Here is a 123,719-nt window from a genome sequence, read left to right on the forward strand (position 1 = left end):
TCAAGTTGTTTAGCCAGTAGCATAAGGTCGATTATGTATTAGTGTTAGCGAAGTGCTCAATGAAGGGGATTCACAAGTCATTGTTACAGAACCTTTCTAGGAGGGTGCTCAATAACCTGGTATATCGGCACCCTTTTCCTGATTCCTGAATACCTTTGGTCTAACCATATTCTGTTGCGGAGCACCCTGTATTACTGGAGTCTCAAACAGGCATGGACTATATGAACGCGTGGTTTCGAAAACACGCCACGCAGAATCCGCAGCTGTGACATATTTTACATAAATCGAAGGTAGAGATGGGAAGAAAGGAGGGGATCACTGCTGTGAACTGCATGGGGACATTACGCGGAATCGGCAGCTAAGAGTGACAATGTGTACCGGACTGGGATTCGAACATGGGATCTCCTGCTTACTGGGCACGTGCGTCAACCCCTGCGCCGTCAAGGACACAGCGTTATCGCTACTGCTTGGACTATCTCGGGACGCCTCACAGGCGATCCATCATCCCATCGAGCGCCACCTATCGGCATTCCCCGCTATTTCCTCCAATTTGTCTTCTCCGAGATTCCCTCACGACGTCCGACGTATTTCTGCAGCCACACTGAAGAAAGTGGATCCATTGCCGAGCTAGGAGTATCAATTATGTGAATGCATACATATACTTTGTGCACCTAGCTGAGCAATGGATCCTCCTGGTATGCGAATCTGCCTATTATCTGCCGAATAAGTGGGAGATCCCAGGTTCGAATCCCGGACCGGTACACGTACCCAAAAAACCAGACACTACTCATACAAATAACTGACACGCCTATCTGGGCAATGGATCCACCTTCTTCAGCGTGGATGCAGAAATACGTCCAACCTTGGGTGGGAATTTCAGAGTAGCAAACTGGGAGGAAATGGAAGGGGACTGTGGATCGGTGGCGCTTGATGGGGATTCGGATCTGCCGTAAGTCCGCAGTGTAGCGATAGTTCTGTGTTCCGGATGGCGCAGTGGTTAACGCACCTGCCCAGTAAGCAGGAGATGCCAGGTTCGAATCCCAGTTTCATTATTCGCCACTGGCTCTGCATACAATCCCCTCGCTTTCCTTCTTTCTTCCCATCCCCACCTCCAATTTACTTACTTAGACCAGCTACATGCCTCTCATCAAAGTACTGGGGATTTCCTGTTTGGCATAGGCCCAAAAGTAGTACAGTACCCTAATACTTTCAACACAGTGTACCAACTGCTCAGCAGAACCTTGTACACGATAACAGCGCCGATACGCCAATTCATTGAGCATCCTGCTAGAAAGGCGCCGTAATAGGGCCTGTGAAACACATTCACAGAATCCATTTCATCAAGTACTTTGTTAATAATGACACACAGTCAACTTTGTGCTAAGAAGTAAACAATTTGATAAACTAAATAATTTTCCAACTGCAAGGCTCCTGACTGCTCCAGTATGTGAACTAATAACCACAGAACATCAATAATCATCTGGTAGGCGTCTATTGACAAGTTTTCAATCTGCTGGACTGTAGGCCATGACAAATTTGATAGCTTAAAGAAAAACTTCCACCATCCCCCCTGAATGGATTATACGGGAAGTGAACCCCTCTCTGATTGCAAATTACCCTTCCGCTTGAGGACTGTAGGTTGGAGCTGCTACTGAATCATCCTTTCCCATAATGGATCCATATGGGAGACCTACTTCAGAACATTATAAACCTCACCTAGATTATCGATTGCCTACATGTGATAACTGAGACATGTTCAGTTGCAGTAGTCGGTCTTAGACTGCACAATGGATCAGTAACGGCCACAATCTATTCATTCCTCATTTCCTTCACCAACCATTGCAGCATTTAAGAACAGTCGATGGTCCAATGCACCATAACCGCTGTGGTTCAAATCAGTCAGGTTAGCTTCTAGTGGCATCTCATGTATAGCAATGTCGTACTGTAGTTGCCACTGAGTGAGGTGAGAACTCCCTAGTACATCTCATCGATCGAGAACTGCTTCTGTTACACTGTATGAAAAAAGGAAAACTAAAATGTGGCCTTTCTTATTCTGAAACAAAGTCAGAACGACATCGCTATGCAAAAAAACACTTTCACACCATGGAAATGGTGTAATATTCCTTTAAGGAAGGTAATAAATTTATTAACCATGGTAGGCTGAGCTAGACTTGTGGAGTAGGAAAGATGCTGGGATTATTTAACAAGTGATTATCTTATGTTAAATATTTATTGCATATTACGCAACAGGGTTTAGAATACCGTTTCACACATCCTGAGAAACTCCTGCAAACGGTAATCAGTAGAAACTTTATCAACCTTTTACATTTCGTTTTTTAAATAAAAAATTCTAAAATTTCACCTTCACAGAAAATTAAACTGATCGAAGTCTAAATTCTATGCAATTCTTGAAATTTCCTTATAAACTTTCAGAAGATAAATGCCATAGTTCAGTCATATAAAAATGTCTTCCAAACGCCAGCTCTCTAAATGATTCAAAGTTGAATGTCAGTGCAACACGCCCTGGCAGGCCCTGCTTTAACACACGAAAGCCTACTTAGATTTTTGTTCAACACAATCGCCAACTGCCACAACCCTACATGACCACAGCCTCCACATACTATCAACTCAATAGGATTTTTGTTCAACACAATCGCCAACTGCCACAACGTTACATGACCACGGCCTCCACATACTATCAACTCAATAGGAATCAACTTATTCCCAAATCACACAACAAATTCTACTGTTAATGAACAAGATGAAGGATCTGCGAGTCAAGTAATTAGCATTTAAGGTCCCATTAACCATAAAATAGTTTAATACATACAATTTTACTGTGATCATAATTCCGGCAACACAAACTTTTAATATCAGAACAATTCTGGATTTGAGTAATCTTCATTTGACCACATCTTAGCACAACAACGTACAATCTGCCAATGACTGTAGGTCCTACCACACAACTGTCAGAAAATCTACTTCATACCACTTGACTTCACAAGTCCTCGTCCAGTTATAACCATCAATGGAGGCCTTATATTCATAAGGAAAACACAGTTTCATCTTCGTACACTTCCTTAACTGACGTGAGTATGAGTTTTAGATTAAGCCCTACAAAACACAGAGCCAACATAATTTGTAAAATTATCGAATATAAAATATCACTGACATAAGGGTAGCAGTGACTAACAGTTTTATATTTGCCGACTAAGCTCATTACTTCAGACCTAAACACCAATTCAATAAACCTTCACCGTGTCCACCAAATTTACGGCTTGTTTCAAAGCTTCCAGCGAAATAACAGTTGGTATCCTGTCCAAGGGACAGCAACAACTCCTCACCCCCCCCATCCCCCCACCTCAAGGTGCTACACCCAATGGCAATAAGTCAGCTTACTTCTCAAAGCAAAACGTCACAGTGCCTTACTGCCTTCTTGAGGGATCCGGAATCAATTGCTTTCAAACGGCCAGCGAAGCTCATGCTCCGCTTTAAGCCGCATACAACCTCTCTCTCTTTCTTTACAACGAAAAACCAGTAAAAAGTCGCTAATTTTCGTTTTTTATGCACTCGTTGACTAGTTTTGGTGCGAGACCCATTTTCAGATCGTCGTAACACAGTAAAAAATGACGTTTCCGAAGGTATGATATCCATGTCAAAAATGTGCAACCAACTGTTATAGCTTTCTCTATCTCTGTCTCTGTCTCTCTCTCTCTGCAGTCGCTGGAACATTTCCCTCAACTCGTTCTCCGTCATTTAGCCTGCTGTCACACACACACAGCCATCTGACCATAGTCCACCGAAGCTTACTTCTTTCAGTCCACATTCCGTGCTCATGGTCCCTTTCTTCCACTTGACACGTTGAGAGTCTCCACTCTGGCGAGGATCGCCACAGAACTAACCTGCCATTCACCGATCAACGATCGTCTTGTCCCAATGGCCATATTGATACGAACCACACAACTGATGAAAAGGAAGGAAGAAACATGTAATTAATTCAATGGTCCTTGTCCTACTTCCTATTATGGCCCACGTTGAATTGGTTCTACCTTCCATACCAGTCTATAGCACATTTCTTTACGCCGAGTGGCAACAATCTTTGGTAGGGAATGCAGTAATACATTGAACTATGGACACCAAAAGGTGTGGAATCAGTCGGGAGAGATATTTATCCAAGCATCCTCCAATTGCGAAACGATACTGGAAAGCACGCACGTTATTGAAGTAAATCTTTGTAATACACACTAAAAATGTAGCATATGCATACAATGGACGGAGAGAGAACGTTAAAATATTGATAGTTGTCTGTCGGACAGTAAGCGCTTTGGCAGCGGGTGTATGAAGAGACATGTAACTCTTGCTGTTGCTGCTCTGTGTCTATATAGACCGCCACCTGTCGGCATTAATGTTGTTCTTCATTTTGAGTCTCTGCTATCAGGCCTGGTCGGGTATGTACGTGGCATTAACAGCGACAGATGTCGAGTGATCACTGTAAAGGACACGCAGAGCACACGTATGCGAAAGAGACAGCATTATCAGCACCTGACGGAGATTGAAATATGCCTCATTTCGTGTGTCCAGTTGGCTGTATCATGTTGTGTTTAGGTTTGTAGGGCATTCGGATGTGACAGTGGGCCGATGTTGGACTGTATTGGAATACCAAGCGGGCATGCTCGTCAAGTTTCGTATTGACCACATCTGACGATCTAAATGGAGGATCACCATATTGTTCACCGAGTATATCGTAACCAGTTTATATGTTCTCATGATATCCGAGAACGAGTTATTGATTTCCTGCATATTCTGTTGTGTTGTCTCCTAACACTGAACAGACACTAGCAGCAGTAAAACTAGGAAATTACCGTACTTTGCGTAGGCTGTCGTCAATACCTCAATACAAACTGTTTTGTTTGGGGTGATTCATAATGGGGAGCATGGACTACTTATGAATGACGTCGGATTGTGGTCAGCTTTAACTTCCCTCCCCCTCTGAAATCTGGAGTTAAATTATTGTGACTGAATAATATATAGTTATTTGAATGGAAACTTTTGAGTGTGAGAAGTCGCTTCCTCAAAATTTTTACAATATTATCGCCCCTCTTCCAGGTACAAAATCAATTACTCCACCTCAAATAACATCTCTGTGGCTCTGCAGAATTCCGGCGATTGTCGACTCTGAAAATTCTTAAAATAATCAGAGGCACAATCGTATGCTCTGTGTAGGCCGTCTTGGGTCCTATGACGTACTCACTCTGCAGCATAGGAATCAGCGTCCAAGTTGTGAATCAATTTCGATAAAGTACAGAACATATTCTAATAAACAGAGCATAAACGACCGTAGTGCCGGCTCTATTGATTTCCAAGGATACAAAGTCCCGTACAAGCTATGGCACACGAAATGATGTTTCGAGCTACAAACAAGACAGAAGTTAAAATAAACAAGGAATTGAACGTACCTTTTCCATTTATGAAATAATGATTTTCCATAAACGATTTTCCTATTTACATTCTTGTACACATCATCCTCATATATAAGATCCACTTAGTTCATCAACTTACATTCGGTATTCAAGAAGACGGCTTACAACAATGCCACAAATTACAGTTCTTCTGCGATCCTACTGTCCACAATTCTAAGTCAGAAGTAGTCAGTCCATTGGACACAGAATGTTTCACGTTGTATCCACAGAATTTCTGTATCACGAGTAAGTTCCGCACTGTCGCCTGATAAACAAAGTAAGAGCCTACGGAATATCAGACCAGCTGTGTGGTTGGATTGAAGAGTTTTTAGCAAACAGAACACAGCATGTTGTTATCAATGGAGAGACGTCTACAGACGTTAACGTAACCTCTGGCGTGCCACAGGGGAGTGTTATGGGACCATTGCTTTTCACAATATATATAAATGACGTAGTAGATAGTGTCGGAAGTTCCATGCGGCTTTTCGCGGATGATGCTGTAGTATACAGAGAAGCTGCAGCATTAGAAAATTGTAGCGAAATGCAGGAAGATGTGCAGCGGATAGGCACTTGGTGCAGGGAGTGGCAACTGTCCCTTAACATAGACAAATGCAATGTATTGCGAATACATAGAAAGAAGGATCCTTTATTGTATGATTATATGATAGCGGAACAAACACTGGTAGCAGTTACTTCTGTAAAATATCTGGGTGCATGCGTGCGGAACGATTTGAAGTGGAATGATCATATAAAACTAATTGTTGGTAAGGCGGGTACCAGGTTGAGATTCATTGGGAGAGTCCTCAGAAAATGTAGTCCATCAACAAAGGAGGTGGCTTACAAAACACTCGTTCGACCTATACTTGAGTATTGCTCATCAGTGTGGGATCCGTACCAGATCGGGCTGACGGAGGAGATAAAGAAGATCCAAAGAAGAGCGGCACGTTTCGTCACAGGGTTATTTGGTAACCGTGATAGCGTTACGGAGATGCTTAATAAACTCAAGTGGCAGACTCTGCAAGAGAGGTGCTCTGCATTGCGGTGTAGCTTGCTCGCCAGGTTTCGAGAGGGTGCGTTTGTGGATGAGGTATCGAATATATTGCTTCCCCCTACTTATACCTCCCGAGGAGATCACGAATGTAAAATTAGAGAGATTAGAGCGCGCACGGAGGCTTTCAGACAGTCGTTCTTCCCGCGAACCATACGCGACTGGAACAGGAAAGGGAGTTAATGACAGTGGCACGTAAAGTGCCCTCCGCCAGACACCGTTGGGTGGCTTGCGGAGTATAAATGTAGATGTAGATGTAAGAGATAATTTGTCTCTCGCAGTCGTAAATATTCATTTATTCATATAATTTGCTTTCTCGGTTGCTCTATGACTTTTCTCATGCGACGGCTTTCTTGATACGACAATGCTCTCCTACACACGGCTCTTATAAATGTGCCTCTAAGACCTGCCAACGTGATGTTGAAGTACTTCCGTGGTCAACATCACCTTCAAGTCAGCTCCCAGTAAAATAGTAATGGGAACTGTACTTATGTCACCACTATCGCAGTGCCACTGCCCATAATAGCAATGACCAGTTACGGCAGCTCCCCGTCACATTTGGCTCAGAAGACGATACACTGTCTTTAGGTCACACATCTCATCCATTAAGTGCTTCCAATCAGGCCAGAGGAAGTGCAATGTTGTACTGATAAGTTGGACTACATTACCTAGTTCTTTGTAAATTAAACTGGACTTTATAATCGCTCCAATAACATCACATCTCTCTCAACACATTAGCTTTCACTACGTTTCTCCCCCCCCCCTCCCCCTCCACCTTCCCGATTGCTTCTTTTTGAAAACAGTATTATGCATTAATAATATTTTGTTGGTGTAGAATTAACTCTATGAACGTTTTAAATTGATGGACCATCTGCAGAAATTTAGCTGTCAGTTTCAGAGTTCGTAACAAGTTGTAGATGGCGGTATTTAACGTTGACTGGAAAAAAAAGTATCTGCTCCACGTCCACCTAATATACTAGCGGACCTTAAACACAATAATTTAAACAACCTAATAGCGTGAGCAGTCACACAAGGGACACCATAATCACTGCATCTGACATGTAATGTGGAGTAAAAATTTCTCATTAAGGTATGCTAGCGACTTATATTTTGTTGTAGGTGGGCAATGCTCTTTGTGGTGAAAGGGCAAGCCTCAGTCAGGAGTCCATCGCAAGATCTAAAGGACTGGAGAGTGAGGCCAGATGGCGTGCACCTTGTAGAGCATATTTTGATGAACCTGTGATATGGGACTTATCAAATGCTCACACAAATGTCACTTTTAGTTTATTGTGTATTATGAACTGTAAAAATGAATTGTTACTGCGATTTATCATCAATTTATTTTCTACAAGCAAAGCACTAATGTCTTGAATTGCACTATTTGATATGCTACGTATGTTACACTCAGCATTCTACATTATTAAGCTAGTGTCATCAGCTAACAGAAGTATTTGAAAGACAGCTGCCATTTTAGAGGGTACACCATATATAGAGAGTGGTTGTCCCAGCACTGACCCTTGAGATACCCACTAGCCAGAGTAATCCGTAGTCCGTTTTATTTTAACATTCATTTCTGATGTCTGTTCACATTATTTACTAATTTTCTGTACTCCCTAGTAATAAATCAAAAAGAAAATATGTTATTCTTGACAATGGAAAATAAAGCGTATGAATCATTATTAATTACATATTTCACTGTAAGAAAACAATGTGTGATAAAAGCGTTAGAATGAGCCGCATGCTACTAATCTTCATTCTTGAAATTCCGCAGAATGGCGACGAAAGAGTAAGACACGTTAAGGACCTGTAACAGAAATTATTAGTATGACTTTACGTTTCCGAAATGCTGATTACCTCAATGATTCAGGAAATCCTACCCTATTCAGCATGCTTGTAACATATCTTTAATTTTATCATAAGTTAAATTTTTTATGAGCAACATCTTTTCGGTCAGCGATGTAATGATTCATTAATATTACCAGCTGAAAAATAATAATACTGCCATTCAAAATTAAGCGGATATTATTGTCCAATATATGTGGTTAAACAAAATATTATTAAACAATGTAAAGTAAAACTTATTCCAAGATATTCGTATTAACATATTTTTAATGTAACGATGCGTAGCCATAAACATTACTATGAGTAGTCGGAAAGATTTAGCGAAATAGGTGTTAGATCGTTTTACTCTATACTGCTCTGCTAAGTTTTCCAGAGCAGATGTTAAAAATACTTACATACTAGCTACATCGCTCTAGTTAGTGAGCTTTAATATCATCACAGAATCCTCGCATGCAACAGTTGTTGAAATTTCGTAAGTAAACCTCGTAATTTAAATACGTATGCTTTTTCAACCGTTCACCCACTATTCTGTCGATTAATAGTGTTGTGTAATTTCGTGCACAAACATAAGCACTCTTTGACAATATGACAGACAAGCTTTTGGTTCAGTCTCGTATTCCAGATTCTTGTTTTGTTGTCAAGAAACCAAAATATGCTCACAAATAAATGAAATCCATCTGTTCTAAGGAACCTGTTTACACACTGTTATTTCGATGCGTAATTTTCTGGTGAGTCACTAAGAGTGTGCGTGTAGGTATATTTCAACTCTTTACTGACACAGTGAAGTCACTACTGCATCGTTAGGAATATGCACATATCATACAACACAGTTGTGTCTTAACAGAAAATTACGCACTGAAAATGCGAACAGTGTATAAATGGGCTATTTAAAAGTAGAGAAGTAAATCTGTGGGCAAACTTCGGTTTTGGAAATTTGTAGTAAGGTCTTATGGGACCAAGCTTCTGAAGTCGTCGGTCCCTAAGCTACCTATCCCGCGCGGCACAAACTTGGCTTTTTTCACTAGATTGAGAGAATCTTTCATACGTGTTTGAAGCATCAGTGAAACTAAAGGTCGTATGCCTAATTCTCAAAGATTATTCACATGTACCTAATTAATCTCATGTTGGACGAAAGTGGAAATGGGATATACATGAAAGCTTGGTAAAAATAAATGGATATTTAAGTCGTGAAATATACTGATTTAATAGTTTTGGTGCCTAAGTTTTATGGAAGGTTCAAGAATAACAGACATCTCTCATAGTGGCAAACGTCTTTCCCAGTGTTGTGCCACTGCTTCTGTCACTTAGTGGTCAAAGACCTGTGAAAGGGTGGACAGAAAATTGTCTTCCCTAGGCTGGCGCAAGACGCCTTTGAAAAACATAGGTGGAAGTCAACAGGCATGCCTTCACATGACGACGAAAGGGGGACTGATGAATAGTTGGACTGCGGTACCTCTAATACTGCCCGTTCAGGCATACAGTATCTCATCACCTGCTGTCAGCTACGAGAGGCACTTCATACCCATCGACGATCTAAAATGGGTCATCTAGTAGCTTCTACTACGCTCCCGTTTCCATAGCTGATGAAATACTAGCTGCGCCTCGATCTGGTGACGGCGGAAGACGGAATGGTGCCTTCCTGCAGGGAGACGATCTGCATTGTGCCCATCTATAGGTCCATGGTTTAGGCCTGAGTCTGCCTAGTTGCCAAGCTGCTGCGCGGCCATGCTCTGTTACCGCGGGCTTACCCAGCAGATCGTTGTCCCTGTCACCTACGCTCTGGTCCTATCTATACGTGCTTAAGTACTTTCCGCTCTGAGTCGCGTCGCTGGACAATGTGACTTCTGTGGTGTCTGTCGTAGCGACGTTCGGCCTGGCTGGGGAGCCGGAGCGGCGCCACGCCGGCAGTCTGTTGACCACTGTAGAAGTCGTCGCTGCTGCCGTACTCTCAAGATGGCGACACTGTGCGCTGGCTGTTACTTGAATCCGCGTGCTTAGCCGAGCGTCGTTATCAGACCGAAACCGGCCAGCGCCTTGGGGGCTCTGATCCCCCGCCTGGCCGCCCTATGACTGATGTGCTGTCCCCACTGTGATAGATGTAGCCTATCGAAAGGAACGAAGGAGACGTTTTATTAGCGGATAATGGTTCAACCTACCGATAGCTACGGGTACACACCTTCCCTAGATTGTCGCACAGATGACAAAACGGTAGATATCGAAATAGACGTTAGAGCGATGCAGAAACAACTAAAATCGCTCAAAAGAGAAAAGGCCGCTCGACTTGATGGGATACCTGTTAGATTTTACACAGAGTATGCGAAGGAACTTGCCCTCCTTCTTGCAGCGGTGTACCGTAGGTCTCTAGAAGAGCGTAGCGTTCCAAAGGATTGGAAAAGGGCACAGGTCATCCCCGTTCTCAAGAAGGGACGTCGAACAGACGTGCAGAACTATAGACCTATATCTCTAACGTCGATCAGATGTAGAATTTTGGAACACGTATTATGTTAGAGTATAATGACTTTTCTGGAGACCAGAAATCTACTCTGTAGGAATCAGCACAGGTTTCGAAAAAGACTATCGTGTGAAACCCAGCTCGCGCTATTCGTCCACGAGACTCAGAGGTCCATAGACACGGGTTCCCAGGTAGATGCCGTGTTTCTTGACTTCCGCAAGGCGTTCGATACAGTTCCCCACAGTCGTTTAATGAACAAAGTAAGAGCATATGGACTATCCGACCAATTGTGTGAATGGAGTGAAGAGTTCCTAGATAACAGAATGCAGCATGTCATTCTCAATGGAGAGAAGTCTTCCGAAGTAACAGCGATTTCAGGTGTGCCGCAGGGGAGTGTCGTAGGACCGTTGATATTCACAATACACATAAATGACCTTGTGGATGACATCAGAAGTTCACTGAGGCTTTTTGCGGATGATGCTGTGGTATATCGAGAGGTTGTAACAATGGAAAATTGTACTGAAATGTCGGAGGATCTGCAGCGAATTGACGCATGGTGCAAGGAATGGCAATTGAATTTCAATGTAGACAAGTGTAATGTGCTGCAAATACATAGAAAGAAAGATCCCTTATCATTTAGCTACAATATAGCAGATCAGCAAATTGAAGCAGTTAATTCCATAAATTATCTGGGAGTACGTATTAGGAGTGATTTAAAATGGAATGATCATATAAAGTTGATCGTCGGTAAAGCAGATGCCAGATTGAGATACATTGGAAGAATCCTAAGGAAATTCAATCCGAAAACAAAGGAAGTAGCTTACAGTACGCTTGTTCGTCCACTGCCTGAATACTGCTCAGCAGTGAGAATACGTACCAGATGGGGTTGATAGAAGAGGTAGAGAAGATCCAACGGAGAGCAGCGCGCTTCGTTACAGGATCATTTAGTAATCGCGAAAGCGTTACGGAGATGATAAACTCCAGTGGAAAACTGTGCAGGAGAGACGCTCAGTAGCTCGGTACGGGCTTTTGTTGAAGTTTCGACAAAATACCTTCACCGAGGAATCAAGCAGTATATTGCTCCCTCCTACGTATATCTCGCGAAGAGACCATGAGGATAAAATCAGAGAGATTAGAGCCCACACACAGGCATACCGACAATCCTTCTTTCCACGAACAATACAAGACTGGAATAGAACGGAGAACCGACAGAGGTACTCAAGGTACCCTCGCCACGCACCGTCAGGTGGCTTTCGGAGTATGGATGTAGATGTAGATATAGATGTACCGTAAGTTTCCAGGATATCAGAAGCGTACCCAGTATGTGAGCCATGCGAGTAGAGGTGTAACTGAGTTTGTTTACGCGGTAGATGGGAAAAGTGTGAGATATCACGATAAGTGACTTCGGGTCCGCTTGAAACTTGTTGATACATTACGTGTTCCGGTTTCCGTCAAATTCATACCGAACTCGTATTTCTGTTTAACGGGACAGGCTGCGAGTTCAGTGTACAATTTTTTTTTCTGGGGGAGATTGGAGGGAGCTGCTGCCCTTCAATGCCCCCAGATGGCTACGTCCTGAAGACCATGTCGCAAGATGCGAGCATTCGTGTTAACCATGAAACACAGAGTGCTATGCAGGTGCAAGGATATCACTGATAAGGTTCACCTTTGACATTGCTATCCTTAGTGACAAAGAAGAAGAATTTCACGATTTGTTAAATGAAATGAACAGTCTAATCAGTACAGAATATGAATTGAGAGTAAAGCGAAGAAAGACGAAAGTTATGAGAAGTAGCCGAAACGAGAACAAAGAGAAACTTAACATCAGGACTGATGGTCACGAACTAGGTGAAGTTAAGGAATTCTACCAAGAAAATAACTGAGGCAGATGTTTAACGCTTCCGAAATTCGTAATCTTTGCGACATAATTGGAAACAGACATTAGTCGTAGTTTTTCAACTCGAATGTGCGATCAAACCTGTGGCCTTTAGAAGGAAAAACTGTGTTGATTTAGTTAACGCACCGAAATCGTGAATAAGGGTTGCTGGAAAGGGATTCGATCCTTGGTGTCCTGTAATAAAATCAAATGATTTGAGAATCTAAAAAGGTGGCAAAATTTGGGGATCAGATGGTTTTTCTACTCTGTGCGTTGAGCTTACAGAGCCTTTTAGAAGGGATTTCGCGTCCGTGAGAAGGCGAACAGTATTTCGTGAAAGGAAGTAAATGATGCTTGTAAGCTTACAGGTCCGAGAACAACAATCGAAACATGTAGCAGAATCATAAAGAACAAGGCCTCTCTACTACTAGCGCTTCTCTCCAGGATCGAAGAGATTTGCTGCCCGTGATCTTGCCGTGGAAGAAATAAATCGTTTTTAAATGTCTTATATTGTTGTTTGTTAGGTCATTTCAAGAAGCTGCTTCTCTGCCTGACTTCTTTTAGAATTTTTCAGTTTAATGAAACTATAACCACACCGTTTGTAGAGTGCTGCAATAAATAGCGCATCTCTATAAATTTAGATAATAAGAAGTTAATGCCTATAACAAAATGAAATAAACCGAAAATATCCGATTTTTAGATTAATGTTGAATATATTGAGGACATCACATAGTGTACGTATGTAAGGGTATTACCACTAAGAGGCCATTTGAAACTAGACTGTCACGTAGCATCAGTTTTTTGGTTGCGTGGTTACAAACCCATTCTCAATTAATAGTATGTAAAATAATGTACAAAAATTGACTTTCAGCATATTGAAGGAAATTTTGGTAAATTAATTTATAACGGCGCTACAATGCTATTAATTTGTGTAAAACACAATAGAACATTTGTGCCCTCAAAGCATAAAATGTAGTTCACGTTACTAACAGCTACATAATCTGCTAAGAAATGGCTACAGTTCGTTATGGGGATAAAACAGGTTTCTTTTTCGAGACGGCAGTCAAACTGTCAAGAAGAACTAATGATTATAACCCATATAGTCTAAGTAAAGTACATAAATGCATAGGATACTGTATACAAAACTGTATTGCGACCAGTTCTCTAATATTATGTCATTCCTTGGAGTCCTAGCCAAACACTCATGGCGGAGGAGTACGAACGAATATAGAGGCGCACAACTAGTATCGTAGCAGTTGGGTGTAGCCCATCCGAAAGTGTGACAGAGATGCTTGGGGTAAACACAGTTCTCGGTGAATCCTGTTGGGAAAATTTAGAGTTCCTGTATTCGATGACTTAATTCGAAGGAGATTGGGCGACCATCACGCTGCCGCCATCTTATATCATACAAAGGAATTGTGAGAATGAGATAAGGGAGAATAGGACAGCGGCACGCAGACACTCAATTCCCTTTCCTCAGTACACCATCCAGCACTGCACACAGTGATTTAGCACAGTATGTATTGTTACAGCATTGACGCGCATATTAGTGGCCCACTGAGAGACTTTAAAATATTAGTTCTCAAACAGTGTTAAGTTTTCCTGTTATTGGTAACACGGATACCAGCTGTTTGATCTAATTTGGAATGCAAGAAATGGTGATGTCGCCGGGCCCAATACGTCCCCCAACCTCTCTCGTTTCTCTTCTACCTATCTACCCACGTAGTATTAAACTGAGGCACCCAATCAGAACGTAGCTTTGAAAATACGCAAGTTTCTGACACTAAGTTGACGAATTGAATAGGCGTCAAAGTCAAAAATATTCGCGTAAAATAGTATCAAATTCTATGATATTGACTTCCGAATTGGAATCACATGAACACTAACACACACACACACACACACACACACACACACACACACACAAACACATACACCCACAGACACATCTATGTTGGCGCTATACTACTAACATTAGCCTATCGACAAGTCTCAACTTGATGACTAACTGCTCTTAATTGTTGTTTCAACTCGCTTAATCAATATCATGATTCGTCTTACTAGTGTTATTGCTTGTGCAGCGATGCTCATTCCAGTAGCCAGATATGTTGAATACAGTATAAGATCCGGTAACTGACAGACAACACACATACGTATTGCCGCTTCTGGAGACAGAGTATTATGTACAATCCAGTAGCTGACTCCTGCTATTTGATTTGATGCTTACAATTGTATTTCTGATAGCATATTTGTGTGGAACTCTAAATTATTACAGCCTAGTTTGCTTAACATATTATTTTGCTTCAGGTTTCCAACTATAATTTCACACAAAAAAAATGAATAAAATTCTCAAGTTTGGGGAAAATCAAATGCTTCAGGCTTTCATGGCTGTAAACAAATTGGATGCCTATAGTAAGTGCTGGTGAACTGTACAAAGTTATCAGATCAGTTCATATCTAAAAAAAGGGGAAAATGTCCACTTCAGATTGAGCGCTTCTGCATAGTGGGTGAAGAACGTGAATCTCGATTATTTAAGCAGATCTTGGAGAGTTAAGAGAATGGATTTGCTACTCATAGAAGTTATTTAACAGAAGACGTTGACAAACTAGTTGCTGATCTGAAAATGTATGCACCAGCCAAACGTGGAGAAAATGGGAAGAAGTGTATAGGATTACTTTTGCAATGAGATCCAGACATTACAAGAAAAATTCCAGATACAACCACTACATCAAGATGCAGATATACTGAAGGAAGTCTAAGCAAGTAGCATGTATTACACGTAGTGACAGAGAGGACTAACGACAATAAGAAAATGCAGAGCAAGATAAAGAAGACAATGTATTTGTGAAGGCAGAAGAGGGTGATATAGGAGGAAGAGAAGAAGAAGAGAATGATTGCGTTGAGGCACATGATGACGATGATGATGATGTTGATTATCATGATAATTATGATTATGAAGAAGAAGATAATTGTCATGATTGAAACGCGCTCTCCAACGAATTTCTAGAAGATTATATGCACTGGAATAATCTAAATGAGTTGATAGACTGTGTAGATTCCTTGCTAGCTTCAAAAACAGTAAGCAATAATTCTCATGATGATGAAAATGTAACTATTGAAGAGGAACTTCATAAGGCATCGCTTATTGCCGGAAGTTTATAATGGCTGCTGAAAATAAAGATGGTATTTTGCATATTAGAACGTTATGTCTTACTTAGAGTAATGGCGTACTTCGATTAATAATGATCTACTTACTCCACAGAGCTGGATCTTTGTTAAGTTGCCAACTGAACCAAGACTGAGTAAGACGAGAATACTGGGGGCGAAACATATTTCAGGAACTCCACTTTCGCCAAGGTTTTTATTATTTGAAATATCAACAAAAAGCATTTGCTAACTATAGGCTTTCTAATCATATTGCTAGGCCAAATACGTTCCAAGCGAGGAAATAAGTTTGGATGAATGGTGAGCTAGCTGGAACTACTATTTATGAATGTAAGACGTCAATGCATAATGTTGAACAGTCTCATGAAGAAGTTGACTTTCAGGTGTAAGTTAGATCACCAGTAGTCTTTGTTACTTTTGCCACCATTTTTGTGTATTTCGCTGAATTTATTGTGTACTGTGAAGGTCAAATAATTCTCGTCGACTAATATATTTCAGCAATGCAATGAGTGAGTTGTGTGTAATTCAATAAGTGATACGGAAAATTAGATGTTAAAACATGATTTGAGGGTGCATTGTATCTGCATAGTGTGATAGAAACTGTGGATACTAAACCTGTGGCCCTTGGCTTAAACAGTATATTTTTGTGTAGCTGACGTATTTTTGCAGAAATATTTTAGTTGGAAACAACATTGTAATATTCCACAAGCATCATATGTCGCTATGGTTGTGAAAACTAATTAATCCGAGGAAGTGTTTTGGTTTACACCGGACTTCGAAGAATGATCATTTGCAAGGGCTGCAATCTCTTGGTGATAACATTTAACAAGACCTTAACGCAAAAGTTGATTTTATTTTGCTTTTTTAAGTGTTGTGGAATAGTATTTAAGTAAAAGTCATCACTGACAACTACATATTTACAGTTAATTAATTACATTTCATAAGTGCATGTTGGTTTTTAACCATTCATAGAGTATGTTTTATACTCTTCCTCAAATTCGATAGAACTTGTACTGGAAGATACTGTTGTCATTACAATGTTTGACTAACCCTGAAAGTGAGTAACCGTGAGAGGCACCCCCATGCATTCCTCACACAGTGGCATCAAGCAGTCGGGCCTGCAAGATGAGTGGTCTGCCAAGCAAGTGGATTTAGTCTTATTTCTCGAGTAACATCAATGACTCATTATGAGCTTTAGTACCCACAATTAAGCTACCAATTATTCTCCTATTTGCATATTACGCAACAGAAACGGATAACGCACATCTGACTAATGGTAATTTACACAACTCTGATTGTTCACTACGCTCTGGCAATACCACATTTTCTTTATTACCCAACGGCTTTGATCAACACGTGGCCATCGCACTGAATATGAATGACGCACACATTATAAATTCTGGTTATCATGACTACACACTATTCCAATAACAAGGTCACCAGGCTTTTTCTTTTCGCTATCTTTTTTATTCCGATAAATTCTATTATGATTCAAAGATATACTAAACACACCATTACATTTTATACAACAATCACACATGAGAAACTCCGCCCAGTGGGCGTGGCTTTACATTGGTGATTCTCTATCTTATTTTCTCGTAATTGTCTAACGCTACAGTGCAGTTTCTGGATAGGATGGTGGATCTTTTGCTATATCTCACACCCACACCCACACCCGACTCTCACACCCATCATCACGACAATTTACTCCAGACCGAGCGGTACGAAAAGGAACATACATAACCCACTGCCTCCGAACCTATTTTTCTACTCTCCCATGCAAACCACACATACTTAAATTACATGAAATACATCACACTGCCAACATAGAACACATCACATCACAAAGAATAGTCACAACGTTAGAATCACTTTACTTTCAGCTTTCCCACTTCAATAAGTATTCATCCCAGTTTCACACGACTCTGTCCCACTTTGTAGCTTTTCTTTCCTACTACGAACTCTGGAGGATATGTGCACGTCTTCCTGTGCAATGCTAGCCAAGTGGCGTTGCTGGATAGACGGCTGACTCACCTTGCTTCTCTCTCAGAGTATTAGAGTTTGAATCTAGCGTCACACGGAAACATAACACGCAAAGTAATATTAAGATCATATTCGTCACACACGCGATTCCGCAACTGATACCTTGGATGAGTACTTCTCTTTATCCTTTGTCTCAAACACAGATTGAGACTCACACAGTACTCACCGCGTGGAAGTGCTCGTCTCTAATTTCAAGTCCTGCACATGCAGTTTCTTAAATATTTCCCACTTATTATACATACGCGATTAATTGAGCTTAACTTTAGCACTAGGAAGTATTTCAACTTAGTACTAGCACTCGCAAGTATTTCAACTTATTGCTATGGGTGGTTTCATTGTGACCATTGATCTCTTCCGAAGATTACTACGATCCCCTTAATATTACCTGACTGTCATTTAATTTCCCCCCCCCCCCAAATGTTCCAGAAATAAAGAAATAGTTATTCCTAACCACTCTTAAGTATTTCACAGGCATACCATTCTCTTCACTCTGTTGTCTTTATGAAGCACACCTAAGACAGGTCTTACCAACACAAGATCCAGCGGCAGAGTGCTGAAATGTGGCCGTTGTTCAGGTCATCTCGCACCTCCGCCGAGGTGGGGGAGCACCATGCTACTGTATTGGTCAGCCACATTTCAGGCGCTCAAAGCTCAGGTAAATTTCATCTCTTTGGTTCCACCAAAGGTGACCAAAGGACCGTCTCAAAGATGATCATATATTGCACGTTCATTATCTGCGGTTAGCAGACGACCATACATTCATTCATTTCACAGAACTCACCAAACTGGATGTAGGAATTTATTTTGTGGGAGTGCACAAGTGATCAATTAAATAAATAAAAATTGTCCTTCTTTCCGGCTTCTGTGTATTAAGTGAAATTGAGTTATTATTACAAAAAAAATGTTGTTCTGACAAGAATAACGAAGAATGTTGTACCTATTTTCAATATCTGGCGGTACTGTACCCTTTCCACTGAAAGCATAGAATCCTCGTTTCGTACCCATACGAACGTGTATTACTGTTATCCTGGAATGTTCGGCATTACCAGTGGAAAATGGCAAACTTTTTGTATTACAAATAACATTTCATATCCTGTCATCAAATTGCAGTTATATTTGGCTGATTTTGAAAGCATATGATTGCTTGTTTCTTACATATACGACCGTGTATTACTGCTATTCATATTCTATTCCATCGAAGTGTGAGTTAGTTTCCATTATATGGCAGTCGACAAGATGCAGTAAACACCCTAGTATGAGAGCATTATATTGATTAGCTGGCTTTGATATAGATTGTAGAGACGAGAGATTGACATGTGAATAACTTTCTTTACTCTTGTAAAAGTTGTCGACAAGTGCAGATTAGGCTGTATGCTAGATCAGCAGTAGCACATACGTCTGTTTCGCAATACGGCAGCAAGCCGAGAGTCAAATTAATAGGGTGTCACTCAGACAAGACTTGTCGAAAGAAGCAAAATGCTAAGACAGCGAGTTCAGACTTGTGAATGCCTACCTGACGGCCTTGTGACACTTGACAAATATTATGGAAAGGTTTACATGTGGAAAATAATTAATTTAAGGCTTCGCAGCACCTTACGCCCTCTATGGTACAGAAATAAATTGTTTATGCATGCAAGCTCTGCGTAATTTTTAGATGAATACTTTTGGATATGGCACAAGACTTCAGAGCATTTCAGTACTTTTGAATATGCTGTGAAATACTTAATATACTCACATAAAAGTTTAAAACATGGACAGCCACACCATTTAAAATCCTGATAAAATGTATTTGAATAAAACTGCAAACAGCTGTTACTTGATGAAACTTCCTGGCAGATGAAAACTGTGTGCGGGACCTTTGCCTTTCGTGGGCAAGTGCTCTACCGACTGAGCTACCCAACCACGACTCACGTCCCGTCCTCACAGCTTTAATTCCGCCAGTACCTCGCCTCCTACTTGATGATCTATTCACCGACCGGTTTAGCTGCGTTAAAGTACTATCTTCATGAGAGTTTCAATGTCAAGTAGATTAGTACACAGAGACACCCCTAACATTCGTCGTCTCAGAATGCAACCCCAAGAAGAGTGCAAGTAGTCAACAAAAACTAATCAGCAGAGCATTGTGCCGAATAGTGCTGGGGATCTGCATGATTACTTTGCAATTTACATTTAAGTGCCTGGCACAGGGATGGGGAACAAAACAACCTTCTGTTTACTGAAGATGATTCTTCACCACAGTGAAATCAGTCCTGCAAGTAAATACTCAATTGACGGGTATTTGCGCCTTGACTCAAGTTCAGTTTATCTCTTTGAACACAAAAATGGCTCTGAGCACTATGGGACTCAACTGCTGTGGTCATCAGTCCCCTAGAACTTAGAACTACTTAAACCTAACTAACCTAAGGACATCACACACATCCATGCCCGAGGCAGGATTCGAACCTGCAACCGTAGCAGTCGCACGGTTCCGGACTGCGCGCCTAGAACCACGAGACCACCGCGGCCGGCTCTCTTTGAACACGGCAAGTTACACTCTATACGTATTGTTTTGGATAAATTATCTTGGAGATGACACGAAAACGAAAAACCATTAAGATACTTTTGTGTGCCCTTCAAAGTACTTTGAAATACTCCTAAGTACAATTTTTACATAACTGTTTGTAAAAATATTTTGTGTTTGTGTGTGTGTATGTGTGTGTGTGTGTAGGCGTTGTGGGTGCATTTTAGACGTAAATATCTTTGAACACGGCGCTATTTTGTGACTGTTCAACTGAATGGTACGTAAATAACGCAGTACTCAGAGTTTTGTTCCTCAACCTTGCACAATTCCACAGCTATATTCTAACTGGATGCGTTTTTAAACTAGATTGTGAAGGGAGGGGTTGGAACAAGTTGAGGAGAGGAGAAGAGGTGTAGGTGAGGGCGTGGGTATTGCGACTCCACCTTTCTTTGCATTCCATAGTGTAGCAAGCGGTTGATTTTAACGCTAGTGTTATTGTATGTATTTTACAAAAATATTTAGAGTACCTCCAAAACAACTGCTATAATCTCATAGTTTGTGGTGTGGCATTCAGTGGTATCTATTAATTACTTTTTGTTTGTGAAGAAAGAAATAAGTTATAGTTTGAAATCCGCCAAATATCATGTGATCTGACGCTGATTAGGATATGGACGTTCAGAAATGTGAACGAATGGTTATTGTTTGTATGAATTCTCTCGGGCGCATTCTGTACAATGCTGTGGCTACTGCACTTTGCTAGAAGGGAGAATTGCAAGACTTTGTTGGAGCCATACAGCTGATTCGTGCCACCTCGTAGTGAGACTGTGGAATTATGGTCCACCGAATATGCAAAAAATTTATAAACTCACCGCGACAAAAGACTCCCTGGAGAGGGGGAAGAACCCACCAGCGGTGATGCACAAAGGTTTCTGTGCACGTTGCATGAGCAGCACGAGCGACCGTTTGATAGACACGGGACTATCCTGCAGTGACGTCGCTGCGTCGTAGGCCGCTAGAGCCACGTTCTCGCTCTGAAAAAACCATCCGAACCCTCAGAATTGTCTTTCTGCCTAAGGATAACGATTTCATTCAAAACAGTTTCACACATGAGAATATAAACGACAGTGTTATCTGAAGAAACTATGTGGTAGTAAGTTTAATGTGTCCATCTATATACAAAAGGACTAGAAAATATGAAACGATCTGCTTCATATTGTCAGAATCACTTTTGTAAATACAATTTCGAAGAAAAGTTAAAACATCTGGGAAGACGACATCGACTGTAATGCGAATCCGGCACATGGCACCTAGAGGATAGTAGATGTACTGATAACGGTTTCATCGTCGTCCGCCAACAGATAGCTTAGCGGCATATCTATCAGAGCGCCATCTGCGTGTAGCTTTTAATAGGGAATGCTCTGTGGCAGAAGGCTCAGTGCGATGCAAACGTGTGAAGCAAGCAGGCGACCATGCCACAGAGATGCATTCGTGCTTCCCACAGCTAAGTTGCGAGTTTGAAAGGGGTGAAATTATTGCTTTCGGAGCGGTGACATGGTCCTTCCGGAGAAATGCCACACACGTCACGTGAACTTTGTCACATCCATAGGCGAGGTTCTGGACGTCCAGGCACCACTAGCGCCCACCAGGATCGTCGTATTGTAAGGGCAGCAGCGGCTGATCGTACAGAAATCACAGCCAAGGTATGAAGACTCGTGAGCCCAGACATGTCAACACGAACTTATGCGAACTAGTTATCAGCAGTGGTACTACGGGCACGTACATTTCTAGCCCATTTTCCACTCACACCACAGCATCGACATTAACGAATAAACTGATGCTGTTAGAGACTTCCTTGGAAAATGGAATGGAGCGCCTTGGGCGTTTGCGCATACGAGTAGTCCTGGTCAGCGCTGTCTCGTAGAGCGTATTCGTGCAAGCTATCTCGTTCACCTTGGTGTTTCTGGAGGGGACATTAACCAGCCTTCGGTGTTTGCAGGATTCTGAAATTCAAAGTGATCTGCAATACACACTGCAATTTCCCTAGGCAGCACAATCTCCGGACTAGTGTCCTGCCGAGCACATATGGACGAGACGTGACTCGTGCGTCTCATCAACCAACTCTTACCGAACTACGTGAAGAGATCAAGCGGGAATGACAGTATTCGCCATCTGTACGATCGACTGGATACCAGAATCAGTGCCTGCATTGACACCTCTGGAGCCTACACAACAAACAAATATGGATGTTTCAGCATGAGTGGATAACAGGTCCCTCAGAACGTTATTGATCCGTAAAATTAATCATTTCATGTACTCCATATGCACTGTTCGAACAATAATTCTTAATTGAACTAGACACTTCTAAAAGGATATACTAACTGCTGCCCAGCAGTGTATAACATTTCACAAACCGCTATACTCAGTAGTATAAGGGTACTGCTCATAGTCACACGACTGAGTCATCTATCCATGGATACATTGGAAACAATTCTCTACAAGTTATGCCTCTCAGGCTTGTTGGTCTAATGGGCTATGTCTCCAGTCCCATTTGAGGCATGGATTTTGCGAGATCTCTTTTCAGTCCGCACTATTGCTACCAAAAGAAATATTCACTCTCATTTGACATGTAATGCCTTGATTCATCTAGAGTTTTTTGCTATATTAAGGCTTGGACTGCATCTTTGTGTGTATCTCAGGCTTGTATCGTTCAGCTTAGTCGCCTGAATATGTGTCAACGCATCAATCGACTAATCTGGAAATGCAGAGAAGAGATGGTGGCAGTCTGACATCTTAATTATGCACTGAGGTATGTTCAAATATCCAAGCAGTTGAACTGTAGCATTTGAACTTCATAAACTACGGCTCTGAAGTTCAGCTACGTTACAAAACTGCAAGGTGCCAAGGAAGAAGCAACAACAAAAATGTAGACACCGCAATGAAATAATTTGCATATTCGTTGAGTGGCATATTTTGACAAAGAAATACAATATTAATTCATGTGGTCAAAAGTTATTCACTGAATTATTCATAGTAATTAAAAGTGTATGTGCATTAGGTACACCTAAATTTTGTATGCATACCACATCATTAAAGCATTTCCATTAGTGACAATAACAATAACGATCAATTGCTAACTGAAGTAAAATTTATGTTAGTTATTATTACTTGCATGTAAATAAATAGTAAATTTCACAAATGCATCTCCTGAAAGGAAATATTATTTTCACTATCCAATATTAAACTCAACTTAGATTACACAAAGAGTAAACATAATAGTTGAAGATATTATTCATATGTAGCCAGTGAAAACACCGTTTTGACAGTTAATACCTTATTGCCTTATGTGCAAGAAAAATACATTGTATTTTAATAGATCTTTCCAAACAATTCACTGTTGTGCTCTGCACTGTCTACGAATCTATGTACACACTAAAAAGCGTACTTCAGTCAATGCTCACTTACGTAACGTAGTGGCGTTATTGGATTTGACAGACTAAAGCTTATTAATAGCTAATAACAATATCTTGAGCAATGTTGCATGAAAGCCAGATAGATCATGCTGAACCTTCTACTAGAGGGGTTTATGATCAATCTCTCTGTTCACTCCTATCATGCTTTAATATAGCCACTAGACACGAAATTTTTATGGGCTGCTAATAATGATTAGAATACTGAATAAATATAGGAAGAATTGACTGAAATGAACTTTATAGAGGAAAGGAATGATAGATCTGATGCTGCTTGCTACCGTTTCATTTCCTGTGCCAGCCTCTTCATCTGAGAGTAACACTTTGAACCTACTTCGTCAGTTATCTGCTGGATCTGTTCTTATGTGTGTTTCCTTTCACAGTTTTTACTCTCTACAGCTGCCTCTAAGTTTGTCGAAGTTATTCTGCGTTGTCTTAACAGAATTATATCCTACTATCCTGCCCCTTCTCCTTGTTAGTGTTTTCCACATATTCGTTTGCCCACAGATTCTCCGGATTACCTCCTCATTCCTCAGCTTGTCAGTCTACGTAATTTTGAAGATTTTTCTGTAGAAGCACATCTCACAAGCTTCGATTTTCTTCTTTTCCGGTTTTTCCACAGGTCATCTTCACTACCATACGATGCTACCATACGATGCTGTGCTACAAACGACAGTCCCAGATATTTCTTCCTCACGTTACGGCCTATGTTTCATAGTAGTAACTTCTCTTGGCCAGATATGCCCTTTTTGTCAGTGCTTGTCTGTTTTTTACGTCCTCCTTGCTCTATATGTCATAGCTTATTTTGCTGCCTACTTAGGAGAATTTCTTAACTTCAGGTAATTCGTGATCACCAAACCTGAGGTTAAGCTTCTCGCTGTTCTCATTTCTGCTACTTCTCATTTCTTTCGTTTTTCTTCGATTTACTCTCAGTCCATATTCCGTACTCATTAGAGTGTTGATTTCATTCAGCAGCTCCTGCGATTCTCCTTCACATTCACTGAGCATGCAAATATCATCAGTGATCCCATATCTTGTCACCTTGAATTTTAATTCCATTCTTGAACCTTCAATTTATTTGCGTCACTGCTTCTCGGATGTCTTTGTAGGTGCGAAAGACTACATCTTCGTCGTACACACTCATTATACAGAGCACTTAGTTCTATGTCTGCGATCCTTATTGTTCCCTCTTGACTCTTGTACATATTGTTTATTGCCCATATGTTCACTTCAAATCCTACTTAACACAGAATTTCAAACACGTTGCGCCATTTGACACTGTTGTACCCGTTTTCCAGGTCGTGAAAATTTGTGAACGATGCCGAATTATCCGATAATTCTTCCTCCCCACACCCATAGGGGCTTTTCAATATACTATTTGCTCCTATCTTCTCTCTCCTTTGCGTTCAGCAGTGGAAATTTCAAAGGATTCTTAATTTTACCACCCTTATTTTTAATTCCACCGAAGGTTATTTTGACTTTCATGTTTTCTGAGTCAGTCCTTTCGACAAATTTCTTTTTTTTTTTTCATGAGATTTGTCATACAGTCGTTTCGCCATAGCTTTCCAGCAATGTTTTTATTTCATTCCTAAGTGACTTATATGTCTGTATTCCGGCCTTTCCCTGAGCATTTTGTACTTCCGTCTTTCATCGATCAACTGAAGTATTTCTTCTGTTACCCATGGTTTCTTCGCTGTTACCTTCTTTGTATTTATGTTCGTCTTTCCAACTTCTGTGTTCGCCCTTTTTCGATTTGTCCATTACTCTTCAACTGAACTGCCTACCGAGCTATTCGTTATCGTAGTACTTATAACCTTAGAAGTTCCCGCGTTCCTCTTCATATCTTAGTACTGTATCCCAGCTCTCTAAGCACCAATTTTTCTTGACTAATCTCATGAACTTCAACGTACTCTTCATCGCTGCTGTATTGTGATCTCAGTCTATATCTGTTTCTTGATACGCCTTACAATCCAGTACCTGATTTCGATATCTCTGACTGACTATGATGTTATCTGACTGAAATCTTCCTGTATCCTTAGGTCTTTTCCAAGCATACGACCGCCTCTTGTGATTCTTAACAGAGTAATCGGTATTCCTAGCTGAAATTTACAGCGGACTCAGCTAGTCTTTCTTCTCTCTCATCCGTACTACCAAGTCCTTATTCTCTCGTAACTATTTCTTCGGCTTTCCTCCACCTACAACCGCATTCCCGGCGCCTATGACTGATAGATCTTCATCTCTGTTTGTACTGAATATCCCATTCAGTGTCCTCATACACTTTCTCTATGTTGCAATGTTGGCATGTATACTTGAACTGTTGTTATCCGTGTTGGTTTATTGTCGATTCTGATATGCATAACCCTATCACTGCACTGTGCACAGATACTCACTCTCTGACCCACCTTCCAATTCATAACTAATCCTACTTCTGTTATACCGTTTTCTGCTTCTGCTGACATTGCCCTATACGAATCTGACAAGAAATCCTTCTCTTCTCGCCTTTTCACTTCACTGGCCCGCGCTATGAGTGAGTCTTAGTATTTCCCTTTTCATATTTTCTAGTGTCTCTCCTAACATTTCCCTTTCCAGATTTTCTAGCGTCTCCTCCACCCTCAAACTTCTAACATTCCCCGTCCAACAACACTGTCCTCTCGAACGGGGACTAGTCTGGGCCATGGGTGCGATGTCAGCCAACAATATAGCAAATATGAACAAAATACATATAGTTTGTTACATATTGGGAAAAGTATTCATAAGAAATAAAGCCCGACTATGAAACTGTGTGCACTAATGATACAAATGACACATGCAACAACACAATGTTTACGGTGAATATGATCTACGAAACTAACTGACTTGAGTCTATTGGATGAATATCACATTAACTAGTAAATCATGTGATTTCAATTTCTTCAGACATTGTCTTATGGCCTCATTAGTTACACACAAAATAATACTGATTAAAAAAAAGGTCTCTGCTATTTCTTGATGTTAGAAGGATCAATATGATTATTTTTGCATACTTTTCCGATGTGACCGTAACAAAGTGATTTACATTTGTTATAACCCAATTTCAGGTTTCATTACAGACTATGGTCGGATATCTGAAGTTAATTTCTCTGAAACAAGTTTATATTTGTGAAAACCAATACAGCTCTCCTACTACAAGTCCAACAGCTCGATAAAATTATAATTAGTGCAGTTTCATGCACCCCATGGTGTGTATGTCACTATGAACGGAAATGTGCTACGAAACAGTGATACATGATGAATGAAGTCGGTGCGCTTTCATATTTTTAAAAGCAACTCACTTCAGTAATGAGCTCATCTCCAAACCAGCAGTAAATGAAGAGTTCCGCAAGGATGGTGAACAAGTGAGTACCAAACTTCCCAATTTGTTGCAGACCATCAGCACTCTGTTTTTAATTATAAGAAAATTAAAGAATGCATTACATAAAAGAGACATTTAATCAGTTAGCACTGCAGTACATAAGTACAACAGTGAGCAGCGTCTGTAGACAAGATTGAAACTTCTCATCAGTTTTACATTTCGTATTATTAAATTTGCCTCTCTGACAGATCTAACAAGTGTCCATCATGAAAACATGTCTAAAATTATTTTAAACCGACTATGCTAACTGAAAGCACTCTGTAAGTAACATTGCAGTACAGGAAAGTTACATTAAAGTAATAGTAACAAAGAGAATGATGAAATAAATGATAATATCTACAACAATGGCTAACCGAAAATATCGAATATTACAGTTCTCTATAAACACAGCTTTAAAATTATGTAACATTAAAAGGAACTGGTAACACTGATAACAGAAGTATAATAAATATTAGCAAAATACGACACAGAGCTCCATGGCAAACCGGAAGAGAAGAGTAAAAAAAAACCTAAAATTCAGCATGTTAAGTAAAATTAGGGTGACGATGCGAGCCGGCCGAAGTGGCCGTGCGGTTAAAGGCGCTGCAGTCTGGAACCGCAAGACCGCTACGGTCGCGGGTTCGAATCCTGCCTCAGGCATGGATGTTTGTGATGTCCTTAGGTTAGTTAGGTTTAACTAGTTCTAAGTTCTAGGGGACTAATGACCTCAGCAGTTGAGTCCCATAATGCTCAGAGCTATATTTGACGATGCGACAAAAAAAGATTGTACTGGATATACAAATGGGAATTGGGAGTGAATGATGAGAAAGAGATGAGGAGGTGCTGCAAAGGACGAACAATACTTAATTTATTGAAAGGGTGGCAAAGTGTAGCTAGAAATGGTTTTATTTTGTACAGGACCACATTGTCAATTTGTATCACATAAAAATTACTGAATAACCTGTTTCAAGTGCAAGTGAGATTGAGGTGTCTATTTCTCTTCATGTAACATAGGTACTATTTATACAGTATTATTGACCTCTTCTACACTTCATATGTTGCTCAGTAACGCAGTTGAAGTGTCAGTATGCTCTGTGGAACAGTTCTAGTTGTATGGCATTTCCAAGCAACCAGTAGAAAAATCAAGGCTAGACCAGAAAAATGAATTACAGTAATGTTTCCAAATCAGTAGAAACATCAATGATACTTCACAAGGCCTATACCTTCATTTTCAAGTTTTTCACTGACCACTCAACAGAAACCATTTTCAAGTTTAGAGCATAATGTGCCAGCTCAGGTAAGAAGAGAAAGTGTGAAGAGGACCAAGGCCTTTTTCCAGGGTAGTTGGCATGGAAGGTTAATGCCAAGACTGTTCTACTAATATTTGAAAGGTGTTATCAGATAACTACATGTTTCAAGTTATGTGATTAGCTCAGAGAGGTCATTGGTGATTTAGGCATTTTTGGGAAAGATCTCGGTAAGGGTCACACGTTCGTAAAAACATTAAAGTGTTCAAGCACATGTTTGGACCAGGAACTCAATTACAGAACTTAAAAAGACATGACGCACATCACAGAGTGTGCTACATGTGACGTTCGTGTCACTCTTTGAGTAACATATTTAGTCTTGGTATAATTGTTGATCAGAACATATTATTGCATAAATTTTAGCGTTTTTCAAGATAATAAGTAGTTAAACATCGGTGTGGATGTTGCTTTATTCCTTATTTGGTTGCAGGTTATACAACATGGTTTGCACTTAAATGGTTCTGGTAAGAGACTTCTTGAACGACTAATAACCCGAAATATCCAAGATCACTAAAGCAGATTATATGAAAACAACAGCACTCATACTCTGCCCATTGGAGCTAACCACTGAATTCATCTACGTCAATGTAATGATGGTTTCAAAATACACTCCTTAACTCCTTTCTCCTCACTATGACCACTTAGTCAACCCTCTCACGCTAACCCCTCACAATTTCTTCTTCGCCAACCACCCGCCATTCTTCTGACTCTCTCCATTCCATCTCCCCTGTCTGTGTGTACCCAGCTGTTTTATTTCTACAGTTTAGGAGCACAGTTACTGGTCTGTTGTAAACAGGTAGGAGCTGCATGCCCTAAATTTATTACTTATTTAAACATTACACTGAAGAAGACAGAAGCATGAGTGCTGGAACAGGCATGTCTAAATGTAGTGTCCAACTGTCACATGACTTTCAAGTGATAATACATAGTCCTCTATTAACATCACTTCACTGACAGAGCTGTATTTCACCTGAAATGTTTTTTGACCACATAATTCTTACAGTTCCTTTAAGTAAGTCATTCTTTAAGCTGTTGTGTTATCCTTTGGGATTTAAGGCACCGGTTTTTCTGTGTAAATAAGAACAAGGATCCAGGATAATAAAATGATTTCCTTAGACATTATTCATTTCAAAAATGATGCTGAAGGTGCTTTATGCACAGCATGTATTAGAATGTAATCACGCAATACAATTACAAACATTGTGGAAAGACACAGCTTTCCAGTTTGCGTTAGCAAACACATTCTCTGGAAACATATAGATCTCTCTGTTAACCACATGTGGACTGAGATATGTCTAAAACCTAATCTCGTATTGTTGACACCACCAGCAGGGATAAAAATGCAGTGAGCGAGTGAGTGAGTGTGTGTGTGTGTGTGTGTGTGTGTGTGTGTGTGTGTATTAAATAACAATATACACTGTTGTGCAGAACTGAAGAACAAAAGTAAATATTGGATGATGTGTCACTGCCAAATTACATATCTTAGTGAAACTTACAAAACCGTGGTACTACTCAATTCTTTAGAAAATAAAAAATTTCAATCCTGCCACAGTTATTTAAAGGAAATAGGAAGCCTGGGATCACTAGTGATGGACAGGCTTGTGATTGTTTTACAATTTTAATTTGACCTAAAACTGACTTTATTATAAACTTCAGTTCGGACATTTGCCCACTTACTGATGCAATATACAAATCTTCACTTTCATTGAATTACACAAACACGAACAAGAATCATATTTTATGTCCGTAACGCAAAATCATAGATAGTAGGCACGGTGAAATAATCAGCCATATACAATCGTTCTTGTTTAAACATATCTCAAAAGACTAGTAACACTATATACTTCCAACCCAAAGGTACACAGCCACCTAACACAACACATTCATTAAAAAACAACGATCATAAAGATTAATAAAATTTAACTGCCCACATAAAAGTCCACAGTGAAACATGCTTATACTAAAAATACAAAGTGTGCAAACCAAGGTCACAAAACAGGCTCACAAGAAAAGTAACAAGTTGCACATTCATTAAATATACACACATAATTAACGTAAGTGTTAAATATGAATGGCTAGTAATAACTGAACCAGTAAAATGACTTACAGAAACGCTAATATTAACAAAGCGGCCTCACTTAAGTAACGGACGTGATGACTCAGAATGATTCCCAAATTGCACTTAACTTCAGAGAACAGCGTTAAGGCCCACGGCATTTTTTGGGACCAACAACGCTACGGCCGGCAGGGAATACGAGTGTTCAATCCCCACGACTTGTGCACAGGCTTACTGGCAGGCGGTATACAGGGTGTTCCATTGATCGCGACCAGGCCAAATATTTCACGAAATAAGCGTCAAACGAAAAAACTGCAAAGAAAGAAACTCGTCTATCTTGAAGGGGGAAACCAGATGGCACTATGGTTAGCCCGTTATATGGTGCTGCCATACGTCAAACGGATATCAACTGCGTTTCTTTAAAATAGGAACCCCAATTTTTATTACATATTCGTGTAGTACGTAAAGAAATATGAATGTTTTAGTTGCACCACTTTTTTCGCTTCGTGATAGATGGCGCTGTAATAGTTACAAACGTATAAGTACGTGGTATCACGTAACATTCCGCCAGTGCGGACTGTATTTGCTTCCTAATACATTACCCGTGTTAAAATGGACCGTTTAGGAATTGCGGAAAAGGTCGATATCGTGTTGATGTATGGCTATTGTGACCAAAATGCCCAACGGGCGTATGCTATGTAAGAGTTCTTGTTTTAGACTGATTAAAATACGTTTTCAAGTTTCTGAACAACCAAAAATAAGTTTTATTGTTACACATTCACTAATGAATGTATGTTAGGCGTTTAATATTGGATCTTCTTTTCGGTGATGCAATGAGCGTTTCATAAGTCGTTCAGGTCCCCCATTTTTATTACATATTCGTGTAGTACGTAAAGAAATATGAATGTTTTGGTTGGACCACTTTTTTCCCTTTGTGATAGATACCTCCGTAATAGTCACAAACATATGGCTCACAATCTTAAACCAACGGTTGGTAACAGGTCTATTTTTTAAATTAAAATACAGAACGTAGGTACGTTTGAACATTTTATTCCGGTTCTTCCAATGTGATACATGTACCTTTGTGAACTTATCATTTCTGAGAACGCATGCTGTTACAGCGTGATTACATGTAAATACCACATTAATGCAATAAATGCTCAAAATGATGTCCGTCAACCGCAATGCATTTGGCAATACGTGTAACGACATTCCTCTCAACAGCGAGTAGTTCGCCTTCCGTAATGTTCGTACATGCATTGACAATGCTCTGACGTATGTTGTCAGGCGCTAACGGTGGCTCACGTTTGTAAATGTCCTTCAACTTTACCCACAGAAAGAAATCCGGAGATGTCAGATCCGGTGAACGTGCGACCAATCGACCGGTCATGAAATATGCTATTCAATACCGCTTCAACTGCACGCGAGCTACGTGGCAGGCATCCATCATTTGGGATGTACATTGCCATTCTGTCACGCAGTGAAACATCTTGTAGTTACATCGGTAGAACATTACGTAGGAAATCAGCATACATCGCACCGTTTAGATTGCCATCGATAAAATGGGTGTCAATTATCCTTCTTCCCATAATGCCGCACCATACATTAACCCTCCAAGGTCACTGATGTTCCACTTGTTGCAGCCATCGTGGATTTTCCGTTGGCAAATAGTTCATATTATGCCGGTTTACGTTACCGTTGTTGGTGAATGACGTTTCGTCGCTAAATAGAACGCGTGCAAAAAATCTGTCATTATGCGGTACTTTCTCTTGTGTACAGCGGCAGAACTGTACACGACGTTCAAAGTCGTTGCCATGCAAATCCTGGTGCATAGAAATATGGTACAAGTGCAATCGATGTTGTTGTAGCATTCTCAACACCGACGTTTTTGAGATTCCCGATTCTCGCACAGTTTGTCTGCTACTGATGCGCGGATTAGCCGTGACAGCAGCTAGAACACCTACTTGGGCATCATCATTTGTTGCAGGTCGTGTTTGACGTTTCACATGTCGCTGAAAACTTCCTGTTTTCTTAAATAACGTAACTATCCAGCGAACGGTCCGGACACTAGGATGATGTCGTCCAGGATACCGAGCAGCATACATAGCACGCGCCCGTTGGGCATCAACACGATATCGACCTGGTCCGCTACTGGTAAACGGTCTACTTTAACACGTACTTATAAGTTTGTGACTATTACAACGCCATCTATCACAAAGTGAAAAAAGTGGTACAACTAAAGCATTCATATTTCTTTATGTACTACATGAATATGTAATAAAAATGGGGGTTCCTATTTAATAAAAGGCAGTTGATATCCGTTTGACTTCTGGCAGCGCCATCTAGTGGGCCAACCATAGCACCATCTGGTCGTAATGTCATCAGGCTACCTAAAATCCCAGAATGACACTGACGTGTACTTTGGAGCTTGTAATATGAAATAATTGATGCTATTTTCATTTAGCACTGAATCTCACAATTTGTTTAATTTGAGTCCTTCTTGTTTTTGTTAAAGCTGTATTTGTACTTTTGAATTTCTATGCCCTACCTACACACCGTAACTTGCTAATGGTTGTTTCTTAATAAAACTATATTGTCGGAGAACCGAATCTGATACTTTCCTGGCCCCAGTACCTGTTGTTCTATCGCTGATCTACCCTTGTCACCCAGACAATAGCCGTTCTTACTTTCTTTAGGCTGGATGTTACTGCTTCTGTTAGCAGATGCTATAAACACTTGACCATATGTGCAAGTGTTTCTGTATACTGCTGTTGTGGTTAACTTGTTTAAGTTGAAACTATTAGCAGAGTATAGCATTTGATATCTCCAGTATTAGGAGGCGAAACATTAGGTACAGAGAAATTACCTAGACAAGCCGAAATCCCATGCAACTGAACCCCCCACGTACACAAATAGCGGCTGCGAATGACTGATTTTCATAGATAATCATTACTTGTGGAGACATTAGTGTCAGTTTTCTGTCAGATAGCGGTTAGGATTGCTGATATCTAACATGGGATTATTTGCCACAGTATAACTCTCTACGATGACCGAAGGAAACTATGCAACGAACGTGAACAGGACGTCTATAGATCCAACCTCCCTTAGTGATTTATAAGAACGACAAACAGTATTTTTTTTATTATGATTTTAAAAAGGAATGTATCCTGGTAACTGAATTTCGCATCATAGAATAGCACTATTTAATCACGGAATCATATAACAGTAACGTAACGAATGTGTTTGGATAGAGACTATGGGAATAGCTCTCCGAATAAATTTATAAGACAAAAAATGCTTTTGGAAAATTTAACTCAATTTCAAACATGTTGGTTTAGTTAACCAGTTCGGCTAAAAGATTCATGTTAGCACTGAAAAAAAAAAAAGACAGGAGATAAACAACTCCTGACGGCAAATGATTAATTTATGTTGTCTTGGCCAACAGAGCTCTGCCTAATTTAGAAGATGAGCTTTAACCAACAACCAAAACTCTAATTCTAGCAGTATTGCCTAATCGCCCAGTTTCGTATAACCGTTCCGAAATAGATGCACTATGTTAAAAAATAGCACAATCAATGAATGAAACGACAAAATTTTGCAACCTTATTAAAAAATGAAAAAAGCTATTCATTTTTCACAATGTCCCCAAGATGTAGTTGTGTGAAAAATGGTCACACTCTGGAATGATTGGCCACAAAACTCAACGACTAGTTACTAACAGCGACAGCTACTAAGAAACAACCAACTACAAATCCCTTAGATTTATTTTGGTGGAAACAACATGCAACAGAAGCAGACGCTGGTGCCAAAAATACAATCCCTAAGGAAATTACAAAATTTATCAGGTCCTCTGAAAAGTAGTAACTATGGCGATGGTTTTAGCAAAGTATTCAAATATATTGCTGACTTGATAGCATTACTCTCAAACTATGTTTTTAAGGGTCACCAATCAGGCTGGCTATAGTTCCTAACACAGTAACATACTGCATGCCAAACCCGTCTAAAACTTAGAGATATGCCTTCCAGCTTTTAAATAAATCAGTGAGGATACTGTCAATGAATTCATACATGACTTACGCACTGACGCAGAATGCTTGGCTGGTATTAGTATTAAGCAGACAAATAAACTGTTATGGTGTTTTTAGGACAACTATTAACGTCTACTAGAGTTTTCATTTACGAGTAACAGTTACTAGCATGTTTATTTTTCTCGTTCGATTTAACCGTGATGCTAGACCAATGTGCATATTGTCGTTCCTTAAAAGAATTCCTGTTGGACAAATAGTTTAAATAAGCCGATATAATAATCGCAACAAATATGCTGTTAAGCGTCAGTTTCATGGTGAAATTTGTTTTATTGTTATATATAGAACAATAAATAAACTTTTCTTAAGTAAGCTTACTCGAAAAACAATATGTACAATAAGATTAGTGATATTACAGACATAAGACGTGTTCACTGACCGTGGCAATCTGGAACATCTCGAAGCAGGCCGCGGTACCGACAGATAAACTTTGCCCCAGCAACAATATGCCCAGGCAGCTTTGCAGTAAGTCGACATTCCTATGAAAATCAGAACAAGTTGATGCTAGAATCCAGTAGAGGAGAGATGTAAAATCACGTATCGCTCAACGAGATACAGAATAAGCTGATATAATTCCACATGTACTCTACCGAATTTTTATGAATGAGGCTAGTCCAGAAAGGTAGCGTAGCTCTCATTCGGCATCTTAAGTAGGGTGGGGAGAGGGTTGCGGGGGTGAAGACGGTAGCTACACTAGCTCACGTAGTGCATCTTCTGTCTAAATAAGGCTTAATACGTCTTTCGTGGAAAAAGGCCTCAGAAATGTTGGCACTCATCGAAATTTGTGCTGTAGAGACAGAAACTGCTTGGAAGAACAGTTAAACTGAGTGTACACTGTCTTGAAAGGAGGATACAAGATGAACATCATCAAAAGCACGACACGGGTACTGGAATAGAGTCGAATACAATCAGGCGATGCTGAGGGAAATGGCTTAGGAAATGAGACGCTTAGAGCAGTAGCTGAGTTTTCTGCTTGGGCAGCAAAACAACTGATGATGACCAAAATAGATAGGATATGAAATGCAGACTGGCAATGGCAATAAAAGCGTTTCTGAGGGAGAGAAATTTATTAACATCGAATATAGATTTAAGTAGTAGCAAATCTTTTCTAATCATAGTTGTCTGTGATGTAGCCATGTATGGGAGTGAAATATTGACAGCAAATATTTCAGACAAGAAAAGAATAGAAGCGCTAATGTGTTGCTACAGAAGAATGCTGAAGATTAGGTGGGTAAATTACGTAACTAATGCGGAGATAGCGAATAAAAGTGATGAGAAAAGAAATTTGTGGCACAACCTGACTAGAAGAAGGACTCAGTTCATAAGAAACATTCTAAGGCATCAAGAGATCACCAGTGTAGTTTTTTAGAGCTGAGTGGGAGATAAAGTTGTAGAGGGAGACCAAGAGACGAATACAGTGAGAGGATTCAGAAGGGTGTAGGTTACAATGGTTATCTTGAGATAAAGGGAGTTATACAAGGTAGAGTAGCATGGAGAGCTGCATCAAACCAGTCTTTGGATTGAAGACCAGAACAACAACAACGATATATGGACTGAAGGTGATGAGGAGTTGTTTTTCTGGAACTGTGGGCCTACAGCCCTCCCACATGTGGTACCTAGCAACACGACATCTCCTTCGCATTTCGTCGAACCAACTAAAATCTTCTTCCTATCAGTCTCTTGCACACTGTTTTTAACTAATTCTGGATTACACACGACAGCACACAAATAATCCGTTACATAGGGATTGCATCATAATATGATGGTCCAATGTGCTGTACTCATGTAATATTTTCGCCGCTGTGTAAAATCCGAGGGACGACGCAGTAAGTTATATTTTTAGCTGACCTTACGAATGATTCCAATGTTCGTTACCTTATACAATGAGGTGACAAAAATCATGGGTTAGCAGTATGCAGATATATAGATGGCGGTAGTATCGTGTACCCAAGGCATGAAAGGGCAGCGCACTGGCGAAGCTGTCATTTGTACTCAGGTCTGTTCCACATCGTTTCCGACGTGATTATAACCGCACGACGGGCATTAACAGACTGAACGCGGAATGGTGGTTGGAGCTAGATGTAAGGGACGTTCCATTTCCGACATAATTAGGGAATTCATCACTCCGAGATCCACAGAGCAAAGAGTGTGCCAAGAATACAACACATCAGGCATTAATGCTCACCATGGATAATGCAGTGGCCGACGACCTTAACTTAACGATCGATTAATCAGTGCTAACAGACAAGCAACATTATTTAAAATAAATGCAGAAATCAATGTGGGACGTACGACGAACGTATCCGGTACGACAGTGAGGCGAAATTAGGCGTTAATGGGCTAAAGCCGCAGGCGACCGTCACAAGTGCCTGTGCTGCGCCTACCCCGGGCTCGTGACTATCAGTTGGACCACACGCGACTGGAAAACCATGGTCTGGACAAGTAAGTCGCGATTTTAGCTGGTAAGAGCTGATGATAGCTTTCGAGTGTGGTGCAGACCCCACTAAGCCATGGGCCCAGGTAGTCAACCGGGCACCTTGCAAGCTGTCAGTGGCCCATAGCGGTGTGGTTTGCGTTTAGATGGAATGGATTGGGTCCACTGGTCCAATGGCACAGATCGTGGACTGAAACTGGCTATGTTCAGGTACCATTTACAGCTATTCATGGACTTGATGTCATGGACTCGCAGGTCAAAACTGTTCGGAATTGGTTTGAAGAACATTCTGGACAACTTGAGCAAATCATTTGTCCAGTGAGGTCGCCCGACACGAATCACATCGAAAATTTATAGGACACAATCGAGGGGTCAGTTTATGCAGTAAAACATTCACTGGCTACACTTTCTCATTATGGACTGCTATAAACGCAGCATGGCTCAGTATTTCTGCTGAGGACTTCCAATGACATGTTGGGTCTATGCCAAACCGAGATGATGCACTACGCCAGGTAAAAAGATGTCCATCATGATCCATACTCGGAGGCAGTTTATGGCTTTTGTCACCATGGTGTAAAGAAGCAGTGGCGTGGCCTAAACTCGTCCATGGTTCTTGCTAAGGAAAAGCGATGTTGCCTTTAGATTGGGTGGAAAGACAACAAACAGAGATATTTTAAAATTTGCTGGAGTAGAATACTGTAATAAACATGGCGACTCACGTACTAAATGCATGGTTTAATTGTATTTATTTTGTAAGAATCGAGAAAAAATTAGGAAATAATTATATTTCATTACAATGTAAAGCAAAGAGGTACATACAAAGTTCGGTAAAGGGCTTGGCGTATTGTCGCCATATAACCACAAGATAGGAGTTGGGCGCAGTACTTTGTGCAGGAGAGTTTCAACTGTTGGCATGTCTGGATCTGTGAACTGTGGTAAATATTGCATCTTATGGCCGTGCGACATCTGTGGTAACGAGATGTTTTTACAAGTCACAAACCGCCCGCATTCCATTTGCCAAAGCCTTATTCCAGAAGTCGGATTTTACAGCCTCCAACTGGATGTCAGTGTCTTGAAGAAGGAACCCAAACGCCATGTTGAGCTGCGTGCATTGCATTATAGCTGTAGCCGCGACTAAGAACATTCCGTAAATTGTGTTGGAGATCTGGATGTCACTGGTCCTCCTACTAGATGGAAAATGAGCAAAATACTTGTCCTTACATTTTGGAAATAGCTTATTCATCTTCCGAGATCTATTATTTACCACCGGTAGGATACAGCTCTGTTTTTCAGCCAAATACCAGTCGAAATCCATTGGCGTCTCTGTCTGGTGCTGCGTTATGGGAACCTTTCCGTCTCTTTACGATGACAGAAACTATGCAGCTTAGACACGATCTAACATTCGTAATAAACTTACACAAAATGGATATCTGTCACATGAATTTTATTGATAAAGAGTTAAAAAATTCTAGATGTCACGACACGAATAATCTGCCTACTGAAGGCCATAGAGTTTGAAACCTACAATGAAGTCGACAGATATAACAATTAAATATTGTCTCGAATTGGCACTGAAGGCTGTTCTATGAAAGCTACTGTGGTGGTTTCAGGAGCAATAAATCCAAAAGATGATAGAAACCTTTTGCAGGCTGTAAGTGCTTCAATTACAATGCAGACCTATTGCCTTCTTAAGAACTTGTTTTTACGAGTATGTGCATGCTATAGAGTAGGCTAACTGTGATTACGAACACTATGGACGGAATTTTGAGTGGTACTACCGGAATACTGAATGCTTTGCATTACACAAAGAAGCATTTGAAAAGCGGCGTCACATGTGTGGGTACTATTCGAAAAAAGTTTGAGACTCGAAAAAGAAGTAAATGTCAGATACCCTACCGGAAATATCAACAGTCCCTTAAATCATATTGGATGCCATTAGAAGCCTTCTCTTACACAATGAAAACTCCTGTATATCATCGTACTCAGGTTCCGAGTGAACAGGCAGAAGATACGGCAATTTACCAGTTGCAAGATGCAATCATACCAAAATCTTCTGTTAATATTTTTACAGACTTACAATAATCGATGTTGTGTGTAGTTTTTTCTAGAGCAAAGTCTTCTCTGCTTCTGTTGACCGTGAATTGAGGTAGCTTTAAGGCTCCATCCGAAATCTCGGAATCGGGTGCTGTGAGTACGGAAATCGAAACACTGCAGCAAAAGAAACTAATACTACATTTTCTGTTTCTGCAAATACATGAAGATTACGTAGTTAAAGCTGTGTTTCGTAACGTGCTATATTAAGCAAACATTTACCAGATGCTACAATTCTTTCTTCCCTTGCAGCACTGTTTGATGAAACCTGGGTATGTCGTAGCGCCAGTTTCATGCAAATACAGGTTGGGGATCTATCAAGGTTATGTACGTGACAGGTTCCACACTCACGCGCGCACACACACACACACACACACACACACACACATGCATGCACATATATGTGCAAACACATCAGCGAAAATACGTGATGATAGTGTCAATATTGGTGTAATACACAGCGTTTTACATGTCTTACCTAAATTACATAAGCTTAGTCAGCAAGACGCCCACACAAACACGCAACCACACATACACACACGTTTAGCTTATGTCTAGTGCCACAGTGTCATGTCCATAACTACAACGTCTCTCTAAGATAAATAAATATATTGGCAATACCGGTGTAACTTATAGTGTTTACACATATCAAATGTCAAATGTCTCAGCCGATATAACTTACAGATTAAGCAGCACTGGACAACAATGGTAATGTGGATCCTCAAACTGTGTGCCACAATGCTCAGTTGACTATATTATCGATTTATAACAGTGCAAACACTTGCACCGCAGTAATATTTGACACTTTCTCATAGGTTAAGTACAACATTAAAGATGAAAAAGTAATATACCAAGAAAAATATTATTGACCTTATTAACAGGCTTATATGGCTTCCTTTAATTACAAATTATCTTGGACATACATATACTGGCTGGTATACAAAAATAAACTTTCAAGGTAAGCTGCAGCATTTCCTGATCGCCATTGTGGAATCATGATTATCAAAATATGTTATCAGTTCAACAGTCCGTAAACAGCTACTAAACAATAATCTTTCTTACAGCGACATTACATTTTCTGAACCCTAGGAAAACAATCTCTACTGAAATTGTTTCATTTTGAGAAGATCTTGAATGCAGCTATCGTTGCAGCTGTACGTTTTCGTAATACGCAGTCATAGCATTGAAAAGCACCAAATACTTAACACATACAAATTTCTACGTTTACAGTACAAATTATATGTGAAAATACTGTTGTAGCTTAATTGTTCTGTAACAGTAAAAAATTCGCGATTCCTATATTGACATATGGTTCAAATGGCTCTGAGCACTATGGGCCTTAACGTCTAAGGTTATCAGTCCCCTAGAACTTCGAACTATTTAAACTTCACTAACCTAAAGACATCACACACATCCATGCCCGAGGCAGGATTCGAACGTGGGACCGCAGCGGTCGCGCGGTTCCAGATTGTATTTCCTCGAACCGCTCGGCCATCCCGGCGGGTCCTATATTGACACTACTGTTCTAACTTATCGGTTTTGGTGCACTTGACAATGATACAATTTCTATCCTTTTGCCACATTTTAAGGAAACCAAAAATTGTTTTTATTTTGTATCACAGTGTGTGATGATTTGTTCTGTAAAATATCGAAACAGACATGGTGCAACTGATCTAACTTATAGGCTACTTTGCAATTATCGATGAGGGCAATTCAGTCTTTAGACTACAGTTAAAACAAACCAGAAGATGTTTGTAATATTTATATAAGTATTGAAAAATGTGTTCTGCAAGTGTCATGTAGTCTCCATTGTGCGAGAGCGTAAGGCATGCTTACCTAGGGGACCTTTGTGGCACATGTGTTTGTAACGCTATAGAACAGGTATTTTTAAAGTCTGGTAAAGATATTCAACTATCCTCATCGACAAGTGCAGTTTTAACTGTGAATTGGATCAGTAACGCCAAGGTTGTTTTGTAAAGTTATGGAACAAATATTTACAAAATTTGATAAAGAATTCAGACTTCTTTTTTAAGTGTTGTACATGACAGCGTATCTTAGCGAAATTAGCAGATGATCACAACCGTTTTGTGTGCCCACGATAAAAATTTTTGCCTGGCGTGGAGATCCTTGAACGTTTTGTTGACTTCAAATTTAACTGAAAGTGGGTCGTTGAAAGATATGCTAGTTTATCACCTGTATGAATGTTTGCAGCATTCAAATGTTGCTACTACTGTTTCTCATACTATATCATGTAGTTACCACTTTGTGACAGCATAAGTCACTCCTCGCCAACTACATCTTAATCTGTAGATAGAGCAGTAGTGGAGTATGGGTTTGTATGGTTATAGAAGAAATTATTTGGGTAAATAATACATAAAATGTTTGGTTTCTTCTAAATGTGGTATCAGGGCTGAAATTTTAACTTTTCTGTTAGATAATTGGTTCCATCCGCGTTTTGAAATGTTATCCAACAAATGTTTACAAACTGTGATAAATAATATACAGAATTTTTGTTTTGTTTAAAATGTGGTACAATGGCATATAGCTCAACGAAGCTACAACTGAAAAGTAGATCAGTAGCGTCGATTTGCAAGCCATTTTATTTTTTAATTTTCAGATATAAAAGAAACCTACATATATCTAGAGAGGCTGCAGACAGTTTCATTTTGGACCAAAGCATTTTAATAGTACATTTGAGAGTCCACATTATTTTTTAGGGGTGAAGTATGTGTTAACATGTAAATTACATAATAATTGCACTCGTAGGGTAGCTGACACGTTATTTTAGATATCATGGGTTTTGTGCGGTTGCAGAACAAAAATACAAGCAATTTAGTTAAGGAAATATGTAATTGGGAGCACTATTGTGATCTGCACCAAGTGTGGTACAAAGAGTTAAGTGTAAACCGTAAGTTACACCAGTAGTGTCACATGTATTTCGTCAGACATTTTAGACATGGAAATAATAACTTGATAATTGGGATAAATATTTTGTGTGTGTGTGTGTGTTCCTGATGAATTTTAGACAATATTGATAAATAATACAAAATTTTATATGTGGAAATACTGTAGGTTACACACACAATATATTTTAACAGATATTTTTGATGTGAAAATCGCGTTGATATAAATATTGTGTGTGTGTGTGTGTGTGTGTGTGTGTGTGTGCCGTGTTTCGCATAAGTCAGAGAAATCCGTACCTGACCAAAACGTGTGTGTAGTGCTGACAAAGGATCTTACTGATGTTGTGGCCTCTACTTGACACACTCATTTCTCAGTGATACAGATATTATGCAGTTACAAATGAGAATGACATAGTCCTCGACGTTGGAAATTCTCTGACTAGCTGTTTCCTATTAATGGCGTATAAAATACTGGGCTGTGATTGACGGACTTAAATATGTGTGATACTTGACGTGGAAGTCTTCTGATTGGTCCTTTTGGGGTAAGAAAAGAAGAGATGGAAGAGGTGCATAGCTTATGTAAAGTACTGTGATTTGGAAAGCTAAATATGTGTATGTTGGCTAACTAGCTCTCTTATTGGTCTATTTTGGGTACAGAGGACCTGACGCTGTGTAACTTAATAAGCAGTTAAGAAATGAGACGGGCTGCGCTTTAACAAAGATGGTGGTTCCAAAATACTGGTACATATTAAATGGATGATTCGTTTGTAACGTATGGTAAAATACTGTCTTTTGATATATATATATATATATATATATATATATATATATATATATATATATATATATATGTGTGTGTGTGTGTGTGTGTGTGTGTGTGTGTGTGTTTTGGCTTTAAAGCTCTCTAATTTACCAAGGTGCGTGTCTTCAGAAGCAAATGAAAGATTGTGATAGGCTGCTAAAATACTGGAATGTGATCCAGATATCTAAATCAGCATGTGTTGTCATAAAAGGAATCTGATTTGTCTGCCTCCAAGAAAGGGGTATGGCTTAGGAAAGGGCCGTGGTCTACAACAGTTTGAGGGATGGCCTGAATCTGTATTTCAGCCAGAGTCGAATTTACATTTCCATTTCAGTGGAACCTGAAATAGGCTATTACCTGATATTTGAAAATTATGTAAAAATCTGCCAACCGGTTGCATAGGTTTTTTATATACCTTGACCAGGTTTCGTCACCTCTAAGGGTGACTTCATCAGAAGGTAAGGTAATTACTAAAAATGAATATGTTACATTAAATATCTTATCTAATAAAATTTTACATTAATGTAAACGACTGTAAAACAAATAGCACTTACATGAAGAACATATCGTCAAAGATGTACAGTGATTTAAAAGCTGAGTTGCTCAAGTCACACATTAAAATACAAGACATAATGTTCTTTAAAAAGTCAAGCATTAAAACATAAGTAACACCGGTGTGGTGTGAGGAGACTGACTGTGTGGCAACTAGTCACACTGCCAAGTAAACGTAATGTAGGGCGCGCCACAAGCGGGCCACTAGTAACGTGAGCAAAACAATTTTGTATATTACACATTTTCTGAAGTAAATCACACGTATAGCCAATACAGCTTTAAACAAAAATTAATTTTACAAATTATTGAGTAACATTTATAAGTGAGCTTCAAACGGGATAAAATAGTAGAAAGTTGGCTACGTTTTACGTAGCACAGGTAGAACCAGAGTTAAATTCGACTGGAATTACATACGTAATGAAGAACATCAGTTCATTATATGACACAAAATTTGAAAAGAAAGCTTGCATAGCTAGGGCACAGGCGTCATCTGGTGTGTTAGTAATGAGCGTACCTTAATAGAGGTAAAATAATGTTTCTGAAAAGGAGAAGAGAACCTGGATTGTAAGTATCATAAAACTGAGAGCACTGGTTTGAAAGCATTAAAGAAATTTCTATTTTTCAACTGTACTTATTCATTCAACATGTCATCTTTATTTGGTGTGTGCCTGAAAATTTCAAGTTCTTCCAAGACATCAAGTTTTCTCCCTTTCTTTTCTCTATGCAAAATTGTCATTTCGTTTAATTCTTTGGGGTTATGCCCTGTTATGAAAAGATGTTCTGCAAATGTTGAATTGTGCACATTAGTGGCTTTTTTGCCTAAAAGATGTTCTTGGTATCTTACGTTGAAAGCTCTGCCTGTCTGTATTTGTGTATACGGTTGCTGCAAACGTCAGCCATGTTCAAAGTTGTATTACGTGATAGATATCTGATAGATAAGTCACGTCTTCACTTATATGTAGAAGACTAACTAGAGTGCATCTCATGTCTTACACAAGCATTTGCATTGTGGCTAAAAGCTTATAGTCTTACTTGATAATAGCTTGATGGTGAAGGATGCACTGTTTCAGACGGCAGTAAACGTCATGTTGGGCAGGTTTTTTCCCAGATTGTCCAGGCTCCTCAGGCACGTCTTTGTTGAGACTGACAATTTTCTTGTTAAGCTGTGTGAGTTGTATACATAGCTGCGTGATCACGCTGATGTTGAAAGAGTTGATCGCTATGGTCATGATCACGGTGTGTACAGTCACAATCATGCAGTAGAGCCAAGCGACGGTGTGACTCGCAGGCTTCGTCGCGTCGAAGGGCAGAACCAGAACGTAGGGCAGACCGTCGGGGCTAGAGGGTAAGCTAAGGAAATAGGCGCAGTTGGACAAGCCGAAGCACATGTAGGTCAGCGATATTCGACGCACCGTGCGGCACCGCCTGCGCATCACAGGAACGTCCTCCCAAGTCACGAAGTCGGCGAAGTCCTGGCTCACCTGCAGGCAGACAAATGTACCGCGTTCTGTACCAAGCAAAAGCGTCAACAGCTGTAGTACTTTATAACGCTTCTGAGCTATGATACGTTACACTGCAGACAATAATGAAAGGTGCTCAAGTGTGTCTTCAGACAGGCTAAAACGATGAATTATACCAAGATAATACAGTTTGGTAGTGTAGAGCTTATTATAACTAGGGACTATTTAGTTTTGCCCTCCAACGTTGGTTCTCTTCAGATAACATCACGACGCATGTGGGTGATAGGCGTTGTCTAAAAGATTCAAGATTGGTGTACAGCTCATCCTAACCATAGGCTTGATTAGTTTCCCTTCCAACGTGGGTTGGCGACTGCGGGTGGTAGCCATTGTCCAAAGGAGAGAGTGGAGTCTGTTAAGTTGGGACTTGTAGTATGGACGTGAGGCGCTTCGTAGCATTAAAGATATTGAAGTAGATATAACGAGGTGGGAGAACAAACGCTGGTAACCGACTTACGAATATTGAAAGAATTATAGTTTCAACAGTGTAGTGGTAAAGCTAAAAATCGTAGTGGCCAAGGAATATTCACAGTCGGTCATGGTACATGCAATAATAATGACTCTTAATCGTGGTCGTACTGCTTAGGGCAAATGGCCATAATTACTATAAAAAAACTAATACGAGCAACGCGTATTACAGCTCTTAGTAATTACACAGTCCGATTTCGGCAAAGTAATAAAATTTCTTAGTAGTGAGCTTCAAACAGCTCAGAATAAAATTAAAACTATATTCTCATTTTTGAGAGCGGTATCATGGCACAATGTTGCTGCTCAACATTTTGCACCTCCCTTTTATCAGGGCTAGTGTATTAGTGATCGACAAGAAATATACAAAAAATTTTATGATCACTCGTTGTCAATGGTCGATAAGTTCAATCGAATTATTGTTGGTACAGGTAAATAAATATACTGATCTCTTGAAAGATGGTACCCGAAGACAACTGTATTACACACGGAAGAAAGCAAAGATGAAACTGAATCAATTATTAAATCATTGTTGTTGTTGTTGTTGTCTTTAGTCCCGAGACTGGTTTGATGCAGCTCTCCATGCTACTCTATCCTGTGCAAGCTTATTCATCTCCCAGTACCTACTGCAACCTACATCCTTCTGAATCTGCTTAGTATATTCATCTCTTGGTCTCCCTCTACGATTTTTACCCTCCACGCTGCCCTCCAATAATAAATTGGTGATCCCTTGATGCCTCAGAACATGTCCTAACAACCGATCCCTTCTTCTAGTCAAGTTGTGCCACAAACTCCTCTTCTCCCCAATCCTATTCAATACTTCCTCATTAGTTATGTGATCTACCCATCTAATCTTCAGCATTCTTCTGTAGTACCACATTTCGAAAGCTTCTATTCTCTTCTTCACTTCCATACATGGCTACACTCCACACAAATACTTTCAGAAACGACTTCCTGACGCTTAACTCTATACTCGATGTTATCAAATTTCTCTTCTTCAGAAATGCTTTCCTTGCCATTGCCAGTCTACATTTTATATCCTCTCTACTTCGACCATCATCAGTTATTCTGCTCCCTAAATAGCAAAACTCCTTTACTACTTTAAGTGTCTCATTTCCTATTCTCATTCCCTCAGCATCGCCCGATTTAATTCGACTACATTCCATTATCCTCGTTTTGCTTTAGCTGATGTTCATCTTATATCCTCCTTTCAAGACACTGTCCATTCCGTTCATCTGCTCGTCCTGGTCCTTTGCTGTCTCTGACAGAATTACAATGTCATCGGCGAACTTCAAAGTCTTTATTTCTTCTCCGTGGATTTTTATACCTACTCCGAATTTTTTTTTGTTTCCTTTACTGCTTGCTCAATATACAGATTGAATAACATCGGGGATAGGCTACAATTCTGTGTCACTCCGTTCCCAACCATTGCTTCCCTTAGATGTCTCTCGACTGTTATAACTGCCATCTGGTTTCTGTACAAGTTGTAAATAGCTTTTCGCTCCCTCTATTTTACCCCTGCCACCTTCAGAATTTGAAATAGAGTATTCCAGTCAACATTGTCAAAAGCTTTCTGTAAGTCTAGAGATGCTAGAAATGTAGGTTTGCCTTCCCTTAATCTAGCTTCTAAGATAAATCGTAGGGTCAGTATTGCCTCACGTGTTCCAATATTTCTACGGAATCCAAACTGATCGTCCCCTAGGTCGGCTTCTACTAGTTTTTCCATTCGTCTGTAAAGAACTCGCGTTAGTATTTTGCAGCCGTGACTTATTAAACTGATAGTTTGGTATTATTCGCATCTGTCGACACCTGCTTTCTTTGGTATTGGAATTATTATATTCTTCTTGAAGTCTGAGGGTATTTCGCCTGTCTCATACATCTTGCTCACCAGACAGTACAGTTTTGTCAGGACTGGCTCTCCCAAGGCTGTCAGTATTTCTAATGGAATGTTGTCTACCCCTGGGTCCTTGTTTCGACCCAGGTCATCATTAAAGAAATAAATCCCTTATAAGTGTAAGTTCAACTACACAGGATTATAAAAATCAGTGCGCCAAATATTAATTCTGTATTCGGTCACCTGATCAGTGTGACAGATTTAAATCCTTGGTAGTGAAACCGCTTGGAATATGTGTGAAGGAAATTATATAAATAATTATGAACAATTTCTATGCTACCAGTTTTTTCAATTCTTTTTCAGGTGAGTAGTGGCTCATCTCAGAACACATGCCGGCCGTTGTGGCCGAGTGGTTCTAGGTGCTTCAGTCTGGAACCACGCAGCCGCTACGGTCGCAGGTTCGAATCCTACATCGGGCATGGATGTGTGTGATATCCTTAGGTTAGTTATGTTTAAGTAGTTCTAAGTTCTAGGGTACGGATGACCTCAGATGATAAGTCACATAGTGTTCAGAGCCATTTGAAGCGTTTGAACCAATCTGAACACATATTTTGGTGTCAGACACGCATTTTGGTACCAGAATAAGTGTTTCCAGAGAAAATGGAATATATATCGTTTTATATCTGAGACATTAAACGATAGGTTGGGGAGAGTAGGTATTTTACTTGATTTTGTATACCACACAATACTTTGCAATTGTTGAAGGGAGAGGAAGCGTTCAATAATTATTCACTTCATATCTGAAAAGTAGAAAACACAAAGTTCTCATCAAGTGTCAAGAAATAGTGAAGAGATTGCATTCTGCCCTGAGTCACGAAAGTGATGATGTAAGCGAAAACCTCAGTTCTTCCTTGTAGTTCCCTTGCTTTGCCACTAAACACGACAGACCGCTCAAAAATACGCTCTCTGTTATTGTGAAAGACGTGGAACGTAACATAAAGACAGTAACATTAATATGTGTCACATATGACGAAGACACGAGTAATGCCTACAAAACGCAACTGACCTCATTGTAAGAACAGAATGGTATTGTCCCAGGTGGTCAAACGGTCAGTGAAGTCGACAATTTAAATCACCTAGGTCTGAGGATAGATGAATAACGTGCTTGGAAAAATCACTTTCAAGGTCTTGTACAGAATATGTATGCTACCATTTTCATTATAAGAATGATCTCCATAGTGGCACAGAAACACAAACGTTTGGTCACTTTCCTTACTGTAACTCACTGTATTATATGGTGTGATGGTTTTGTTTTTGGGGCACATCTGTGCATTGAATAAAATTACGGGCAGTGGGAATGATCTGAGGCGTCAGTTCACGAAGTTCGTGTACGCCGTTATACCGGTATCTCCGAATTCTAACTCCGCCATCCTAGTACATGTATTTTATAACTGAATTTGCTCCTTACAACCAGAAGAAAGAGCAACATTGATTCCGTAAACGCTACAGGGAAAAATGATGTTCAATTGAACAATACTTCATAAAGCATCATACAGAAAGGTGTGCACTATTCAAGAGGTTTCATTTCCGTTAGGGTTTTAGCAGCGGCGAAAGGATTGTCAAACCCAAAGTTGTACTTTCCAAGTCGAAATATTTCCTAGCGGTAGACTTGTCCATTCTGCACATTAATTCCTCGCAGTGATGTGTTGCTTATTCGTACACTCTGTGACTTTTATTTCGTGTTGTGTTGCTAAATTTTATAATCAGCATTCAATAAACTATTTACTGATTCGCTCTTTGATCGGTTAGTTTTGGCTCGCACGTTACTGAGGAACCTGATAAATAAATAAATATATACAGTATGACTATAGCTCTGAGAAAAATTACGCGTTGAAAGAAGGGATATCTAGAGTTATCGTTTGTAATAGCGACTTTGACCCCGTTGGTGATAAAAGAATGTATCTGTTGTCTAAGAGTGTGTGTATGTGTGTGTGTGTGTGTGGCTGTGTGTGTGTGTGTGTGTGTGTGTGTGTGTGTGTGTGTGTGTGCGCGGGCACGTGTATATGCATCGGCATCGATTTAGGAGTGCATGGAGCGAGTTGTGGAGGAATTTGCAACAGTCTGGATGAAGGAGCCATAATATCAAAAATGATTTAAGGAAACCACGATTGCTTGGATGGTTTGACGTGGATTCGTATCACGGTCCTTCAACCCTGATGGCCTTACGCTTAACGGGGATCTACCTCACTCAGTTGGAACAAACACCTGTGGCTACTGATGCGGATTATAGTTTTAGAAAGCATTTTGTTATTTGGAAAAAAGCACCGATCGGTACAAAATGCTAAAAATCAAATAAAAAATATTTTCGATCGCGTTTTCACGTTTTTATGGCAACGACATTGCCGCAGTGGATACACCCCGTGAGATCACCGAAGTTAAGCGCTGTTGGGAATGGCATGCACTTGGATCGGTGACCATCCAGTCGCCATGCGCTGTTGCCATTTTTCGGGGTGCACTCAGCCTGGTGATGCCAACTAAGGATCTACTCGACCGAATAGTAGCAGCTTCCGTCAAGAAGACCATCATAACGACCGGGAGAGCGGTATGCTGACCCCATGCCCCTCCTATCCGCATCCGCCTCTGAGGATGACACGGCGGTCGGATGGCCCCGGTCGGCCACTCGTGGCCTGACGACGGAGTCCTTTTTTTTCAGGTTTTTATTCATACCAACCAGTTTCGGACCTTTCCTCAGACCACCGTCAGGCCTTGTCCCGCCATAATGGCTGCTGATGGTGGCAGATGGAGCGAGATCCGTACAAGGGTGTGGATTAATTCAGTACAATCGGTTGTTATTGATAAATTTGTGCAAATCTCTGAGTGTGGAGTATGTATGAAATATGTCTGATGAACAGTATACATGTGTTCTTCCAGCTCCAAAAATTTCTCGAGGAATCCTATTATTCCTTGGTAGTTATCTTCTTTACAGAAATCGATCCCGTATTTGCGATTACCCTTTTTAGAGATTTCCATTTGTTCTCAAATGAACTGCCTATTCTGGTGGGTTTTGTCAAATTGTCTACAGGCTCTTCTTGACGATTCTATACAGCCCACTCTTCGTCAATGAATCTCAAACCCATATCTGCTCCTGTGTTCGCCTTACAATCCAATTCCTGAATTTGGAATCTCTGTCTTACTATGGCATCGAAATCTTATCGGGTCTCCATGGCAAGTACAAGAATGCCACTTTTCTCCGACCTTTAAATCACTTAAAGGCAAGTGGCCGCGCGGTTCTGGCGCTGCAGTCTGGAACCGCGAGACCGCTACGGTCGCAGGTTCGAATCCTGCTTCGGGCATGGATGTGTGTGATGTCCTTAGGTTAGTTAGGTTTAACTAGTTCTAAGTTCTAGGGGACTAATGACCTTAGCAGTTGAGTCCCATTGTGCTCAGAGCCATTTTGAACTTAAAGGCATCTTAATTGTTATTAGTAAACAAAAATTCCTGCAACATTTTAAGATATTGGTAAATATCTTGGATAATTATGTAGTATATGTAAGTACCATATTCATGATATACACTCCTGGAAATGGAAAAAAGAACACATTGACACCGGTGTGTCAGACCCACCATACTTGCTCCGGACACTGCGAGAGGGCTGTACAAGCAATGATCACACGCACGGCACAGCGGACACACCAGGACCCGCGGTGTTGGCCGTCGAATGGCGCTAGCTGCGCAGCATTTGTGCACCGCCGCCGTCAGTGTCAGCCAGTTTGCCGTGGCATACGGAGCTCCATCGCAGTCTTTAACACTGGTAGCATGCCGCGACAGCGTGGACGTGAACCGTATGTGCAGTTGACGGACTTTGAGCGAGGGCGTATAGTGGGCATGCGGGAGGCCGGGTGGACGTACCGCCGAATTGCTCAACACGTGGGGCGTGAGGTCTCCACAGTACATCGATGTTGTCGCCAGTGGTCGGCGGAAGGCGCACGTGCCCGTCGACCTGGGACCGGACCGCAGCGACGCACGGATGCACGCCAAGACCGTAGGATCCTACGCAGTGCCGTAGGGGACCGCACCGCCACTTCCCAGCAAATTAGGGACACTGTTGCTCCTGGGGTATCGGCGAGGACCATTCGCAACCGTCTCCATGAAGCTGGGCTACGGTCCCGCACACCGTTAGGCCGTCTTCCGCTCACGCCCCAACATCGTGCAGCCCGCCTCCAGTGGTGTCGCGACAGGCGTGAATGGAGGGACGAATGGAGACGTGTCGTCTTCAGCGATGAGAGTCGCTTCTGCCTTGGTGCCAATGATGGTCGTATGCGTGTTTGGCGCCGTGCAGGTGAGCGCCACAATCAGGACTGCATACGACTGAGGCACACAGGGCCAACACCCGGCATCATGGTGTGGGGAGCGATCTCCTACACTGGCCGTACACCACTGGTGATCGTCGAGGGGACACTGAATAGTGCACGGTACATCCAAACCGTCAACCCATCGTTCTACCATTCCTAGACCGGCAAGGGAACTTGCTGTTCCAACAGGACAATGCATGTCCGCATGTATCCCGTGCCACCCAACGTGCTCTAGAAGGTGTAAGTCAACTACCCTGGCCAGCAAGATCTCCGGATCTGTCCCCCATTGAGCATGTTTGGGACTGGATGAAGCGTCGTCTCACGCGGTCTGCACGTCCAGCACGATCGCTGGTCCAACTGAGGCGCCAGGTGGAAATGGCATGGCAATCCGTTCCACAGGACTACATCCAGCATCTCTACGATCGTCTCCATGGGAGAATAGCAGCCTGCATTGCTGCGAAAGGTGGATATACACTGTACTAGTGCCGACATTGTGCATGCTCTGTTGCCTGTGTCTATGTGCCTGTGGTTCTGTCAGTGTGATCATGTGATGTATCTGACCCCAGGAATGTGTCAATAAAGTTTCCCCTTCCTGGGACAATGAATTCACGGTGTTCTTATTTCAATTTCCAGGAGTGTATATCGGAAGGTTATATTGAAATACATTATAACATGGAAACTAACTACCGTACGAGAACCAGACTTGGTAACTTGAATGAACATAATATGGGGTGCATGATTTCCACGAGTCACAGCGCCACTGTCCATTTCCAACTACAACCACCAGATTCCGTGATCAGTGATCGTGATTCATAGTCTCACACACCTGAACAGTCGCTATGGACTTGTTGATGTGTCAACATAACCTTGAACGAAAGGAACTGGGCATTATTCGTGAAAGTCTGTTATCAAAACAACATTAACGCTGGAAGGATTATGGATGGTTCCTCATTCTCCACCAGCTATGCGGAGCGTGATGAAGAAGTTCGAATCAGCTGAAGAACTGGGCGTCGCTCCGGGAAGAGGCTGACGACCGGTTGCACCACAGGTGGTGGATGAAATCTCTGCTGATATGGCAAACAACGCTGCGCGCAGTTGCCAATAGTCAGGCAGTGCGCGTGCTGTGTTACGATAACTGAACATCCCGTTGTCCACTGTACGGAAGGTGCATCGAACTATCAAATGGTAGCTATATAAGATCCGCGTCGTACAGCAGCTTGCACCACAAGGATGCTCAGCGGCGTGTAGAGTTCGCTCTCCTCTTTCTCGAAAGGATTGAAGTTGACGAAGGCTGGTCCTGGATCGTCCTATGAACAGTCGAAGCCGATTTTCCTCTGACGGGCGACGTGAACACACAGAATGGCCGAGTGTGGGGAACTTCACCTCCAATCACTGTGCATGATGTTCCTGTGTGTGGTGAATGTGTAACCGTATGGTGTAGCTTCACGGCTACGTTCATCATTGGCCCTTTCTTTTTTGAACAAGTTGGTGCTCAAGGACCAAAGATGTGCAGTACGACCGGCCAACGTCACTGCGATATGCTTAGCCAGCGTGTCATACCCGCCCTACAGGACAGAGACGCATTGAAATCACAGTTTTCACTCAAGATGGGGCCCCACGGGTTATCGGCCGTGTTCACCTGTTTCTCCGAAACACATTAGGAAACGATCGAATTATCAGCCGATTGTTTCCAATTGCTTGGCCGAAACGATCACCTGATCTTACTCCCTGTGATTTCTGGTTCTGGGGCTACCTGAAGGACAAGGTTTACCAGAGGTACATTCGCACCATGCTGATCTGAATAGCAGCACATGAAGAGGTAGCCAGCATACCTACGGACATGCTTCGTTCTTCAGACTCTTCTGGACACTGATGGGCGCCATATTGAGTCCCTTTTGCAGCAGTAATGGTATGATGTACCGCTGCAGCACATTACAGGTGTTTCAATTGAACTGATTCTGCGTTACTCCTCTTCCCCGTGTGCTACCAAGTTTGGTTCTCATATGGTAATTAGGTTCATGTTATAACGTGTTAAATATGCGAAGTTTAATGATAACCACCCGGTACGTGATTCTGATTTACGTAGTTTTTTTTGTATTGATTTTGCTGACTGTTTTCTGGTCTAATACGTTAACAAGGAGGCTGGAAGCGTAGGAGGGGGGGGGGGCTGCCAGTCGTTTTCTCTAAAACATGTAGGTGAAACAAGTTAGCTCGAGTAAAATGAACTCGACAGTCATATTGGGCTTCCCACTGTCAAGACTCGACAATGTCAGGCTAACTTATTTGCTGTTTCTGCCGCATGTCATATAAAAAGTGAGAAGTTTCAGTCTGTGCACCCAACCTCAGGTGCATAAAAAAAATAAAAATTTTGACACAAGCGAACTGATACCCACTATAAACCTAATTAATAATCGGCAATTTTGAACACCTTTCATCATCTGTGACAGATGTGGCATGACACTCCTTTATTGCAGACAAGTCACCATCTCCAAGGAGGGCACAATAAAGGAAGGAGGATGAAAGGCGAAGGGATGGGGACGTCATCTCAGCGTGGGGAGAAGTGGCTATGGCACTGTCAGCAGACTTGGATAACACATTTTTGGTAAACTTGTTGCTCGATATTCGGATGAAATCCCAAATTTTCGATGACCGCTTGGATAATCGTCGTCATGAGCTATATCTGTATGTCGTCAAACTGGCGGGGCTCCCACATTTATGCCCGAAAAATGGCATCTGATTGGATGGATAATGTCATTATGAGTTCACAGAAACGGCGCCCACTGAGGTGACGCCATTATTTTCTATAGAGAAAGTGTGCTTGCACACTTTATCCAGGATCACATGAAGCGCCATTACTCGCATCAGGTAGTAAACTATGATAGGCCTTCCTCTAATCTCTTTGTTTATCATATGTACGGTTTCATAAACTGTTAAGTGTACATGTGCTGTCCACTGAAGTTCTTATCAAAAAGTTAAGTTTCCATTGAGTCTGTAATCAAAGAATCTCAATAGTTTGGGGCATGGGCCAGAGTTCTGGTATGATTAAACATAACCTTGTGTTTATTTCACTTTCATTGATGCTGAATTCAACATAGCGATCGGCAGTAGAATGTATACATGAACATACGTAACGCCTGCCACACTCGAAGGAAATATTATAAATCTCGTGCACTCGCAGGCCGAGATTATCTCTGTTTGTAGCAACATCTCCTTAATTCTCCTGGGTGGTCGAAGCACCAGTCTGACTCCTTGTCTCTTTAGGATGTACCTATCTAAGTAGTTAATTCATAGCAGAATTGAGGGCGTACAGTGTGTGGGTCCTCCTCGCTATGTTGAACGGCGCTGTGTCTTGGTTTTCTCTACAGTGTTGACCGAATATCAGGGAACGAATACGAATTCATTCTTAACATTGTCGTGAAATGTGTCTTTTTGGAGCGGAGGCGCTCTTTCTCTGTAACAGCCCTGGCTCTGGAAGTAGGATGTTTAGCGTAGCCCCCTTCTGAGCTAGATGGTGAAAGCTACGCTCATTGGGATGGAGGCTGGTGTATGGTGGTTTTCGATGCACAGAAAAGGCGAATCGTCCATATGTTCTCCGTTCAACCAACACAGGCAGCTTCTTGTCTTTCTCTGACGTCACAATAGATCTTCCGTTGGGATGCGTACAGTTCATATGGTTAATGAACTACTGAAGCACCTCATTGCCACGGGGCCTGAATAAAAACGTTTTGCCAATTTCAACGTGCAGAATAGGGCCCTATTCAACGCTCCTTCTTCGAAACCCTCCATGAAACGATTTGATACGACAGGTGGTAGTGGCAAAGGCATGGCTGTTCCATCGAATTCGGACATCGTTTGCCAAGAATGTGCAGAGAGTATAAAATTTCAGGCATTACCAACCACCTTAATCATCGGGAGCAGCGGTGTTTGCATAGAGTTGTGAGTGCTAACAGAAGAGAGGCAGAAATCAATGTTGAACGACGACGAACGTATCCATTGCGACAGTGCGGGGAAATCTGTCGTTAATTCGCTATGGTTGCAGGCGGCAGATGTGAGTGCGTTTAGTAACTGCGCGACATCATCAGCAGTGCCTCTCCTGCACTCGGGACCATATCGGTTGAACCCTAGACGACGAAAACAGTGGTCTGGTCAGATGAGTCCTGATTTCAGTTGATAAGAGGTGTTGGTAAGGTTTTAGTGTGGTGCACACTACACGACGCCACTGACGAAAATTGTCACCAAGGCCCTATGTAAAGCTTGCGGTGGCTCTGTAATCGTGTGAACTGTGTTTAAGTGGAATGGTCTGGGTTCTCTGGTCAAACTGAAACGATCAGTCACTGAAACGGATGATTTCGGCTACTTGGAGTCCATATGCTGCCGTTCATGGGCTTCATGTTCCCAGACAAGTTCTAGGGGACTGATGACCTCAGATGTTTAAAGTCCCATAGTGCTCAGAGCCATTTGAACCATTTGATGTTGATGTTGTTCAGACAATTTTTGACAACGTGTGGAAATAAATTTGACATAAATAGTGTGTTGCTGACATATTTCTGCAGACATTTTAAACATTGTGATACCTGGCTACTGTTACTGAACAATTTAGATTTGGGAATATTTAATTTGTGCAGGGCTAAAATATATCTATGTGTCAGGTATGTTATTTCTTAGCAATAGGTGTTTTGTAACTGTTTATTCATGGAAATAGTGATGGGGAACTTAAGTTAAGGTTCCACAGTGATGTTGTAGATACCAATTTTGACGAATATGTATATGTTAGAAATACAGCTCATCGCGTTTTTGATATAACTCCCGATTTCGACAGAAAGAGTCGGTTTGTTTCCCCTTACAAGTAAAATTATTTTTAAAGCAGAATTTGACAAGGCATTTTGACATAGTGGTTTCAGATTAGTATTAGTGCGAAATTCGTTTATTAACAGGGACATTAAGACACAGAATAACCATTACTCCAACAGTTCTGCTCAAAAAAAAAAAATCTACCACCATTTTGTCTGTTTAGTCTTTCACGAGCAAATACTGAAGCTTCCTGTCAACAATAGGTGTGGCATGGAAGATGGAATGAGCAGTATTTGTTTGAGCCTACACCTCTCTCTCTCTCTCTCTCTTCAAAAATCAAATGGCTGTGAGCACTACGGGACTTAACATCTGAGGTGATTAGTCCCCTAGAACTTAGAACTACTTAAACCTAACTAACGTAAAGACGTCACACACATCCATGTCCGAGGCAGGATTAGAACCTGCGACCGTAGCGGTCGCGTGGTTCTAGACCGAAGCACCTAGAACCGCTCGGCTACACCTCTGTCTCTGTCTCTCTCTCTCTCTGTCTCTCTCTCTGTCTCTCTCTCTCTCTGACTGCTCATTCCACCTTCCATGCGACACCCACTGTCGAAAGAAGGTGTCAGGCATTTTCTCGTTAAAGACAAAATAGATAAAATTATTTTTTGAGCGGAATTTCATTTTCCCATTCGATGCAACTGTCCCAGATTAGTGAAGTACACGAGCACACACACGCCTTTGCCCGGGTAATTATTTATAGCTGTGAGTACACGCCGGACCACGCAGCGTCTGGGCTTGTGCTTAATGCTTATGACATATTTCCTGAAATATGTGGTGTGTAGTACTGATATACTTTTATAAGTACATTGAGCGCCTAAGTGGATATTGCCTGCAAAATGTGTTCCAAATGGATTTAGTAGCAACGAAGTAAAACAGTTAAAAGTCATGCATGATGTGAAAGTTTCTCAAGGATCCAGTTATTTGCAACGTCGTATCTCCTGAACTACGTGTCGTACAGTGATATAATTTTGGAGTTGCATTCAGTGCTATAGATGCATACTGAATGCAGAATGTGTCGTGAATACAGTTACTAGTGAAGAAGTAATAAAATATAACACTATGCCTCATGCAGAACCTTTACTGCAAGAGCAGGAGGAAAATAATAATCCATTAACTTTACTTATTATTTCAGAAGGGTTGACAGTGAGAAAAACTTATGTAAGGGTTTGTAGCAAGTAGCTAAGTGATCTCATTCACAAGTAGTGGATGGGTAAATGCTGGGAATTCATTTGTAGCAGGCTACGCTCTATTTTTCTGTTTCACTACCACGACCACTTCGTTTGCTGATATTTTAGACAGTGAATTAAAATTGTAACACATGACAGACATCATAAAATTATTTAGAAATCGTAATGTTTAGTTTGAAGGCTCAGTATCTTAAGCCAAGTGTAGGAACAAGAATGTAAATGACAGCTACTTCCATGGAATGTCATTTTATAGCCGGTTGTATTTTGTAACAGTTTTAATGTGGAGGTAACATCGGGGAAATTTATGTGAGAATCCACAGACAAGCTTTGGGCACAGCTTTCATGGATACGTTTGTTTGTGTTTCTATGTGTGTGTTTGTGTGTGTGTGTGTGTGTGTGTGCGTGTGTGTGTAAATAGCTTTATATTTTATGAAAACACTTTATTATGTTCCTGACATACTTTTACAGATATTTTAGATATGGACAGAACATTGTGGAAATGTTATACTTTAGAAAATATTGAATTTTGGTTATGGACAGAATATTGCGAAAATGGTGTGGAAATTATTTGAGATTCAATTTTGATTAACAGCAAAATGTGATGCAGAGATTGAACTAAATACTTTTACAAGTGCTGCTTACCCTGTAAGTTCATAACACATTCTGTGCATGTTTGTGTTTGTGAAATAATTGGTGATGAACAGTGTGGAGGGGTGGTAGAGGAGAGAGGGGGAGAGGTTGTCGTAATGTCCAACTGACCTATTTCCATAATTATCTTGAATTTCTGTGTAAGCTCTTATTAACAATTGGTTTTATTTTTCAACCATTTCGAATTTTTGAATTTCCTTTCAGTGCCGTCTTGCGTTTTTAAATTTCACGCCAGTGCCTGCTCGGAATTTTGAATAAGTAACCCTTATTAGGGGTACTATTAGATGGAGCTTCCTCAGCCTTAATGTGTGGAAAATAAAATACGTGATTATAGTTTTTCACTGTGGCAGAGGTGTGTAAGAAGCTGTTATGTATATTTATGACGTTATTTTTGTATTATTGAAGCTGCTGTAACTTTTGTAGTTTGTTTCACAACCAGGTAACTTGGAAATGCACAATGAAATAAAGAGTTTATTTCAAAAACAAAAGTACCTTGCTCTGGGCCATGACTTGCCTGAAATCTTGGATTTTTGAATTTCCAGTCACATTTAACGATTGCTGCACCGTGACTGCAAAGCCAACTAGCGGCTGTAGCTTGCACTGTGAATCAAAGTCTCTGTAGCTGTACTACTCATATCCATCATTATTTAGTGGTTTCAAAATTGTAATACGCGGGCGACAACTAAATAAGAAGAAACACCCTGTGTGTACTTCACTTTGGCACTGAACATGACGGCAGGTAACGTACTCCAAGAATTCGCCAAACACCTACGTTGCTTTCTTTCAAAAACACTGTAGATGGTTCAGATGGCTCTAAGGACTATGGGACTTAACTGCTGGTGTCATCAGTCCCCTAGAACTTAGAACTACTTAAACCTAACTAACCTAAGGACATCACACACACCCATGCCCGAGGCAGGATTCGAACCTGCGACCGTAGCGGTCGCGCGGTTCCTGACTGTAGCGCCTAGAACCGCTCGGCCACCCCGGCCGGCTACACACTCTCAAGTGTCACTTAGCGTTGACTACGGAATTGTCTGGCTTAAGAAGCGCTGCTTGAAAATTGTATCCCATTTTATTTTTATTTTTAGTTCAGTCCGGTATTCAACATTACCATGCGGTATCCGGATACCTTTCACCAGGTAATGTGCCGTATTTATGCGAATCTAATGCGCACTTTTTTTTACCATATGCAGTGTTGAAAATGGGGGTGCACATAAGGTTCGACGGCGCATCACATTCGAGTACAAACTTCAATCTGTGGTTCACCAGCCACTTCATTGAAAATTAGATATTGACCCTTACGTCGCAATGCATCGTTGTAATTCTCAACTTCGTCACATTACTGTGGGTCTATTACTCCAAAGTGTGTTCGTATTAAGCAGTCACTGAACAGAAGGTTAGCAGAGAAGAACGTTGTATAATGCTACTTTCAAGCATTAAGTGATTTTCTATGCAGAAAAATCTGGTAACAGGAGAGCAGGACGAAAGTTCAACGTAGCTGGGAGTAACGTTCGCTCGTGGAGGAAAGAGAAATAGGTGTTTTTTGCAACGACGGTTACGGGAAAGCATCCTGACGTTGAAGTATAGTTTTTGGGATTCGTCCGTGAAAGGGGGAAGAATGTGCAGCAGGTGACCAGTGTCACCATAAGAAACAAAGCAAAAGAGGTGGTAGCAGTTTTTAATGTACCCGAGCAAGAGTTTAAGGCTAGCCGTGGATGGGTTGATCGCTTTATGAAACGGGTAGGCTGTCTCTACGACGCTGTACGACAGAATGTCAAAAGCTTCCACAAAATTTCCTGAAAAAACTTCTAAAATTTCAGTGGTATATCATCAGATTTTGGAAACAGAAGGTTTTTTCGATGGCCACGTAGGCAGCTCTAATATGTCGCCAGTTTGGTTTCATATGACACATAATTACACGATTGATGAGAAAAGGACAAAAAAAGGTATCGTCAAAACAACCGTGAGTGAAAACCAGCGGATAGCTTTAAAGCTGGCAAGCACGGCAAATAGGTACACTGTTACACCCTTTCGTAATCTGCTAGCGGAAATTAGACCCCTAAAAATGAGAAGATGTCCCCTGATGACGTCATTGTTCAAAATAAAGAGACGGAATGAATGAATGAAACTTTTAATGCTTGATTGGCTCCGAAACGTAAATGCAACTGTGTCTTGGTGTGCATTCCAAGTTAGCAAACAATGCTATGTTTTGAGACATTTCATCGTCATCTCTACAAGGACGTGTAAAGGAAGATCCCCACATAATTGTTCCTACAGGAATGACTTCTGGGTTACAACTCCTAGGCGTTAGTGTAAATACGAGTAAACGTTTCGAAGGTTTCGTTCAGGCACAGTACAAAAACTGGTTTTCCCAGCTAAACCATGAACTGACTAGCACAGGAAAAAATATTGCACACTTGATTTCAGCTGTGTGGAAAAGCATAGAAGCATCAATGATCGTAAAATCATTTAAGAGCTACTGCATTTCAGATACCATGGACGTCTGTGAAGGTGACGTGCTCTGGAACGAGAGTGTGATGGGGTAAAAGGAAACGAATGTTCCTGATGTAGACTCCGCCGAGGATATTAATGAATAATTAATAACGAGTAACGCCTATGATTTATTGTATATTTCTTTGCATCTCATGTAGGCAATCAAGTTAGGTATTTAGTTTTAGTAATCATTTTCAATTTAACATTGTGGCACTTCAAAATCTTAAAAAATGTGATTGTTTTGGTAGTTAATATATACAGATATTTTCGTGTAAAATAAACTGAGCTTACCAGTGATGCGCCAGCAAACTGTTTTTATATGATATCAATTATTAAAATTGGGTGCGCTTTACATTCTCTTAAATACTTTACATAGAAAAACTAAACCTATCACCATCTGATCCATGTATGTTCCACGCTTCGTTAAAGTGCCCTTTACCTCAAGAATTCATCTATACTCTCTCATGCCATCGACAACGGCGTTATATCTCGCATTTCAAATGCATTAAAAGAAACATTTATGAACTCAACAAAGTACGTCAAAGTTTTCCACAGACTTCGAGGAACTACAACAGACTCCTCACAGAAACCTCGGCAAGGAACAGAATTCCACCATCCCATTTGACCACTCCGTACTTGGCTGTCACACAACTCTAAGGATCTACTAACATAAATATTCCTCCTCTTGAACCAAATCTTGAACCAAATCTTGAACCAAATCTCTCCTTCAATAGTAGCAGTCACATCAATAACATCTCAATATGTAGGACAAGCACACAATACAGCTATATAACTCTTCGGAAAATGTCATAGAGCTTACAACTTAGAACAGCAGAAACCAACTTAAGCCCTAATTTTCTTGAAACCTGATAAACTATAGTCCACGCCTCAACGTACCGATCCATTTCTCTAGCTGGTGGCTTCAGAAAATTCCTTGAAACAATTCTTACAATACTAATCCATCACCACTTGTCAACACAACAACCCCAGCAAAATTCCGAGTTTAGGTTCCGATCTAGCTACTCAACAGACGGCCAACCCTATCATGTTATCAAATTTATCTGCTATCAGCCATGTCAATAAAAGACCTCATTTTAATATCCTTTGAAACCGAGAATGACTTTCACTATAGTATAGCACACTGGTCTTAGAGCTACACGCTCTGCGTTAGTTACACCCATCTAATTCGTTTTCCAACATATTTGGTAGTAAATCACATTTCTTCTTACAGTTTTCTCCCTACTTTTTGTATATCTGAAGGATCCGTTCACTCCTTCTCCAACGTGTCCTGGACATTGCAAACACTACTAAAAATCCATTTATAGCCATTTCCCAAAATTTCGAAGGCATGAGTTACCTAGCTACGTATCACAATGGCCAAATCTCACATGACTCCCACTGTCGGATGGTGAAATAAATGGAATCTCCACTTTCCTTATACCACTAAATAAATTATTCACTCAACACGATTTCCACATTTGCAACTACATACACAAGATAATATGTATGACTAACATGCTTGCACACAACCATCAAATGCAAAACTTATAAATGAATAAAGCTATTAGTTCCACTAGGGGCTTATATCCTTTGACCATTGTCCTCACATATAAATTCCTTATCTGTCGTAACTTACATCTCTGCCACTCCTAAATTATTTAGATACATCGAAATGATAGACTGAGATGCACTTCCCAAATTACCCAGCAATTGTCATTCAAGTACTCTGACCGAAAAGCTTTGTTGTAGCATCCATACCTTCCCCACTAATCACCCATAGTCCCTTCCAAACGTCACCCCACTGTAACTTCGTAACCAAAGAATTTGTCTCGAGATATATCTCTGCTACCAGCCACATATCGCACAACTTTTCTTTCTGACCTCATTCCAATGCATCCCGTCGTTCCTACTTCGTTCCACCTCTTCCCCACTCATTACTGCGAACGTCGGACAGTTCTTAATGCTATGATTAATGCAGACATCTTTTCGTCTCAGAATGTTTAACACAGTTCACTGACAATGATGCATCTGATGTACTAAAGGACTTATAAAATAGAGTGTGCTTACAGAGAATCTTACCGTAAAGCCTTTGCCAACATATCAACCCCTCTACACTATCTTCTGGCCTTCTTCTACACCCTTCCCTCTCTGGCCTCCAGTTCATTACCATATAATTGAGAGTTAATGCGTGCTGGGCTTAACTGTGATAAAACAGTGTCATATAACTAATTACCATGTGACTATTATAGGTATTTAACACTGATTGCTTTTTATTAAATTTATATTGTATTTCTGCCCTCTTACAGTTTTATTTTGTAAAACATCACATTCTCTTGAAAGTAATTCAAGTTTTGTCGGTCTTGATCACACATTGTAATTCAGATTATTCATTCTTATCTAGAGAAAGCATAACAAAAAACTCCCTACTCCTAACTTGTCTTAAATAAACGAAATACACAGAATATAACCTGATTGAAAGTGAACATATTATAAAATACTTAGTCACAAAAAGTAAGATATCATGAACAGTGTATAGACTTCTCATTTCACCACAACTGCTGCCGATGTGGCTGAGCGGTTCTAGGAGCTTCAGTCCGGAACCGCGCTGCTGCTACGGGCGCAGGTTCGAATCCTGCCTCGAGCATGCATGCGTGTGATGTCCTTAGGTTAGTTAGGTTTAAGTGGTTCTAAGTCTAGGGGACTGATGACCTCAGATGTTAAGTCCCATAGTGCTTCGAGCCATCTGAACCATCTACAGTATTTTTGAACGAAAGCAACCATACATCTACCAGAAGCTGAAAGGCTGTCACAGTTAGATGAATGAATTAATCGTGTAAAATTACATGTGTAACGGAAGAACAGAATGGTGGATATCTAAAGAAAGACGATGAAAATAATCATATCCGAACAATTAAATAAAAGAAAAAAACAAAGAAAATTTGTAAGCAACAGGGTAATCTAAATGAGCAAGCCAACATACTTGTTTGATACATAAATCGACGTTCTGCAGAAGGCGCAAGACTTTACAAGGCTAAAAATATTAAAAAATGAAATTCGAAGAACAATGGGAAACAGAATGTAAACGTCGCGGCATGTTGCCATTACGGATCGTTTTGCTCAGGACGCTGTACCGTGAGAGAGTGTTTCACTGAGTGAGCTGCTGTGGCGTGCTCGAGTGCAAACGGGTGAGCAGGAAACGGTCTCGTTGTCTTTTCCCTTCATGCAAGACAGTAAGTGGACTAATTATTCTTAATCCTCTATCGTAACTCACCACGCTTCAATCAATAACGGAAAACGTAAAAATCAGAGATTCGTAAACATTGAAGTACAAACACTGACCAACTCGAGCTATTCGTTTTAAATCTGATTCAGATAACGGTTTTTGTTCCCCAAATTTCAATTTCCCGTCGCACATCGAGTAATCACCCCATAGGTGCAATATGTAACACTTCAGTATTTTGATTCATGTTTGTCGTAGAATGTTTATTTTCAGCAGTATGGGTATCAAAGATCGTTTTATTTTGCGAATAGAACGCTCCTTAAACTGCGTTCCAAACTGACTCTCTATCTAACCTTCATAATAATGATCTGAATCATTGCAGTTAACTTTACATATAATAAGTTAAGGAACTTATCACATATGTGACCTACCTGTAACGAAGATGTAATCTCAAGGTACTGTTCGTTTGGAAAGCCATTTTTTCCTTTTAACGTTTTGAAACACCTTTCGATTATTGGCTATGTTATTCCATTATACGCCTGACCTTCGTAGTTGCAGTTAGGTTTTATCGCTAGCATCATGGTACGGGTAGGCAGTATTGCTTATTTAAATCCAACTTTTCTTCTACCATTTCATTACTTTTCGCTACAGCGATTTATTGCAATACTTCAGTTTTTTATTTGTTTGACTTTCTTGCAACATATAATATTAATAAGATGAATCATTGTGTTAAAAATGCATTTTCTTTCTTTGCAGTGGATTTTCTTACAGTTTCATTTAAAGTTTTTTATGTCATATGGTGGCTTGTCGGTTGAAACCAGTCATCATATAAAGGACTTGTAGGACCTCGAGTACAAACATAATAATTTGAGCTATTTACACACTAGAGGAACAGCCAGAACAATAACTCCATTTTCCTAGTCGTGGAATCAGTTTTATGACACCAGATGGTGTATTTGGTAGAGATGAAAAGAAATATCAGAGGAAAGAAGAGATCTATCACGTTGTTAATACCGTAATATTCCAGAGAGGTATTGGTGTTGGGTAAGCCTGGTTTTCCTACTACTTCAAAAGGATATCTAAAGAAATATTGGAGTCTACCTTGTCTTTCTCAATCAAACAATAGAAAATCCAGTATGGAATATTGACAATATTATGAAAAGGTTAGATTGCTAGTCACCAAATTTGTTATAAGATGAGTAGCAATCTAATCGTTTCATAATGTTGGCTTCCTAAATGATAAATGTACGAGCAATACCCTACAGATGAAACAGTGGTAAGATTCATTGTGCTGTTAAAATGAGGTATTTCTCTGGATTAGACGTATGTTGTGATGTTTTGTAGAAGGCCACACCTTCATTAAAAGCCAAGAAGCACGCTCCGATTATTCCCAAAATAAACCATATGACTGCAGAAAAGGAAAAGGATATAATTAAACTATTTTGTTTCTCTACTATACCCAAGGATGCAGTACGTTTATACAGTGACATGCAAGTGGTGAGGAATATGAAGATCATGAGAGCTCACAAAAAATTAAACAGGCTCAAGAGTCTCCTGAAGTTGTGTAGAAGAGAAAAAAGAAATATTATTTTAAAACTTTAATGTGAAAAACAAGCATTTAATTTTCAGCTGTCACTGTTCTAGTTCGAGTATAAACAGAGTTTTGAAAACTAAAACAGTTCTTCTATACCCTGCATTTCGTAGACTATCAAGTATTTTATGTATATAAAAATACTTTCTTGAAACATATTCAGAATTGTACGAAATTTATTAGTTGTAAGAAATTTTTCCCTAAACTTATTTGTTAATTAAATAGATGTGTTTCGTGTAGGATTTAATTTTTATGCATTGTAAAAACGGTCCTCAGCTTAGAACGTTTGGAGCATTATGGGCAAATTCCTAAAACAGACTTCCGATTTTGACGGTGTAACAAGTCAATTGGAGAGAATTTGATGCGGTATCACTCCAGATGACATTCAACCAACCTATAAATAAATGCCAAGCTGAATAATTGCATCCACAAGGGGCACAGGTAGACTAACGCGTTATATACTTGCTCAATTTGTGAAGGTCTTTCTCTTGAGTAAAAGATCCAACTTTCTCCAATTGCCATCATTTGTTTGTCTGTACATGTAAATCACTTCTACCATATTCCGACCCATCAGTATAATTCTTTGGTGGTGCTTCGCCTTTTTACCTTAGACGGTATTTCTCTGGTTTTCCCAGTCTTCTTAGGTACACTTGAGGCCATTTCCCTTCACTATTCCAGTATTGTGCTATTGGGCTTCGTTCTCGTTCCCTATCAACACTTACAGGCAGTGGTACCTGCAGGGCCATAGTGACGCCTCGCTTTCCCTGAGACAGCGTCAGCTACAGTATCTCAGGTATCAGAGTCCTTTTTACTCTAAGTACGTCATAAACAACTTAACTTATCAAAGGCAGTCCTTGTTATATCTTCTACTATGGGATATTTCTATAGGACAATACATGGGGTGTCTATATGCCACACTCCCAACTGGCTGTTGTCCTCGAACCATTTCAGTTAAAGCGTGTACAGTATGGCGCACCTCAGAAAGGTAGTGGACCATTATCCTACCTAGTGGAGGATACATGTGGGGGGCGACCCCCTCCCCCCTCCCCCCCCCCCCCACCTTGCAGGGCCGCCAGCAATGCCACCCTCACTGCACCCGTCAGTCAGACCGCACGCTATTCCTTCGTTTCTTTCGTCAGTCGACTCGACTTAATTGAGTTATCGAGTAGTTGTACTTTCCTATGTAGCACGCGCATCCGTGTCATCGTATTTTATGTTTCTGTCTAGAAGATAGATAGCTAACACATATCTACGAGAAAAGTCGCTGCCATTCTGATGATTCTGATACGTTATGAAGGAGGACTGACTTAATGCGTTAGTTCTGTTTAAGACTCACCCAGACGTTGAGTGTCATATTGACGATGTAATTAACAAATTTGCCAGGAACAATAGGACTGTAGAATTCATCATAAATTCTTGTTGACGGTATGTCTTCGATTTATCTCCTGACTTATTTTAAAGAATTTAAATAAAACTTTCTTAAACTTTGCATGTGACTTGATTATATTTTATTACGGTAAAAGTAAAGGTAGCTCAAGATATCTTTAGCGCCCTCTCCTTGAGGCTTTTCAATATTCGCCACTGGTCCTATCTTCCTATCTGCCACAAAATGTGTTGTCTGAAAACTTTCGTTTATATCAGGAAGTGTGTCTGAGGAATTCCAGTTCTGCATCCATTTTGCAAACATTAGATTCTTCATTACTTTACGGATCTGTTGCCTCTTCCCCATGAATTTCATGTATTTCTTTTTTTCCTCTTCTCCAACCAACCTTCTGCATTATTTGTAGGTCAACGAGACGTATGTTCATGAACACAGTTAGAAAGTCTGTAGATGTTGTGATGTAGGCTCCACAGCATCCCAACAGAATTGCCTGCTGTTCTTTCTCACTGCAGTGGCAGGTCTGGCCGGTAGGAACCAGTGCGCCCAAACACTGGCAGAGCAGCCCACATGAGGAGTTAATGCAGACTCTTGATACGTTCTGATTACAATGAGAGGCAGATGAAGCCTCCTTTTCCCCATATTAACAAGTTTTTTCACTATACAACGTTTATTCCTTGCTAAAAATCCTATGTTTGCAGCTAATGTACAGTATTCGTCCAGGTGACGGAGGACAGCAAAACGAGAGCTGAAATTTTAAATTTAGCATTTGAGAAATCTTTCACGCAGGAGGATCGTACAAACATACCTCCGTTTGAGTCTCGTACAGATTCCCGTATGGAGAACATAGTGATAGACATCCCTAGGGTTTTAAAGCAGCTGAATGGGTTGAAAATAAATAAATCGCCAGGTCCTGATGGGATTCCAATTCGGTTTTACAGAGAGTACTCTATTGCATTGGCTCCTTTCTTAGCTTGCATTTATCGCGAATCTCTTGCCCAACGTAAAGTCCCGAGCGACTGGAAAAAAAGCGCAGGTGACGGATGTATACAGCGTGTTACAAAAAGGTACGGCCAAACTTTCTGGAAACATTCCTCACACACAAAGAAAGAAAATATATTGTGTGGACATGTGTCCGGAATCGCTTACTTTCCATGTTAGAGCTCATTTTATTACTTCTCTTCAAATCACATTAATCATGGAATGGAAACACACAGCAACAGAACGTACCAGCGTGACTTCAAACACTTTGTTACAGGAAATGTTCAAAATGTCCTCCGTTAGCGAGGATACATGCATCCACACTCGGTCGCATGGAATCCCTGATGCGCTGATGCAGCCCTGGAGAATGGCGTATTGTATCACAGCCGTCCACAATACGAGCACGAAGAGTATCTACATTTGGTACCGGGGTTGCGCAGACAAGAGCTTTCAAATGCCCCCATAAATGAAAGCCAAGAGGGTTGAGATCAGAAGAGCGTGGAGGCCATGGAATTGGTCCGCTTCTACCAATCCATCGGTCACCGAATCTGTTGTTGAGAAGCGTACGAACACTTCGACTGAAATGTGCAAGAGTTACGTCATGCATGAACCACATGTTGTGTCGTATTTGTAAAGGCACATGTTGTAGCAGCGCAGGTAGAGTATCCCGTATGAAATCATGATAACGTGCTCCATTGAGAGTAGGTGGAAGAAAATGGGGCCCAATCAAGTCATCACTAACAATGCTAGTAGTGTAGAGCACTGAGTCGCATGTCAACACAAGCACCGAAGTCAACATTACCTTCCTTCAATTGGGCCAACTGGCGGTGAATCGAAGAAGTACAGAACATACTGACGAAACTAAAATGAGCTAAAATGAGCTCCGACATGGAAAATAAGCGTTTCCGGGCACATGTCCACATAACATCTTTTCTTTATTTGTGTGTGAGGAATGTTTTCTGAAAGTTTGGCCGTACCATTTTGTAACACCCTGTATAAGAAGGGTAGAAGGACGGATCCTCAAAATTACAGACCAATATCCTTAACATCGGTTTGTTGCAGGATTCTCTAACATATTCTCAATTCGAATATAAGGAATTTCCTTGAGACAGAGAAGTTGCTGTCCATGCATCAGCACGGCTTTAGAAAGCATCGCTCCTGCGAAACGCAACTCTCCATTTTGTCACATGATATCTTGCGAACCATGGATGAAGGGTATCAGACGGATGCCATATTCCTTGACTTCTGGAAAGTGTTTGACTCGGTGCCCCACTGCAGACTCCTAACTAAGGTACGAGCATACAAGATTGTTTCCAAATATGTGAGTGGCTTGAAGACTTCTTTAGTAATAGAACCCAGTACGTTGTACTCGATGGTGAGTATTCATCGGAGGTGAGGGCATCATCTGGTGTGCCCCAGGGAAGTGTGGTAGGTCCGCTGTTGTTTTCTATCTACATAAATGATCTTTTGGATAGGGTGGATAGCAATTTGCTGCTGTTTGCTGATGATTCTGTGGTGTACGGGAAGGTGTCGTCGTTGAGTGACTGTAGGAGGATACAAGATGACATGGACAGGATTTGTGATGGTGTAAAGAATGGCAGCTAACTCTAAGTATAGATAAATGTAAATTAATGCAGATGAATAGGAAAAGGAATCCCGTAATGTTTGAATACTCCTTTAGTAGTCTAGCGTTTGACACAGTCACGTCGCGTAAATATTTGGGCGTAACATTGCAGAGCGATATGAATTTGGGACAAGCATGTAATGGCAGTTGTGGGGAAGGCGGAGAGTCGTATTCGGTTCGTTGGTAGAATTTTGGGATGATGTGGTTCATCTGTAAAGGAGACCGCTTATAAAACACTAATACGACCTATTCTTGAGTACTGCTCGAGCGTTTGGGATCCCTTTCACGTCGGATTGAGGGAGGACATAGAAGCAATTCAGAGACGGGCTGCTAGATTTGTTACTGGTAGTTTTGATCATCATGCGAGTGTTACGTAAATGCTTCAGGAACTCGGGTGGGAGTCTCTAGAGGAAAGGAGGCGTTCTTTTCGTGCATCGCTACTGAGGAAATTTAGAGAACCAGCATTTGAGGCTGACTGCAGTACAATTTTACTGTCGCCAACTTATATTTCGCTCAAAGACCACAAAGATAGCCGGCCGCGGTGGTCTCGCGGTTCCAGGCGCGCAGTCCGGAACCGTGCAACTGCTACGGTCGCAGGTTCGAATCCTGCCTCGGGCATGGATGTGTGTGATGTCCTTAGGTTAGTTCGGTTTAACTAGTTCTAAGTTCTAGGGGACTGATGACCTAAGATGTTAAGTCCCATAGTGCTCAGAGCCATTTGAACCATTTGAACCACAAAGATAAGATAAGAGAGATTAGGGCTCGTACAGAGGCATATAGGCAGTCATTTTTCCCTCATTCTGTTTGGGAGTGGAACAGAAAGAGAAGACGCTAGTTTTGGTACGAGATACCCTCCGCAACGCACCGTATTGTGGATTGCGGAGTATGTGTGTAGATGTAGGTGTAGAGGTGCACAGATAAGTACTTGTTGACGGTATGTCTTCGAATTATCTCCTGACTTATTTTCATCGATGGATCACTAAAAAGTCTTCCTTCATGTAACATATTTGTCGATTTTTGTGGTGATATCTTGAGTCTCAGCTGCGAGCACCACTCATGCATGATTCCGAGGAATTTGTCACAACAGGTTTCCAGCGAATTTCAGCTGACAGCATGCACCAAAGGCAACACCTCAGCAGATGCCACGATTCTTGACGACTCCTGTGTCTTTTGTTATTCACAAGTGGTCCCAGAATAAAGGAACAAAAACAGAGCCCACAGGTCATCATTTCGAATTGTGTTTGGTAACTGTTGATGTGGAATTTGAAAGCATCACGTATCAGTATCTGCAGTAATCCGGTAGACAGTAGGGTAGAATTTTTGGGGAGCCCTTTTCTCTTAAGGATGCCATAAGTTGTCAAACTCTCCAAACATGCATATCATTATTCGAAGCACGTAAGTTGTGTGTGCATCACATATTAAGTTTATGACTGGGTTAATTGCATGCCAAATGCAATCTGGCTTCCTGAGTCCATACTGAGCATTATTTAATCCTGTTAGAATCCTGTGGCTTTCTAACCTATTGGGTTACCCTTTTTCCAAAATTTCAGTCAGTACATTTATTAGGCAAATAGGCCGGTATGATTTTGAGAGTACGAAATGTATATCTTCTCCCTGTTTTATAATTATTACTTCTGCCGTTCTCCAGCATTTATTTTGGGAAACAGCCGTGATTCATTTGCTTTTAACAAACATGTGTGGAATGTGCTATATACTATCCATTATAAAACTAACATGACGTGTGGGATTCAGTCACAATGTAATATCATGTACAACAACAAGTTTTTTGAAGATCATAAGATGGCAGTCTTAACTGTTGAAACCGGCCATCAGGAATAAATAGCGTTGAATGCGATCTCGGCTAGTAAAATTCCTGAGAATAAACGAAACATTTGTATTAATGTGAGCGCGTTACCTACTGATCACATCGCGAATGAGAAAATAGAAGCGTGGAAAACCTAGATAACCATCCCATATTTTAATATAGAGCACATGGATTTCCCAGCAATTTAGCCAGACAGTTCGGTGAGATAACTTGACAAGAATTGCAGTGTGGAGTAGTTCCCATACCAACCTGGAGGGCGAGCTTATGGAAGTCACTTTCGTGAAGAGTGATATGCGCCATACGGAAGACCCACATAGCGATGGTGTCTGCGATGCCGAGTATCAGAATGAAGAGGTCCAAGTCTTCAGTGCCCTGGTGGTACAGTACGAGGAGTTCGGAGAAAACGAAAGATGTGGTGATGGAGGCTATGATGAGGGTGCGCAGACGAAAGAGGATGGGCGATGCGTCGGCGACGTTCGGGTGTCGCAGGACCGCCCCCCAGTGTAGAGGGCGCAGCAAGTGCTCCAGGCTGCTGGCCGCCACAGCTGCCGCCACAGCCGAAGAAGCTGGTGCCATGCCGACCACAGCGTGGTACCACCTGCACACATCAGACCAGTTGTGGCCGTTCAGCGAAATGCAGACGTAATGTTCAAGGACATATTTAAGTAAGGAAGTTAAGGTTTTCCATGTTGCTTATGAAGGCTGAGACTAACTCTACATGATGTTGTTGTTGTTGTTTTGTTCTTCACTTAGAAGACTGGTTTGATGCTATTCTCCACGCTAATCTGTCGAGTGGATATCCCACTTCTCCATAGTGTTCGCAATCTACATCCACTCGAATCTGCATACTTGATCTCCAAATCCCACCATACTCTCCTCCCTACGTTACTTATGTGACTAATGTTTGGTATCTTATGAGGTATCATATCATCTCATCCTTTCTTTCGATCACGTTGTGCCATAAATTTCATTTCTCTCCAATTCGATTCAAACCCTCTTCATTACTTATCCCATGTTCACGCATAATCTACAGCACTTTTCTGTACCAGCACGTTCTGAAAGATTCTGCTCTCTTTTCTGAACACTCCCTGGCTTTCGTAGCAGCTGTCTAACATGTTTGTCGAACTACGGCGGTTCTCTCTTATTCCTGACAACTTTGCTCGGCACATACCTCTCTAAAATGTGCTTTACACGCTTGAACTATGTCCACTGGTGACCAACATGGTCCTGGAGATGAATTTTGATGTTGACCACTCAGGTAATCTGAATTCTGTTTCGTGTCGCTCTTGCTAAGCATAAGCATCTTCCTATCCTTATATTCTTATTTATAGCCATATTCATTAATGCTGTAACGGCGTTGTGACAACTGATTCCCTGGTCTACGCTAATAGAGTCACAAAGTTGTGGCCTGTTGGTGACCAGTTCACCTACACCAGCCAGTTTTTTGTCCCTAATATTATGTGGGCATTGTTGCCACTTATAAGCGAGACTTGTACTGAGAACGTCCATAGACACTCCTGCAGTGAAGCTAAATTAAATCCAGTGCACAAACACAAACTGCTGCTACTTTTTGCGTTCGCTCGGTTCCCCATCTGTAGCTACACCTAGGCTGTGAAGTTTCAAACAGCAGTTCGTAGAACCATTTATAATGTAAACAAACGGACTGTTTGCTGCATTTAGTCACGTTACGCTCAGCTCGGTATAAAAAAAAAAATTATTTAGCATTAATGTATTATATAACCTTGATGTACAGGTAAAAAAATAGATGGCTAGAGCACATGCTCATAGTAAGTAGTGTTTTAGATAGTCTGTTCTAGAGTACAATCATTTAAGAGTAATGTCAAATTTAAAAAAGGTGTTACTTTATGAAACTAGATTTCAAAAAATTTCAAAAAATTGTATTACTGAATAATAAGGTGATAAAAACGTTATGTAAAAATTATACACACAGGGTGTTTCAAAAATGACCGGTATATTTGAAACGGCAATAAAAACTAAACGAGCAGCGATAGAAATACACCGTTTGTTGCAATATGCTTGGGACAACAGTACATTCTAAGGCAGACAAACTTTCTAAATTACAGTAGTTACAATTTTCAACAACAGATGGCGCTGCAAGTGATGTGAAAGATATAGAAGACAACGCAGTCTGTGGGTGCGCCATTCTGTACGTCGTCTTTCTGCTGTAAGCGTGTGCTGTTCACAACGTGCAAGTGTGCTGTGGACAACATGGTTTATTCCTTAGAACAGAGGATTTTTCTGGTGTTGGAATTCCACCGCCTAGAACACAGTGTTGTTGCAACAAGACGAAGTTTTCAACGGAGGTTTAATGTAACCAAAGGACCGAAAAGCGATACAATAAAGGATCTGTTTGAAAAATTTCAACAGACTGGGAACGTGACGGATGAACGTGCTGGAAAGGTAGGGCGACCGCGTACGGCAACCACAGAGGGCAACGCGCAGCTAGTGCAGCAGGTGATCCAACAGCGGCCTCGGGTTTCCGTTCGCCGTGTTGCAGCTGCGGTCCAAATGACGCCAACGTCCACGGATCGTCTCATGCGCCAGAGTTTACACCTCTATCCATACAAAATTCAAACGCGGCAACCCCTCAGCGCCGCTACCATTGCTGCACGAGAGACATTCGCTAACGATATAGTGCACAGGATTGATGACGGCGATATGCATGTGGGCAGCATTTGGTTTACTGACGAAGCTTATTTTTACCTGGACGGCTTCGTCAATAAACAGAACTGGCGCATATGGGGAACCGAAAAGCCCCATGTTGCAGTCCCATCGTCCCTGCATCCTCAAAAAGTACTGGTCTGGGCCGCCATTTCTTCCAAAGAAATCATTGGCCCATTTTTCAGATCCGAAACGATTACTGCATCACGCTATCTGGACATTCTTCGTGAATTTGTGGCGGTACAAACTGCCTTAGACGACACTGCGAACACCTCGTGGTTTATGCAAGATGGTGCCCGGCCACATCGCACGGCCGACGTCTTTAATTTCCTGAATGAATATTTCGATGATCGTGTGATTGCTTTGGGCTATACGAAACATACAGGAGGCGGCGTGGCCTCCCTATTCGCCAGACATGAACCCCTGTGACTTCTTTCTGTGGGGACACTTTAAAGACCAGGTGTACCGCCAGAATCCAGAAACAATTGAACAGCTGAAGCAGTACATCTCATCTGCATGTGAAGCCATTCCGCCAGACACGTTGTCAAAGGTTTCGGGTAATTTCATTCAGAGACTACGCCATATTATTGCTACGAATGGTGGATATGTGGAACATATCGTACTATAGAGTTTCCCAGACCGCAGCGCCATCTGTTGTTGAAATTTTTACTACTGTAATTTCGAAAGTTTGTCTGCCTGAAAATGTACTGTTGTCCCAAGCATATTGCAACAAACTGTGTATTTCTATCGCTACTCGTTTAGTTTTTATTGCCGTTTCAAATATACCGGTCATTTTTGAAACACCCTATATATATATATATATATATATATATATATATATATATATATATATATATATACGCTACATGTACACTGACATGACAAATGTCGTAGGGAGCTATGATCACGGGCCCAGAAGGTGCTACAGACGATGTAGTACTGTTAGAAAAGGCACTAGCGTCGGTCGTCTGGAACTGTAATCCTTTAATGCCATTTGCCATTTTTCCCTACACTGCTCTACTCGATACTTTTATCATACGTCCCACATTGGTGTCTGTGGTTATTTCACGCAGTGTTGCTTGTATACTTACACTGACAATACTACGCAAACACTGCTGCTCTCGGCCGTTAAGTGAAGGGCGCCGGCCACCGTTTGTCCGTGGTGAGAGGTAATGCCTGAATGTTGGTATTCGTCGCACGCTCTCGACTCTGTATATGACTCGTAATATTGAATTCCCTAACCAGTTTCGAAATAGAATGTTCCACTTGTCTATATACAATTACTATTCCACGTTCAAAGTCTGTTAATTCGCATCGTGCGGTCATAATTAAGTCGGAAACATTTTTAAGTAAAGCGAGTACAAATAATATCTCTACGCATACACTGCCTCTCATGTCTTGTGTATGCAATACTATAGCCAGTAGTATGTCTCAGTATCACTGTCCCATTATGTCGTCGCCTCAGTGTACAGTGTGCAACATGTTGAGAATTTGGACTGGCCGGCAGACGCGCTCGGACAGACGAAGCATATGAGGCGGGAAACCCGGTTTCCAGTGACGGTCTGGCACAAATTTTCACTTGTTTCCACTGGATTTATTTGAATGCCCAACCGCAGCTGAGGTCTGAGTTTCTCTTAGGTCAGAAATTAATAATATGCAGTAGTGAACTAAAACTGGATGAAATATTGCGAAAAGAGAGTCTGGACAAACAGTTAGTCCTTAAGGTACTATCTGGTACTGTCACATTTAGAATGAATGACTATGTAGCAACATACATAATATAAATTATTTCAGTTCATACAGCATTATAGAACTTCGAAAGCACCAAAACTTCACAGAAATTAATGACTTTTAAAAAATCCATGCATAGGCACCAAAATAATTCACAGAAATTAATGGCTTTGAAAAAATCCATGCATGCAACATGATGCCTGATACTGACGGAATTCCCAACAGAAATTCCAAAAGTTGTTCTAATTGGGAAGAAATGAAAATTTTTGCCCGACTGAGACTCGAACCCGTCTTTCCCACTTTACGTGAGCGATCCCCTTAATCGCTTCGGCTACCCGAGCACGCATCATACCCAATCCATATTCCCAACTTGTCGCAGATACATACATAGCGTCTTCGGTCCAGCACCCTTATTGCTCGCAACCTCATGCTGATTCCCGGAAAAAAACACCATTAATTGCAGTGAAGGCAACTGTGTTGTGTTGTGTCTGTTTTCCGGATATGTCCGAAAAGATGGACACCACACATGTAAATACTGAATTATGTTTCCTAAGAAGTCTCTAGTTAATCTGAATATTTGTTTCGATATTCGGTAAACACGTACCTCGTTTCTAAAGAAACGTTGCTATGCAGCATAATTTTGAGAAGGAAGAAACTGGGCGCCAGTTTGCGCTCTGAGATGTTACCTCCCTTGTGTAAGATGAAAAAAGGCACAACGGGAGGCGAAAACAAGTTCAAGCAGAAATGGAGGAATAGATTACAGGCTTCCATAGTTCGAATATTTACCAGTAGGTAAAGGGATATTTACGTTTCAGCTCTATTCGAGGAGGATCACTATCGACGGCCGTGAGGAACTCCGGCTTTCTATAACAATATTTTTCACTGAAAGCAGCATAAAGACAGGTGTTTACTACAAGTTCTCATACAAACATGACTTTTACAGGACTCCAAAGAAATTTGTGTACATCCCCGTCCTTGTCGCTGGCAGTACATCGACGACAGAAAATTCAATTTTATCGAATGCGCTGAATCTGTTGTGCTAATAATTGTCTATGACTGGGCACATCTGGAAGTCATGTTTTAAGCACCGTAGAATGACTATCTTTCACTATGTCAAGCGAGAAAAGCAATAGCAAAAAAATCGTTACTAGATGAAAGCAGATCACTCAGGGGCATTTCTTGGATAAAAACGACAGTCTACAGTCCACTGAACAACAGGACTACGTTGTAGACATATTTGGCCACTGCCTCTGGGTGTTTAAACCATCATCTCTAGATATTATAAGACTGAAACCCCACCGAACGTGAACTCATCCCTTTGAACCATAGCGTGATAGCAATTTTTCTATACCATACAGGGTAAACCGCTAGGTATCTTTCAAAGCCATTCGACGAAATTGGAACCTCATCCGGAACAGTAAAATGTTTTTTTATGATTTATTTCTTCCCTCCTTTCTTCGCGCCCTCCTGTTTTGTGATGTCGGGATTGTTCGACATTTAAGCAAGCGAGTGAAAATGACAAAATGTCCCTCTAAGATCACCCACTTCAGAATCATCCTCTGTGCCATTCACCCTGCACCTTTTTTATGCAGCTTAGAAATGAACCTTGGGATTATGGCACCCTATCGACAACGTAAGTTGAGTCGGCCTACCTTCAGGCGCTAGAGCAATCGCGAGACCGAATTGGTGTAGAAATTCTTCACAGATACATTTTGTACTTGCTCAACAAAGATGCAAGCGTGGCACCGATGGTGCTGCGGAGCTGGTCGCACTTAAAGAGGTAATTTATCATTTTACTCACCCATGAGTCAGTGCCGAGCCCTCTCGTGATAACACTAAGGGAGGGCACGGAAAAGGAGGGATAAAGAAACACAAAAACACCTTTCTGCTTCGGATCACTTTCACATTTCGTCGAATGGTTTTGAAGGGTCCCTGTATTTCACAACAAAAATTGCTATCACGCTACGTTCCAAAGATGTGAGATGGCATTCAGTAGGGCTGCAGCCTCACAATGACCATAGGGTACAGTTGAATCGTCCAGCGGGTGTTAGCAGTTGCCAGACTTATCAAGAATGTCGCCCTCTTGCTCATCGCACGACGAACCGTTGTTTTTGATCGCGAAATTTGTTAGAATCAATAGCCGTAGAGAAAGATCGAGGGTGGGGCTTTACTGGTACCCCTTACGCCACCTTCTGAGGCCTTTTCCATTCCATTATGAGCGGCGGTGTATCTGAAATGATTTACTCGACCAACCATAAGATAACTGCGCAATTTCAACGCTGGGTGTTGCGATTCTGATCTCAATTACAGAGGAGTCAAAAGAACGTCTTAAATGTTGGCAAAAGATAGTGCGCCGACTCTCCCATGGTGTGACACGTCGACGGTGGCGTTGAGCAGAATTGTGGTGAATTTTGGCGCCAATATGACGTAAGTAAGTGGCCTTACAGCCCACATGGATATCGGAGATGTGGTCCTTTCTTTGCACCTGTCAATGCCTAGTTGTCTGAAACGTCACCGAGCCGGAGGTTGAAGTCGGAGGGTGCCTGGATTTTGCAGCATTACAGAGGAAGCTCGCAGGCACTTTCGAGTCAAATTTCGAACTTACGTAATAATAGGAGGCAATTACAGTGGCCATAAGGAGTAATGCTTTAATTTAGTTGCGCAGTGTCTTACAAAACTAAAACTATGCGTAGTAACAACATGTTGCACGGATAATTTCCACTCGTTCGGGACTTATGAATTTTCGGTATTGGATTATACCTACATCTACATACATGTCCCTCAGGCTACCGTATTGTGCATGGTGAACATTCTCCTGTATCGCTGTTATTCGGTTTGCTGTTTCACTCTCAAATGGAACGAGGGAAACCGCCTCTATGCTTCCGTAGGAGCCCTGATTTCTCTTATTTTCGCAGTCCTGTGGCGCGATATATGTTGGTGGATTGGGACCTTTAGAAGTCTATCGCAAATGGCGTTTCTCTTTTATGAATAGTCATTTCTTCCAACCAAGGATCTCCGTTTGAATTCAGGTAGCAGTACAGTAACATTTGCGTGGCAATCGAACCTACCACTAACAAATCTATCAGGATGCCTATGAATTGCTTCGATGTGTTCTTTTAATATTACCTGGTGGGGACGCTAAGCACCCAAGAAACGGGCCGTAGGGGTGTTCCATACGCTGTCTTCTTTGTAGATGAACTACAAGTTTCTAGAATTTTCCCTTCTCCCGCCTCTCTTGCTCGTTCCATTTCACGTCTCATTTCAACGTTTCACCAAGCTACCTAATCGACCCCACAGTGTCAAGCAGCATGGCAATAGTACTGTATTCCTTGATTACAGAATTCTCTTTCCTTTTCATTAGAATTAAGTACCAATTTTTCCTGTCTGTAAGCTGCCGTTCATCACAGCAACTAGAGATTGTACACATCACTTCCTGTATTCTCCTACAGTCACTCAAGGACGACTCTTCCCGGGACACTGACGTGCCACCAGCAAACAGTCGCCGGAATGCTGCTCCCCCTGACAGCCAGGACATTTGCGTGAATAACGAACAAGAGTGGTACTATGACACGCTTCCCTGAGGTACTCTTAACACTAGTCGTCCAGGTGAACGTTGTGGGTTCCATTAGTTGCAAAGATATCGAGCCACTCACATATTTGAAAACGTGTAACGTATGCTCTGAGCCTCATTAACAGGCCGTACCGAGTCACTATGGCATACGCTTACCTAAAATCTAGAAAAACCGGACCTGTCTGGTGTCCTTCACCAAGGGTATAGAATATTTTGCGAGAAAGAAGCTGGTCATATAAAAGTTACTCGAGCCGTCGCGGAATTGTCATTGAAAGTGAGAACACTGTAAAACACCCAAAAATATCTACGTCATGGACTTCACTGAGCTTTACACTCGTAGTACGAGTTAGCCCCTACAAACGTATCATCAAATGACCACTGCAACATTAATAAAATTGTGGATAATGCAGGGGTATCCACTCGACATAACTTCGAGTGATGTGAGACAGAGAAACGTTTGTTATACCGGGCCTACTTGAGTATAAATTTGGATAAAATGGATACATAGTCAGTGGATAAGAGTTTATAAGTAGTAACGTGTTCATTGAGTACTCCTGTCGACAGTAAATAGTTTTCCAAAGCAAAGGTGTGATACATACACAATTTTCTCTTGGGTTAATATTTTCGAGAAAATATTCCCTGATTAGTACGTAATCACTTTCTCCTTTCACTCTAACTTGTTTTCCAGAACGTACAAGTGGGAGGTGCTAGACACACCTGCACTTACCGGGCTCAAAGTTCGGACACAGATACATATTACTAAAGATAAAATCCCCTGACTTACTTCATGGAAACACTGATGACACTTACTAAACGTCAACGACGTCAGTATAAGACGTGTTATGAACCTGTACCTGCTCTGTTGTTGAGATCACAGAGGTGGCCGAGGACTTCGCTGCACTTGCAACTGGGACAGCGGCCGCTCTCCCCTCGAGTGCAGCTACTTAAAGGCTGTGGTGCGTGATAATATTTGCTCTCTTTGCGTCATTTGAACATTATTTAATAAAAGTAACATCACAAATCGTGCTCGCCCTGCCTTCATTTTCTAATTACGCTGTAGCACTTTTTTCTCGTGACCTCCAAAAATGCCACGCCTCTTCTCCTTTGAATAAGTAAATATCTGAGGTTCTTCCTCGTAATTAACGCTCGAACAAAATTTTAAAAATCTGTACCGCTCTCCTTGTGTCCACTGGTCAGTGGAGACAAATAAACTGAATGAGAACGACAAGATTGTTACCTTCCCGGGATTATTATATAATCGAGTTTCAAAAACTAAGCACGAAGCTATCACTTCCTGCTTCCGGTTTCTTCTACTTACTCTTTGTAACGATTTGCTGTTACTTAAATGAGACTTTATGTCACGATACTGCAGTGTCGCATACTTAATGACTCTGGTATGAAGCTTCCCGTGAGGTAGGCAAACGTTTTACGTATTAACTCATATAATTAAAAGTACATAACTGAAGTTTTCTTTGTATGGAAGTACATGTGTGATGCCCCTTAAACACTGCAATAACTCCGCTACATAACGTAGCAGGCCGCTGCAAAAGTCAAAACAAAGCGACACAGGCCACTGAGAGAGTGTATTATCGTGCGGTAATGCGTTTCCGGCAGAAGTGGATATGTTACAGCTGTGTCAGTCCAACGGAGAAGCCAGAGAAGCCATAGCGACTCTTTGGATAGAGCTGCAACACATCTGCTGCTTCATCTCAAGTCTGAGCAGCACGACTGAGCGTGATGTACGTCAAAGCCAGGTGAAATCTTTTCCATTGGAAGCAACCGCAATAACATGTGTGGGGCGGCATGTTGGAAAATATGTTGCTGTTATATAAAATTTGTTTGGTTGTAGAAACACTGCATTTCCCGGCCGATGCACCATATGTGGGGCGGCCGGTGGAATTATTGTTGTTAATGATGTTCCTATTATTTATGCTGTTATTTATGCTGTCTTTCGCCGTTCTCAACACTGGCTCTCTGACTACAATATTGGCTACCAGAAAGTGATTAGCAGAACGTGAAGCCTGTAATTAGAATTCCTAGTGCCCACTTCATCTGAGAATACACTTATAGTTACAGCTTATAGCTCTGAGGAATTAGAAGATTGTCCGGGATTTATAATCAAAAACGATTTTCTATAAAAAACGTTCTGTATTCTGAAAGTCACAGATGAAAACAGAAGAATCCACACAGTCTAACTAACAGAGCAGTTCAGAGTCTAATGCGCTGATGCAACTATAAATGTCCAAATTAAATGTTTAAATGAATGCTCGCCATAATTTGATGATTAGGTTCATCAAACGCCACGCTAAATAATTGGTAGAATGTCTGTCCCGCGGCGGCACGTGAAAATACGACATACGCAAACTGAAGATCGATAATTAAAGTCAACCCAGAATTAACACTTCACTCGAAAATGATTTCATGGTTACGCGTATTCCGAGTAACTTAATACGGCATCCGAGGCTGTTTGTAGCAATGATACCGACGCGACGCGACTCCCGACACAGATGACTTGCTATTTAGCGTCTGGAGAGAACTGGGGCCTTGCTTCCTCGCGCAGCGTTCTCACATATAAAGCCGCGGTGAGGACGGCTAAGGGAACGCCTGATCAAATCAGCTCTCCCGACTAGCCGCTGGGCTAGTAATGCACCACATTAAGTTATTGAATAAATTATAGCTTCTTTTGCTGATGGCCGATGAAGCTCTTAATTTAAATGTGCATCCAGCACGCAGGTAAGTATTGATAATAAAATTTAAATATTTTGGGCGAGAGAATTAATTTAATTACACTGCACGCAGTAGACGAGCTCTGAACTGGCCCTTTGGAGATACGCTATCGCTATAGTTTTATAGGTATTCAAATGAAACTTCACATCTTCATAGTTATAGCGGATCTCCAACCTACTTAAATATAAACATCCTAGCCTTATTTATTAGCCTACTTAATCTATCTTGCTTCCTTAAGTTTTAACACAAAACCCAGAAAATAATGAATTTCCACTAAAATTTTAATTTGTGAGATCCAAAGTACTGTTTTTATTAAATAATTATGAAAATTGAATCTAAATATGAATTTTTAATTCTCTAGCTCTTTTTTGTTGCGCCAATGATTTTTACAGAGAAACGTCAAAATTTCGAAAATGGCTAAAGTTATCGAACTGATATTCAACACATGTTGTTTTAGTATTACTCCTGACATGCTAGAAATGTTTTAGGTTATTTGCTTGATTTTTAAAGTATTGCGCAACATTTATGACGTCCGAGCTAGTTACAGCGGACTGGGCTGGCACACAATGCAAAGACTGATGTGAATTTACTACAGCGTGAGTAGGCTGCTTCCCTACACATGTGCAGCAGTTTCGATCATTGGTAACTTAAGAAATTTTTCATTTAAACTTACGATGCTGCTAAAATCCGTCCCAAAGCTCTAGAATCATGGAAAATCCCAGGGGGCAGCGGGAACCGACATCAGCACCTCCGCATTGTCACCCAAAGGCTGCTGCTAGAGCCTGGTCTGTTATGTTGTTCCAGTGCTTACAGCAGCCGTCCAAAGAATCCGTTCCACTCGTCAGGTCCGTGTATTAGCTCTTCCCATCCCTACCGAGATAATCATTGTTATTATCAATAACGGATTGGACAATTCGAGGTGTTTTCACTACAGAATAATTTTTCATAGGAAACCTAGAAGTATTGGGGAATGTATTAAAAATGCATTGGTATATATATATATATATATATATATATATATATATATATATATATATATATATATAAATATATATACTCGAAACTGGCATTCTACCATATCAATTATAGAAGCATCGTTAGAAATATTATATTACGTCATACATTCTCTGCAAATTATTTAATGACATTAAGGCAAGGATATTACACTACTGGCCATTAAAATTGCTACACCACGAAGATGACGTCAGACAGACGCGAAATTTAACCGACAGGAAGAAGATGCTGTGATATGCAAATAATTAGCATTTTCAGAGCATTCACACAAGGTTGGCGCCGGTGGCGACACCTACAACGTGCTGACATGAGGAAAGTTTCCAACCGATTTCTCATACAAACAGAAGTTGACCGGTGTTGCCTGCTGAAACGTTGTTGTGATGCCTCGTGTCAGGAGGAGAAATGCGTACCATCACGTTTCCGACTTTGATAAAAGTTGGATTGTAGCCTATCGCGGTTGCGGTCTGTCGTATCGCGACATTGCTGCTTGCGTTGGTCGAGATCCAATGCTTGTTAGCAGAACAGGGAATCGGTGGGTTCAGGAGGGTAACACGGGACGCCGTGCTGGATCCCAACGGTCTCGTATCACTAGCAGTCGAGATGACAGGCATCTTATCCGCATGGCTGTAACGGATCGTGCAGCCACGTCTCAATCCCTGAGTCAACAGGTGGGGACGTTTGCAAGACAACAACCATCTGCAGGAACAGTTCGACGACGTTTGCAGCAGAATGGACTATCAGCTCGGAGACCATGGCTGTGGTTACCCTTGACGCTGCATCAAGGACGGGAGCGCCTGCGATGGTGTATTCAACGAAGAAACTGGGTGCACGAATGGCAAAACGTCATTTTTTCGGATGGATCCAGGTTCTGTTTACAGCATCATGATGGTCGCATCTGTGTTTGGCGACATCGCGGTAAACGCACATTGGGAACGTGTATTCGTCATCGCCATACTGGCGTATCACCCGGCGTCGTGGTATGGGGTGCAATTGGTTACACGTCTCGGTCACCTCTTCTTCGCATTGACGGCACTATGAACTGTGGACGTTACATTTCAGATGTGTTACGATCCGTGGCTCTACCCTTCATTCGACCCCTGCGAAACCTTACATTTCAGCAGGATAATGCACGAACGCATGTTGCAGGTCATGTGCGGGCCTTTCTGGCTACAGAAAATGTTCGATTGCTGCAATTGAAAACGTCTGGTCAATGGTGGCCGTGTAACTGGCTCGTCATAATACGCCAGTCACTGCTCTTGATGAACTGTGGTATCATGTTGAAGTTGCATGGGAAGCTGTACCTGTACACGCCATCCAAGCTCTGTTTGACAATGCCCAGGCGTATCAAGGCCGCCATTACGGCCAGAGGCGGTTGTTCTGGGTACTGATTTCTCAGAGTTCAAATGGCTCTGAGCGCTATGGGACTTAGCATCTGAGGCCATCAGTCCCCTAGTAGTTAGAACTACTTAAACCTATCCTAAGGACATTACACACATCCATGCCCGAGGCAGGATTCGAACCTGCGACCGTAGCGGTCGCTTGGTTCCAGACTGTAGCGCCTAGAACCGCACGGCCACTCCGGCCGGCACTGATTTCTGAGGATATGCACCCAAATTGCATGAAAATGTAATCACATGTCATTTCTAGTATAATATATTTGTCCAATGAATACCCGTTTATCACCTGCTTTTCTTCTTGATATAGCAATTTTAATGGCCAGTAGTTTATGTATATGAAGGAACATATTCTATTAAAGCATATGAACAGTACCGATTGGATATGTCTGTTTTGTTCAGTTTGTGTATTATCTAAGCAATGCTCTTCAGACATGACTGGGATGACAAATACATACGCTGCCGACAATCAAGAGCAATGTAAATTAAATTATTGCATTCCCAATCTGCGAATATCATTTTACACCAGCTGCATGACTGATTAGTGACAAATGAAAATTTGCGGTAGACCGAGACTCGAACCCGGACTCCCCGCAAAATGTCAGCGGTCATCTTAACAACTCTCGCTACCCGGGTGCTCCTCGCGGACCGTTTGTCACAGTGTCTATGTTCCATGTTTCTGTGACTTCCGCGTAGGGCCAGATATTGTTATTCTCGCCATTTTGCCTTCCTGTAGGATGAAATCCAGGTTGGCAACGTTACTGACAAGACAAAACGACGATGTTAACAATGCTTCACCGTGTGTGAGATTCACAGGAACTTGTGCGAGCTCGTGACGTAGAAAGTGTGACATACGAAAGTTTGCGTTGGTCGGGAGGCGTGCATGGACAGCCAGAGTCTTTAAGGCAACCTCTCGAGTTAAGCAGATAATGTCGGTTCGAGTCTCGGGCTCGAATTATAATTTTATTGACAATCTGCGAACAAAAAAAAAAAAAAGTCTCTGAGCACTATGGGACTGAACGTCTAAGGTCATTAGTCCCCTAGAACTTAGAACTACCTAAACCTAACTAACCTAAGGACATCACACACATCCATGCCCGAGGCAGGATTCGAACCTGCGACCGTAGCGGTCCTGCGGTTCCAGAATGTAGCGCCTGGAACCGCACGGCCACCCCGGCCGGCCAATCTGCGAACACAATTCCTTAATATATGAGTAATCTGAATTGCTAAATGCCAAGGGAAGGCAGTGTGACAGGATTAAGGATTAAGTGGGTAGCTTCTGAAGCGCATGGTGTGCATTTCTCTGCAAACAATCGTATCCGCTCCGTAGATCGTCAAACATTTATGCTCGCCCTGTGAAACGGTTTATGTTTGTGGAAACATAATCTCTGTGATTCTGGATATCAACAGTAGATACTCTTGAGCTAGAAAACACGATTTTTTGTAGAATTTCAGACACGCTACTTTCCACGTTTCTTGTAACGGGAAAGTCGGTTAACTCGAGATGTGATATCACGGTCACTTCGCATATCTATGTAACAGACTGCAGCGTATACTGTGTTCTCGTATACACTTGTGCCATTTACCGGCAATATTCGGGCCTCAAATGCGGTACGAAAATGTATATGAGACCACCTTCATTATTTTCGTGTCTGGCAGTTCCTTCCACCTCATTATATACCTCACAGGGATTTTTGGAGCTTACGTTTCCTGTCACCTTGTATCTATTGCATGGTGGTGTTCTTTATTTTCGAGCATTTCTCACAATATCTTCTTTGCAAATTTTTCTGGATTATTTTCTTACTGATATTTATGTCTTTAGACCTTTTGCCAATTTCTTCATTATCCTAAATAATCACCATAAATTCATGTACACTGATAATTGAAAACATTATGACCTCTGTCCACCGAATGGCGCCAAAGTAGTACAGGTATGTATGTTCCAGTGCACTTTGCTCTTTAATGCCTTGCGATACCACTGAAAAAAAAATGACGTAAGTGCTAGTACTGGTTAGAGTTCGCACAGAATATGGTGGCCGATGCGCAGTGACCAATTTTCTTCCAAAGCGCTGAGCGAGTTCATTCGTTTGTTCGGCAGGGGAGGCCTACAAGTATTTGCCCCCTTTCGGCCTGTCGGCGGTTACAGGATCGTACAGAATGTACTGAAACGACCCGGTGAAAAAATTTTATTTTTGGTTTACTTGTTGCTTTATATGTCAGATGCTTGGTTAAGTGCCCATCATTTCATTAATAGTCACAGTTATTGCGCAATTTGCGTCGAAATAAGATATTGAACGAAATACGGAAAAGTCTGCAGTGAAATATAGGAGTCGCTATGATTTTGCGTTTGATCCGTATTCCATAATATGTTACTGAGTTTGAAAATTTTTTTCTGTACACTATCTGGAGGTCTCCATCGGTCACCAGTCTGGCGAAAATTGATCTGGCATAGAACACTCATTTACGATCGCAAGCAGCAGCGATAAAGCCAAGGTGAAGTATCCGCAACATTCCTCATAATAGATAAACTATTTGAGATTTTGAAATGTGATTTTGGCTTATGATACCATGCAAAGTGGATCGTATTTTGCCATATGGGTATAAGGAAAAACATCATTTTTTACTGTGTTATTCCACTAATTACAGACTTTTTGAAGAAATAATGTAATTTTTAAGGGCTATCTCAACTTGATTAGAAGAAGGGATCAGTTGGTAGGACATGTTATGAGGCATCAAGGGGTCACCAATTTAGTATTGAAGGGTAGTGTGGAGGGTGAAAATCGTAGAGGGAGACCAAGAGATGAATACACTAAGCAGATTCAGAAGGATATAGGGCGCAGTAGTTACTAGGAGATGTAGAAGCTTGCACAGGAAACAGTAGCATGTAGAGCTGCATCAGTCCAGTCTCTGGACTGAACATCACAACAACAATAGATAGCTGGTGAAACAAGAAACGCTATGGGTTTTGGAAATACACAAGTGAAGACATTGCATGTTTGTTTTTGTAAATAGGATGTGCTTTGTCATGAGCTGCTGACTTCGCTCTTCCTTAGTTCCTTAATTAATAAACTTAATAAACCACTGTTCCAGAATTCTGACCCAATTTTGACGAGGCAACAAGAGAAATGTGTAGGTGTTACTCAAAATGATGCACAGATACACACCCACCCACCCACCCACCCACCCACACACACATACACACACACACACACACACACACACATACATACATACATACACACATAAACAAACGCACACAAATATGTCAGCAATAAAATGTTCAATGTTTATGTCGAAGTGTCAGAATGTTACTTTCCACTTGCATGTACAGCATCAAGCTGCTGACTAAAACATAACTGTTAACTTTCGGACTAAGTGCCCCACTGCTATTTTCATGGCTAAATATTTACAAACAACCTTCTGAACAGACAGTTAGTTGGCATTTCACTTTAGGCATAAATGAGGTGATGTAGCAAAACGTACCTGAGCAAGCTGTAGAGAGTCCACCACTGACAACCACTCTACAACCACTCCGAAGGTTGTCGGTGGCACACAGAACAGCGAAAAGCGCTGGTGATGGGTTGGTGTGACCCAGTGACGTATTAATGACGAAGTAGCATATTATTTACTTTAGGTACACATCATGTCGTTAGCAATTTGAGGCAGCCATGACCCCCTCCGGCGATCAAGACCAGCGAGGGCTCACAGAGGTTGCTTCCAACATGGTAAGAAGATGCTTGCATATGCACCATACGATGCAGATGTCAGGCAGAGTACTGTTCAGATCAACGACGGGCGATGGCCATGATATGATTTGTGCAGCGTGTATTATGTTGTAACTGCGCTATGCAGCAACTCAGGCAGCGTAGGACTGGCTTGCATCCACTGTTTGGTCCAGCGAAGACTGATGCCACCTAGCGGGCGTTATATGGCGGCAGCACAGACGGCTGATAAACATTGCAGTGGCACCCAGTCTCAGGAGACTCATTTCAGGCAGCAGCTGGCTCTCTCATCTGGCATGGACCTGGCATTGTGGCGCCGCTGCGGGCTCAAAATGAATCTGCCTCAAAGTCGACAGATTATATGTATCTGAGGTGCATTTGTTGCACTAAAGCCCTACACTCAGCCACATAGTCCACAAGAAAAGTTTTGTACTGGTGTGGTGACATTGTCCTACCTCCTACAATTATTACCGATGTGGTGTCTAGTTTTCTGTTGAGTGCAGCTAGCTCAACTTGCAGTCCTTGTAATAATATTATTCTCACCCACATGTCGCCACATTATGCTTATCGACGAGTGGTTCTTACTGCAACACCTCACAGCAGACTCTTCCAAATTACTCGAAGTTCTACTAAAACTAAACGACACTAAGAAGGCTACGGCTACGGAGAACGTATGTGACTAAAATACTATCCTAAGCAGGCAACCACACAAGCTAATTGTCAGTCTTCACCGTTGCTAGATACTGTAAGAAAGTAGTATTTCCATTTTTAGGCCTGCACATGGTACAAGGCACAATGGACAATCGAATTAAGTATTGTCACTTCTAAATTGTCAAGTGTTAAAAATATACTTCCACGTCGGAAATACGGAAAGATGTGTCGGCATTTCAATCTGACACTATGTCATTGGTGGCTTGTAGAATGAACTGTTGATATCTCGTAACTGACATGTTTTTCCATAATGTTTCACCACAGCAAGCACCATTTTAGAGCAGAAGATAATGAATCTTGTTCTCCACTTCAAAAATGTAATCTATTATAATGTTAATAACTTATCTCACTACAATGATTCATGCCTTCTCGAGGTTACATACAGAAACAACTTTCGAAATAAGTTACAACAAATATCAGTCATAACCTAGGGTGCAGTTTATCTGATGATAAACATGCCCTAAAAAGTTAATTTCTGTCGTAACAAATATGCCCTTTTTAGCTTGAGAGTCACTCCACAATTTCATAAGGCCGAAAAATCGTGCAACAGACAGTAGTGCTCCCTTCAAACTGATGTAGCAATCAGAATATTATCAACGAGTATGGTGAGGTTCCTCGTCAGCTTGTTCCCTAACACGTAGTTACACGTAGTTGCACGTCCTGAAAGTACAGCAACAGATATACATAGACAAAAAGCAACTACTTATTGGTATCCTCTGTCTTCAAATAGGGGAGTGGTGTAATTCCGCTATGTATTGGCAATGCAACCTGTCCAAATTTTGCAGTGAGATCCATGCTGATCATTACACTTTTAAAACCTTAATTTAACTAATCCATATTTTCAGGATGGCATATTTCCCTTTTAATTATCTTATGTGATATCCTAGATATCCTACTGTCTAGAACTAAACGTTTTCATTTGTTCTTTTTCTTAACAACAAAAATCGAGTTGCGATAGTCATTTCCACGTTCCTCAATTACTGCCCAACGGAGCATGATTGTAGTTCTGTCTTAACTGCCTCTCTATCTATTAAGACAATGAGGTATGGCCTAACCTTAATGGCGTCATATAGCTTCACCCTGTGTGAATATTCAAAATTCTCTAACTTCCATGGTTGTTCTGATGAAACATTTTTGTTTCTACTTGCTGAAGATTACATGGGTAGATCACTTAACTAATGAGGAGGTATTGAATGGAATTGGGGAGCAGAGGAGTTTGTGGCACAACTTGACTAGAAGGCGGGATCGGTTGGTAGTACATGTTCTGAGGCATCAAGGGATCAGCAATTTAGTATTGGAGGGCAGCGTGGAGGGTAAAAATCGTAGAGGGAGACCAAGAGATGAATAAAGCAGATTCAGAAGGATGTAGGTTTTAGTAGGTACTGGGAGGTGAAGAAGCTTGCACAGGATAGAGTAACACGGAGAGCTCCATCAAACCAGTCTCAGGACTGAAGACCACAACAACAAACATTGGTACTATTTACTACACCTTAGTTCTTCCTCAGCCTTCATTTCATCTGACACGAAGCCACATATAATCTTGCCACAAATTCATCAGCATTAAGTGTACTTATGAATTTCACTTTCTTGCTCCCCTCTGCAGTTCTCAAATCCAAGTGACAGTCAACAAAAGCCTCATGTTTACTTACTGTGTCCAGTACAGTTTTTATGCTAAAGCTTTTAATGACAATAAATGTATGATTAGATAATAGCTCCACGAAGAACAACCTCTAAAACTACTTAATTTCTTATCAGCTTACTATAATATCCAGTGGCATGTTTAATTCTTATACTTGTAAATGAAAATTAAATTGATTTATCTCTATTAATGACCTCATAAAAATGCTCTGCTAACTCACCAATAGAACCGCCACTATCCACCAAAGCAGTCTCACATACCCCTTCCACTTCAACTTAGCAATCTCACACGTCCCTTCAATTTCAACATTCTGTTACAGGCTGCATCTATTCATTAAAACTCATGTTTATATTCAGTTTTCAGCTAAAATGTCCCCTTCTATCTCGTGTAATAAGTTTTTAACATTACATAATAAATGGCTCTAAGCACTATGGGACAACATCTAGGTCATCAGTCCCCTAGACTTAGAACTACTTAAACCTAACTAACCTAAGGACATCACACACATCCATACCCGAGGCAGGATTCGAACCTGCGACCCTAGCAGCAATGCGGTTCCGAATTGAAGAGCCTAGAACCGCTCGTTCACAGGGGCCAGCTAACAATATATATATATATATATATATATATATATATATATATATATATATATATATATATATATATATATATCTGATTGTCACCCTAAGGTTCAGTATCATCTTTCCCTGCAAATATCACAACAAACACCTCACAAAATCTTACATTTCCCATACCTAGACTCCATATCTTCCTTGAAACACTACATTTGTTTCTTCCCATGTCTTTGGTGTCGTATGCTGCTGAAACTCAGCAAAGTCCTCCATGACATCAGCTTCATAACTATACACATCTTTCCTCATCCACTCAATATATAACTCACCTTCATCCATACCTACTAGCAATAGATCCTTAGGAACCAAAAAGGTCTTAATTTCATTATCATCCTTACCGTTGTTTCAAACTGAACGTCTGCTGACAATGCTATCACTTTCTACAGTGGCTTCCCCCATCATAAATACATACTCTTCCCCCAATAATTCGAAATTGTTACGTGACAGCAGGGCACAGAGCCTGCTGGAGTTAAATGTCTGACACTAATTGGGAATAGAGTGTAACAATATACTTTACATACCAACACATACATTATTCCACACTGCTAAAACATCAACATCCAGAATGCAAGAGGCGGCGTTCAGCCCTGTCTTTGTAAGTGTGACGCATAAGAATGTGATTTTAGAATACACAGAAACATTGTCATTTGTGTCTCGAAACGGGGTGGAAGGTCTGCTGGTCGAACGTGTCGCGACACACGATGGTACACGGCGATAGCAGGGTGCGTGCTGCTTGCTAGCAGAGCACTGCTGGTGCACATTATCCTGGTGTAGTGGATACGCAAGTAAAACCCCTCACATGTTGTACACATGGAGTATAGTAATATTGGGCCTTATCTACATTTACACGTGAATTACCATAATGCTTGGCCAGAACAACATCGCCAACGATGTAAGACGTCCCAAAAATAAGTTAATGTGGTCCTGGTCCCATACCGTGACGTATAGACACACATATAACATTTATACACCATTCAGAAGACGTACGCACAACACTGAACATTTACAGACACATAATACATACCTAGTATAATGTTTGGCCAGAACAACATCTTCAACGAAGGATGAAATCCCCTCTAGAGACGTATAGACAAAAACATAACATTTGCACACCTAATACATACGCAGTATATTAATGCTTGACTGTAACAGCATCCACAATAAAGTACCAACATTATGTGGACACATAGATATGCCTCAGCCCAAAGAAAAAATTGTGAAGCATTATAAGATATTTTTAATAAAAACTTGGGGCATATCGCAAGTAGGATGATCTGCCAAGCTAAGTTTAGAACTGAAGTCCAATAATAGTAATTATTTCATGAATCATAAGAAAAATTTGCAGCAAGAATTCAACCACCCCTTTGACAAGGGAACATAAACAAAACAAAATTCCAAAAATGTATTTAATCAAAATTCCTGCATAGAAAATCCCTTACGCAACAGGTTACTTTATTAAACCTCCTGCCGATTGAGCCCAGTCGAATAAGAAGTCCTTACTCTTAACTTCAAACAGTAAGACTTACAAACTTTAATTTAAAGACCAAGCACTTTATCCGTAGCATGCAGTACATCGATTAGGGTGCCATTCCAGTACGGCACCCTTCAGAACATGGCTCACCTGATGCACTGGACAGCGACAACGCCTGAGGTAGCTCTCGACACAGACAAATCAATCCCACTGTACAACGTATAAAAAATTATTAATTCTCAGCCAAGTCTGACTATACATAACAAGCCACTATGTCTTAGGAAGCAAGCCATCTGAACTGTTGCAGTTCATATTGCCAACGCACTTATATTTTCGAACAAACACCCAGGAAACTGAAACTTAGTTATACAACGACTCTGACTTTTTTACGAAACTACAACAAAATTAGGCAGCAGAACAGTACTTAAATATATAAGAAAATTTACAGAAACCAAGTAATGAAAAAAATGCAGACTAGCCTAAGTAACACCAGTTTGCTGTAGAGTGAAGCAGACAGCTTTGTAATCTTACATTGATTATAATGGCCCTTCTGAATTAAATTAGTTAAGGAGTAACAGTGGTGTTGCTGATTGTTACAATTTGTGCTGGTTTTACACAAGAACACCTTGAGCATCACATGCCTTCCACAACGACTGCCAAACGACTTCAAACGCACTACTGTTTACTTTGCCCTCATGAACCGGTTTAACCACATGTAGCACTATACGAGGGACGGAATTTGGACACTACTGAACCAGAAAGGTAAGACAATTCAATCCCAGCCCAGAACGGTATTAAACAAATGGGCTGGCACAACTTAATAGTTTGTGGTGCAGTACACATAGCAGCAACAGCTCACCGGCAAGAAGGTGTGCTGTCGGTAGCTGCTGTGAGGAGACTGAAGACAGTGTGCAGTGCCACAGGACTGGACACAGTTGCGACCAAATCTAAACTGACCACAGTCAGCATGGACTGCCACTGTGGGCACTTCTGACCCAAGCTGCACTACACGACGAAGGCATCACACCACGGAGTCGCATTCGTGTGTGGTGGCCCTCTGCATCGCGTTGAGCTAACAGTGACTCTGCCCTGCTCCAGCGCTGACTTGCCTCACCAGTTGCCACATGGAGGTACTGCCCTTGTCCCCAACCTCGCTGGAAACAGACAGTCCCCATGATCCTCCTAGCCCACTCTTGTAAGGCTTCACACTGTCATTCGAGCTTCAGCAAAGCCTGTCAAATGGAAGAGCCAACACATGATCAGTATCAAAGATAGACTAAAGCGACTACGACTCAACCTCCCCTCCTTATAGCAGGGGACAGTTTACTGGAATCTCCTTTCCGTGAATACTTGTGGTTGCTGTCTGTGCAACCTTCTTTTATCTGGCTCAGAGGTGCCCTAATTCTTCGCCCCATTTCAGTATTTCACTGGTGACAGCCTCTCTGTTGCAATATAAGGCCTGATAATCCTGAGGAACAATTTTCCGGCGATACCTTGACTGCCTTGGGTTTGATTCCACAAATCTCTTTTCTGATGATACACCTGTCAGATATTATTTCTGAATGCCTCCAACATTTTCTTTACATGCTCCAGATCCACCCGTTCCCGAGCATTCACTGAGTGGCCATAAATTGGCCAGCGGAAAAATAATGAAGAGGAGAACATTAACTTGACAGGAGTGGTTTTATGGTCTTACTGCTGGTCGGTACTGAAGACAAAAGATATCCAATTCAGTGGTAAGTCCCATCGTCTCAGGGATTCTGAACGGTAAACAATGGGGGCACACTTTAAGTTACAGTTTATTCTTTCAGCAAAGGGTGGCTGCACTGCAAATAGTGACATGTCGTAATCATACGCACTACTCTGTGATCAAAACAGAGCTGCTGAAACTCTTTCGATTTGAAGACCAGTGCATTAAGCTCTTTGAGAGTCCATAACTCGCCAAAATTCAAGGTTTGAACGCTAATAGCGAAAGGTGTGCCACAGCTAGGAATGAACTGGACGAACCTAGTGAAGACGTCAGCAACGACAAATACAAAACGGTTTCCCCTTTGGGTAGGGGGCAAGGGCCCGAGGTAGTCGGTTCAGAGTTTATCCATTGGTTGAAACAGGCGGACTGACAGCAAAAACCCCTTCTTGGATCCGTATTCGGTTTAGCTTAGTTGCACTGTTCGCACACAGCGACCAACCTCCGGACACGCAGTCCAGACCTCTCTAAGTGAACTTCTCTTTCATATTAAGCCTTGTTTAAAGGAACCCCAGTTGACTACTAGATTACTGGATCAGGCTCAAGGGTGTAGATTCTTCGTCCCGCCTAGACTAGAACCACAAGGAACCCTTTTCAAGGGTATGTCCCAGAACAGTAACTCCAGCTTTCAGCATCATAAACGGACTGCAATTCAGGATCTTGTTGCTGTTCCGCTTTACGACTGACAAACAAGTATGGAATCTCTGCTCAAAGCGTCGGTATTTTGGTTCTGCCCCCTGTAATATGGCAAACATCGAGCTGAACTGCGAAGATGGTTATTGCAAACCCTGCTATGCACCTCGGATTGCGTGGCCGAGCCATCTGCTTGTCGGTTTCCAAGCTAAGCCGACGATGTTCCAAATAAAACTCACATTTTCGTAGTGCGAACATCACGTCCATAGGTGCCAATTCGTGAGGTGAGTATTTGGTTTAAATTGGAAACAGCGACCACAAGGCATATGCAAGACATCTTCTCTCCACATGCTGCACTTGTAATAGGACAGCTGCCACCATGTCACTGGAAGCGTCGATATGAACGGGCAATTAAAATCAGGGATACCTAATACTGGTGCTGAGGTTAGTGCTAGTTTTAATGCCCTAAACGCAGCTTTCTCAGGTTCATTGCACATACATTTTTCGCCATTACTATGTAACTGATTAATAGGAGCCGCTATCTGCACGAAATTCGGTATGAACTTTCGAAAGAAGTTCACCATAACAATGAAATGGGAGATGGCCTTCTTGTCCTTTGGGACCAGAAATGAATGAATGCCCTGTGTGCGGGCGTGGTCGATGGTGACCAATTTTCAAGATACGATGTTTCACAAAACGGATATTTCATCCCAGACCAAGGTTACTTTGGTGGGTTTGACAGCCAGGCTCACTTCCCTCAAGCACTGAACCCCTAGCGGATGCTGTCGAGATGCCCCGATGCTCCACGAAACTGCTGATGTGCACCTCTACAGGTCGCAGGTAATCAAAATCAAACTTGAACTTAAAGTCCCTTAAGACAGAATGCAGTAGACGTGACAAGACTGCCGCAATTGCGGGCAGCCTAAAAGGGGACCCTATTAAACTGAAAAGCTTGTAGTCGATATGGAAATCCATTACAGGCTTTGGCTATTCTGCCAAAGGGATCTGATAGTAGGCCTGGGTTAAGTCAGGAACAGTAAAATCTCTGTCCTTCAAACTACGTAAAGCAGTTGTATAACTCTGGGAGTGTGACAGACTCAAGCACAACCTTCTGATTTAACACCTGGTAATCAAGTGCAGGCCTGCACCCCTCCCCATGAGGCTTAGGACCCAGAAATATGAGAGCAGCTAAAGGTGAGACATAAGGAGAGGTAACACCATCAGCATGTAGCTTTTCGATGGTCTTACGCAGTTGTTGCATTTTAGGAGGCGATAACTAGTATGACTCACTGGGTGCTGATCCATGAGATGGATACTTCCAACCTGTCAGTTAACACTTCCGTAAATTCGTCTAAAGCTACAATTAACTATGCAGTTTGACCTTCTAGGAAATGACTAACATCGAGCCTTGTTTCTTGCACACTACCACACTTCTTCTTAGGACTTCGTGCGAATGATATGAGCACAAAACTTATAACTCTCCTCTCCTGTAAATTTAAAATACAAACGACCACCCGCGCAATCAACCAGGCACAGGGTCATTTGCAAGACTCCATAAACCATAATGAGCATCACCGTGAAGTTTCTAATAGCGAAGCACCAATGTGGCCATCAGAAACACTGGGTTCTCAGTTTCAGTCGACACTGACCAACCACATTAAGGGGTTGCCAGACCCACGCATGACACGCCTGACTGTTCGCTCTTCGTTCTGGCGAATTTGGCATTTGTTTGTAACGTTTAGACCAGGCAGAGCGCACACACACTACAACAACCTGGCGAAGGCCTTCTGCGTAATGCAGAACGTGCCCTTTGTTTCTGGCGTCAGCTGTTCATTCGCCTATCTTTAGGTATCGGACATTCTCAAACAAGTGCAAGAAATAACATTGATAGGACGGTTGCAGGTGTTTGATTTTATGACGGCCCTGACAAAATGTCCATGCTCTCCACAATGGTAGCACATAGGCCTATTTGAGTAATCAGCACTGACTTCACATGTGTTATTTACTACGCCCACTCCACTATACCGCATATTCTCGATTCCAACAAAAAGCTTGTCTAAATCTGCAAAACACGCCTGTGTTCCACTAAACGATATCCTGGGCCAGTCCTCTCCTCTCATACATTCAAATGTATTTGCCACTGCCTGTTCTTCGGAGGTCTCTACACACCTAATACGCTGAAACGCACTTAATCAACGTGATGAGCCAGTGGCTCTTTCTTGCCCTGTACCCAGGATTCATACTGGTCTAAGAAGTCCTCCCTTTTGAGTAACCCAGCATTTACTTAACGGCGCCTTCTGAAACTCTCACAAAGTAACCCCACCTTGCAATGCTTCTGCAATGAATCTACTCAAACAGCTTAGAGCCAACAAATTTATCTGTTGGAGTCTTACAACTTATAAGACTCCAACATTATCAACCTCTAACACATTAATATGTTCATGTAATCCAACCAACAGTAATTACTCAATGTACTGGTAAAGTACTGTGTACTGACTAACGTGACACTTCTTTAATAATGACCATCAGTGGATACGGCAACTTACCAAACGAGCTGTTAATTGTTTGTTCGTTTGTGCCCTTAACTTCAACAGCCTGCTCCTGATCCCTTCAATTAAGGTTTAACATTTACCGTTGTAATGCCACAACCTTGTCCTGTAACCTTTGTACTTCAAACAACACTGAGGAATGTTCACTAATACTATCTACTCCATGAATTCGAGTAACTAGTTGGTCCAAAAGTACTTGCAAGTGGCAAATGTGCCTTCGAGCTGCGGAGGAAACTTCAAATTTTGACACATCGTCTGAATATCACTCAATAAACTTTTACGGAAATCAGAAGGTCTCGGCGGAAATGTTTCCTGAGACAGTCAAAGCAGCGCGCTGGCGTTGACAAAGTTCAGATACGCTGCTCCCCACGTTCCGTTTAAGAACGCATAGCTCATATTGCAGACTTGGTATTCTAACGCTCGTCACACCGATGACATTCCTTGTTGCCGGAGAATTCGTCCCGGAAAACACGACGGTTAAAAACAACACGGTTTCCACGCGTATTTTATTTCAATAATAACAAAAAATGTTCAAATATGTGTGAAACCGTATGGGACTTAACGGCTAAGGTCATCAGCTTACACACTACTTAATCTTAATCATCCTAAGGACAAACACAAACACCCATACCCGAGGGAGGACTCGAACCTCCGCCGGAACCAGCCGCACACTCCACGACTGCAGCGCCTGAGACCGCTCGGCTAGTCCCGCGCGGCTCAATAACAACACAAATAGGGTAAATATACTAATGGCTATGCTACTACCAGTGTGCAGTTCGTACCCTTATCAGTATAAAATCCCAACCACGCTCTCTGTTAACACTGACAGCTGACAGTAGTGCATAGGACCTGCTGCAGTGAAATGTGCCAACTCAACAGAGAATAAAATATAACAATATTCTTTGTTTACCAAAACATACGGTATTGCACACTGTTAAAAACATTGACACATAGGTTACAACAGGTGGTATTTAGCCCATCAACTCAAAAAGATGTACATGGAATCTTGAGTTTAGAACGTCTGTGTTTACACACGTATGCTTCAGTTTAAAAGGGCACAATCGTTAAAAACATATTTAATACATACTGGAGAGTAACGCATGCAGAATTATATTGCAGTATAATTTTACAATTGACGTCCTATAGTAATAATTATGTCTTTAATCTAAGCAAAACGAGGAGTAACGATTCAACCAAACTCTCCGAAAAGGGGAACCTTAAACAAAACAGTTCAAAAAACTTATTAATCAAAATTACAACGGACAAAATCTTTTAAGCAACAGACTAATTTATCAAACCTCCAGGCGGATGAGCCCAGTGGATTCAGATCTCCTTACTCTTAATTTAAAGTAGTAAGACTTACAAATTATAATTTAAAAAGAAAGCAGTTTCTTGTGGGCACACAGTATATCAATTACAGCAGCCTTCACAGCAAGGCCCACCTAATGCACTGGATGGCGAAAACGTCTGAAGCAGCACTCGATACGACGCAGACATATAAGTTCCACTCTACAAAATTTTACAAAAATAATAAATTAACAGCGAATTTTGACAGTACTCGTTGAGCCACCAAGATTTCGGAAACATCAATATAATATAGAGAACATTGTAATAAACTAGTGAAAGCAAGATATTTTTTTGGTATAACTCAACACTAGCAACTTTTGCGGATAATGTAGACAACATAATTTAATCTTCAAACTAAGATCAAAGCAGGTAGCGGAACGTAGGTAAACTTACGGAATCACTTGGCAAAAGAAAAAAAAGAAGTAAGAGAAGCAGACTAGTCCAAGCAGTATCAACTTAGAGTGATTATAATGGAACTTCGGAATTAAAAACAGTTCATCAATAACAGCGGAGCTACTGGTAGTTACAACTGGTACTAGTTTCACACAAGATCGTCTTTAGTATGTCCCTTACACAACGAATGTCAGACCACTTCAGAGGCACAACGATTAACTCTGACCTCATGAACTGGTTCATATAACTGCTTTAATAATATGCAGGATTCGTGGGGCCTTCGGCAGTGAATCCACAGGTAGACCAGGGAGAATCATTTCTGACTGAGTTACGAGGAATACAGACCATCTACCGATCTGAGTTATATCCTTTGCTTCGATGTAGGCAATGTGTTCGAACAAGCCATGCAAAACACTGTAAAGTTTGGAGAGTTACAATGGCTGCCCAAAGACGAAATCGCCAGATTGGAGTGTGGGACTTATGCTAGTAGGGGTACGTCCTGAAGGAAGACCTGGAATATCTCGCAGCCCTGACCATAGAGCCAAGAGCACCTAGCCACACGAAATGGTTGTCCTCACGCAGATGACAATACAGGAGAATAAAAAGAGATTTATAGAAATCTGAGGCAGTGTCTCAGGTTGGAGATGCAACTTCTTTGAATCACCCACAGCATTGCCTTGAAGCAGCATCACTGGTTGAAGGAGTATATTTATTTAAATAACAAACATACTTACTTTACATTAATTTCAAAAGATTTTAATGAAATAACGAATAATTCAGTTTTTGGAAGAACCATGGAGATTATTATAAACTATATTGATATTCTTTTAGTTTACTACTGGGATAGGCGTTAATGGTGCAAGAGATTACACCACCAGGCCATATTTTAAGCAGGCCATAATCTTCAATGAAGGACTACTCGCTGTAGAGTGGTTAAGATTTTATTCAAGTTGTCGAAGCCTGCCTGTAACGATATATGTGTTCCTGACCTCTCCAAACTCCACATGTACCGATTTAATATGTCTGCAAAACTAGACTTCACTGATGCCAAATTGCCTTATATGGGTACAGATATCGGCAATCTATAGGAAGTAATGAAATGCAGTCCAGAAGAAGTTGACATTTATGGGTTTGTACCCAATAATCCTTATGGCATAGCACCTCAGAACAAGAAGGTTGTCAGCATTATGAATGACAAGGCGAAGGGCTTACAGATTGTGAAGTTTGTAGGGTTCCAGTCGAAGACATATGCATACTTCTGCATAGTGCATAGGTGCTAGCACTACTCAGAGACTGGCATCATGCACACTCACAGGCGCTCATGATAGAAGACAATATGGAGTGTCTATTTGCTAATGATGAATCTCCTCATATGGGGCCATGAGGTACATACTGCACTGCAAAAGAATGTCAGTCTCTTGCGTCATGATGACAAATGCTTCATCTATGTGGAATGGATCAGAACCCTCCAATTCTTACACTTTTTGCATGAATGATTCTGTGTGTGTGTGTGTGTGTGTGTGTGTGTGTGTGTGTGTGTGTGCACTTGTGTGCTTGCATATAAAATGTATGTTCTTATGTGTATGGCTGCACATTGTGTGTGCTGGTAAAAAAATATTTTGTGTTTATGTGTGTGTCATTCTTCACTGATGCTGTGAGTCCTTATACGTATGGCAAATATTGTAAATAATTAAAATCATCTTCCTTCTCCCTTACTATAATATATCCCAGCTGCTATAAATGTTGTATTGTTGATCAGTTGTTCTTGTGTGAATAAAATCATTCTGCATTTATTCAAGCTATTTTTGAAAACAAAGTTTTGTTATTTGTGTTATGTACCTCTGATGCTGTAAAAACTGTGTATTTGAACAGTAGCTCCTATGTATAAAGCAAATGGTTCCCCCATACGTAATTTCGTTTCTGACAAAGTGTATTCTTTCTGCTTATAGACCATGAGTCAACTTGCTGTATCAATGTTATTAATATTGTTACTGGATCCATTCACAATTAAGTTGTTGTACGGTCAACGTGGTCTAGGGGTAGCGTCTTGGATTCATAATCAAAACGTCTTCGGTCCCGGGTTCCATCCCCGCCAATACCTAAATTTTGATAAATATTCAGCATTGGCGGCCGAAGACTTCCGGCATAAGAAGTCAGCCTAATTCTACCAACGGCCTTGTCATAGAAAGCGGAGGAGCGGATAGAGGTTCAGGGCACTCTCTTGTCCTAGGGGTGGGAAATTGCACCTAAAGGCGGAAGAATCAGCAATGATCAACGACATGAGGATGCAGAAGGCAATGGAAACCACTGCATTAAAGACACGTAACGTGTATCCACAGGACATGTGGCCTGTAATTGAAGAAGTGTCATGATGATCTCTCCATTGGCAAAAGATTCCGGAATAGTCCCCCATTCGGATCTCCGGGAGGGGACTGCCAAGGGGGAGGTTACCATGAGAAAAAGATTGAATAATCAACGAAGGGATAACGTTCTACGAGTCGGGGCGTGGAATGTCAGAAGCTTCAACGTGGTAGGGAAACTAGAAAATCAGAAAAGGGAAATGCTAAGGCTCAATCTAGATATAGTAGGTGTCAGTGAAGTGAAGTGGAAAGAAGACAAGGATTTCTGGTGAGATGAATATCGGGTAATATCAACAGCAGCAAAAAATGGTATAGCAGGTGTAGGATTAGTTATGAATAGGAAGGTAGGGCAGAGAGTGTGTTACTGTGAACAGTTCAGTGACTGGGTTGTTCTAATCAGAATCGACAGCAGACCAACACCGACAACGATAGTTCAGGTATACATGCCGACGTCGCAAGCTGAAGATGAACAGATAGAGAAAGTGTGTGAGGATATTGAAATGGTAATGCAGTATATAAAGGGGGACGAAAATCTAATAGTAATGGGCGACTGGAATGCAGTTGTAGGGGAAGGAGTAGAAGAAAAGGTTACAGGAGAATATGGGCTTGGGACAAGGAATGAAAGAGGAGAAAGACTAATTGACATCTGTGACAAGTTTCAGCTAGTAATAGCGAATACCCTGTTCAAGAATCACAAGAGGAGGAGGTATACTTGGAAAAGGCCAGGAGATACGGGAAGATTTCAATTAGATTACATCATGGTCAGACAGAGATTCTGAAATCAGATACTGGATTGTAAGGCGTACCCAGGAGCAGATATAGACTCAGAGCACAATATAGTAGTTACTGTGTTACTGTGTTACTGTGAACAGTTCAGTGACTGGGTTGTTCTAATCAGAATCGACAGCAGACCAACACCGACAACGATAGTTCAGGTATACATGCCGACGTCGCAAGCTGAAGATGAACAGATAGAGAAAGTGTGTGAGGATATTGAAATGGTAATGCAGTATATAAAGGGGGACGAAAATCTAATAGTAATGGGCGACTGGAATGCAGTTGTAGGGGAAGGAGTAGAAGAAAAGGTTACAGGAGAATATGGGCTTGGGACAAGGAATGAAAGAGGAGAAAGACTAATTGACATCTGTAACAAGTTTCAGCTAGTAATAGCGAATACCCTGTTCAAGAATCACAAGAGGAGGAGGTATACTTGGAAAAGGCCAGGAGATACGGGAAGATTTCAATTAGATTACATCATGGTCAGACAGAGATTCTGAAATCAGATACTGGATTGTAAGGCGTACCCAGGAGCAGGTATAGACTCAGAGAACAATATAGTAGTGATGAAGAGTAGGCTGAAGTTCAAGACATTAGTCAGGAAGAATCAATACACAAAGAAGTGGGATACGGAAGTACTAAGGTATGACGACATACGTTTGAAGTTCTCTAACGCTATAGATACAGCAATAAGGAATAGCGCAGTAGGCAGTACAGTTGAAGAGGAATGGACATCTGTAAAATGTGCCATCACAGAAGTTGGGAAGGAAAACATAGGTACAAAGAAGGTAGCTGCGAAGGAACCATGGGTAACAGAAGAAATACTTCAGTTGATTGAAGAAAGGAGGAAGTACAAACATGTTCCGGGAAAATCAGGAATACAGAAATACAAGTCGCTGAGGAATGAAGTAAATAGGAAGTGCAGGCAAGCTAAGACGAAATGGCTGCAGGAAAAATGTGAAGACATCGAAAAAGATATAACTGTCGGAAGGACAGACAGCATACAGGAAAGTCAAAACAACCTTTGGTGACATTAAAAGCAACGGTGGTAACACTAAGAGTGCAACGGGAATTCCAGTGTTAAATGCAGAGGAGAGAGCAGATAGCTGGAAAGAATACATTGAAAGCCTCTATGAGGGTAAAGATTTTGTCTGATGTGATAGAAGAAGAAACAGGAGTAGATTTAGAAGAGATATGGAATCCTGTATTATAATCAGAATTTAAAAGAGCTTTGGAGGACTTCCGGTCAAATAAGGCAGAAGGGATAGATAACATTCCATCAGAATTTCTAAAATCATTGGGGGAAGCGGCAACAAAACGACTATTCACATTGGTGTGTAGAATATATGAGTCTGGCGATATACCATCTGACTTTCGGAAAAGCATCATCCACACAATTCCGAAGACGGCAAGAGATGACAAGTGCGACAATTATCGCACAATCAGCTTAACAGCTCATGCATCGAAGCTGCTCACAAGAATAATATACAGAAGAACGGAAAAGAAAATTGAGAATGCGCTAGGTGACGATCAGTTTGGCTTTAGGAAAAGTAAAGGGACGAGAGAGGCAATTCTGACGTTACGGCTAATAATGGAAGCAAGGCTAAAGAAAAATCAATTCACAGGATTTGTCGACCTGGAAAAAGCGTTCGACAATATAAAATGGTGCAAGCTGTTCGAGATTCTGAAAAAAGTACAGGTAATCTATAGGGAGAGAAGGGTCATATACAATATGTACAACAACCAAGAGAGAATAATAAGAGTGGACGATCAAGAACGAAGTGCTCATATTAAGAAGGGTGTAAGACAAAGCTGTAGCCTTTCGCCCCTACTCTTCAATCTGTACATCGAGGAAGCAATGATGGAAATAAATGAAAGGTTCAGGAGTGGAATTAAAATACAATGTGAAAGGATATCAATGATACGATTCGCTGATGACATTGCTATCCTGGTGAAACTGAAGAAGAATTAAATGATCTGCTGAACGGAATGTACAGTCTAATGAGTACACAGTATGGTTTGAGAGTAAATCGGAGAAAGACGAAGGTAGTGAGAAGTAGTAGAAATGAGAACAGCGAGAAACTTAACATCAGGATTGATGGTCACGAAGTCAATGAAGTTAAGGAATTCTGCTACCTAGGCAGTAAAATAACCAATGACGGACGGAGCAAGGAGGACATCAAAAGCAGACTCGCTATGGCAAAAATGGCATTTCTGGCCAAGAGAAGTCTACTAATATCAAATACCGGCCTTAATTTGAGGAAGAAATTTCTGAGGATGTACGTCTGGAGTATAGCATTGTATGGTAGTGAAACATGGACTGTGGGAAAACCGGAACAGAAGAGAATCGAAGCATTTGAGATGTGGTGCTATAGACGGATGTTGAAAATTAGGTGGACTGATAAGGTAAGGAATGAGGAGGTTCTACGCAGAATCGGAGAGAAAAGGAATATGTGGAAAACACTGATAAGGAGAAGGGACAGGATGATAGGACATCTGCTAAGACATGAGGGAATGACTTCCATGGTACTACAGGGAGCTGTAGAGGGCAAAAACTGTAGAGGAAGACAGAGATTGGAATACGTCAAGCAAATAATTGAGGACGTAGGTTGCAAGTGCTACTCTGAGATGAAGAGGTTAGCACAGGAAAGGAATTCGTGGGCGGGCCGCATCAAACCGGTCAGTAGACTCATGACAAAAAAAAAAAAAAAAAAAAAAAGGACAAAGATAGCCTTGCTCGTCATACATACTACTATAGACACTTTATGACCAAGCATGTGAATATCAATAAACGAATGAGATGTGTCATACTAGCCTGTCATGTCCCTATCTACATATTCCACCATACTGCATAGAGAATCATGTTCATACCATGAATACTGTACATTTTTCTATCTCTGTAGCTACTTCAAAGTCAACCAATAACAGTTACATTGTATGTTTTGGCGAAAAACAGTTCTCTTGTGGGAAATGTGCTATGGCATAATCAAACTACACCAGGCCGGGAAATTTAGGGAAACACCCTGCGGGCTGCGACTATGTAAACATTTGAGTGCTCTCGTTCATCACTGAATGAGGTACTTTTGGCAGCTGCTTTGCTTGTGCTACAACATAGTCTAATAGCGCTGGACATCCTGTGGGCTGCAGCTGGTGCTGGACATCTGTAATGATTACAGCACAAAACAATGAATATAGTGAAGCATATACATTCAATAATAATTAGCATTGGTCTAGCATGTGTGTGACTGATCCTGATTTATCTTCCTACCACAGTTGCGCAAGGATGCCCTGTGAATGATTTAGGAATTAGGTGTTGGAACTCTGGCCTAAAAGGTAGGGTGATACCATCTCATGCATGCAGAGTTCAGAAGAGTGTAGCAGTACAGACAGTGATGTAGACAGACAGAGAACTCAACACTGGTTTCACTACACACCCTCTAAAGGAAATGTTATCGCTAACAGAAATTAATGTATGGGTTGAGGTATAACTATATGTTAGCAAAACTGAAAACCTTGGATATTCATTACTATATATTAGCAAAACTGAAAACCTTGGATATTCATTACTATGGTTTTCTCTTAATATGACTTCATGACATAACAATGTTAGCAAAATTACATGCAGGATGGTAAAATATTGACACTGTGTGATCACAACTGTAAAGAGGAAATTTCCTTACGTTTATAAGTTTCTTTAATGGTAAGATGGTTGATGAGCATGTGTGGGAGTCGATAACAATAAAAACAAATTAAATATAATTGAGACTACAGATATTAATTATGCTGAAATGTTCAATGGAAATACCCAAAATTGAATGGGGGTCGGTAAAAAGCAATCGAAAAGAAGTACACACTTAAAACAATTTCATAACTTAAAAGTATAAAACACTCTACAGTGAGTGATCAATCCTTTTAGTTATATCGAAAATCCCACGTTTCTGCTTCAATTAAGCCCGGCGGTCGTGAATATGTTTACCTACATGGTTGTATGTCCGCAAAAATTAGGAGAGACGGAGACCACCACAGGTCTGAGCATCAGTTGAACATCACTTGCTGGCATAGTGCAAGCACGTGGCTTTACCTTCCGTCGTCATCGGCAGTGGCTGCTGTTAGCGCGAGCTGTTAACCTGAGAATCTATTCTAAATCTCTCTCGGCTGCTAAACAACAGTCGGATACATTTCCTACGTCTTTGGTGAAGCCGAGACTCCTAGTTATTCCCTAGCTAAGTTAACCGGCATTGTGCAAGCTACTTGCCTGGACTAGCAGATACGGCATTGCCCTCAAATCGCTCGCAAGCGATAACTGGCAGTGCTCAGTGCGATTCTTCATACTAGGAGACCTTTCAGATTAACTCCTTACGAGTTAAGATGAGCCTGTGAACGAGTGTTCACATAATTATGCTCGCAATCACCTCAGTGCAGCGCCAGTCGCCTTACTCAAATACTCGATGATATACAGCAAGAGAAGAAGCTAATTTCTCTGTTTACAAATTAACTATATTAGTGCTGGTGGCCACACGTTTTCTTTCTGGCCAATCAGAACATTTGTTATAACTCTACCCATTACCATTTTTTGTAGCCTATCATGCGTTGTTTCTTTCGTTGGACAGAGTTTAACTTCTGCTACGTCATACTGAGATAAACAGCTTTTCCTTTAATGCAAGTTTTATCACAGGTGGCTACAGTGTGCCACCAGTTTGTTGAGTTGGGTTTCTCCAGGCATTTATCTGGAGCGTCCTACGCAGTGGCTCTGGCATGTGATTGTGTTCAGTGTTTGTCCCACTGCGAAAGTTTCAACCTAATGCAGGATGGGCATTCCATCGTAAATTATCCATCCCTCAGAACTCCATCTCATAGCTCGGGTCAGCGAAATAACTTGCATGTAATTACTAATGTGAGTGTTAGTGGTTTATATTCATGAGTTGTCTGTTTGTTTGATTTATTTACCTATTAATAAAATTCGTATATGTTCACATACCTGTGACATGTGACATATCGAGTTAACTGGAATTGTTTCAGGATTTCAAATTAAGGTGTATTATTTGTTTGACACCTTACAATGGATTCACATAATACATACCAATAGCATTATTTTTCTTGGCTGAGCGCTGTTGCTGCTAATGCTGTTGATGCTTCATGCTGGAAAGCAAATGGTAATTTCTGTGATTTTATTATTGAAAAATTATCAAAGGTTGGGGAGCTGAGGCTGCACACCTGCTACGGTCGCAGGTTCGAATCCTGCCTCGGGCATGGATGTGTGTGATGTCCTTAGGTTAGTTAGGTTTAAGTAGTTCTAAGTTCTAGGGGACTGATGACCACAGATGTTAAGTCCCATAGTACTCAGAGCCCCCTTTTGAGCTGCACACCATTGGCTGCAGAGCAACACAGAAACTGCTCAGGGTGGAGGGGGACAGTGCCTCAGGCAAAATACATGGAAGTGCAGACTGGAAGGGATGGCCCTCCCCTCTTTGCCCTTGACTTGTTGTAAGATGTTATCATTCCTGAAAACACCTTGGAGATAATGAAGTGCTAATGCTGCTGTCAGTGAAATATCACATGAACACTTGAAGAGATTTCCCCGATTGACCTCTAGGCTGGGGTCAAGGTTGGCTTGTAGCTGCAGTGCCCTACTATCGCAATGCACCCAGGAGCATTGTTAGGATCGCATGGTAGTGTGAGCAGCGTCAGATTTTGGACTCTGTAATTAGGTTCAAAACCGTCACATTTCTTCATCTACCTGCTGTACAGTTTCAGTGCAATCTTCTTCACAGTATGCCTGCAACACAAAATCTGTCTATTTTATTACAGTCATGGATAAATAAGTGGCTGCTGATAGGAATATGCAGAGAAATTAACTTGTGCTTGTGCATGCTACATGTACTATCGTAGTTGGCCTACTATGCAATTTCAGAAGTATGTGTCTGACATTCCAGTAGCGAGTTGAGCCGTGGCGACTGGCTGTAGGGTGTTCTACTTGCATCGCTGATATCGATATTCGGCTGTCCTGCTATCTTTGACTGCTCCCCCCGGCGGGTTTTCCGGGTGAACGTGTGACGAGAGAGTCTCCGGTCGGCGTTCAACGAGCCAACTTGAGTTGAAAACAAGACTGCGTCCCTAACCGTGGTGCATGGGCCTCACTATGCTCACTGCCCTTGTCTTTTGTCACGCGGGATGTACGGTTCCGATAATTGGGCGCCTTGACATGCAGGTCTGTGGTGGGTTCGTCGCGTCACGCTGAACAGCTTCCCAGCTCGTAATATGCAAGCTCCAAGTTACGTATGACTTTTAATTTGTGTTTAACTAAGAATACTGTTGAATTTATTATGGGTAGCTGCCGGAGATGGTTCTGAACTTGGTTCCACAGTGGATATTTTAAGGTTGGTGTTCCTCATTTCGTTTCTCATCATCTTTGGACTGTGTCTTTTAAGTGGTTTCCATGCTAATTTTAACTGGTTTTAGGATATGTTGACCGCTTTGGGACTGGTTGCGGTTGTGTACGCACCAAGCAGCCGTAGGGTTAATGGTTCATTCATTTGTCAACGCAGGGTTTGGTATGTTTGTTTAATGTTGAAAGTGCCTTAAGGCAACTGGAAGTGATCTCTATGTTCCCTGCTAATTTACTTGGATACGGGTAATGATAGAGTATTGCTCCATAGGAATTTGTTGGCATGTTTATTATATACTCCAGTGTGGCTGAGATTTGACCTTGTTTTCATTGCAATGTATTTCTGCTGCAGGCCATTTAATTCTGCTCGATTCCTGGCGCCGGTGAGGCTATGGATTCTTGTCAGGAACGCTCGTTGTGAGGCCGGTCGGACTATATCAGAATAAATACCGCCTGCTAGTGAGCCTGTGCACAAGCCGTGGAGAGTGGGCGTATTGCCAGCCGGCCGTAGCGTTATTACTTCCAAATACTGCTCTGGGTCTTATCGCTGTTCTCTAAAGTTAAGTGCAATTTGAGAATCAGTCTGAGTCCAAATGTCCGTTAGTTAAGTGAGGCCACTTTGTTAATATTAGCGTTTCTGTAAGTCGTTTGACTGATTATTACTAGGCATTCTTATTTAACACTTACGTGAACCATCTGTGTGTCTTCAATGAATGTTCAACTTGTTATTTTCCTTGTGTGCCAGTTTTGCGACCTTCGTTGGCCCACTTTGCATTTTTAGTATAAGAATATTTGACTGTGGACCTTTATGTGGGCAGTTTAGTTTCATTAAGCTTTAAGATCATTGTTTCTTTAATGAAGTTGTGGTATTATATGGCTGTGTAACTTTGGGTTGCAAGTGTATAGTGTTACTGGTCTTTTGAGATTGGTTAAACAAGAGCGATTGTTAATGATTATTTCACCGTGCCTGCTATCTATGATTTTGGTTGCGGACGCAAAATATTTTTTTTTCGTCTTTATATTATTCAATTAGTGATGATTTGTACATTGCATCAGTAAGAGGACAAATGTCCGAATTGTAGTTTATAATAAAGTCTGTTTTGAGTCAAATTAAAACTGTAAAATAATCATAAGCTTGTCCATCACTAGTCATCCCGGGCTTCCTATTTCCTTTAAATAACTGTGGTGAGATTTTTAAGGAACTGAGTAGTACCATGGTTCACGAGTAACAAATGAGCGTACGTAAAACCTGCTCTTAATTCATATGGTTGAAGTGGGAGGAGGGGTGTGTTGGTTGGCACATCCATGGTGATCTCCATAAAGTCTCATGTGCACACACAGGGCATTCTAAATGGAGTGCAGCTCACTGGATTCAGCTTTCGTCGGTAAGTTTATTCACTGACTTCACGGTAAATGATAACAGCCAAACAGTTGCAGGGTAAAGATTTATGGAGATCCTTGACCACGGTTTCGGTATATCTAAATATACGTCCATCAGAAGCAAAAATACACTAAAATCACATATCCACTGCAGGATGTGTTTTTAGTGTATATTTGTTTCTGATGAACGTATATTCAGATATACCAAAACCATGGTGAAGGATTTCAATAAATCTTTATTTTGCAACTGTCTGGCGGTTACCATTTACCTTGAAGATATTCAACAGCTGCTGCTTCAGCCATGTTTAAAATTTTGAATTATTTTGTGACACATACACTGTAACTGTGACACGTTCAATACATGTAAATGCAGAAATGGCACGTGACCATGACTTCAAAGTAGTTGCAGAGGTAAATGAAAGTGCTGTATTCATGCTATTAGTGGAACTATCTAGGCAGTATGAGCGAATACATATTTAGAAAGATGACAGACGAATATGATGCATCTCACACACCTCTTGACATTCATATGCTTGATTGTAAAGTGTGTATAGTAAATATGTATGGTGAGGAGAACCAGTCTTTCCTGAGCTGAAAGTTAAGTCGTATAACACAGTTGACTGGGAGAAAATATGGCGCAGCTTCAGCCACATAAATGAAACCATAAATGGAATCAAACTGGCAGATTTCCTTTGCAAATTGTGAAAGTTGTTAAGTGGATCCAATACAAGTAGATGACTGTGTTTGTGTGTGTTTGTGTGTGTCTATGTATGTTTGTGTGTGTGTGTGTGTGTGTGTTTTGTGTGTGTGTGTTTTATGTGTGTGTGTGTGTGTGTGTGTGTGTGTGTGTGTGTGTGTGTGTGTGTGTGTGTCACACCAGTGGGTTATATGCTTTTGCGAGGGAACAGATTTTACTGGACAACCTATGACGAATTTGCCACACATCACTTATACAAAAATTACCCTGACATCAGCGGCCATTTTGCTTCACCTTCATATCTCTAGCTTCTCGTGAAACATCCAATACTCCCAGTGGTTAGATTAGTATATCGAGCAGTAGGAACACCGAAAACCCAAAGAGACCTTGCGAGGCTAGTCCTCTGGGATGTCTGTGAGTACTGTAGACAGCAATAATAATAACGGACAACATTACGTGGTAAACGTTTTCATTGCTAGGAAACATTTACGTCGTTTCCTGTACGTCTGTGCAGAATAAACATTTCAGATTCCGCTGCATGTGGGTATCGCTTTGATTCTGATGCTGTTGTAAACCACGTTTTGTTGTCGTTTTCCAAATTTGACAATAAATATTAGGAATTACTGAACTCTTTGATGAATATGGTTTCTTCCTTCCCCAATCAGCAATCATTTGGTGTCTAAAGGCATTCACCTGTATAAAGTGACTGCCAGTTTTCTTAAGAATATAGGGAAAAATCTGCAACACTTTTAGTTTCATTTGCCTATAATAATTATTCCTAAATTTAAGTAACCTGAATTGACATCATAAATATAGCTAATGTACTTGTCATTTTATTTGTTAAATGTTAATTTGTTGTTGAAACATCGATGGGTTGAGCTTTCAATTCTCTAAATATGCATTTACGTAATTTTTTGTACAGTTGTGTATTTTACATAAACATGTGTTCCCAGTGGCTAAACAGAGGACAAACTCTGGAGGCCAAATAATACATCTGAGTAAATAACCAGATCTAGAACAACGTTATGAGTCCCTTTTGAATGACCATACATGTAAGAGATAGATAAATACTGGGAATATTACAATGGTTTCCTGACGACTTACCACAAGGCTGTGAAGGAAAGACATTTTAGAAAGTTGCCACAGTATGTTTGTTTGCTGTGTCACAGTAGGCTAGCTATTCTGTAGTAGTATACCGAATCCTTGGTAATACCTTGTACTGTAGTCTGTATTAACCCTGTCTGGTATCCAGAAGGCTATTCCTCATCCCTGCGTCGAAGAGAGAACTGCACTTAATGAATCTCAGAGGGAAATGAACTGGTGATGGAAGAAGTGTATCATTTCCTTGGTAGCGACAGTGAAAACGTCTTCAATCAGGCAGCTAGTCATTTGGTGCAATAAATATCTCAGTTCATGTTGCGAACATGTGAAGATGGACTAACTTTGGAACCAAGGTTTTTGACCCAAGATATACGGTTTTGGGAAGGTAAACCGAATTTGTTCTAATATCCTGTCAGTCCAGAGGCATGGAAACAACAAAGAGTGGCGAAGATATCCTTTGTTCATCACACAGTTCCATCGTCAGCTGCTACGTCACAAAAAGCAAGTCACATGATGATCCCATTTGCCCTCTATAGAAAATGAATACCACACCGTAAGGGTAGGTGAGTACATCATAGCTTATCAGGGAAATCGTTATGCCAATTCTGGAATTCTCCGAGGTTGGACTTATATGCAAGAAATATTTAATTAGTCCATTGTGTAACACGACTCGTAATTCTTTATTAATACATAATTTGGCTCTCGTTACTTGCTGTCATACACTCTGTACCATAAACCATGGTCTACATTCCACATCATAAACCCTGGTTCCTGTACATTGAAGTGACAAAAGTCACGTGATACCGCCTAGTAGCATGTCCTACCTACGTTTTCTCGATGTAGTGCAGCAATTCGTTGTACTGACTCAAGCACGGACTCAACAAGTTGTTGGTTGTCGGCTGAAAAAATACTGTCTATATAGCAGTCCATAATTATGAAAGTGTTGCAGGCGCAGGTTTCTGTGTATGATCTGACAATTCGATTATGTCCCATAAACATTCTATGGGATTAGTGTCGGGCAATCTGGGTGGCCAAATTATTTGGTTCGATCTATCCATAATGTTCTTCAAAGCAATTGGCAACAATTGTGACAAGGTGACAGGAAGCATTTTTATCCATAAAAATTCCACCGTTGTTTGGGAACTGAAGTCCATGAATGGCTGCAAATGGTCACCAAGAGGTTCAGCTGGACCAGAGAACCAATTCTAGTCGATGTACACACACCCCACACTATTATAGTGCCACCATCAGTTTGCAAAGTACATCGTTCACAACCTGGGTCCATAGCTCAGTAGGATCTGCGGTACACTGGAACCCTATCATCAGCTCATACCAACTGAAATCGGGGCTCGTCTGACCAGGCCCCGGTTTTCCAGTAAACTGGGTATCCAAGGCGCTGTAAGTGATATCGTGCAAAGTCACTAGCGTCGATCGTCTGCTGCCATAAGCGATTTACGCAAAATATCGCCGCACAGTCTTAATGGATTCATTCGTCGTACGTCCCACATTGAGTCCTATGGTTATTTCATACAGTGGTTCTGGGCTGTAAGCACTGACACCGCTACGCAGACGCCGCTGCTCTCGGTCGTTAGGTGAAGGTCGTTGACCATTGTGTTGGTAGTCATTAAGTGAAGGCCGTCGGCCACTCACTGCATTGTCTGCTGTGGGAGGTAATGCCTGAAATTTGGTATTGTCGGCACAGTCTTGACAATGTGAATCTCAGAATATTGAATTCTCTAACGACTCATGAAATGTAATATCCCAAGCGTCTATCTCTATGCACTGTTCCTCATTCAGTCCTTTAAATTCTGTTGTACAACCATAATCCTTTCACATGAATCACTTGAGTAGAAACTGCATTTCCGCCAACGCGCGGCCCTTTTATGCCTCGTGCGCAATTGACCTCTGTATATGTGCCTATCGCTATCCCTTGTCTTTTGTCACCTCAGTCTATTGTTCGTCAGCCATAGTATATATAGCTTACATATAGCTATACCATAGGAGGTACCTCAACGGAAAGTGTTGGGTCTGTCGAGGGATATGTGCTGAGAATAAGTGAATGCTAAGATAGAGCAAAATAATTAGAAGCACACAAATAATATACATGTAACGTCGTTTAATTAACTTCGTACATCAAGTTCAAATAGTCTTGCAAACTAGTCCGTTACACAAGTACATTTGTCGCAATCACAATAAAGCGACGAACCAGTAACGCTGCAAAGGACCCAAAAGAGCTTCACGGTCAGACTGGTTGGCATCGGTGCGGCGTCTTCTGAAGCCGGCTCGGTGGTGGCGATACTCGCTCGTACGTTAGTGTGTCTACGAGACGGCTGCAGATTGGCAGGCCAGTCACTTGGCTCACTCCTAACCTCTGGACGTAGAATGCCTGGCGTGGTGCCGATAGTGAAGGCCAGGCATTCCTGTCGTTCTTGAAGTAAGACAGCAGTCTTACCATTAGTTTCAGGGACTACAGTCTAGCTGATTGACTAATCCGGCCTTGTAACATGACTGCTCGTACCGCGAATGGCTGAGAGCAATGGCAGACTGCAGCTATTATTTCTTTCCGAGGAGGCACAATTCTGCTCCATGCCTTGATGATGGCACCCTCTTGGATAAAATATATCGGAAGTAAAATAGTCGTCCATTTGTATCGCTAGGCGGAGACCACTAAGGAGTACGTCTTTGTGTGTATAAATCAATGACTTTTTATGCGAGAATCTCGTTTAATGGCTAAAGCAATGGTGAGTTTCTATGGGTGGGAGAGTGTTAGTTCCACCAATCAGGTAGGTAAGTTGAAAAATGTTAAAAGCAAAATGGACGCTTTGAAGAAAGACGTACTGGAAATTAGTCGAGTATCGTGGCTTGAAGAACGCTGTATCAGAGACTAGTCTAGTGCTGTGGCATGAAGAAAGATGTACTGGAAAATAGTGTAGTGCTGTGGCAGGAAGAACAGGACTTCTGATCAGGTCAGCACACGTTTATCAACACGGAATCAGACAGTGGTAATGCAGGAGGTAGACCGATAATCAATAAGAAAATTGGAATTTTCTTCAGTGACTAGCATTTCGAAAGCGTTATCCTAGCCGAGGTAGCCCCGAAGCTGACACGCACAGCACAGTAGTATGTTTTAATCCCTGTTAGCTCCACAGATAAGGAAGTGGACACACTGTACGACGATGTAAAAGAGAGTATTCTTATAGTTAACTGAGTTGAAAACTTAATTTTAATGGAGACTCGTATTAAATAGTGGGAAAACAAACACAACAAGAAACAGCGGGAGAAGACGGACTGGTGTAAGGGATTAAAAGGAATATCCCCCAGGTAGATTGTATCGCAGAGCACAATTTGAACGCTTGGTTTAGGGATAATGATAATAGGTTGTGTATGTGACAGAGACCTGAAGCCTTCCTAACGTTTCTGATAGATTATGTAAGGGTCCGCAGATATTTCTAAACAAATTTTAAACGGAAAAATCGTCCCAGAGGCAGTAATTGACTACAACTACGATATTGGCTATGAACTGCTGACTGAAACTGAAGATATCGCAGAAACGTTGGAAGATAAAGAGAACGGACCTCGACAAGTTACGAAAAAAATCAGAGGTGGGGGAGAGGTGCACACGTGGTATAGGGCAATGTTTGGCTGAAACATGGGTAAAACATACAACAAAAGACGAACAGGTAGCTTTGATATATGAAATAGCGACGGCAGCAAAGGATCACTTACTCAAAGAGACAAGGCTGATTATAAGTCCTCGTATAGTGCAACAGACATTGATATAACACACAGAAGAAGAAAATATAACTGCAAATAAAGCAAGCGTCAGGGAATATAGATGGCTAAAAGGTGAATTTACAGGAAGAACAAAATAGATAAGCAGGTACGTCTTTTAGACATATGCTCGCTCCCTTTTTTTGGTTCATCAGTGTTCTGACTGGTCTGATGCGGCTCGCCACGAATTCGTCTCCTGTGCCAACCTCTTCATCTCAAAGTAGCACTTGCAACCTACGTCCTCAATTATTTACTTAATGTATCACAATCTCTGCCTTCCTCTACAGTTTTTGCCTTCTGCAACTCTCTCTAGTACCATGGAACTCCCTTGTCCTTCTCAGTGTTTTCTACACAATCCTTTCCTCTCCTACTCTGGGTACAACCTCCTCATTCCTCACCTTCTCAGTCCATCTAATTTTCAACATTCGTCTACAGCACCACGTCTCAAACGCTTCGATTCTCTTCTGTTCCGGTTATCCCACAGTCTAAGGTTCACTAAAATAGAATGCTGTGCTCCAGACTTACTTTGTGGGAAACTTCTCCCTCTATTTAAGGCCAATGTTTGATGCTACTTGCCATTACTTTCGTCTTTCTTCGATTTACTCTCAGTACACATTCTGTATTCATTAGACTCCTCATTCCATTCAGCAGATCTTGTAGTTCTTCTTCACTTTCACTCAGAATATCAATGTCATCAGGGGATCATATCATTGATATCCTTTCACCTTGAATTTTAATAAAACTCACATCATTCCTTGTTCGATGTACATGTTGAACAGTAGGGGTGAAAGACTGCACCCCTTTCTTGCACCCTTTTTAATCCGAGCACTTCATCCTTGGCAGTCCACTCTTATTAATTCCTCTTTGCTCTTGTACACATTGTATATTACCCATCTTTCTCTATAGCTTACTCCTATTTTTGTCAGAATTTCAAACATGTTGAACCATTTTAAACTGTCGAACGCTTTTCCCAGTACGACAAATCCTTTGAACGAGTCTATATTTTTCTTTAATCTTGCATCCATTATCAACTGCAACGTCAGAACTGAATCTGGTGTCTTTACCTTTCCTAAAGCCAGACTGATCTAACGTAGCCTCAATTTTTTTCCATTCGTCTGTGTATTATTCTTGTCAGGAATTTGGATGCATGAGCTGTTAACCTGATTTTGCGATAATTCTCGCACTTGGCGGCTCTTACAGTCTTTGGCATTTTGTGAATGATATTTTTCCGAAAGTCAGATGGTATGTCACCAGATTCATACATTCTACACACTTCCCCATTAGATTTTAGAAATTCTCGTGGAATGTATCAATCCCATCTACCCTATTTGATCATAGGTCCTCCAAAGCGCTCTTAAATTCTGATTCTAATAATGGATTTCCTATCACTTCTAAATCGAATCCTGTTTCACTCCTGTTCACATCAGACAAATATTTTACCTCATAGAGGTCTTCAATGCGCTGTTTGCAACCATCCGCTCTTTCCTCTGCATTTAACAGTGGAATTCCCGTTGCGCTCTTAATGCTGCCACCCTTGCTTCCGTTTTCACCGAATGTTGTCTTGACTGTCCTATGTGCTGAGTCAGTTCGTTCGACAATCATTTCTTTTTCGATTTCTTCAAATTTTTCCTGCAGCCATTTCCTCTTAGCTTCCCTGCACTTAGTATTTATTTCAGTCTTCAGGGACTTATAATTCTGTATTCCTGAATTTCCCTGAACATTTTTGTATTTCCTTCTTTCATCGGTCAACTGATGTACTTCTTCTGATACCCATGGCTTCTTCGCAGTTACCTTCTTTGTACTTGTTTTTCCTTCCAACTTCGGTGATTACTCTTTGCGATTGTACTGCTTACGGGGCTATTCTTTATTGCTGTATCTGCAGTCTTAATGAACTTCAAGCGCATCTCGTCATTTCTTAGTACTTCGCTGTTCCGCTTCTTGATCGTTCCTGACTAATCTCTTAAACTTCAGCCTACTCTTTATCAATACTACATCGTAATGTAAGTCTATATCTGCTCCTGTGTACGCCTTATACTCCAGTATCTGATTTCAGAGATTCGCTATTACTAGCTGGCTTTTGTCACAGAACTCAATTATTCTCCTCTTTCATGAGTTGCCCCAAGCCGATATTCTCCATTAACCTTTTCCTCTGCCCCTTCCTGCATTCCACTCTCCCATGATAATTAGATTTTCATATCCCTTTACATACTGCATCACCCTTTCATTATTCTCATACACTTTCTGTATCTCTTCATCTTGCTGTGTCATGTTACTTGAACTATCGTTGCCAGTGATGGTTTGCTGCCGATTCTGGCAAGAAGAACCCTATCGCTGAACTGTTCACAGTAACGCACTCTCTTCCCTACCTTCCTACTCATAACGAATCCTACTCCCGTTATACCATTTTACGCTGCTGTCGATATTGCCCTATACTCACCTGACCAGAAATCCTGGTCTTCTTTCCACTTAACTTCACCGACGCCTACTGTATCTAGATTGAGCCTTTGCATTTCCCTTTACCGATTTTCTGGTTTCCCCATAACGTTCAAGCTTCTGACATTCCACTCCCCTACTCGTAGAACGTTATCCTTCCATTTATTATTAAATCTTTTTCCTCATGGAAACCTCCCTCTTGGGGGTCCCCTCCCAGAGATCCGAATGGGGAATATGCCGGTATCTTTTGTCAATGGGGAGACCACCATGGTACTGTTTCAATTACAGGCCACATTTGCTGTAGATTGTCTTTAATGCAGTTGCTTCCATTGCCTTCTGCACCCTCATCCCGTTGATCATTGCTGATTCTTCCACGTTTAAGGGCTAGCTTCCCACCCCAAGGGCAAGTGAGTCCTCAGAACCTCTGTGCGCTCCTCTGCTCTGTTTAAAAAGGTCTTCGGAGGACTCAGAGTGACTCCTTATACCGCAAAGCTCATTATTAATGAAAATTCAAGCGAAGACAGTTTTCGAACCCGGGACCGACGTCATCTTCATTACTAATCACAAACGCTATTCCTTGAACACGGGTGCTGCCAAGCTCCTTTTCTGAATCATAATGTCAGGAAACCATGAAAAATAAATGATGCAGGGAATGTAAGAAATTGATTTTATTACCATCGATGTCATAAGGAAGCAGTTTTATGTTGGGTTAACTGTACATTTTTTCCTTGGTCTTCTTCTGGTCTTTTCATCTACTCTGATCCTTTTGGAAATACCCTTCACTGACATTTATGAACTGTCAACACTCTGTTTATCAGTCTTCTTCAAAAGGTTTTCCGTTAAGCAACATGCATCAAATCCTAATCTCATAGGGACCCACATTATCCCAAACATGCCTAGGATAATAGTAAATGAGGAAAACGTTGTTTTTGAACATCTCTTCCACCATGTGTGCATTTCTTTAATAGATCTGATCTAAAACTTGCAATGCTGACTTTACGACATTTATGACTTCTTCCAGAATAGTGTGTTTATATGAAAATGTTTTTTTCTGACTTTGCTTGCTTCTTTGCCCCAAGATGTATTACGAAGCCCACGTACACGCTTCACGTCAGTTGCCAGCTACTGAAAAAGTGTAGCCCATAATCCCATGTGCATTCCATTCACATCTCTGGTGGCTTCACTTATTGCTTTGTCATACAATATTCCCAAATTGTTGATCTCTTTGTTAGTCAGACGACGCATCCCATCCAGTGGCTTTCCATTTTTCAGTTTAAGACCTTTTGTTTTCATGTTTCAGCTTCATACGTATCTCGGCTATCCTATTTGAATGACCCCCCACACATTCTAGATTTTCAATATTGCACCTAATACCATATGATTTAGTTTCTATGTCTGACTAAAAAGCACTGTTCTCGCCATCACCGAGATATTTCACGTATGTAACTCAGTGCCTCATTTTGCTTCGATGAAATATTAATTTCATTCCTGCCATCTCCACGCCACCAACAGAACCACCATAATTGTTGGTACAGACAGCGATGGCTTAGTCATTATTGTAAGAAACAAATTGTTGCCTTCCCTTCAGTACTATCTCATTCCATAGTACAATCTTAAATTGGCTTCAGACACCCAGATTTTACCATTCGATGTTTTGAACTGTATGTCACTTTGGGTCTTGTTACAAAATGGGTGCATGTTACCCATAATACTTACCCTGCTAAAGATTTGTTGCTACGGTTACTACTTGTACAAGAATTTTTAATAATAGGACATAAATTTTTCTTATAAATTATCCTAAAATCATTTATAGTTGGTTTTTAATAGATATGAACTCTACACCACTTCAAAGGTTCTTCTGTGACCTGGGTGTCTTGTTAGGCTTACGGTTACCTTCCACTAAATTACGTTCATTCACTTACTGAAACCATTTATTTAAACGTAAATGACACTTTGCTCACTTTGTTAAAAATCTTAGCCCTACATCTCTTCATCTAAACAGTATTTTGATAGAAAAAGTTTTGATACAATCGACCTTTGTACAGTAACTCAACACAAGTAGACGTTTATATATTTCATAAACAATAGACCATAACACCTATCAAAGACACCTAACTGCGGGTATAGACCATAAACGTCTGTACTCTCTAGAATCATCTCTGACGGCAAGAAATAATAAAACGACGCAATAAAGTACACATTCCTGAAGAAAAGGAGTATGGCACCGCGCATTAGCGCATTATTTGAAACAAGGTGACTTCTACATTATTTGTAGCATGAATTAAACTCTGCAAATTAGATAACAATATTTCTAACACGTTACAGTTTTACGTTTATTCCCCTTTAATTGGATAAAGAGCTTCTCTTGTTATAGTCACGTGCTTTGTGTTAAATATTTTGATATATAGATATCACATGCCGAGTTCTTTGGAAGAAAACAGGTGCCATGTGCTGACGGTTACTGCTACAACTTTCATTGCAGAACTTCATTGTTTTCACGTACCTTTCCAACCTGGACCTATGCTAACGCCTACTACACTAGTAGTACTTCCACTGACAGGTTTTTTCTCTGCTCGAAATCTTAATTTTGCTTGAGCCAATATGAAGATGGAATTTCTAATTAAACTCTTATGTGACTTACTTGGATCCTTCTCTGATGGTGTCACAGTATCTGTAGACAATAGCGACTTGTCATCAGTTGGCTCTAGAAAACGAAGTTGTATAGGATGCACATTTGCCCCAACTTTGTTTGACGTCTACCACGGCCTGATAGCTGGCTTCACTGACAATAATTTGCTATCCCTTATCCCCATCTACTCCACCTCCCTTCGTTGCTTGGCTCTCTTACTCTTCAGGATATGACAGCTTGCAGGAAGGGGAAACTTTGTGCCACGTTTTATACCCTGCAGATTTCCTTACACTTCATGTACTTGGTCCTGCTGCCCGTGTCGTGATATTGAACGTTCCTGGCGTATCTTGCATACTGATTGTCCAGCCCGTCACCTCTTCATACGCTTCCAGGTAACCTGCCCCGTTTATATACCATATCTGGATTTCTCCTCAGTTGTGATGAGCCTAGTAAGAACAGTCAACACATCCCATTCAGACTTTTTGCCTCGTGTGCTGTCTTCAAACTGGAGATATCAGAACAAGTGCACTTAGACGCTGATTAAAATAATATGTCATAACATATTGTTGAACTGATAGTTCAGGTGTAAACATAACTAAAAACAAGAAATTTTCCCATTATGAGAATCATATTTAGTCTTAGTTTACTGTATCTGAAAAATTTAGAGTACATGTAAATGAAATCATTAGAAAAAAATCGTCCTAACTTCTGTACGGTTTGCGTTAGGACACTCAAACTACACGGTTGGCCGCGGGATATGAAGGGAATTAGCATGCGCATGCATGGTTTGGTTTAGCAACGAGGCCCACTTCAATTTGGATAGATTCGTCAATAAGCAAAATAGGCGAATTTTGGGACTGAGAATCCCCATTTCGCGATCGAGAAGTCTCTTCATACTCAACGGGTGACTGTGTGGTGTGCAATGTCCAGTCACAGAACAATTGGTGCAATATTCCTTGATGGCATGATGAGAGCCGAACGATACGCGAAGTTTTTGCAAGATGCTTTCATCCCTTTTATCCAAACTGACCCTGATTTCGACAAGTTGTGGGTCTTGTAAGACGGAGCTCGACCCCATAGAAGCAGGAGAGTGTTTGGTGTCCTGGAGGCCCACTTCAATTTGGATGGATTCGTCAATAAGCAAAATAGGCGAATTTTGGGACTGAGAATCCCCATTTCGTGATCGAGAAGGCTCTTCATACTCAACGGGTGACTGTGTGGTGTGCAATGTCCAGTCACTGAACAATTGGTGCAATATTCCTTGATGCAAGATGCTTTCATCCCTATTATCCAAATTGACCCTGATTTCGATACGTTGTGGGTCTTGTAAGACGGAGCTCGACCCCATAGAAGCAGGAGAGTGTTTCGTGTCCTGGAGTAGTAGTTTGGGGGCCGAATAATGGATCTGGGTTACCCAGAGGCCACTGGCATTGGCCTTCATAGGTCGCCATATTCTCTGGATCTGAACACATGCGACTAATTTTTGTGTGGCTATATTAACGACAAGGTAAACAGAAATACCCCAAAACCATTGTTGCACTGAAAACAGATAATCAGGAGGTCATCGAGATCATTGATGTTCCCACGCTTCAGCGGGTCAAGTGGAATTTCGCTATTCGCATGCACCACATCATCGCCAATGATGACAGACATGTCGAACATGTCGTAACCTAAATCCGAATATCTTTAGCGACGTTCACATGTTGAATAAAGTGTGTGCACGCCGTACCATGTAACTAATTTAGGTTTCTTTCATGTATTTCAATAATTGTCACCCTGTAAGTCCCCCCCATGAACCATGGACCTTGCTGTTGGTGGAGAGGCTTGCGTGCCTCAGCGATACAGATAGCCGTACCGTAGGTGCAACCACAACGGAGGGGTATCTGTTGAGAGGCCAGACAAACGTGTGGTTCCTGAAGAGGGGCAGCAGCCTTTTCAGTAGTTGCAAGGGCAACAGTCTGGATGATTGACTGATCTGGCCTTGTAACAATAACCAAAACGGCCTTGCTGTGCTGGTACTGCGAACGGCTGAAAGCAAGGGGAAATTACAGCCATAATTTTTCCCGAGGGCATGCAGCTTTACTGTATGATTAAATGATGATGGCGTCCTCTTGGGTAAAATATTCCGGAGGTAAAATAGTCCCCCATTCGGATCTCCGGGCGGGTACTACTCAAGAGGATGTCGTTATCAGGAGAAAGAAAACTTGCGTTCTACAGGTCGGAGCGTGGAATGTCAGATCCCTTAATCGGGCAGGTAGGTTAGAAAATTTAAAAAGGGAAATGGATAGGTTAAAGTTAGATATAGTGGGAATTAGTGACGTTCGGTGGCAGGAGGAACAAGACTTCTGGTCAGGTGACTACAGGGTTATAAATACAAAATCTAATAGGGGTAATGCAGGAGTAGGTTTAATAATGAATAGGAAAATAGGAATGCAGGTAAGCTACTACAAACAGCATAGTGAACGCATTATTGTGGCCAAGATAGATACGAAGCCCACACCTACTACAGTAGTAAAAGTTTATATGCCAACTAGCTCTGCAGATGACGAAGAAATTGAAGAAATGTATGATGAAATAAAAGAAATTATTGAGATAGTGAAGGGAGACGAAAATTTAATAGTCATGGGTGACTGGAATTCGAGTGTAGGAAAAGGGAGAGAAGGAAACGTAGTAGGTGAATATGGATTAGGGCTAAGAAATGAAAGAGGAAGCCGCCTGGTACAATTTTGCCCAGAGCACAACTTAATCATAGCTAACACTTGGTTTAAGAATCATGATAGAAGGTTGTATACATGGAAGAAC

The 123,719-nt window shown here is 41.2% G+C and overlaps 1 protein-coding gene across 1 annotated transcript; it reads right to left on the reverse strand.

The window, feature by feature from the left end:
• Positions 1 to 8,199: 8,199 nt before the first annotated feature.
• Positions 8,200 to 80,307, reverse strand: LOC126195352 (odorant receptor Or2-like). Its single transcript, XM_049933929.1, has 7 exons — positions 80,260 to 80,307; positions 71,671 to 72,019; positions 44,485 to 44,933; positions 35,050 to 35,149; positions 27,164 to 27,268; positions 21,255 to 21,416; positions 8,200 to 8,311 (listed from the first exon to the last, which is right to left on the reverse strand). The coding sequence occupies exons 2-7, from the start codon at positions 71,995 to 71,997 to the stop codon at positions 8,252 to 8,254; spliced, it is 1,203 nt and encodes a 400-aa protein (XP_049789886.1). The 5' UTR covers positions 71,998 to 72,019; positions 80,260 to 80,307; the 3' UTR covers positions 8,200 to 8,251.
• Between the last annotated feature and the right edge of the window lie 43,412 nt (positions 80,308 to 123,719).

This window comes from Schistocerca nitens, chromosome 7, assembly GCF_023898315.1.
Source record: "Schistocerca nitens isolate TAMUIC-IGC-003100 chromosome 7, iqSchNite1.1, whole genome shotgun sequence".
Classification (NCBI taxonomy): Eukaryota; Metazoa; Arthropoda; class Insecta; order Orthoptera; family Acrididae; genus Schistocerca; species Schistocerca nitens.

Bases quoted from the DNA above. Each gene is read 5' to 3' on its own strand.
- LOC126195352 (XM_049933929.1), bottom strand. From the start codon at position 71,997: ATGGCACCAGCTTCTTCGGCTGTGGCGGCAGCTGTGGCGGCCAGCAGC. The intron at 35,150-44,484 runs GTAAGACTATAA...TGATTTTCATAG, and splicing joins CACCATCAAGCTATTATCAA to GAATGTCGACTTACTGCAAA. The intron at 27,269-35,049 runs GTCAGTGAACAC...AATTAAAAACAG, and splicing joins AGATGTTCCAGATTGCCACG to AGTGCTGATGGTCTGCAACA.